Raw genomic sequence first — 144179 nt, forward strand, 5'->3', positions numbered from 1 at the left:
TATTTTCTCTCCAGTCTCCTTCCTGACCTTTGATCTGTTTTCATTTCTAATTTAGATTTTACTTCCCTGAGGCAGAAACTATACCTACACCTTGATATTTAGTAACAAACATTGTGCTTGCTCTGAAAATGTAGCTTCTTTTCATTGGTATTTTTTATAAGATTGATTATTTTATTATTTCCAGGTTTGATTGTTGTATTATTGTTTGATTGTATTGATTATTTTATTATTTATTATTAAAATAATAAATAAAATAATTATTTTATTATTTATTATATTCCACTTTAACATCTTCTCTTTTCATAGTGTTATGCAAGTTGTGATAACTGAACTAGTTAATTCTTTTTTTTTAATTGTGGTAAAAAAAATCAAACTAACAAAATTTACCATCTTAACCATTTTAAAGTGTATAATTCAGTAGTGCTAAGTATATTCACGTTGTTATACAACAGATCTCTAGAACTTTTTCATTTTGCAAAACTGAAACTCTATAATCCATTAAATAGCAATTTCCCATTTCTCCCTTCTAGCAGCCACCATTCTACTTTCTGTTTCTGTGAATTTGACTAGTTTAAATACCTCATGTGTCATTTTTAACAAAATCTGAACTACATTTTTTATGTATGCAGTCACAAAACTCTCGATAAAAATGATTTTATATCTTCTGTATATACAGCACCTTAATCGTTTCAAAGAACTTTCATATGTATGAAACCCGTCTTTACTCAGTACTTCCTCTCCTAACACACTTTCCACTTTTCCAACCCTTTCCATTATGGCCTCTAAAACCCCGTTCCATTGTGAATGAGCTTTCTATATCTCCCTGTCTCCATGTCTCAACTGAAACTTCATTTTCCCTGGAGCATCTCTCTGCCTGCAGTCCTCCAATGGAAGCTCTTTGTTGTCTCACAACTCACATGGCCCAAGGCCATGGCGATGGAGTGTAGGAAGGAATACATTAGGTCATAGTCTTTTGGTGGGTAGTGATAAAGGCCCCAAACTCAAACCTAGCTTAAGCTAAGAAAAAGAAAAGAAAGAAAGATGAGAATTGTTCTCAAAGACACAAACAAATATCAGGAATACCCCTCCAACTTTCAGCCATCATTTCCACTTGTCTCTGCTTGAATCAACCTTCTCAAGATTCTGTTGCAATCTTCTTCTAGGCAGTGGGCAAGATGGCTGCTGGGAACTCACAACCATAGCATCTTTACCCTCTTCTCAAGGAAAGCATCTATAATGCAGAAGGATTCTCACTGAAATAGCTTGGGTCACAAAACTATCCTTTGGTCCATTCACTGTCGATGGGTAATACTGTACTATTGACTCAGCTGGAACATGACAAACAGCCCACTGATTTGAAAGACTGGGCACAGAAATCGATAGCTCCTCCAATACCCTGGGCAGTTCATGTCTCTAAAGAAAACAAAACAGTAATCTACCAGAGGAGAACTGGTATTCCCCTAGCTCCTCATATCAGTTTTAAATTGTTTCTTCTCTAACTCCCTCTAACAAAAGAAAACAAAATTTTATCCAGCACCTATTTTCTGCTATTAACCAGTCAATACTTAACTTGGATGGTTTGAGCACCAGTCTTTCATAATATCAATCATCATATTGTATGAGTTCAATGTACATTTGGATGACTTGTCCAATAAATTAAAGTTCCAGATTTTAATTCCTTAATCTCCTACAGTTCCTTAATCTCCTAAAATCTAGTGATCTTACTCTTCTATTTTCTGAATCTTACCAACTATAGAATTCTTCTAGTTCAAAACCTTGAGATTCTAATATTACACTCTCTGGCTGCGACCTCCAGCTTCCTACCATCATGTCCACATGAACATCCAAACATAAACATCAAACTCAATATATCTAATTTAATTCATCACTGATTAGAGCCTAAACTGCGATTGTGCCCTAGGTACTGCTGCAGCTTAAGCACCTGTCCCTGACCTGCTCGTTCACCTCCTGACAAGGAGCAGCAGCTGGTCCCCAGCTCCTGTCAGATCTCCTACTTGAGATTTCCTGAGTCCTAGACCAGGTGTGCGTATGTGTGTGTGTGTGTAACAATATATGAAGGTCACCAGCTTCATCTTCAGGTCACACGCGTTGCCAGAGTTACATGCTGTGAGGGTCACACAGGTTTCCTTTGCCAACATGAGATCCAATTTGTCTTCTCAGGTTCCACTGGGTCCCCATGGGTTCCAGTCTGCACTTTCCTTCCCCCACTTCAGGTTCAGATTCCTTTTCCAACAATTTGCCCTGATGATCTACAGGGACTGTGAAGGAGCTTTCCAGAAATTACTTCACCAGTTCTGCTTCATGATGATTAGCTACTTTTCTCTGATCCTCTAACCATCGCTTTTTGGACCCTGGTGCCTCCAGATTCTCCCACAGCTTTGTACAATCTAATCCCAATAAGTCTATTCCATATCACTAATAGTGGTTCTCCTTCCCTAATCAAACTGTAACTGAGATACCAGATTTGGGGTTGTTACACAAAATTCTGAGAAGTTTATATAGAAAAACAAAAGGTCTTAAAAAGCAAAAAAAATCAGAATCAAGGAGATTTTGATATTCTTCGATGTATCTGAAAAGTTCTTATTTGCTTGGAAGTGAGGAGAATAGGACAGTAAAACTCATGAATTTTAATGGCTCCAAATCATTTAAGGATGGTGTTTATATGTATTCTCATCCCTTCCTCTCTTTTCCTAATAAAATCCAAGTGGCAGTGATCTAAGATAATTGAAATAGGTGGGGAATAAATAGAGTCAAAAATAATTTTTGATGAGCTGGTCCTACACTTGCCATCATCAACTTCAATGAAACATTGTTTATTAGAATTCAGTACAAAATGACAGATTCAGCCCATTTATTTATCTTCTCTTCCTCTGTGGACCCCAATAAGATTACAATATAATATTAGTATTTAAAATTTAAAAACACAGTAATTAAAAGAACAAGAGTGAGAACAACCACCATTGAGAATCACCTGAAGTCTAGCTGAACTGAAGCCCTACAACTAAGGACACACAGAAGAAGCCACCTTGAGACTGGTAGGAGGGCCAGAGACATGGAAGGGGCTGGTCCCGCATCCACATATGGCCATTAAAAATCAGGAGGGTGTGGGCCGGCCTGGTGGCTCAGGCGGTTGGAGCTCTGTGCTCCTAACTCCAAAGGCTGCCGGTTCGATTCCCACATGGGCCAGTGGGCTCTTAACCACAAGGTTGCCAGTTCAACTCCTTGAGTCCCGCAAGGGATGGTGGGCTCCACCCCCTGCAACTAGCAACGGGCAACTGGACCTGGAGCTGAGCTGCGCCCTCCACAACTAAGACTGAAAGGACAACAACTTGACTTGGAAAAAAAGTCCTGGAAGTACATACTGTTCCCCAATAAAGTCCTGTAAAAAAAAAAAAAAAATCAAGAGGGACATCTCGGCTGTGGAGTTCCCCTGAAGAGTGAGGGGTTCCAGCTCAGGGTTTCAGTGCCAGGGAGAAAAGTAGCCATAATTTCTGGTTGTGAAAACCAGCAGAGATTGTGGCTGAGTGAGATGGAGGGTGGCTGGAGTTCCAGGTGCTCCTCCTGAGTAAGTCCCCACACAGATTTACTCAGCAACAGAATCACTGGCTCTGAGCTCCAGCACTGGGACAGCAGCTGGAGAGGCAACAGGGACATAGAAGGGGTTGGGGGGAGAAATTGAGTTGTCTGCTTCAGGATGAAGGCTGGAAGGGCAGCTTTCTCCTGCACAAGGGAGCTGTTAGAAGCCAGTGTTTCCTTGTTGAGCTCTCCTCTTCCCTGCATGCAGATGTCATATCTGAGTCTCCATTAGATTGGCTATCACCTTTCATCTACCTGGCCCCATGAGTCCCTGAGATCACACTTCACCCAACTTTTAAGCACACCCAAGTCATTTCCAGTGGCTTTTCCATATAAATGGCCTGCCTTGGCTCATGCAGCGGACTTTCCTAAAATCTCTCAAAGTTTCACAAAACTCAAACAAGCAGCATTGGGCTTCGGCATGCACCATACCTGTGGCTGAGCAGCCCCAAGCCCAGCACTAGTGACAGCTGGCCTTGGATCATAGCTTGGCCTCTCAGGGCACCTCCAGGCACCTCTAAGCGGGGGCAGTGGCCATCTCTGGATTGCTTTGTGGCTCCTGCCAGGTGGCCCCAGGCAGGGCTGAACTTGGCCTGCAGTGGGTTCCCTCCTAGAAGGCTCTGGGCTGACAGGCACAGTGTTCAGTTTTGGACTGGACCGGAGCATCACCCAGCCACCTCCAAGGATGACACACCCAAAAGACAGGCACTAGAGCCCCCCTAAAGCTAATCCTGCTCTATAGGGTCAGCCCCTGCACAACAGCCCCTCCAATGTAGTCAGAGCCAGTTCTCACAAGCAGTCAGCCTGAGAGTCAACCCCTCTCACTGATGTGCAAACAGCACTCAAGACTTAACTACAACAGAAGAACACACACAACCCACACAAGGGATACACCTAGAGCGTCCGGCTCTGGTGACCAGGGAGACTGTTCCACTAGATCCCATAGGACACCTAGTACTTAAGGCCACTCTATTAAGACTGGGCATAGCAGCCCTCCCTCCATAATACACAGAAACAAGCACAGGGAGGCAGCCAAAGTGGGGACATAGAGAAACATGTCCCAAATGAGAGAACAGAACAAAGCACCAGAAAAAGAGCTACACAAAAGGGAGAAGAGCAATTTACCAAACTCAGAGTTCAAAACACTGGTTATAAGGATGCTCAGTGATCTCAGGGAGAACTTCAACAAAGAGACAGGAAACATAAAAAAATGGAGATAGAAAACATAAAAACCAGTTAGAAGTCAAACTAATAACTGAAATGAAGAATACATTAGAGGGAATTAACAGTAAATTAGATGAAGCAGAGAATCAAATCAGTGATTTAGAAGATAAGATAGCAGAAAACACCCAATCAAAACAGCAAAAAGAAAAAAAAAATTTTTAAATCAGGATAGTGTATGGGGCCTCTGAGACAACATCAAGCATAACAGTATTCACGTCATAGAGGTACTAGAAGGAGAAGAGAGACAGCAAGGAATTTAAAACCTATTTGAAGAAACAATGACTGAAAATTTCCCTAACCTGGCAAAGGAAATAGATACAAAAGCCCAGGAAGCACAGAGAGTCCCAAATAAGATGAATGCAAAGAAGGCCAGACCAAGACACATCATAATTAAAATACCAAAGGTTAAAGACAAAAAGAGAATCTTAAAAGCAGTAAGAGAAAAGCAGTTACTTACATTAAAGAGCGTTCCTGTAAGACTATCAACTGGGGTTGCCAGGTTAGCTCAGTTGGTTAGAGCATGGTGCTAATAACACCAAGGTTGCCAATTCGATCCCACATGGACCACTGTGAGTTGCGCCCTCCTTAAAAAAAAAAAAAAAAAAAAAGACTGTCAGCTGATTTCTCAACAGAAACTTTGCAGGTCAGATGGTATTGACAGGAAATCTTCAAAGTGATGAGAAACAAGGACCTACAAACAAGATTACCCAGCAAAACTATTTAGAATTAAAGGACAGATAAAGAGCTTCTAGACAAGAAAAAGCTAAACGAGTTCCTCAGTATTACAAGGAATGTTAGAAGGACTTCCTTAAGACTAAATGAATGAATAAGTAAATAATATGAACAATAAAATGGCAATAATTACATATCTATCAACAATTACTTTAAATGTAAATGGATTGAATGCTCCAATCAAAAGATAGGGTGGCTGAATGGATAAGAAAACAAGACCCTTACCTATGCTGCCAGCAAGAGACTCACTTCAGATCGAAAGACACACAGAGACTGAAAGTAAAGAGATGGAAAAAAGATATTTCATGAAAATGGAAACAAACAAAAAAAGCTGTGGTAGCAATACTTACACCAGACAAAGCAAAGGCTAAAGAAAACCAAAACGCTACTTCAAGGGGATATGTGCATCCATATGTTCATTGTATCATTGTTTACCATGGCCAAGATGTGGAGGCAGCCTGGGTGTCCATCAATAGATGAATGGATAAAGAGTAGGTGGTACATATATACAACGGAATATTGCTCAGCCATGGAAGAGAATGGATTCTCACCATTTGCAGCGGCATGGATGGACCTGGAGGGTACTGTGCTGCGTGAAATATGGCAGACAGAGAAAGACAGAGGCAATGTGATTTCCCTTATATGTGGAATCTAAAGAACAAAATAAACAAACAAAAAAAAAAAACAAAGAAATTCATAGATACAGAGAACATCTTGATGATGGTTGCCAGATGGGAGGGGGTTGGGGGTGTGTGAAAAAAAAGGAAGGGATTAAGAAGAACAAATTGGTTGTTACAAAGTAGTCATGGGGATGTAGGGTGTAGCACAAGGAATACGGTCAATAATATTGTAATAACTATGTATGGTGTCAGATGGGTACTAGATTTATTGGGGTGATAGCTGGAAGGGATTTGGGGGGGCAGGGTGAAAAGGTGGAGGCATTAAGAAGTACAAATTGGTCGTTACAAAATAGTCAGACGGATGTAAAGTGAAGCGTAGGGAATATAGTCAATAATATGGTAATAACTATGTGTGGTGCCAGGTAAGTACTAAATTAGTCAGGGGATTCACTTCTTAAATTACATAAATGTCTAACCACTATGCTGTACACCTGAAATTAATATAAAATAATATTGAATGTCAACTGTAATTGAAAAAAAGGAGGGGGAAGGTGAAGGGGAACAAGAGGTTCAAATTTCCAGATATAAAACAAAGAAGTCCTGGGGATGTGACGTACAGCATGGGGAATATAGTCAATAACATTGTGATAGCATGGTACGGTGTCAGATGGCTGCTGGACTTATCATGCTGATCACTTCTTTAGGTATATTATATAAATGTTGAATAACAATGGTGTCCAATATAAGGTATGTAAGCTATATTTTAATAAAAATCTTAAAAAAAAGAAAAAAGAAAAAAAGAAGAGTGAGAACAATCCAAAAACAAGTACTTCAACATATACCTGGACTATGGAAATTGAACAAGAATGCTATCTGCTAGAGCTGTAGCTGAAAATCAGAGAACAGGGGCTTCTACAATGTGGGAAACAATTTGACCAGCAGAAATCTAGAGATGCGTCAGATTAGAGGCTGTAGGCGGCAGAAAAGGCAGGAGAAAGTAAAGCTAAAAACAGGGGACTAATTAAAGATCTGTATATGAAACAGACACCCATCTTATGTAGGATAACCTGTAGTCAGGCATTTCACACTGGTGCTAGAAAGTAAACCGCCCCCTTCTTATATTTGCCAAAAGAAATGGCAGCCAGCTCACCTCCTTCTCACTATAATATAAAACTTCCAGCAGCAACAAATCACTTTCACATACAGAGCATACCATCAGCTGTGTAATTCCCAGCCTTAAATGTAAATGGACAATAAATCATCACCAGAAAATTGAGTGAAACCTGCATATAACAGAGAGAGACCAAGATAAGTAGAAAATTTGTCCTCCAACAAAGAAAGATTATTCAGGAAGCAGAAGAGAGGTTTAAGTAAAACTTTGGTGTCTTCAGGTTGAAAATATCGTATCCAAAGACCAAGAATGCAGTGTTATAGAAATAAAAAAACCAGAAAACAAGAGTGTGTTTTTGGAAATTAATTGAATGATTTCCCAAATCAAAAAATGAATTGAAAGTTTGAAAAATAAACAGGCACTCTCCAAGAAGTTAAAAACAAAACAAAGAAGAAAATATGAAAGAAAAGATAATCAAATTTGAGAATCAACATAGGAATTCCAATTATTAGGAAATTGAAAGAGGAAGAGGGAATTATGAGAGAATTACAAGAAAATTCTCCAGAGATGGAAGGTGATGCATGTCTGGCAATCTGGAAGGGTTTGCCTGCTACCAATAAGATGAATTTAAAAGGAACCACACTTCAGAACGCCAAAGGTTCAAAGATATTAAAAGGTTCAAGAGAGGGCTTAGAAAAGAAGGTTGTGTACACAAAACTTATAATGAGAAGCATTAATTTGTTGTTTGTTTGTGGTTATTATCAACACCAAACAGTAGAGCAATGGCTTCAAGTTTCTATGGGAAACTTTTTCAACTTAGAATTCTCTAACCAGCCAAACCATTAATCACGTGGGAGGGAATGATAAAAAATTTTTCAGTCTGAAAGCACTGACAAATTTACCTCCATATACCCTATCTTGGGAAGTTACATGAGGAGTGGTGACAAGTGTAAGAGTAGTGTGAGGCAAAGCCTCATCACTCAGCAAGCCATCACTAGAAAGCGTCAAGGTTGATAAGTCAAGAAATAGCACTACACATGATTTATGTGGAAACATGGAGCTAACCACCAGAATAACTAAAAACTGAAGTTGTAAAAGCGGTAACTTCTAGAGGGTGATATCTGGTGATAGTGTAAATCCTTCAGCCCCATTTTACTTTTTTTAACCATGCACATATACTATTTTGAAGTAATTTGTAATGCACTATCAGAGATCCAATTAAAATTCTGTTGTTTCATGTTACGTTCTCTAAGAAAACTCCTGTACATTCAGGGATTCATTAAGGCAATATCTAATATGGCATAAAGTTAGACACAAATCCTGTCTTCACAAAGCTTACAGCCTAGAAAAAAACAAGTAATAAACAAAAATAATGATATTGGTAAATGCCCTGAAAAAAAATGAGTTACCAGGAGTTCTATAAATGCATGGTAGGGGCACCATAAACAAATGAAGATGGGTTAAGGAATTCCACTTGAAGACGTTTGTCTAAAAACATCATCATCAAAACTACTCCCCATCCTGCAGTTAGAAATATCAGCATTCCATCTGACCCCCAAGTAACATCTGACTTGGACTTCACTTTCCAAATATATTCATTGCCATATTCTGCCAGCTTCTACTGTGGAAATACTATGGATGTGGTTCAGAGGAAGTATTATTTCCTTCTCACGAACAAAAGTCTAAAATATTTAGGTTCAGTCTCTGTAAAGTGCTTACATGAGAATACATATAAGATTATAAATATATCCCGTCGTACACTATATTTAGATGAATAAGGAATAAAATGTAAAGTGGTTCCTTTAAAATAAGGCTAGTAGGCAGGTGGTCCTGGTTTTTAATGAGCCAAATGCTCTGTGTTTATTTCCTAAACTTCAATTAACTCATTTAAAAGATTGTTTAGCATTTCAGGAAGTTTATCATTATAATATTAAGTCTTTCTTGGTATCAATCTTGGTCCCATTACAATGTCTCTATTTTTAGTGATGCTATGATTGAACATTTTTGATGATTCTTTATCCCAGAAACCTGAATAATTTTGTCAGATCACTGTGTCTTTTTTCAAGCTTTAACATCCACTGACATTTTCAGAAACAAAAAATAAAGTGATTAAATGAAAGAAAAAATGATTCCCCTTTTTTCTGACATGATTACAGTTTTATTTATCTATATCAAGTACTCTCGGCATTCATTTCAGGTATTACAGGAAGGTCAGAAGATTTGCTAAACACTCCATTTAACACTGAGGTGTTTTTATTTAATTATCCCTTAAAATAATTTTGTAATTTTGGTATACATCTACTAATCTCCACCTTCTCTAAACTGAAATTTTCTTTGCCTCTCCATGGAGGAAAACTTGAACTTTGAGCTAGGATCGAGGCCTGGCTCTGTCATTTGCAGGCTATAAAAGCTTGGTCAAGTTACTTAACCTCTCTGAGCTTTCATCATCTATACCACAGAGGTCACAGTACTTGATAGCAGGGTTTCTCAACCTCAGGATTATTGACATTTTGCTCCAGATAATTCTTTGTTGTAAGGAGCTGTCCTGTGCATTGTGGGATGTTTATCAGCATCCCTGTCCTCTACTAGCTACAAGTCGGTACATCCCCTGGTTGGAAAATCAAAATTCTTTCCAGACATTGTCAAAAGTCCCCTCAGGGGCAAAATTGTGCCCACTGAGAACCATTGTTTTACAGGATTGTTGAATGGATTAAATGAAATTATGTAAGAGTAATCTAGCACATTTTAACACGATGTGTACACTATACATTTAATTGTTTGATTATTGATAGGCCGGGATTCTCAATAATAATAATAATAATAATAATAATAATAATAGTAATAATAATAACAAACAATCACCACAATGTTCTTTATAAAAACAAAGAATGAGAAATCAGAGAATGGAAGACATTTTTTTTTATTATCAAGAAAAGGACTGGCCATCATTCAAAAAGGAAATAATTTAGTGTTTCCTTGAGTAGAATTATTAGCTTTTGGCTGTGCCTGTTTGAATGGCTGGGAAGTGGAAGAACCTGAATAAGATAAAGCGTGCATGAATTCAACAGATAACCAATTTCAACACCAGCTGACATTTTTTCTTTTCATCTCTGAAGATACAGCTATTGGAAATTTAAATTATGTTTCCCACCCCGTTTGTGGCCATGGGAATAGACGTCCAATTCCAGGAAGTATTCTCAAGAAAGAGAGAACACGTGTCCTTGTTGTCTGGCTACAATGCAGACGACTAGATGGCTAGAAAAGATGGATGTTTAGGAATGGAAGTCATGCATAGCGGAGCTATCAGGTGAGCTAGGCCCTGGATACTAGGAACTGGGAAGCATCACACCAGCCCTAAACCTCACCTGGGAATTATTCATGAGAGAACAACAATTTGCCTCTTGTTTAGACCACTGATATTTGGATGTTCGGCCTTTTAAAACAAAACCGAATCATAACAAGGGCACATACATTGTGTCATCTAATTCTCATGGCAACACTATTTGGTGGGTACTGTTATTATCCCTATTTTAGAAGTGAGAAATGAGGCTAGGAGAGAGGTCTGCCATGGTCATCCCGACAGGACACAGTGGAGCTAGGATTTAGTCAAAGCAAGAGGATGACATAGGCCACACTCATTCTCATTGTAAGTTAGGAAACGAAGTCTCTGACTGTCCCAAAGCCACCTCACACTGGTGAGAATCAGCCTTTTCTTTTCTTAACGGTTTATGAAACTGTGATATATGTAAAGAGCACACAGCCTTATGTTCACATGAAGAACATATTCAATCAAAGTGGTATCTTGCTTCTAACCTATATTTTCCCTCAAGTTTATGTGCTCATTTTCCCTTAGCCTCAGAGAAAGACCTCCTAGGCACCACCCTTTCCATGTTTATTTTGTGACCCAGAAACACATTATTAAAGTACTCTGGAGACTTCTCTTTTGCAGGCTAAATAACCATGAGCCCTTATGCCTTTTATTTACAGTCTAAATTTCCCAACCCAACTATTCATTACTCCTACTGTAAATCTTTGAACATTCTTAAAATCCTCTCAATCTTTTACCTAACACCTATTTGTGGTTGCATATTTAGTAGCATATATGATGTGAGAAGACGTTTTTCACAGCTATCCCTTTGCACCGGCCAGGATTCACACGTTAGCCTACCCATCATATTGAGTAGATTTAAATACTTGGTGAGTCAAGAGGTTCTTTCTGTTTTCAAAGACAAAGAGAGCTTTGTGTTATGGCTGAAAAGCCACATGAATAACTTGAAAACAAAGGGTTTGTCAACTACAAGCTGTCCTTTATATTTTCAGAATTTGTGTTTAGCTGACCATAATCCACTGAAATTCATCCGCAGACAAGGAGGGCATGGGAAAGAGTGTTGCAGTAATTTCTTTCTGGGACAGACCCAATGTATCAGCAGACAAGGCAGGGGTTGGGGGGGGGTTAAGCTATCCTGGGGAGATAAATTCAGGGCACAATTGCCGTGGGTTAGGTATAAGAAGTGAACTCAGGGAAATGAGCTCAGCTCTGGATGACACATCCAGAAAAATCTGGGTGCCCAAAATGCTTAATTCGAATACAGATCTAAGGTACTGTGAAATTCTAAAATTTAGAAGTTAATTTGCTTCTAGATATTTGGGTAAAATTTTTCAGAAAAGGGAAATGCCTCTTGGTAGGAAGGAGTACTCTTAGCAGTAAGATTACTATTGGTAGAATTTTGGATGGTATCCTAAGGATGCTTCAGAAGTAAGGAACATTAGAGGGAAGTTAAAATTCATCAACGTTGTAAATTAATTACAGGGAAGAAATAACTTTATGGGTTCAGAAACAAAAGGGAGTATCATTACATGGAAATAGATAAATAAGGCAAAAGAGTTTTATTTCTTTAAATTGTGGTGGGAACATGAAATTTAGATCCAAACGTTGTGTGCATCATACAAAGAACAAATTTCCCTAATAAATAAGAACTACTGCCAATAAGAAAAAAAAGACCATTAATCGGAAAGGAATATGAACACAGAGTTCCGAGAAGAGGAAAGGCAAATAATTATTTTACATTTGACATATGCCCCCGTGTACTCATAATATGATCACTGAAAATTAAAACTGCAGTGAGTGAGATATTATTTTTTACCTATCAAATTGGTGTATATCAAAAAGTTTAATCAAACTTCATTGACAAGATTGTGTGGAAATAGGCCCTTTCATAATTACTGGTGGGAGTGCAAATTGATGCAATTTCTTAGAACGATTTAGCAATATATGTCAAAATTACACACATACACATCCTTTCACCTTCTTAGAATTTATCCTTCACAGATATACTACCACATAAGTGAAACAACTTATGTTCAAAACTATTATATCGTAGCATTTTTTACCAGGACAAAAGATTTGAAACCATTTAAGTGTCCATCAATAGATGCCTGGTTAGATAAATAATTCACTCAAACAATGTAACACTACTTAGCTATTTAAAATAAAAGTTGAAGATGAGTTCTTTATGAGATCTGGAATAATGGTCTACACAAAGTTAATACCATGTTTCCCTGAAAATAAGACCTAGCTGGACAATCAGCTCAAATGCGTCTTTTGGAGCAAAAATTAATATAAGACCCAGTCTTATTTTACTATAATATAAGAGCGGGTCTTTGTAATATAATATATCATATCATATCGTATCTGATAAATAATGTAATATAATATAATAATACAATACCAGATCTTATATTAATTTTTGCTTGAAAAGACGCATTAGAGCTGATGGTGAGGCTAGGTCTTATTTTTGGGGAAACATGATAAGTGAAAAAAAGTAAAGTGCAGAATAAAGTGTACAGTGTATTCGCATGGGCATAAAAATGGTAGGAGGTAATTCTAGTCATTTGTATATGCATAGAATATCTCTGAGTGGACAGTCAAAAAACATACTATACTAATAATATTTCCCCTGAAGGAAAATGGATGGATAGGGCACAAATGTCAGAGGGAAACTTTTTTTTTGCACAGGTACTTGTACCTTATAAATGTGGAAGATATAAAGTATTAGATATTTTAAAAATTAAATAAAAGCTAAATTTACAAACCATCTAGGCTTGAGCCCAGTCTCTCCAAGAGTTATTTTAACTATCTATCCATACTTGCTGCAATAATTGTATCTGCCAGGTATGTGAGAATGAGAAATGGTGGGTGGGGCCAGGCAAAATCACACTCACTCTACATGTCGCATATGTTTCTCCTTCCTACTTCCCTTCTGCCCAGCTCACCATAATTTTCTACAAAAAGATTCTTGGGAAATTGGGTTACATGATAAAAAGATTTATGTAGCCTAGTACAGAAAAAGGAAGAGGTGTTTCTCTCCCTAGAATTTCTTTGCAGGAGGAAAGGATGAAGAAATGGCAAAAGAGCTTATCTGGATTCCAGTTAAATGTCTTAGGCTCTGGCTATTGAATTAAAATGTGGAAGAGTAGGAGAGAAACACATGACCTAGTTCATGTCAATATTATGAGATGTTATTTACATAAAGTCTAATCAAGGACGTTCTCGAATTGTCTAAACAGCAGCTCTTTTAAATCAGAGTCCACAGAATCTGAATGAAAGAAGTTAAGTAAAAAAGGAGGTTGTGGGAGAGAAGTGGAAGAAATAAGGATGGAAAAGTAGATTATTTGATCTTAATGATCAAGTGAAGAAAATGGATTTTCTGCTGTAAGTCTTAGAAATCTTTTGAAAGTTTTTGACCAGGGTAATGAAATTTTCAAAGTAGTGGTATAGGCAGGTTACACTGATAGCAATAAACAAAATAGTTTGGAGAAGGCCAGGAAACTTGAACTTGGTACATCAGTTAGAATGTTGTTGGAATAGTCCTGGCCAACGTGATAAAGGTCTGACTGAGGGTGATTGCACTGGAAATGGAAAGGAAGGAACATAGTATGAAAATGTTTTAAAGGAGATATTGGAGAGCAAGATCAGGAGGACATAACAATTGCTGAATATGGGGGTTGAGAGAGATTAAGGAGTCAAGTTTTTAGTATATTGGGAGAACAAGAAGACCGTAAAAGACAAACTTTTCCCAATTAGTCAGGTCCCTCTCCTGTGTGGGCAAATACACTCAGTGCTTTTCCTCTGTGACAATATTTATTCTTCAGTTTTGTGGTCTTTATTTATTTATCCACCTCTCTCACTAAATCGTGAGCTGCTTGCGAGTAAAGATCATGCTTTGATTGTGAGATATCTGGCAGAAAAATGTATGTATACAAAATGGATAGAAGGAAAGGAGGGAAAGTGAGAGGAAGAAAGGGAAGAGAAGGGAGAGAAGAATGTGTTTTTGAGGGAGAGATGAGTAATGAAACTTTATACATGGATAGATGGAAGTAACAGTATATTATTCAAACTAATACATTTATATTTTATTTAATCATTAGATTTTTTTCCCCAAAGGTTACCACTCAGTGCAACCCATGGTACTGCACACACAAACACACGTTCTCTACACCAAGATTGACTATAAGGCCACCTCCCACAAACCATGACTTCCTAGTCCCATTACAGGGAAGTATTCTACACAAGTATTCGAAGGTTCCAGCAGGGCTTCTGGAGGGCTGTTTAGTACCAATAACCAAAGCCTAAGAATATGCATAACTGTGATCCTCCCATTGAACTTTAAGGAATGTATTCGAAGAGAATAAACATGGCTACATGAAAAGGATGACTAAGGGAATGCTTGAAACATAGAAGTTCGTAACAGCAAAAGTTGTTTTCTTCTTTAAACAACCCGACTAGCTAAAATGTGGGGCTTGCCTAACAAATTACAGAATATCTATACAAAGTAATCCTTGTCATCAATCCCCATGATGTAGCCGGCTATCAAATGGAGAGATGCTCCTTAATCTTTTCTGTCGGAAAAGAGCAAATTACCAATCACCAAATGAATGCATAACATCATCTTCTTTTGGAGGTGCTCTAATATTGACAAAGACCTACAGGCCCAAATCTGAACAACTGTTATCTATGGGTTGTGGTAATATGGGTGATATGTTTTATTTATCTCCAATTTCTCCAATAGGCAATCTTTTGTAATAAGCTATGCCTGAACTTCAAGAGGACTTCAACTTTGTTATATTCATCTTTGTATGTCCAGGGCATAGCATAAAATATTGCACATCAGTGTTCAATAATTGTTCAATTAAGAAAAATATATTGAAATATGTTTATATTAAGCTATTATAAGTTAAAACTTATATGTGATATAGATATAAGAAATATGTATATATGATTTAAAGCAAGAGCTGTGGCAGGCATAACCACACAAGATGGCAATATGTTACCAACATGCCCAGTCACAGGAGAAATGTAATCACACAGATCAGGTCAAATAAATTAAAGGAAGAAAACGACCAGGTACCGTGTTTCCCCGAAAATAACTGCTAGCTGGACAATCAACTCTAATGTGTCTTTTGAGCAAAATTAATATAAGATCCGGTCTTATTTTAGTATAAGACCAGGTATATAATATAATATAATGTAATGTAATATAATACCGGGTTTTATATTAATTTTTGCTCCAAAAGATGCATTAGGGCTTATGTTCAGGGGAGGTCATCCTGAAAAATCATGCTAGGGCTTATTTTCTGGTTAGGTCTCATTTTCGGGGAAACATGGTAGGTAACCAGGAACAGTTAGTAGCTTAGCCGAGAAAGGCACTGAATACAGAGTGCTCAGAGCTGCCCCCTCACCTGGGGGTCTAAGAAATCCAGGCTATAGACCAATGGGACCAACTGTCTCCTTCGCCTGTCCTTTGGGATTTAAGTGAAAATGCCTCCTCTCTTCTGAGCCCCAATCAGTGAGTTGATCACACAGCCCCGGTGGCCACTTTGGACCTCTTAGTGGACAGGAGACATTTTTCAAGAAAGGCAATGTGGTCTAGAGGAAGGAGCTTTCAGATTCTAAATGAGAGATGCTACTGACAGAATGTATGAGTTTTGGCAGGTCGCATTTTCTGGTTTTACCTGATACGTGTGAATTACAAAAATAGCCCCCGTTGGTCACAAGATGAAAGACAAAATGAGATAATGACTGAAAAAAAAAAAAAGTTCAATAACCAGGTGGTAAACTATGAAATGTATTATCTTTACTCCTGGCGATTAATTAAAAGTTTTACAGTAAAGTCAGTCTTCAGAGCAGATAGAAATTAAGTAATTTCACAACACTGTTACAAGAGGAAAAGCCTTTGTAATGGTGTTAATGAGCTCCAACTGAAGCAGTCAACAAACCCTGTTGGCCCCTACCTACCTCCTACCTGTTTACCTACCTCTGGACTAGAAGACAGGAAACTAGGGTAAAGGTGAACAAACAACCAACGTATGCTCTCTTCTGCTCTGCATATCGGGAAGTCCCTGGTTGGGTTCTGGAGTCCCAGCATGCTGGCTACAGATCCCTCCAAAGCTCCATGCCTACCTCTCTTTCTGTCTAGAATTTACCATCTTGCTTGCAATGATTGAAAATTAATGCTGGAGCCTAACTTGTGATCTTGATAGGATAGGTGGATAGATAGAAATGAGCAGGAGAAGGAGAGACCTAGCTCTGGTTAGAAAGCCACTTGCTGCAGCTCCTACTTGGGTCCAGATGCCTTGCGGCTGCCCTCACTTAGGGCACCAATGCCTCACTAGCCCAGCAGGATTCCAGGCTGACACAGCTTCTAAATCAAAGGAATGTGTTGTTAGAAGCTAGAGAGAGAGAAACCATCCTGCTTATCAGAACATACATCCTGCTTCTCAGGACCATTTTTAATGAGTTTCTCAAATAAATCATGGGAAATTAGCAGGTTCACGCTTACGCTCTGAGAGGAAACCTTCAGAACCAAAGAAGAGGCCAGGACACCTCAGCAGAGAAACAGAAAAATAACAGGGAGGGAGGGGGGAGACAAATCTACCCACAGAGATAAAAACCCTCACATGACGTAAAGAGAGGCTGATTCCCTCTCTTGGGTCAGCACACTCCATATCTCAGTGTACTTGCTTTTACTAATCAACTTCTTACTGTCCCATGCTGTAAAAACTGTCTCTTGACTGAATCCTTCAAGACAAAGAGCCAAAGTACAATGTCATTTCCCAGTGACCATCTCAGTGAGGATAAAATCCACATAATGTTCAGCTTCCCATGCTCAGTTCACAGCAGAATACCTTGAATGCAGTAGGTGCTCAATAAATGTGAGAAGCAGGGCAGGGCTCAAGCATTCATGAGACTCGCTTTCCATTTCATAACTGGTATTCTTTGACTGAAGTGTTTGCTCAGCTGCCTTCACCTGTCTCCCATACCTTCCTACAAAATGAGGCTTTGAAAACTTGGATAGATTTTTCCCAAAGTCTCCAGATTAGCAAACAATCATGTTTAGTGACTTGTATTTTTTTTTCTGTTGAAAATATTAAAATATAATATGCACTTAGGTTTTAGAGATCCACCAGGTACAAATAGCCATTGTTAAATAAATGGACATGTGCAAATCTATGTGTTAAGTCACCATACTGAACAAAGCCAAGGTTTGCAGATTATGACAACCATGAACAGAGGTGTTAACAACTGGAACAACGTGTGGGCTTGCCTAACTTCAGGATCTAGAAAAGTACTGACAGTTACAGGAAAGCATTTGCATCCCATACTTATTTTCCTGTTATCTAACCCCAATTTTCTTCTAGTCTCACATCCAGCGATCCCTTCCACATAGCCACATTTGTACAAATAAGTAGCCATTTACTCACTTATAAAGAAGCCCAGAAGGAAATATGGGGTAAAAATAAATAAGTAAATGTACAGGAAAAAAAAGAATATGAAATGACTGTATCAACTGATGAGTAAAATAAAATGCATGATAAAAAAAGGGCGGGAGGGACTGGGGAGGGTTTGGGAATTAATACTCACTAGAACAATAAACAGAGTTCATTTCTCTTCTTATTAAATCTGCAACTACAAGTCATTCAAAATAGCACTAATATGAGAACATAAGAGGTAACAGAGTAGTGCAAATGAGCTTTGGTGTCAAATGGAAATGGCTCCATAGCTTGGCTTCTGACTTATTCGCTGAGACCTTGAGCAAACAACTTTTCTGAGCCTCAGTTTCAATATCGATTCAGAAAATAAGAAAACACTTATAGGAATTACTGATCATCTATCGGCACAGCGGATGAGTAAGTGCTCAATAAGTAATATCCATTAACTGCATCATCTCTCTTCACACAGACTCTAAGTTACCAGTAAACCTTTACCCAATGTGCTTGAACTATCATTATTGAAAACAAACGACTTCCTTTGAAAATGTAATGGAAGCAAGTGGGAAGGGGAAAATCCAGTGTCTCTGGAGAACTCCAGGTGAGGAATTGGCAGGCAGCACAGATTACTCAGAGGGAGTGTTTCACATTTGAATATTGCTCAAGGTGAAATTTTATTTTTTAAGCAAGCTTTTCCAAAATAACTTGTTATGTTTTTTTTAAAAGCTTGATGCATTAAAAGATAGTCTGTTTCTTAGGAGCCCCACTCAGAGAAATCTCAGAAGTAACCCACAGCTGAGGCAATATTTCCTGGTGAAAATTAGGAGTTCCAAGAAATCCCAGGAACTGAAGAGAGGGTCTGAAATTAAAATAATATAAAAGGACATAAAAAAGCTACCAAGACCGAAAGAAACCTTCTTGATATCTATGTGACTCCCCATTAATCAGATTGTTAGAAAGAGGATTTAAGGAGTATAGTTAAAAAGAAGGAGTTTTGTAAAGACTATACAACGGGAACAATAGGGTGGATTTCCAAGATGATCCCCTCACAGGGTCATATTCACAAAAGTTTACACATTCCTATTAAAAAAGTTCACATGCTCCTATTTGATCGATTTTTCTACATTTGGCAATGAGCATCAATAGTCACCTCCTCCAGGTCCATTTGTTTGCTCTTTCTATTGTTTAAGCAACACATAGAATGAATTATTTAATTTAAAACTTTAGTATACAATAAAAGAAATTAATTAAGACGAGTGCAGGTAAAGGAAACTATAGACAGATGTATACAAATATGTTACACATTATGGAACTGTCAGTCAACCTCCTGCCTTCCCCCATCCTCCACACCTATTGGGGATGAGCATAATTTTAGGTAAACTCAGTGTCAGTCCTACTTCTTCATTATCTTTATCTGTCCTTCCTCAAATTATTCCCCTCTTGGATTCCAGACTGGTCCTCACCATTGGATTGTGTGAACCCAAGACCATATACCCCCACAGCTTATCGTCTGCATGGTCGTGACTTTATTATTTGGCCGTCTTTGTGAACGTGATCTTACTATTCCACCATCTTCATCAGCACAACTTGACTATGGCCCAGAGAGATAAAAGTTTACTGTTTATTCTCAACACTGTTTGAAACCCTCACCTCAAAACCCTTGCCTGGCTGTGTCCACCAATCCTAAACCGTATCGTAATGCATTACCCAGTTTTAGTCGAGCCTGCAAACAAAGACTTACCTTAAACCAAACTACAAAACCCTCATAAATAGCCCAACATTGCCCTCCCCCATCCAAAACTCTATCAAAACTTTGTCAGAGAGCTTCCTTACAATGGTAAGCAACAAACTCAGCAACAGGTTATTTTGGTAGTATTTTTAGGAGCCAGCAAAGGACAATTGCAAGCCTTCTTAGATGGAAGCCTTCCTCCTTAGTTTGATGATTATGTATAAGAAATGCATGTATATGTGCAATTTGATCCATAATAAGACAGGTTTTTATATCTACTGCTAATTGGACTGCTGCTTTTTACTGTTTCTCTCTCATTACTTTCATGCCTCACCTTATTGGATTTCCTGTAAGGTTTCTTCTTACTGCTGTTTTCCATGGACTTTCCTTTTGTTCTTCTGGGATGCAATGAGAGGTCTCAGGCGTGCCACGCATCTAAAAGACTACAACCTTGAACCTATGGACACCAGGTGACAATTCACTAAAAGTGATCACAGTCCTCCAAAGGACCCTTAAACTCTCAAATCTCTCTCTGGTCACACTGGCTACCCTGGCTCCAGGGCTTGCACCCATGTGGAGCCATCCTGGCCAGTCCAGTAAGGGCCGTGTTGGCTCCACATGAACTGTTACGTCTCTACAGATATCATTACTCAGACAGCTGTTTAGCTCCTAAGGTCAAAGAAGCCCTCCTAAGAAGAACTAGACTGGAGGACAGAATGAGACCTTTCAAAGTTTTCCTTGCATCTTTGAGAAAAAGTAGAACAAATAGGAGATTTAGGCCCTTGAATTTCATTTACTATTTGAAAACAATCCAAGTTTAATCTTGCAAGTTAGTGCATGCACATTTGAGTGGCTATATTTATGCTATTATCATGAAGTGCTTTCCCTTGCCTAAACAGCAATTATGGAGAAACAGAGCATTTGTTTTTAATATCTGATAAATTGAGCCCAGTATTGAGTTTATTTAGTGCAATAATAACTCAAATAAATGTTTTACTTGGTATGTACTACTCGCCAACCATAATTACTTATTAACAATCATCTTAAGTAAGTGGGCTTTACACAGGTATGATAGTTTTGATATCAACTAGATTATATACCTCTTAGTGCATCTTATAACCCTTTATTTTCCCAGTGTAGATAGTATCTTGTGTATAGTAGGTGCTCATGAAAATGTTTACATCATTATTTCCCTTCATCATACTTTCTCAGGCACTTGGGCAACTAACCCTGGTTTTGATGAGCCTACTACCTGATGCTTCTGTCCCTGGCATGACAATTTCCACCCACTGACTTTTGACAGGTGCCAAAGGAAGTCTGTAAATAAACCACATGATAACAAAGCTTAAAAAAAAAAAATCAGTGCTTTGACCTTATACAAGTGTTGATATCACCTTAACAATTTTTCTTCTCACCATACTGTTATTTCTGTCTCTTATCTAATTCACAGACAACCTAGCAACCACAGATTGTAACATAAGGGGTTGAAATAAGTAAGGGAATAAGGTTGCTGTAGAAATGGAGGAAATGTTTCAGAAAAATGTATTCTCCAGAAGCAAAAAAAAAAAAAAAAAAAAATTCTCAGAAAGCCCTCTATCAAGGGAACATCTGATCTCCTTATCTAGGAACAGATTAGAACTGTTAATCTAGTTTCTGCCTACACGTGACCTTTTTATGGGGGGAGGGGTAATCAGTATAATTTACCTCTAAGGTTCTTTCCTATTCTAAGCCTGATTCACAAACGGAGAGGGGGAAAAAAGTGGAGCCCAACACACCAAAATTTAGGATTACCCCACCCTCTCCACCTAAAAAAAAACAAAACAAAACAAAAACAAAAAACAAAAAACAACAGCAACAAAAAACATCCTCGCCCTCTATTTGAATTTCCATTTCTAAGATGATCTAGTTCTGCAAGGAGAAAACACGGTGCTGGGTGCCAGTGTAAGCGAAGGTGCCTGCTGTTCTTGCTATGAGGCTCCATGGCAGCCAGAGCAATGCCTGACCCACTGGCTTCAAATCACTGTATAAATGCTGAGGGACTTTGATCTCTGTCCTTGGCCTAGAGGAAAACAGACTACTGTCCAGGGAGAGAGATTGAAAAAGTGGACCAGGCCCCGCGGCAAAATTTCAGATGCAGGGGAACGCTGGGGTAAGCAGGCTTGGAGTCTCGTGTTTATTCTCTGTGACTGAGACACAGCTGGCTTTGAATAAGGACATTAAATATACAGCACTATAGTCTGGTCTCAGGCCCGGCCCCTGCTCTGTGGCACTCAGCCATTCGTCTCCACCAGCCAGGCCCTGGCCCTGGTTTCGGCGACACAGGGAATGCCCATTATCAGCTCGCAGTCACACCTGTTAGGTGTTTCTCCACTCTGTGCCTCCGCCCGAGCGAACACCTCCCGCCCGACCGGAGACCGGGTGCAGAGAGGGAAAGGAGGCGGAGGCGCAGGGCCCGGCCTTTGCCAGCAGACCCCCAGGGACTGAGCGCGTTGGGCTGGGGCGGGGAGGGGCGGCTGCAAAGGCGGGAGAGGTCGCGACAGGCGGAGAGGGGCATGGGGAGGGCTGGGAGAAGAGGCGTCGCTGCTCGCTGCTCCGCTCCCAGAGCCTGCAGCAGAGGCGGCGTGGCTGAGCCGCGGAGGAGATGGGGTTTGCACCGGCCTCCGCATTTCTCCTCGCAGTCCCGGCGCCTCCGCCCCTCGCTGGGCCGCGGCTCCTATTAGGCCGCGCAGGGTGAGCGCGGGCGCCGGCCGGCGGCACCTCGCCGCGTTCTGGAGCCGAGGGCGCGGTGGGGCCGCGGCGGGGGGACTCCACGAGCCCGGCGGCGCGCGCGTTCCCCGAGTGCACCAGCTCCGGCTGCCGCTGGGCCGCGGCCGGGACGGAGCTCCCTGCGCGCCCCCCGGGGGCCGGCAACGGCAGGGAGGCGACGCGGGTTTCGGCCCCTCCGCCCTGCAGCTTCGCGCTCCCGGCGGCGGCGGCGGCGGCGGCGGCGGCACGGGCTCCGGCGCCCAGGCAGCCTCGGAGCCCATGGCGGGCAGCGACACGGATGGCGAGAGTCCGGCGCGGAGAGGCGGCGCGGCGCGGCGGCCGGGGACGCCGGGCGGGCGAGGAAGCGAGGCTGCCGCTGGCCGCCCCGAGCCGCTGTCCACTGCTGAAGAGCCGGCCGAGGGCGCCGCGCTGCCCGCCTGGATGCGCCTGTACTTCTACGGGATGCACGGGATCACCCTGGACGTGCTCGTGTCCTCCGCGCGGCGCTTCGCTCGCAGCCCCGACCTCCGGATGCTGGGCTTCTCCTCGCCCTACGGCTGCCTCCTGCACGCGCTCACCCACTTCGCCCTGGAGAAGGTCTACCTGCAGAAGCGGCGCTGCCCCAGCGCCTTGGTCTTCGATTTCCTCCTCTACCCCTCGGCGCACGTGGGTTTGCAGACCCTGGCCGGCCAGGCGCTGCTGCTCAGCCTGGGCGGCGGGCTGGGGGGCACGGGGGCGCTGGACCTGGCGCTGCAGTACCTGCTGGCGCTCTACCACTCGCAAGTGTTCCTGGAGCGATTCCTGCGCTTGCGGTACCGGCAACAGCAGCAGCAGCAACGGCTGGACGCGTCCCCCGCGCCTCCCGGCTCCCGAGCCCCTGCGGCAGCGGGGGGCCGGCGGCGGCGACCCCGCGGCCCCAGGGGCACCGAAGGGACGCCCAGCCGGGGATTGCCGGACCTGCTCCGCTTTCTTTTCTTCGGAATGCACGGCTTTTTGGATGAGATCTTCTTCACCTTCTTCTTTAACGTGCTAGGGCAGGGGGACGGGGCAACCAGCGGCCACACGTCGCTCTGGTCCTTCCTTATGTATGGCAGCTGCAGTTTCGTGGTGGAAAAGCTCTATTTCTACCTTCACTACAGTCGCGGCTGGAGCACCTGGCAACGGGTGCCCATCTACGTGATCTTCATCTATGTGTGGGAGTTGTCTTGGGGTCTGGGTCTGCGCACCTGCGGCGCGTGTTCCTGGGACTATTCTCACTACCCGCTCAATTTCATGGGTCTCATCACCCTCATGTATTTACCTGGTTGGATATTCCTTAGTGTGTACCAGGACCTGCTTTCCAACGTGTTGTGGCGTGTGCAGTACTTACCAACTAACTAAGACCGCCCCCCACCCCCTAAAAAAGCCTCTGGATTCCCACGAACGAATGCAATTTGTTTTTACACCTGTAAAATGGAGTGGGGTTTTTCTAGCCTTTTGGTTTTTATATGTTTTACTAAACTCTTCCAACATGTTTCATTCGATATTTTAGTTTTTCTGACTATTTGGAACCTATGCATAATACGATACTTTGAAATATTACTCGAAACATAACTCAAAGTACTAAGCTCGTCAATATTTTAAAACCCTTACAAACCCAAACAACAAAACCATTAATTATATCTTAAGATCGGAAAGCTGTAGTATTCACTTATTTGGGCATAGGTGAGTGATAGCTACTAATCCTTTTCATTTTTTTTTTTAAGAATAAATTCTTCATATCAGAGACCAGTGATTTTTACAAGATTTAGCGAAATTTTCTGAATTAATGGTGTGTTTACTTTCTTTTAAATTTTACTCTAATTCCTTGCCATATTTACCACTGACCGCTGAAACTCAGTGTCTTGTACTTCTGAAACTCCAGTTAATAGATCTTAAAGTGCCTCCTCTAGCGCACAAGTGAAAAGAAACTAACAAATGTGAAAACACATCCTATGAAATGATATTTAAATAAATCTTTTCTAGCAACTCCGACAGGTGACACTGTGTTAAGATATTTGATCTCCATCCTGAAAATGTTTGCTTTCCAATGTGGGTTAGCCTTAAATGCCAAATGTGTTAACGTTGATCAGATCTGTGTTATCTGTGGCTTACATTTTTGTTACTGTTCAATAATGTATAATATTCACCTTACACGTACATCCAAGAGCCAAGGGAAATTACACCACCCTCAATAGTGTTCTAACTCAAGAACCCTTTCCACTTGGAGCTTCAAGAGTAGAAACAGTTCCTTGGAATAAAATCAAGCTGAATGTTCACCCTAATTGCATTAGGCCTAATTGTTTTTGTGGATACAGGTATGTGTTTTCAGCACACTTCTGCCATGGCTCACTTGTAAACATTTTTGTTTTTCTTTTGGGGCCCACCACAGAGCTCTTGGGCCAAACCTGATGTGTAATGCACATTATAGATCAATGATAGCTTTTTGGTGACTCATTAGTGTTATCAACTTTGGAACTTCCAAAGTTAAATGAAATGATGTAAGAAGTCATGTCTAATCAATTAATGTACTTTCAGGTTGTTTGCTGTTTTTATTATACTTAGAAAAGACAAGTAGAATTGACTCAGCCAAGAATGACTAATACCTTCTCAGTTTTCATTACAAAGATAATTAGGAAAACTTACAGTGAACAAATGAATAGTTTCCTATTCAAATTATTAGCTTGCTTCTGCTATAAAAGGGAACTTCTTTCTGTTCTCAAAAAATGTCTGCTATGGCAGTAAAAATGAATATGTATTTAGATTTGATTAAGTCATACTTGTGTGAATGTTGTATTAATCCACTATCTGAGGTTGTGAGCTAAATTATAAGTAATGCTATAGAACCACCCCCACCTGTGAAATGGATCATGTCAAACTGATTTCTTTTAGCAGTCGGCGCTGAATAGAAACTGTTATAAGTAAGCCAAATGTTTGCAGAGAGTAAACATTTATGACACTTGGTCACGGACAAAATATTTCTGAAAACCTGGGGAGAAAAACGTGTCAATCTAGACACTAAAGTTAGGCAGATGCCGAACAAATATTGGTAGTTTATATGTGACACATGGGCACAAATCTGAGTTAAGTGTGGCACCACTCTGCACCACCTTCCCGTATATACTTAACCAAATCCGTAACCTCTAAAATTCTTGCTACATGTATATATCACGCCCTTCTCATGCTGCTTCTCAGCCATGGCTACCTGTTTACCAGCATTCTCAGGGACAGAGTCTGCCAGGAAGTGGAAAAGCTCCTATTTTTTGCTTGTCTGTTTTGTTTTTAATGGTCATCTTATTTTAAGGAAAGGTCAAAATTTTCATTCATCAATTCATTCAAGAAATAGTTACTGAGTACTTGCCTGGACTCTGCAGATACAGCAGTGACCCAGTGCAGACACAATCTCTGCTGTTAGGAAACTCACATTCTACTGTTTTGATTTATATGAGATTATCCTGATTTTCAAGGCTACTGTTTTAGTAATAGGCTGTGAGAGGCAGTTGTTATGAGGGCTCTGATCCGGCCAGTCCCTCGATTATCAATCCATCATCTCTAAAACAAAAGCCCTTAACAGTCCCTCTGCTAGTTCTACAAAGAGCTTGTTGATGTGTATTCAGGAAATGATATCCTTTCTATGAACGCAGCTATGAACGCAGCACCTTCCTTTAAGTCTTCTCATTCCCTGTTCAGTCAGCTTCTTAAACGTGGTGTTTTGCTACAACTTTAAACCTTCAAAGACAAAGCAGAGAAAGGAAAGAATCATCCCATCAATTTTGTTACTCATCAGTAGTTCAGATATAGAAATGATAAGGTAATATGACAATAGTTAATATTTGAGAAGCACTTACCACCTTCCAAGAACTGCTCTATTATATGTATATAAAATCTTAAGTAAATATATACATGTCCTTATATATTTTAAATGAACATACATGAGTATGTCAGATATATCTTAAATAGATATATATATATATATATATATATATAATCTTAAGTAAATTTGTATATCCATATATATCTTAAGGTAAAACATACATATCATATAGGATACGTATATATACATATATGTACACACACGCACACTCACCCGTTTACTTAAACCTCTGACAACCTTCCCTTTACTGATGACGACAGTGAATCTGAAGTCCAAAGACATTAAGTAACTGCCCAAGTCATACAGCTATTGAGCATTAGACCTGAATCCAAGTACCCTGGACTCCAGGGTCTGTTCTTAATTAACAGTAACCCTGTTGTGCCCGTCTACTGACCACAGCGATGTGGGTCTTCTGTGGGTTTCACCTTACAATCTGCATTGCCCTTCCCTCCCAGTATCACAGAGGCAAAGAGCTGCGGAAAAGCCAGGCACTAGCAGCAAAAACACTCTTTCATGTGCCTTCTTATTCCATGGAAAATAACAAGGGATCTAATACCACGATGCATAACTGACAATCAGCCTAGTTCTAATCCCCAAATGATAGTCTTTATGTTCGAGCAGAGCCCTGAAATAGAGTTCCTCATTTGAAATGAGATAATCCTGAGTATAAGAATAACACACCGAAATGCAAGCCACCTCACGTCACAAGCTAGGAAAAAACACATGTAATTATTGCTGTCCATTTAATACAGTACTCAGAATGAGAGACGCTGTAAGAGCTAAATATCCCACAAATTTAAATTACATTTTTTGCTGACACATTTATTCTGAATTCACTTAAACACCTTCGAGACTAAGAAAGTTCTTAACAGAAAAATCATGGGGAAAAAAAAAACGAGTAACAAATACAGTTTTTGCTCCAGTTTAACTTACAACACAATGCTGAAATTTCTTACAAGTTGGGTTTTAAATTTTAAATTAATTCTATTTGGGCTCTGAATCTAAAAAGAAATATAAGCTTTTAATTGTTTCATATTAACAATGAATTCAGAGCTTCACAAGGACTCCAATAAGGTTGATAACCCATTTCAATATTTCACACATTTCAATGACTCAGTGTACTTAACTTTGAATATTTAATATTTGACATTTCATGTTTCATGTAAACAAAACACATGAAAAATATGACCTGTCCTTTGTTGTTTAAGAAACATTTCTAATTGGTTAATTCTACCCCCTTTAGGGGAAAAAAAATTCTACTATTTTTAAATAGTCACTGATGACATAATAGATCTGGTTCTGTTTAATAAGGATGGTGAAAAAGAATTTTGTTAAACTGCTTTGGTTCTTTTTCTACTTCCAAAATACATTTTAAAAAATCAATATTCTTGGAAAGGAAGTTATACTCATGATACAGACTCGAAGTGATAAATAAATCATTGTATTGTAATATCTAGAAGCATTTTAATAAAATCAATTTTTACTTATATTAAAAGGCATTAAAACCCTTTACCTTTTTAATTAATTTTAAATATACTATATCCAATATAGTTTCCAACAGTGCTTAATGGAACGAAGCTCCTTTACTGAGGGAAAGTAAGAAGAAACATCCTGCACCTCCTTCCATCACACACATGCCTCAGCTAATGCTGAAGGGAAAGATGGTAGTAAAAGATGTTTCTGTTGCGTTACCAGAGATTTTTTTGTTTTGTTTTTTGTTGTTTTGTTGGGATTTTTTTTGGTTTTTTTTGTTTGTTTGTTTGTTTTTTCCTATTCTTAGACTTGGTACCAGAGGAACCAACAAAAACAGTAATTGTCTGTGTGGACCTCTATTTACTAGACTTGGACTCATTCTTATTTTTAACACTGAGGCATGGAGCCATCACACAGGCAATGGCTTCCAGACACTAGCAACTCAAATTGTAATTAACCTGTGATGTGTAGAAATTTTTTCTTAGAGATTGTTTTCTCTTAATATAAAGAGGAGATAAATATAGAGAATATTTTATTTAATTTTAAAATTCTTTTTGCAGAAATGGTCAAATAAATTATCAGACAGTGGCAGGGATGGGGGTTGCTGGTCTTTCATATACAGAAAGGTTTAATTTTCATCTTACCTCTTAGCAATTCTGTTAGAATCCAAAAGTCACATGTACCCACTTTCACTTGGGGGAAAAGAAAGTATCTTTATCATGACTAAGGGGAATTAAAGGTTGAAAGAAACCATGAAGCCTTCCACCCAAGGGGCAGGAATTTCTTACATCTCTGACAGATGGTTTCTCAACTCAGCTTGGAGTATTCAAGACAGTTTTGTCTTTTTCATGCAAAGACTACCTGAGGGGAAAGCTGACAATAGCTGAGGTGATAAACCCCACTATCCATCAGGGAAGCTAATATATACCATTTGTCCTGCTTGTGTATCGCAATGAAACATTTTTTAAGACACTTTTTTCTCTTTATATAAAATAAAATCAACGTTTCATTCTTTTAACACGATACTTATGATCTACTTGCCATATCTTTTCAGATGATGTTTCATTCACTGAGTCTAAGCAGCAAGGCTTTGAGAGCATTGAGAGTAATTAAAATTACTTTTTAAAAATGGTTCCAGGTATAGAAATAAAGGAAAAGGCTCAAATAGTAGGAACCCTGCTTGGTTCCTTGGAGTCTCAACTTGGTTCAATCCAGGAAAAGGCTTTGGCTGCTGATAAGGTCTACAGAATATCAACTGGGGGATTTTCCTGGTAGCTTTCCCTGGCAGACCTAAACAGCTGCATCAAGAAATGAATTGAGAGGCCATAAGTTTTATAGAAGCAAATAGCTAGCCAGGAAGGATAAAAGATGCCATGGATCCACTCTCCCATCCAAAATAAATAAATAAATACATTATATTTACAATATTAAGGAGAGAACTAACCATACTTTTGATGGGATTCCAACAGACGTTTATGTTACATACAAGATATTTTGTTAACATTATTAATATCCATGATAAATATAAAAGTAGTCTCACAGGATCTCAAATTCAGAGCTTTTAATGTTTGAAAAGTCATTGTTGGGGAAAAATAATATTGAGAGGAAAATGCAGAAAATTTATATCATATCATTTTGATTACCCACTAACTTTCAGGAACAAAAACTAAATTAAATATGCTCTTGTACATTTCTGAAGGAGAGCTATTTTAGTTTTAATCTTTCATTAGAAACAATGAAAGATAAGAAAGAAAAGTAAACTTAAAAGTTCCTTGGAGTACATCAGAACAAGTGCTCATATTCCAAGTACTTAAAAGCAAGAAAGAGTTTAGCAAAATTTATCATTGTACTTACTCGTAATGATATTTTTAACAAACAAAACAGAACAGAAACAAAAGAATAATCAAGGCAGAAATAGAAGATGTAGTGAAAGGAACAGTGTTCAACAGTCTCAGAGAGCCCATGAGTTACTTTTCTATGGCTAAAAGAATTCAGATTTATGAATATTATTCTAAGTCTTTGTACTATGTAAGATTTAAATTACAAAGAAAATTTGATGGCTATGAAATACTGCACATTCTAGGTTTGATTGGGTACCAAAACATACAATTTACTTTGTTAATATTTAATTAATAAAATTTCTGAGTTTACTTTTTGTATAATGATGTTATTGGACGTGCTATAAAAGTTTTAATAATGTGTCATCGAAGTCTACCCAATGCACAGGTAAACAGTCTACAACTTAAATCTAAATTGAAATTAAATTTAATACAACTTAAATCTAGATTGAAATCTAAAATCATGGAAGTTTAGAGCTTGAGGAGATCACTAAAGTTCATCTAATTCAACTCCCAGCCAATAGAATAGTTCCGTCTAGATCATCTTTGACCGGTGTCCAAATATCCGATTCCAAAGATAGAGATCATTGTACTTATTCAGACCTCCCAGGCCAAGCTGTTTCTTTGTTTTATAGCTTTGGTTACTAGAGATATATTTCTTTGTTTTATTACCTACTTTGATTTAGACACCTTACTCCTGCAAATGGGGAACAGTAAGCATTGTTAGCTGTTTTAGCAGCTCAGTCACATCATCGTCTCAATTGAATTTTCATTTATCTAAATAGTCTTAAGTCTTTTTTCCAGTCAACTGCCATTAAACCAGGGATGTTCTTTATGCCCCTATACATTCATATATAAAAATAATTGGCATGGATCTGTGCGAGTCCCATCCTCCATGACTGGGCCTGAAAGTAACTTAGAGAAAAATGAAGACGAGTGAAGAACAGAAAAATTGCCAATGAATTCACTCTTCATTTATTTGGCTCTTCCTGCTTCCCTACTGTCTTCTTCTGCGAGCAGACATATGTCATTCTTTGTTTTCTCAACACTTACAAAAGAACCTAGCACAGAGCAGGTACTCAAAACATTTTTTGTTGATGAACTTATCTGAGTTCTCATTTCAGACATAATTCAATAGTGGTAACGTGTGATTTCAACAGACACTTATTTATGGAACATAAACAAGACCCAATAGGTGCCTAGAAAAAAGGTGGAAATTGCTTCATTTTCTCATATTCTTCCCTGCTCTGCTCAGCAACACTTTTGCCAGGCACAGAACTCAGGTCATTCTCTAAGAGAGTTTAGCTACCTTACAGTTTTTGTTTCTTTTTTCCTTTGTAGGCTATTTAGAGAACAAAATTATTCCTTTTAAAATTATTTCCAAAATACAAATTTTAAAAAAACCTGATGTGCACATGAATAGTTGGCAGTACATATATTACTATAAGTCACTCCCCTAAAGGCTGATTAGCTCAGTTTGTGGCTTATTGATGCCTCTTGATTTTCATTGCTTTTGCTGATGACCTTCTGGATTTGGGCAACTTTTGAACAGAGAAAGGAAATTAAAATTCAAAATTAGTTAACTTTAGAAAATTGCTGCTAGTGGCAGGTGGTAAATATTTATGTTATATTCCCTATGAATCTGATTGACTTTTTGATATATCTCCAACCCTAAATATTATTGACAGACTGTATTAGTCAGGGTTTTCCAGAGGAACAGAACCCATAGGAGAGGGATAGATAGATAGATAGATAGATAGATAGATAGATAGATAGATAGATAGAATTATTATAAGTAATTGGCTCACACGCTCATGGAGGCTGACAAGTCCTGAAATCCTCAGGGTGAATCAGCAGGCTGGAAACCCAAAAGAGCCAATAGGTAGCTCCATTTCCAAGACAGGCAGGCTCAAGATCCGGAAGAGCCAGTGTTTCAGTTTGAATCTGAAGACAGGAAAAAAAAAAAACGTTTCAGCTCAAAGTCAGGAGCAATGCCTTTCTTTCCAGAGAAGGTCAGTCTGTTTATTCTACTCAGGCTTTCCATCAATTGGATGAAGTCCACCTATATTAGGAAGGAAAATCTGCTTTACTCCGTCTATTGATTTAAATATTAAAATCATCCAAAAACACCCTCACTGAAATATTCAAAATAATGATTAAACCAAGTATCTGCACATCACATGGTCCAATCAAGTTGACACATACAATTAGTCAGTATACAGATCAAAGCATTTGAACCACAGGAGTAAAAAAGAGCATAAGGAGAACTGAGGATCATTCATTCATTCATCTATTTAACAAATATTTAAATGTGTACTGTGCGTTCATAGGTAAATAAGACAGACAATTATTTTTTTCATGTAACAGAGGATATAGAATCTACAACAAAAGTATAAGTGATACAGAAAGATGTTGTTGGAGGAAATGATGGGGCAGCCACCTAAGCTGGAGAACATTGTAGGAGGGTTCTAGACGGAAGGTCCAACATGCTCGACGTCCTGGCAAGAGTAAGAATCAGAGCACTGAGAAACACGGAGGCCATTTTGCCTGGCTGAGGAGAGTGGTGGAGGCAGGAGTGAGACCTGAAGCCAGAGGGACCGACAAGAGACAGGCCTTAAAGCCTGATGGCCGTGGTAGAGTTTGGGAGACCATTTCCTGAGCGAGTTGACAAGTTACACAGGGGTTTCAAGCAGGCAAAGGACTGCATTTTAAAGCCAACCGCGATCAGAGAGGACAAGATTGAGATAGAGAAAGACCAGTTATGAGGCTGTTATACAAAACGTGAAACACGATGGGGGCTCAATCAGGACTGTGACGATGGAGATGCACGAAAATGCATATGTAGATTTGAGAGATATTAATATTTAAGTGTCTGAATAGACTGTGTGTGGTGATAGGAGGCTGTGCAGGTTGAGAGAGAGAAACAGGCCAGAAGCGAATGAAGACTCTTAGCCGTGAGGACCTCTGAAAGTAAATGAAAAGAGGAAGCTGCAAGAGACAGGGGAATAAGTGGTCAGAGAGGCCGGAGATCCAGAGAATGTGGTATCCCTGGCAACAGGAGAGAGAGAGAGAAGGAAGGTGTATTCAGTGTCATCAAATTCAGCTTAAAATTAAAGCAAATTAAGAACAGAATCAATGACCATTTAAAAATATTCAGGAAGGAGGACTGTAGACATGAATGGGAGGATGCAAATTAAAATAGGAGTGCCACCTGAGAAAAATGATGACCAAGACGTGAATGCCTTGTTTGTAATGTTTAGCTGTATGGCAGATAAAGAAGACTGGCTTATAGCTAAAGAAGGGGAAAGATTCAAGGAAGATTTTTTATCTCCTAAAGTGGGAGACTTGTGGGTATATAAATGTTGGTGGGAACGAGCCAGGACAGAGGTTGAAGGTACAAAAGAGGAAGGGGATGTAAGGTCTCAGATTAAAGCGTGATTAGGATCATTGATAACTACTGACTTTAATGAGAGCCTGTTTGTTTTTAAGCATGACATGTATCTGTTTGTTTAATTCTCACAGCGACCTGATGAGGTAGGCTATTATTATCTCTGTCTTTACAGATGCTATTACTGATACACAGGAGAGTTCACCATCTTGCCAGGATTTAGACACAGGCAATCTGGATCTCAAGCTGCATCCTCTAAACACCTACCCCGGCAAGTGGGAAAAGGAAAGGATAGAAAGGGGGGAAAAAACCCACCCGGGATTGGCATTGCACTGCATTTGCTTGCTCCCCGGCATATGCAATCCAATGAAGCACATGGAGAAAGCTTCTGAAGTCACTTCTACTCCAAGAGAATTGAAATCCATATGCAGTGACTAACTTCTGTATTTTTGACTTAATAATTCATTCATTCAGTAAAGATTTACTGAGCACCTGCTATATGACCAGCAATGAGAATGCTCTGGGTTGACAAAAGGAGCAAGTCTGAAATGGACCCTAACCTTGATACTCTATTGGATTAGTCAGCTCCAGCTGCTGTAACAAAATACCGGAGACTGGCTGACTTAAGCAACAGAAATTTATTTTCTCAGTTTGGGAAGCTTGAAGTCCAAGATCAAGGTCTGTCAGGCTCAATTTCTGGTGAGAGCTTTCTTCCTGGCTTGCAGATGGCTGCTTTCTTGCTGTAGTCCTCCCATGCCAGAAAGAAAACAAGCTCTCTGGTGTCTCTCCTTATGAGGATCTCCATCAGATCAGGACCTTACCTTCATGACCTCATTTACCCTTAATTACCTCCCTAATGGCCCTATGTCCAAATACAAGTACAGTCACCTGTGAATTTTGGGAGGACACAATTCAATCCATAGCACTGACACTCTTTTAATTCCCACAATGTCCCTGTATGCTTATTGTTGGTGTTGGTGGTGTTGTTATTATTATTATTATTATTATTATTATTATTATTATTATTATTCTACAGATCATAGATGAAGTCAATGAAACATATCTGCCACACAGCTAGTAAACGACAGGAAACAGACTCTATTTCAGCCTTCTTTTTAGGCAACATACTTTGTTTCTCAGAAAGGTCAAGGTTGTATCCTTAGGGGAGAAAAATATCCAAAAACAGAAGGAAGGAGCATCCTCTTAGTTTTATCTTTCTAATGTTACATAATCCAATTGTCATTGGTTTCTGTTCTCTCTAGGGATGAGTTTTATTTTGTCCATGCCTAATTTTAACTTTTCTTAGTATTGCTACACCGATTTTTTAGGTGAGCCACTCCCCATTTTATTTTTTTCTTCAAATTCTGTCTACTTGTTACTCAGAAAATTAGCTCTCTGGAAACATCTGACTGCAGACACTGTGTCTCCAGGACTTTCTGAGAGCTGACACAGAGACTTTAGAGGACAATTATGCTCAGAGCCAATTCAACATGGAATATATTTTTAAATTAATGTTTAAAATATTTGACTGTGGTACTCAAGACTACAAAATCAATTTTCAATTTATTATAACTATTATTGGGTAACCACATTTCCATTAAGTTTATAGAGTGTTTATTTCCATTTCAAAAACATGAATTCCTAATATGATTTCTAGGTGATCTCTAAATAACTCGAGATATGCTTATCAATGTGATGTTTTATTTTGGGGACATAAAATAGAAAACAGGGCATTTTGTTTTCTTAGCCAAATTAAGGAATTTTTTTTAATCCAGAAAAGTCTATATTACTTTGAATGCTGCATGTGTTCCTCATGTCACCCCCAGTGTTAGAAATCATCAGACTTCCAAAAACCCTAAAAATAGTCTAGGTGGAAATTTGTTGTTGAAGCAGATTGGTGGATCTTTGGAGGGTAAATAAATGGCAGATTTTAGATTTTTACCACACACATTATATCTTTGGGATAATGTGATTATCTTAATAGTAAATAATTCTGTTAAGTGTCAACTTGTTGCCCCCAAGTAGTCAAAGGAAGTTGATAAAAACTTCTCAAAATGGAAAAGATCAGTGATTAAAGTTAGCTATTCAAAATGGCCGTTCTACAAACCCACTTTCTTTCCCAATACCAAACTTTCTTGAATGGGCCCATTCACTAAAGCAGTTAACTGTTGATAAATAATTTGATCAACTTTACTCTCTCCCAGTGCTGTCCAATAGAATATTCTGCAGTGAGAAACGTGCCATCTCTGCACTGCCCAATATGACAGTCACTAACCACGTGTAACTACTGAACAACTTGAATATATGTGGCTAACGTACCCGAAGACCTAAATTATGAATTATATTCTATTTTAATTGATGTAAGTTAAATAGGCACATGTGGCTAGTGGCTGCCATTTTGAACAGCGCAGCTCTATTCCATATGTATTTGCGTTCTAGAGCTATCTTTAAAAAGTACCACAAACTGGATGTCTTGAAACAACAGAAATTATTGTCTCACAGTTCTGGAGTCTAGATGTCTGAAATCAAGGTGCTAGCAGGGGTGTGCTCCCTCTGAAATGTATAGGGAAGAATTCTTTCTTGCTTCTTCTCATTTCTGGGGTTTGTCAGCAATCTCTGGCATTTCTTGGCTTGTAAAGGCGTCACTCCAATCTCTGCCTCCATCATCACATGCCATCTTCTCTCTGTGTGTCTCTGTGTCCAAAATTCCCTTTTCTCATAAGCACACTGATTATACTAGATTAGAGCCCACCCTACTCTTCTGTGATTTCATCTTAACCATTTATATCTGTAACAACCTCAGTACCAAGGTCACAATCTGATGTACTTGGGGTTAAATTTTCAACATATTTTGTGAGGGGCATAATTCACCCCATAAAACCATACTTTTTTTTTTTTTGAAAATTGAAGAAATATTTTCTTAAGCTATTTAATATCATTAAAGTTACTGAAGGGCTCCCCTCTTAATTAATTCTATGATTTTGTTTGCTTTACTTTAATTTATATTCAAAATATATCAGTTGAAAAAGAACAAAAAAAAGAAGAGGAAAATATTTCAGTTGAGTTCGGTTGAAACAAAATTAAAATTTAATTCAGGAAAGAAATTCCAGAACAAACGTTGTTTTAAATATCTTAGAATAACTCAGATTAGTGGATAAAGTGTTCTGATATCTAAGGACTAAGTAAGACAAGAAAGTATATACGATTATTTTGAAATTTCAACACTTTTAAGTTGAGAATTAATTTATTTAATTCCTCTTCTCTTGAGTTCCCTGGAGCATCCTGAAATTGTTGTTCCTTGTCCCCTAAATTAGCACTTGAGAATAAAAATCTTCACATTCAAATAATCTTGAGAAACTCTGATTTTAATAAAATCAAGAAGCTTCTTTACTGTAGAACTTGTCAAAGATTCTATTAACTAATATTCATTGTGAGCTTCCAAGAGCTTGATAATAATATGCAGTGTTTCCCCAATTTTTTGAGTACAGAACAGATTGATTTCTTAACTTGTGTTTGTTTTGCCTTGTGTTTTGGCTTCTCGCAAAATACACTTGGGAAAACATTGCCCTAAATGTATTCACTAACATTTGGCCTATCCCGTGATTCAATCTAATCTTCTTACTGTTGGTAATTCTACAACAAAAGTACTCCTTTTACTCAGGATTTAAATTTATTCAAAAAAAAAAAACAAAAAAAACCCAAGATTTAAGAGTAATTTAAATTCTTCCTTCTTGTGTACCTAATATGCAGTCAATAATCAAGTTCTTTGAACAACTGTGGCATATACCTGAAACTGATATAATGTTGTATGTTAGCTATATTTTTAATAAAAATCTTAAAAAAAATAAAGTCTTATCACATCTCCTTTGAAATTATAGGTTATATTCATCTGTTTTGATCCCCTCAGCTTCCACAGGAAGTAGAAATCTAGCATAAGTCTTATACTTCACCTCCCTAACCCCAATTTCTATACAATTCAATCTGTCTAAACTAATCTTTCTTAAATGCCAATGTCATCACATTGAAGGAGAAATTAAAGCATCTCTTTATTAAACTTCATGGAAAAATAATTAGTTAGCTACTATTAACAAAGTGTTCGCTGAATGCCTAAGATTGGCAATTATGGCTTTGTCATCCCTCGGTTTATCCTGGAGCTAGAGTAGAACAAAGACAGTTTTCTGTTCTCAAGTGCAGTAATAATTGAGTTAGATAACCAACTGAAGTAGATTTAACTAACACTGAATGCTAAATTTATCTTCAAGGGAAGGAAAGAATGTCTTTATGGACTTATGTAGTACCATCTCATTAAAATTGGCTTCTGTGATTACTCAATAGATTTGGCTATCCTGAGATAACAATAAAAATAAAAGATTCTCAAAGGCATTATACTAGTGAATTATGGAAATACAGTATTTATGTAAACAGGTGGCTAGAAACATCAAAAAGAGGACAATATCAGGAGCTACACCTTTCTATTCTAGAGCTGATACCTACAACTGACTTTGAGTAAAGCAGCAGCATCTGTCATATTAAATTAACAGTTTATTTTTAATGTTGTTGCTTTATGGTTTGCTTTATATTAGTGGATAGATTTGTTTCAGTTTATAGCTGTGTAAGAGCTCTAAATGTAAGTTTCATTGCTGGTTTTGTTTGTGCATTATTTAAGCAACTTTATAAAAATTATATCCATGATCATTTTTTCTCTCTAATGGGAGTATGTAATACATGTTTCAGACACAAAGTTCTGCAACTTTCAGTTTTGAAATAACCTGTTTTGTAGAAGAGCTTGGTACTTAAAGCTGTATTTTTATCTAAACAAACCATGAAAATGGTGACAGATGAAGATACACCTGCATGTCTGGCCTTCCCTTAACACTATAGAATGGTCTTCTTTTTTTTTCTTTTTTAAAGATTTTTTTATTGGGGAAGGGAACAGGACTTTATTGGGGAACAATGTGTTCTTCCCAGGACCCATCAGCTCCAAATCAAGTTGCTATCCTTTAGTTGTGGAGGGCACAGCTCAGCTCCAAGTCCAGTCGCCATTTTCAATCTTAGTTGCAGGGAGCACATCCCACCACCCCTTGTGGGAGTCGAACCTGGCAATCCTGTGGTTGAGAACACGCGCTCCAAACAACCGAGCCATCCGGCTGCCTGGGAACTCAGTGGCAGCTCGTTGTCTTCATTCTAGTTGCAGAGGGTGCAACTCACTGGCCCATATGGGAATCGAACTGGCAGCCCTGTTGCCCAGAGCTCATGCTCTAACCAACTGAGCCACCTGTCCGCTCCCAAGAATGCTCTTCTTAACACCATTACATTTCTTACTCTCCTTATGAAACTGGAAGGAAATTGGAAAAAATGGAGAATAAAAGAATCAAAAGTATAAGCTGTAAGTTTAAAATTAAAGCAGAGTCCTCTGTATCCGCTTATAGTAAAGCTCTTAGGAGACCAACACTTTGAAATTCAAATATAAGTTTCTGTGTATTTGAAGGAAATGAGGTAAGTGCAAGTTTTGCATATCAACTGGTGTGGGTGGATAGGAGTGAAAGGTACAGGGTAAAGAAACAGTAGAAAGTGCTTTCCCTAAATCTGATGGCGCTATGAAGAATCTCATCATCTTTCATCTCTGACTTTTTAAGGCCTTTCCTCTGCTGTTGGCCTGCTACTCTCCCTATCTGGCCCCCTGTCCCCTTGGTTCTCTCTGTAGAATTCACTCACCTAGATATGGCACCAAACACTTGGGCCTCCACCATGATCAGTTACGGTTTGATTAATGAATGACCTTCTCTTGTGGAATCAGTCCCTGTTGGCATGTAGATAAATTCAGATTTAAATTAATCTTACCTTTTTTGTGTGAGCTCTTTGAATTCTTCCCTTATTGACCAAATAAATGGTGATATAAAGTTTTCACGCAGAGATTGAGTAGGTAAATTTAAAATTGAGCCTCTAAAGGTGTAACTGACTCTACAGTTCACTTCCCATTAAAAATTGGCTTCAAATAAGCGAGGAAGACTTAGCTATGATTTATCAGGAATGAAAAATTGTTCCAAAAACCGCACTAACCAATGGCTTTACCCATTGATGTGTGTTTTGTCTGTTGTGTATGAGATTGCAATTTTCTCCTTCCTCCCCCTGTCCCCCTCCACCCAATGGGCCAGATCTAACTTAATTTAAATACAAGGAGGCACTTCTATTAAGAAACTTTTAAGCACATTTTTATCTACTGGGGTTAGGTTTAAAAAACTAAAAACAGCAAAAATAATACACTTATTTATCTCAAAATTCTACACTCATAAAAATTATTTTGAGGTCTGGTTTGAATTATGCCATGCTTCCAAGTTAATGGATGAGAGTAGATATTAAGTAGCCTTATTTTCTGTAACCACAGGGGAATAGGTAACTCCATCCTTCACAAGCCAATTCTCTAACTTACTCAAGTGTATGGATAAACACTTAACTGGAACAAGGATGGAGGGCAGAGAGGAATTCCAGACAGAGGCAGGGAGGTAGGAAAACCAAGTAGGAGTAGCTGCAAAATGAGACTGGAACAGGGGTCAGTCTCTGAAGACATGTGTGTTCTATGTCAACATCCGTTATTGAGTATTAATTGAAATAGGAGGGTGAGCCACCCATAAGTAGATATGGATTTTAGAAAGATTACTCTGATTAGCAGGGAGAGAAGAGTAAATGACTCAGAAATTGGGAGGTTGGTGTGATAGTAATCCAAGTAAGAAATGCTGAGAGTCTGAGTAAGACTGTGGCAGAGTGGACAGGAGAGAGTTATTTGGAAAGTAGGTGCTGGTGACTTACTGGAGATGGCAAAACAGGGATGGGAAAGCCTGACTCCAAGATTTGTAGTCTTAAGGACGTGACAGATGAAATACTGCATCATCCTAATCCTTTTCCCTTTTTTTTTCTTTCTGTATCTTTTTTTCTTTATACTTTTGTCTTAAAACATAGGAGTGTCAAGACAGACAGAATTGCCACATGTAAAAACTTCTCATGACTTTATTGTATTCTATATAAATTAGGTAGCTTGCATGATTTATTTTAATACACATTCACTTTGCTAGATACTGCCTTGCCTCCTCTTTTAAAGGGCTTTGTATATAATATTGTGTGGTATTTAAAGACCAAATATCCCTAATGTAGGGGAAGAAAAATAATTTTCCCTCTATCCTTATAGGTTCTTGGCTGAGAGACCACCTGTAATAAAAAGACAGATTAATAGGAGAAAAACAGAAATAAATAACATGTATACTTTCTGTTTACATGGGAGAGACTGAGGGAGAGCAGAGTTTGCCACCCCAATATATATGCCTTTTGGGATGTTGACTATTTTAAATTGGTTAGTTTTAAGCAACGAAAGACTCAGGAAAGACCTTTGACCTCTAACTGCATACAAGGAATTTAGATAGAAGACCTGCTCCAGGAAGGGAGATATCATAGATAACTATAGTCTAATATGAAGTAAGTGTGATAGACAGGGAGGAACCTAGCGAAAGGCATTTGTTCGAGGTCTTCTCTGTGTCTCATTGTTAAAAATGGCCCAACAAACACTTATTTATCACACATTTACTTTTTCCATCTCTAGGTAAATTGCATTCCTGCCCTTTGGAGTCCCAAACCACACCCTACAACTACCCTCCTTAGCTCCAGGATGGCATGTAATCCTCAGCTGCCCAAATGTGTCCTTGGGTCTCATATTCTTATGGACATCCATAATAAATTTTGTTATTTTTTTTGTGATAATTTGATAATTTGCCCAGACAGAAGGATGTAGAAGGTTAGGAAGAAAAATTAATTTTTACATCCCCACAATACCAAGGAAAACTATGTAACTCCCTGAATTGGCCCAAGGCACTGTCTTAAATACCATCTCCAGCTAAAGACAAAAAGTGTTATGGGTAAGGAGAGGAGGCCAGCTCTGGGAGGTTACCAGGAACAACACCATCAACGATGGGAAGTTTGTGCAGATTTAAGTCCTTGTCTTCTCCAATGATAATAGTTTCTAGAGATTTAGAGTCATCCTCCTCTTCCTGGTATGCTCCTTACAAATGGAGATTTCCTTTATAAATGTAACTTCTCAGTTTTCAGAGCTTCTGTTGTGTCTGCTCTTTCTTAAAAATAAATGGCTCAAAATGATCATTATACCAAAGAGGCATATTTTGGGGTGGTATATTTCGCTTCCCTTTACTAACAACTTTGTAAGGTCATGGTTCAGGGTGAAGAAGGGATAGAGAAGCCCCCAACATGTCTGTGAAAGGAAACTGACTAACGTTGGGCCACCTGAGGTTGAAATCCCGCTCCCTGGAGGGGCTCAGGAGCTTCCCGTTGCCTTTCCTTGGCCCATGCCTCAGAAAGCGCAGGTGTCAGAGAATATTTTAATTAGCATAACAATCCTAATATTTTCACACCAATTGAGAGGTGCAAAGCAACCCTTGGCAATGACAAATTATGTGGCTTCAGAAGTAATCTAAACACAGGCATGTCTGGACAATTTCAGTCAGTCCCCAGGAGGAAATAAGAAAATTGGAAGATTGGTGCTGGTAAATTCCAGGACCTGGGTCAGCAAAGAAGCACCGGCAGCGCTTTGGGGGAAGGCCCCCAGTCTGTTCCCCACCCTCTGTTCTCCTCCCTCAGGCTACTGCAGGCTAGATTTCGGAGTGTATTTTTAGCAGCAGAGATAAGACACCCCCACTAATTGCAGCTTGCAGGACAGCACTATAATCAGAACTCTGTTAAGGACAGTTTTCCAGGAGAGCACAGACTGCTGGGTGAAGCCCCAGGTTTAATGGCTGAAAATCCTTCAGTGGATTCCTGTTTTTCCACCCTGGAGGCGATGTATATGATCTGAACCTGTTACAGCCTGTAAGGCTGTTACAGACCGGCCTGTGCTACCATTTACCGACCTCCATGGGAGTTCTAACAAGGGAGAGTCTGGTACTCGACCTATTTCCACGTTGTCCAAACAAAAAGTGAAAAATCCTTTTAGCAATAGACTATAGAAGTGCAAATAAGAAAGACTGAAGGATTTCCTAGTAGAATATCTATGGCTGGATTTATAGTTGCATATAAACACTGTTTTTTCCTACTTCTTTTTCCCATCTGTTATCGCAGTTAAAAGACATCCATATTAAAACAAAAGCATCAACACAGAAAAATAATAGTCTATGATGACATTACCTAATAAATGATCAATATAATACATATAAGTATATATTAATAACTTTCTTGTATTAATCTGGGGGGATTCTTTTGATTAGTTTGCTTAGTATATTAGGTGATTTTTATAGTTGTTCTCCTATACATTTTATAACAGACAAGCATATCTTAAAGTAATTTGCTTAAAATTTTCAAACAGAAACTTGTAAGTCTTTTATCTTTTAAAATGTCTTTGCTTTCTTCTAGAATGCGTTTATTAGTCTGTGGCCCCTAAGGAATGGTTACGTTAGCATGTTATAGTAGCATATTTTAAAAATATGCCAATATAAATTTGAAAAGTACAGATATGGTTTAACTTTAGTAATATTAACTAGGAATAAAACTGACTTCTCTATTTTTATCATTCAAATATCAGTTGTCTAAGAGCCATATACTTTAATGCTCTGATTGAAGGTGCAAATAAGTTTAATTTTACTTTTTATAACATTTGATTTTTCAAATGGGTGTGCTAATTTATATGGCATAAAATTCAAAAGCTATAAAGAATAAGAAAAAAGCAAAAAAAGAAAAACACGTAAATCAAATAAATGTATTTTGATATATTCCACACTACGTTGAAATATGATTTTAATGCTTACATATATTCTATAAGAATTTATGGTTAGAACTAAGGGAACTTCTTGTGCTTTAGTGAAAAGCCATGAATTAAGATGTCTCAAGGTTAGTTGATTTATACATGTTAAACATTAAATATTCTGATGGAGTCGCCTGTCCTTCATATGTCTTACTAGTTAATCAATGTGGTAGAATCAGTTACTGTTGATAACTATTCACTCCCTCTTCCAACACCCCCACACACGGGGGGACTGAACTTTCTCGCCCCTTGACTTTGGGCTGGGCCACGTGACTTGTTTTCATCAGTGGGACTTTAGGAGGCTGTGACGATCAAAGACTGAAAAGCACTTGCACAACTGAGTTTTGTTTAAAAGAAAACCATAGACCCAAAATGGCATCATTCGTGCCAAAAGCCCATGGTACGCAACCTAGATTTAATACCTGATCTAATTGCAGTTTCAACCTCTCCCAGAAATATAATCTTCACCAGTCTGGAATTTCCTGGTCAAGCACCAGTGAAGTAATCTGTCACAAGGGGCCGCACCCCCCCACTCCACCACCGCCCACCACACACCACCACCACCATCACTACCACCATAGGAAGAAGAGGCAATCTGCATAACAAAACGCTTGAAGTTCCCTTCTCCCCAAAAGAAGATGGCCTGGTCTAAAAATAATTCTGTCTTTCCTTTTGCTAACAACTCCCCTGCCACACCCTTCTTCCCATAAAAACCTTCCATTTTGTACAACCCTTTGGAGCAGGCTTCTACTTGCTAGAAAGGGTGCTGCCCAAATCATGAATCCCTTAATACAGCCAATTATATCTTCAGATTTACTCGGTTGAATTTTGTTACCAATTTGGTTTTTTGCACTTTTGCTGTCCCCATGAGAACATACCCAGGCTAGTCTGTAGGTGAATGGAGCCAATCTGCCTCTGGTGACTGTGGGAGCCAAGCCCAGATGACTCCAGATGCATGAGAAACAATACATGATTGTTTCTTGAGGCACTGAGTTTTGGAGTTACACAGGCTTGTTACACAGCACTATTTTGGCAACAGATGATCAACATAGCCACCAATAAGAAATGCCAGGGCCACACTGCTCTGCTTCGGTTTGCGTTTCAGCGCTGTTCTACACTATCTGTGTAAAATTTGCACATCTGACCTCTCTGAGCCTGTTTTACAGCCTGCATTGACAAATCCATTTATTTTGGCTTTTCTCCTATTGTGAAGAGCAAACATTTGTGTTCTAGTATACAGCCAACTCCTCCACTTGCGCACTGCATCTAATCATTTCTTACATACTCAAGGAGTTGGCTCTTACAGTAATGCTATTGCCTGTATCATCAAATTTTCTCTCTCCATTAGATCATTTCATCAGCTGACAAACACACTTTCCTAAACAAAAATATTAAAAAACCTCACCAAAACCTCCCTGACTTCACAACTCTCTCTACCTACTACCTATTTTCCTGCTCTCCCTCACAGCAAAAATCCATGAAAAAGATTTCCACACTTTCAGTCTCTACTTTCTCACGGCTCATTCTCTCTTGAACACACTCTACCTAGGTTTCGTCTCCACCATTCATGGAAATTGCTCTTGCCAAGGTCATCCACGACCTCCAAGTTGCCAAATTGGTGGCCAACCAGTCTCGTTTTCCCCGACCTCCCACTGTGCTACCCTTGTCATCCTCTGTGCATGTTTGCAACAGCGTGTGTTGGACTCTACCAGAGTCTCCCTTACATCTCCCTGGCCAATAGGCCCTGAACAAAGTTCCAGAGGGGTTTCTTTTTAAAGAAAAGATATGCCCACTCAGGCATGACTGCATCACCCCCATGCAAACATATTTTGTTTATTTTGCTGCTATGAAATTTATCACATTTTATATTATGATATATGTATACACACACATATATATGGTGTGTACATATTATATGTAATATATAAGTATTTTTGTATTAATATATACGTATATATATTTGTTTCTCTAGCAGATTGAAAACATTCCCCCCAAATGGGAACCATATCATCCCTTTTGTATCTTAGAGCTTTGCAGAATTTCAAAGGGATTCCCTAACACACTAAAATACAGACCATCCAATGCTAGAGGTTGAGAAGGGTTCTTCACTGAAGAACTTTCTGACGTGTAACTTGAACTTGTCTCCAGAAACTGACATGTAGGGCTCTCTACTTGTTATTGTCCTGTTATCTTCAGAGTCAGGGCACATCATTCTGTCTGGTTAAATGTAGACCATGGTCTGTTCCCTTAACACAAGTGAGGTGAGGCCAGGATATTTCAACAAGACTTTGTAAGAGATTAATAAAAGGAAACTAAGTCCACAAAGTAACTCGAAACACTGTATTTGGGATTCAAGGTATGGCTTGCGCTCTGTTTCCACGAGGCCTTGTTTCCACATGGAAGGACAGATCGTAGCAGCTCCCAACGCAAGAGCTGATGTCTAGACCGCTGCCTTTCTAAAACTCTAGTCTGAAGGAAAAAAATCCAAGTGCAGGGACAGGAATTCTTCCTCCAACCTGTCCAAAACCAGTCTTCCTGTCCCAGCTTCCTGCCTAAACCCTTGCTCCTTCTTCAGGGATTGACACTAAGAACATTCACCCACTTAATGGGAGACTCCGCCCCCAAAGCGCAGGTGTGTGGCTCTAAGCACACTGCGACCTCGGCAGGGTGTACAAGTGATTAAAATACATGCTCTGGAGTCAAATCTTGGGTTCAGATCTGCACTCTGCGAAGCATCAGCTGTGTGGTTTTGGACAGGTTACTAAATCTCTCTACACCTCCATGCCCTCCTTTGTGTATAGGGATAAAAATAGGACTTACTTCTTGAGGTCAGTGTAAGGATGATGTGAGATACCAGATGGCCAACCCTGGAAACAGTATGTGGGACGTAGCAAAGGCTCATAATGTTAACTAACAGTAGTGCAGAGACAGGCCTACCACCCATTCAGAGGACACACACAGGGAACCAGGAGCAGTGGTCTCCTGCAAACATACTGACTGGCAGACCTAGTCAGAATATATTCACTAAGCTGAAAAGGAAAAGGAAACCAGAGCAGGGCGGGACCTTGAGTACCAGGTGAAGCAGTCCCCACACTGCCCTGCAAAAGGCTCCTTTCGGAATGATGGTTTCCAGTTGCCTTCTCCCTGGTGCCCTTGCCTCATCCCATTAAGAATTCAAAGCTATCGACCTTCCTTCTTTTTACCAGGATCCTTTGAAGTGCAAGTGTTACTCTAATCTTTAGTAGAGCTTCAGGCCCTCAGGAATTCGTCTGCTCCTGTATTAGGCCACAGTGTTTCTGATCAAACAGAATGTGAGGAGAAGACAGAATCCATCCTGTCCAACGGTAAACAAAGAACCTTTCACAACAGCCCAATGTTCCCACGTGGCCTTGAGGCTTAGGTGTCCCGGAATGCTCCTGGTCTGTAGAAAGACACTCAACTGCCTTGAATATAGAAAAGGGACAATACAGTAAAAGGACAACACAGTGGCTCTTAAATGTATCTGTGCCTTTCAAAGTCACAAATATCTGATGTTAAGTTTTTGAAATGCTTTACTAGTGTAGCCTGGTAGAGGGGTCAGCACATTCTTTTTATCAAAGGCTAAATAATAAATATTTTAGGCTTTGAGGCTATAACGTCTCTGTCTCAACTACTCACCCCTGCCAGTGTAGGAAAAGCAGCCATAGGCAGAGTGAAGGAATGAATGTGACCATGTTCCAATAATATGCTATTTATAAGAGCAGGTGGGGAGGGCCATAATTTGCCAAATACTGGTCTAATATAATATTTTCAAACTTGAGCCTTCATAATTTTTTCTAATTCCATGCACAGCCATAACCATGTTGATTACAAAATTATTAAAGTTCACTCTGTTTTTTAAATCAACTGATTGTAAAATAAAAGTAATATTACTACTGTAAAAGGAAAGCTAGTATTTCTTGTACTAAAAAGGTAACCTCAAAAATAAATACAATTTAGACGTTGCATTAAAACGCTCATTGAAATTTGAGAAAGAAATAAGATTTTCATCTAAAGGCAAAGCTCCTTAACCAAACTAGTTTTGGACTCATCTTGTTGGCTCCCATGCTCTCCTCCACCTTAGCCATGGCGGCCTTCTTTACGTCCCTCCTCCTTGCATTATCACTGCCACTATGGGGCACGTGCACATGCTATTCCGCCTTCCTGGAATGCTTGTCCCTGCCTCTTTACCTGATTAATGCGAAACCCATCAGGGAAGCCTGATTGAGCCAAACTGAATGAGTCAAACCACCTCTTTTTTTATAGCTGTTCAGAGACCAGCAGACCATTCCTTGAAGTATAATGTCACCAGTGCTGTTTTATATTGGCTGGGAAAGGAGTGGATTATTTTCTGACACCCCCGCTCCACCATCTTTTTGAAGTCAAGGGCTCAGGATCTAACATGATACCTCCCCATGGTAGCTTCTGATAAATAATTATTGCACTGAATGAATAAATGATTGAAATTTTTAACAATATAAATTAGACAATTCCAGTTGTAACTTTTTTTTCATAATCTAAATCTTCACTTTATCCTTGAGACCCTGTAAATCAGGGTCTAATTCCAGTTCCCATCACGATTTGCATGTGTGGAGGACAGACTGTTCCATGACGTGATGCTATCTGTCCCGCAAGGTGTTTCCAGGGCCAGAATGGAGGTTGTTTTCTAAAATCCTCCTTGGAGAGTGTCTGATCACAAATGATGTGCATTCCGACGTAAATCAGCCCCCTGCACTTGCCTCCCACTATATGCTGGTTCCTGGAACAGGCCATGTCCTTACCTGGTCAAGATGAGGCAGGACAGGCAAAATAGGAAATTCACCTGGTACAATGTGAGGTGTGTCACTGGTTACACAAGTAACAAGTGACTGTATCCACCTGCAGCTGGAAAAAAACAAGAACCAGTTTCATCCAGCAAAGCTAATCCCTATGACCGGAGACCTGACCTTTAGCTAATTTTAATGTCATTATAATGTCATTTCCATTGCAGTTACTATGATTCCCATCATACGTCCGACGCCATGACAGTTTCAGAGGAATCAAAGAAGGAAAAAAAAAAAGCAGGAAACTAGGCCCTCGCCCAAGGGGAAGAGATAAATGAATCATGTCAATGGATGTCACCAAGTTCATAATCACAAACTTATTTTTACCCTTTAAGCTCTTGGCAAATAAATACATGTGTTTGGTCACAAGGTGGAATTAGCTGAGAACATGAAAGAGGAACTACACATTTGCTTAGGATAGTTGGAAAAATCAATACTTTTGTATTGCAAGAAAAGCCAATAATGTCTACGACTTTTGGTAACAAAAATTGAGAAAAGAGAAATAAGAGGGATCCATCTGTCAGGAATTATAGACTATTCTAAGTTCTCTGCTTAACGTGGTAACAAGCAAGTTTTTAGTAATAATTATTTGAAATTACAGAGGAGGGAAGTTGACTGCTTTGCAATACATAGCCTTTTGTCTTCTTGCCTTCGGGAAAGCTTCCTGGATAGGATGTAAAGCTGAAAATGAAACTAATAAACAGGGGTCAGACTGTGGCCCAGGCAGGCACACAGGAGTAGGTTGGACAATGAAACAAATGTGACACAGTTACACCAGGACAAAAAAATTGAATACTGATCTGGCCTACTTAATAGTATGAAAGAAGAAAATGAAGAAGAATTGAAAAAGCATCTAGTGGCAGAGCAGTAATGGAAACTCAGAAGCATGGCTCCAAATCCAACGCTCTTTCAGCTCTCTCTATTATCACGCTACCTCTCTGAACACCTAAGCGAAATGTGTGATTTTTCTTGACTCTTGGAAGCCAACACTTTAAAAAAAAAAGAAAAGAAAATTTTTACAATATTTCAATAATCTAAGAAACTTAAGTATCTTCCAGTTACATGATGCTAATTGCATTCCAATAAGTCTGCTCTTTTTTCATTTTATAGAAGCACAAATTTTTTTCAGCAAAAATATACTTTATCTTGGGAAGGAAGTTTAACCTCAAGCATTATCCCTTTTATTTGTTGACAATTAAAAAAAAAAAAAGCAAAACAAAAACCAATTTAAGTTGCTTTCTTAAAACCATGGCAAAAATCCAAGTTTAAGGATCATTAAAATGTATCTAAAAAAAACCCCATGTCTGCCTTAGCAAAACAGAAATGTACAGAAATCATTTAACACAGATTCCAGATACTCATAGGCACAAAAGGTTGTATGTATAGGTGATGGGAAAGAGCATTTTTCTCAGGTTTTATTTTATTTGGTTAGTGTTATTTAAAACCAGTAGGATAAGGTGACACTGAACAGCAATGGTCTTGTCACTAATAAATGCTGGTTAAATTGGATAGCCATATGGGGCGGGGGTGCAAAAAAATGAATCTGGACCCTACCTTGTATCACTAAAAAAAATTTAGGCACATTTCAGTTCTAAATATGGGAGGTGAAACAATAAAGCTTCTAGAAGATACCATACATTTTATTAATGGCCTTGGTCTAGGCAAAGATTTCTTAAGCAGGACACAAAAAGCACTACCCTTAGAGAAAAAAGATTGATAAATTGGGCTACATTAAAATAAGGAATTCTGTTCTTCAGAAGAGATCATTAAGACAGAACGAGGGCAAGACACTGGACTGGAAGAACATATGCTGATGGAAGTTTAGGCTGGACTAGCACTGCTATCCGCCTTCTAGAATCTGTCCTTTGGTGTACATTCTCCACGTTTCTTCTGAATATAACTTACGAGTGGTTTGTTACATAAATTATGTACTGCATATTCATACCATAGACTATTACATAGTAATGAAAATGAACAAACTGCCACTGCAATAGGAATGAATCTCACAAAAATAATGTTGGGGTGGGGAGAGAGAAAGACAAGCACAAAAGAGTACGTGCTGTCTGATTTTATTTATATAAGGTTATAAATCAGAAAAACAAGTCTATGATGATAAAGCCAGACAGGTATTACCTTTGATGGAGAGAATGGCTCCTGGGAGAAAACACAAAGGCATTTCAGTGTGAAAATGCTTTGAACTGTAAATGTATGATCTGTACACTTTTTTTATTTTATTCAAGTATGCATGCTATACTTGAATAAAATAATTACAAAGAGGAAAGGAAGAAAAACCATTATAGTAATAATGATCTGTTGTGGCATTATGAACTAAGAGAGTTGCAAACTGGAGGCGATCCAAAAGAATCATTGAATTTCAGCTAAAACAATTACCTAACATGACTATACGGTTCTGACTAAGGAAGACATTTATTAGTATACCAATCTTATTCTATATAACATTTGTTTTATTTTTGAAGCAATTAGTAATTTTATCAACTGGGTTTTCTAATTTTAAAAACTGATTGTCCTCATTTTTTTAACTTACCTTGCTTTTACAACATAAACTAAACTTGTAGAATTTGATGAATTTCAAATCTTATTCAGAGTTGGTTTTTCCTGCTTAATTTTCTAATATTAAAGCTTTAAGTGGGAATTATGTTCTGTGATCTGCTCTGACCATAAAATGAAAAATGTAGTAGTTCAGATGTTGAACAAACTATAGAACTTTTTTTAAAATCTCAGCTCTCTAGAGAATATGTATTACTACATCCTTAATTGTGTTTTATTGAAAAACGAAAGAGAAAATAAATGGCTTCGGAAGAGAAGGACACTGGCCAACAAAAAACGGCAGGCCTCGGCCAAACATTACTCTTTGGAGGCTTCTCAGTGATATGAAAATGGACCGTGAGACACCTACAAGGAACCTGCTTTGTGGAGTGTCTTACTGCTTTCAGGCCGCTAGAGGGACCAACTAATAAAATACCAAGTGAGAAATGATCTCTGAAAAAGAAACAATCTGCTACTGAGAATGGACTTCCAGGGGAGCAATTTCCTCAGAGACTGGAATGTAGTCGGGTGGATTTCGAATGTGGGTGACAACCCTATCAATGTTTAGAGGATGGGTGGAACTGAGGTCTAGAGACAATGAGTAATCTTGCCCTTATCATGCTCATTGGTCACTACCAGGTTTCCTACTGATTCTAAAGTATACATGTTTGTATTCCCAAAGCACTCAATGTTTATCACATCAGATTAACAAGCTATACCCAGGAAATAGGATTTAAGGAAGTTATTAGTGATGATAAAGCAGAAGTTACACAAAAATTGAGGAATAACCCCAGTAATCATAAGTTATTATTATTAATGATTATCACTATTTATTATTATTATTATTATTATTATTATTATTATTATTATTATTATTATTATGAAGCACCTCTGTGCCAGGCACTGCACTAAGTTATTTCATACATTTCCTCGTGTAATCCTCATCACAATTTTTTTTTTTTCCCCTGGTGAAGGAGGCTTAGAAATGAGTTAACACTTATCCAGGGTCTACAGCTCAGAAGTGTACATCCTGACCCTAAACCTACATTTGCCTGATTCCTCAATCCAGACTAGCTACTTGTGCAGCAACGGTAAGAATTAGACAATGTCTAATTCTAAATTTACAATTAGACTTATGTCTCTATTTCTTCTTCACACTTTGCTCCATTTCAATATGTATTTTTATCTGACAGACTTGCCAGTTGCCCTAACCACATCTTAAGATGGACAGCATTAATTTGGGTGGGTGTGGCCACTTTTCTGGGTGTCTTGAGTGATGGCTATCAAAGGGCTGTTTATCTTGGACAGAGCCACCTGGTGACAGCATGCAATAGAGGAAGTGAACTTTCTGGGAAACTTTGATGTCCTATGCCAAAAATAGACCTTTAAAAAAAAAATCACTCTTTAAAGTATTTTCTCATCTATTAACCATTATCTTATTTAGTCTTCAGAATAAACACGTGCATTAGATAAGACATTTATTCTTCCCTCTTGTTAGGGAAGAAATTGTTGCCATAAATATGAAGCAATTTGTCTAACATAAGATAGCATGTTGATTGCCACTCTGAAACTAGAACTGTTTTTTTTCCTTTTCTTTTTTAATGAGCTGTGTATCATTTTCTTTCTTAAAATCAGATTTATTGAGTTATACTTTATATACAATAAGATGAATGACTTTTAAATGTATAATTTAATGAGTTTTGTTAAATGTATGCAACTGTGTAACCATCACTGCAATCAAGAAACAGAACAGTTTCTTCTTGCCCTCTCCGGTCAATCCCCTCTTCCACCCGCCAACACCTGGCAGCCACTTATCTGTTTTCTGTCACTATAGTTAGGCTTTTCTAGAATTTCATGCAACTGGAACCACACGTCCTATATGGTCTTTTGTGTCTGCCTTTCTTTGATTAGCATAATGCTTTCAATATTTATCCATGTTATTACATGTATCAGTAGTTAGTTTTTTCTCATTGCTGAATAGTATTCCATTATATGGCTGTATCAAAACTTGTGTACCCATTCAACAGTTTTTGGACATTTGGGTTGTTTCCAGTTTTGAGCTATTATGCATAAAGCTATTATGAACATTCCCAACACATCTTTGTAGGGACATACAGTTTTCTTTTTCTTGGGTAAATACCTCGGAGTAGAATGGCTGGATCATATGGTAGATGTATGTTTAACTTTATAAGGACGTGCCAGACAGTTTTCCAAAGTGGCAGCACCATTTTAAATTCCCACCAGCATTGTGTGAGTAACAATTGTTCTGTACCTTCATCATCACTCGGTATTTTAGTCATTGTAGTGAGTGTGTAGTGGTATCTCGTTGTGGTTTACATTTCCATTTCCCAATGACTACTCCGTTGCTTTCTACAACAAAGTATCGTGAGGAATAGAAACGGGAAGTAAGACTTATATTTCCCAGCACCAGGAACGATTACTTAAGCTTTCTGTGCCTAGGTTTCCTCATGATCAAACTGTGGTTGGTAATAGTTCAAACCTCATAGGATGGTTGTAAGGATTAAATGAGTTAAATACATGAAATGCTTAGAACAGTGTCTGGGGTTTGATAAATGTTGAATGAATATTAGCTGGTTTTGTTGTTACTATTATCATTATTTTCGCTCAAAAGGGAGTTGAATACTTTTGCTATGAAGTCACAACAATTGTAAATAATCTTTCTGGAGCTGTGAGATCTGTGCTGTTTTATAGCATCAGAGGAGAAACTGTAATGAAGAATGATATGGAAGCACGTCCACTTCTTCCATCTCCCCAGACTCCAGACACCAAATCCACCTGCAGGAAGCAATGGGGTAGGTAAACTGATTTCCATTACAGAGAATGGGGAAACTCATCTAAGGAACCACAGACAAGGGCAATATCGGGGTTGGTGCTAAAGGTAAAAGAGACAGAGAAGCAAAAGAAAAGCACTTCAGGATAGATTCCCCAGGGACAGGAGGAAGGGTTAGGAAGTAGAGCAGGATCGCCAGGCAGACAGGTATCTTAGGTGAAGGCTGGGCCAGGCTAAGGAGGCATGGTGGACAGCTCTGGGAATGATGGTTTGGATGAAGCAGGGCAAGGCAGACAGGATTGGGAGGATTACAAGACAAGATCAGTGCTCGACTAAGGAGAAGAGCCAGTTGGTCCTGGAGAATTTAACCAGGTTTAGGAAAGGGGAACCCGGTAGTTTCTGTGGGCTAAGATAGAATCTTTTCCAAAATACAACAGTTTTTCCAAATTGAGACTATAAGCTTCATCATACCTGCACAGAAGCTAGCAAATACTACTACAAACAAAATAGCAAAGTATTCATGGTGGATGAGGCAAGCCTCCATCAATGACAGAATGTGAGTCCAAGTCCGTTGATGATAATTTCCCATCCCACCCTTTTCATTGTAGTCACTAAGCGTCGCAGTCTGGGTGTCCCTAAGCCACAGGCTCACCCCCTCCAAACTCCCTACTTTGTTCCCCAGGCCAATCAAGTCTTATATTCATCTTTGTCGTTGTTATTGTATATTACGACATTTTGACATCTTAAAAAAAGAAAACCTTTCTGGCTGGAGAGAGACTGCCTCTCCCAGGGCTAATCCATTTGTAGAGACAGCAAAGTGCTGTCTGAGATGTTACCTGATATGCAAACTAACGAATCCGGAGCCCTCCCTCCTCTACCTGGGCTGTACACCCCAGGAGGCAGAGTCCTCTGCCTGCATCTTCCCAAGGCAGGTACCAGGCAACTAGAGACCATACCTAAAGCCCAAAGCCTGCCCAAATCATTCACACCAGCCAGTCCTGAACGATTTGCCCTGCCTTGCCTTTCCCACAGAAACCCCAATAAGGGCCAGATTCTGAGCGCTCCCCCTATGCACACCCACCTCCACTCCTGCCTCTGCTTCCTGGCTGACACTCGGTGTTTCTTGTCCATGTGTCGTGAACCATGCCTCTTGTTTCTCGGGGAACTGTGAGTAACATTAAACTTTTGTTTCCATGGTATTGACCTTTCCGTGTCATCACTCAATCCCCTTCATAAATTAAGACCTGGACACAAAAGAAACTTTTCCCGACCAGTCTTTCTGGATCCGTTTCTGCTTGCTCTTCCTACTCCATCCGCCCCGCCACCCCCATCACTTTACATTCAGCCCCAGGGTCTCTCTACCTGCCCCTCGCCCTGCTACTTGACCTCTGATGCCTCCTTTCATCGTGTCTCCCCACACGGCCCCTTTCTCACGCCACCCCATTCATTTCCAGATGCCTTCTCAGTCTGAGGAAAGGCACGTGGCATCTGTTTAGCATTCCTGCCCCGGAATTGCAGTGTCATCACTGTGAAAAACACCTGCCGCACTGTCACGTCCACCTGTGCTCATCTCTTTGACTTTGAAAAGGTAACAAACAGGGAGTGGCTGAACACCAAGAAAATAACCAAATTTAATACATACATATGTATGGGAACCCTGCATACGTGAGAGAGTCAGAGACCCCACACGCAAGAGAGGGTAAGAGATAGCAAGGGATCATACGTGTAGAATACATCCTGAGCTAGGAAGGAGACAAAGTGCCTTGGGGGCTTCAAAGGGTCATTGCAGGATGAAAAGAAGTGCAGATGCTTAGTAAATAGAAGTTTGCTCTGCCATATAGGTGGGTCCAAAATAGATTATTACTGATAATCTCTTATTATGGGCAAGTCCCTTAAATCAAGTTCTTCCAGGTAGTCAAGGGAGAGGAAGAAGTTTCTCTTGAGCCTGAAGCTAAAATTACCTTAACCTCAAAATAACCCACATACCACAGAAGCACATCTTGGGGTGGTTCGTTCTGACCACCCCATTAGTAAATGTTGCAAAGCAGGGTTTATAACTGTCCACCTCCCAAATCCATGCCTTTTCCAATTCGCCTTGCTGTCTCCGTTCGTTCTGAATCCTGACCACCTGACAGCCATTAAAGGATTCTAAGTAAACTAGTCCATATAAAGTGTCCTTTACATGCCATGATCAATGACCTCCTTTCATGGCTTACTTATGAAAACATGGCTTCGACAGTAGAATCATAAAAGGAGTGGAGAATGAAGGGCAGAGCTAAGGAAACGGGCCACGAGGACTTGGATTATGAAAAGTGGTCATGACAACTCCCACACTTAAAATCCTTTACTGGTTGCCCCACTGGCTTTTATTTGTTCAAAAAATGTTTGCTGGGCACCTACCAAGACCACAGATGCTGTTCATCATACCGTGGATATAGCAGCAAGTAAAATAGACCAAATACCTTTCCTTATGATGCTTACCTTATAGGGAGGTAAAAATCATCTTGTGATGTGTGTGCAAGAAAAAACATAGGCCAGGTCAGGAGTTCTGAGAGTGTCTTTATTGTAAAGTCGTCATTTGGCCATCACTACTGTGTACCACTCTAAGCCATGGACACATTATCTCTTTGACGACACCCTGGAAGTTCTTCTCCAACACTTTCAAATTCTTGTTTGTGTGCCACAGCATTCATTTTCAAAAAAAATTAAAAATAATAAAAAGCAGAGCAGTAAACTTGTACTTGAATGGAATATTTCATTTTTTGAGTTTAGAATGGTCTCCACACAAACATCTTTAGTAGCGCATACATGAATAGCTTGAGTGTCTGTTAAAACAACTTTCTTCTCACAGCTGACATTGGGATAACAGCTGCAATTAAATTTTTCGGAAAATTGCTTCAGGTCTTCCACTGTGGGTTTCCCTTGTACTATGAATTTTCCATCATCTGTAATTTTAATAGCAAAATTCATTGGGTTCAGGTGAAGATAGTCAAATGAATCCCAGTTTTTCCTTACACAATGTCCTCGCTCCTGGCAAAACACTTGGCTACATATTTTGGCTGCTAGGGTGAGGTTTATTATGTAAGGATTCAATGTAGTCGTCATGTAATTCTGGAGATAAGTGCAGGAGTCCTGTGAAATAACAAGGTCAGCATATCAAGATCCGTCTCAATGGACTAGCACACCATTACATAGCATTTCCACTTTTACGGATACTATAGATATAAATAAATAACCTCAAGAAATTAAATAAATAACTGATACATTTTGAGTATTTATTGATTTGTTTTTGACACTACTTTATCCTAAATTTGTATAATTTAATTTTTAATAATGGCTGTGTTGAACAACCAGTTCACAAAGTTTCCAAATATTTAACAATCAGGTCTCATGAGCTGGGACCCATAGGAGCTGGCTCTGTCACACCATTGGATCTAATAAAATGGAATTAGAAAGAAATGGTTTGCTTACGTTTTATAACAATTGTTTTAAGTCAATTCCAATCATAGTAAGTAAGCCTGCAATTCCCAGTTTCTCAAGCTGTCAGTGAAACTCAGGAAACACAACAAATAATCCATGACTCTACTGATTACAAATGACATAGGAAAAAGGGGAAGTAACGATACAACTGGTATTCAGAATGCTCCTAAATTGGGAAAGGTAGCAGAAGTATACACAACACTCCACAAGGGACAATTCCAAGGCAGTGACATTAACTAGAAAATCGTTGTCTTAAAGTTGAAGAATGGTCCCTGTATGAATAATACTGAGGAAGATCTGAGATTCGTGATAGAAGAATGTGAATCTAAGATTAAAGTGCAAGTAAAAAAAAGTGTGACAATTAAATAGCATGTCACATCATCCTACTAATTGGGGAATGCCTAATTTATTTCTCATCAAAGTAAGAGTAGAGTTCTCAGTTCTTTAAAAAAAAAAAGGAAGTTAGACGGAGAACTTTTAAATGGTTCCATTATATCCCATCATAGGACCCTTGAGAAAGGAGTTTATAGATCTGGGAAAACAACTAATAAAGATTAGGATTGTACTTAGGTAAATTACAGCTTTTAAATAATTTTCTGACATATGAAAGATTTTGCAAAAGGGGCCTATGTATCTTTCTCTGAACTTATATTTTGTGTTATTTCTCTTTATTGGTGATCAAGCCAGAGACAATAGAATTCTACCAAACAGGTAGAAGGGCTCAGATTACTGGGAAAGAATTTCATTAAGGTGACTGCTATTAAGTACTTTTACAAAGGAAGTAAAAATATGGCTAATCTATCTGAAGGAGAAGCGATCCAAAGGTCTCTTCTAATCTTAGAGTACAGGGTCTTCCCTGTGGGTCCTAGGATAAGACTCCTGGGCCATGAACTTCAGTAGACATTCTCCATGGCACCTCCATCATTAGTATTTCCATAGCCATTAGAGAAGGCAAAGTTCAGCTCCAGTTCAGCAGTGTCCATGTGATAGCTTTACTCTTGCTTTGAGTCAAGAGAATTGAAGAGGTGGGAGATAAAGACCTGACATGGAGAATTAAACAAGGACGAAAATAAAGGAAGAGAGAAAAGGGTTAGGTTGTGATAGTGAAAGGCTTTTTGAACTAAAGAAAATTCATTAGGAGAGAATGAGTAGAATTCATACTATAGAGACCAAAATAAGATATTTTTTCTTCATAAAATAAGTTTTACTTAAAATTTTACTTAGACACTATTAAATATAACCTGTGGAAAATGAAGAAGGGTTCCTTTTCCTCTCCCTTAGGGAAGCTTTGAACAAGTTAGGAATGTTTTCAAAAAGTAACTCCCAATTGCCCAAACCCCCAAATCCTATTTCCTTCCCTGCTCAGCCCTCACCATACTCCTAAAATCTTTCCCATTTCAGAGGCAACTCCTTCAAGCCAAAAGCCGTGGAGGCATTTTCACCACTTCTCTTGTCCATCCTACTCACCCAATCCCTCAGCCAATCTTCTCACTACCTGACATATTATCGTATATCTACATACATTGTATTTCTACTTCTGAGAATGTAGGTCCATGGTGAAAGAACTTTGCTCTGTTTGCTGCTACGTTTCTAGCAAGCCCCATAGCCTACAGAATTTCAATTAATCTCACTGAATTTCTGGTCCTCACTGGAAAACAAGTACAAAATTTTCTACCTGGAGACAATCAAACAAATGAACGACAGCATGATTCAGCCAGTATTAACTGTGCACCTAGTACTGTGCCAAGCATAGTACTTATTTTTTCATTCAATACCACAACAATCCTTTAGAATATTAAAAGTAGAAATGTTTTCATCTACGTCCTATCAGTTCAACTTACCAAACTTTGACTTAAATTGAGGCTTCCCCACATTATAATTCCAGATGCACCTAGAGCAACAGTTTCACCAAGTGTATTCACAAGGTCTTCCTGGCAAATGTGACAGAAAGAGTTAACAGATAGGAATAAAATGAAAGTGTTATACATAGGACAGTAACCCAAAAGCTAAGAGTGCTGACCCAACAATAATAATTTAAATATTCCCTCACTATTTATTTCTATCTATCATGCCACCACTACTCTGCTACAACAAAAATACAGATATTTCTATTATTATTTTAATTACGTCTATTGACAAGGGAGCAGCCCCATGAAAGAAAAAAAAAGAGGAACCGAGTTACTACCTAATTTTCCATGGTTGCCTTAGCAATGTATGATATAATTACATTTAAATGAAATATATTCATATTTTACATTCATATAATAATGCGGAACCACCTTGTGCATATTCCTAAAGGATATTAAAAGCTAAATTTACTCCCTTTAAAAACGATGCTAAATTCCACCAAACACCATTTGTGGGCACTATTTCATAGCCCTCATCCCTTGATTTACTTACCTGAGTAAGGAATTTCGAAGATTCATCAGTAAAAACTGGACGAGTATATATAAAAATCGGAAGTGGATTGTTAGGATTGGGTGCTTTAGAAACCCGAATGGCTTCTTGAACACGATTCCGGACGAAGAGTGCAGCTCGTTCATTACACGATAGGTAGGTATTCAAATAAATGGATGGGAAAAGTGCAGTGCTTTCATTCCACAACCAGTTAAGCTCATCATTTCTTTTCTTTTCTACATCAAAGCAATGCCCATCGTAATTGTCTTTCTTATAATGGTGATTGTAACAATCAGGAAAAAGATAATAACCCCATAAGTGTTTTGGCCGAAGTTGTTTTCCCAATTTTAAAGTGTCTAGCATGAACTGTTTTCCTGCCGTTTCAAAGTTTTCTTTGGCTATATTGGTGGCCTCTGTGATAGAAAGTTGTGAATTTTGTTGCTGAACCAACTGAATAGACCGATTCCTATAAATATCTTTAGGTTTCCAGTTTCTTGCCCAGACAGGCCTCCATTCTTCCCAGTCGATGACAGCCAAGCCCTTGTTGTCTACCGGCATGTAAATGGCAATGTCATCCTTAGCTTTGTCCAAATGCCCTTGTAAGGAACCCAACTGGGGGAGTCCTCCATTCTCATCGTGGCCATATCTATTTATATGAGGATATAAGCCAAGTCTATCAACGTAAAATAAGGTAATGGGTTGTCCTGTAGCATCTTTTTGGGGATTTCCTATCAAAGAGAAGAGGCTCAGATCTAGAGTCATGTTAAACTTCTTAGAACAAGGTTCAGTTGGGGCATTCCAAGCCCAGAGAAAAGAAATATTTGGGAGATAAGGCGGGGCTCTGAAATCCAGAGTCAAGCAACATGGAAGCAGAAGGAAGGTGAACACAACCTGGGACGCTCCACTGGACCCAACAAAGCTCCTAAAGAAGACATGCTTGAACCTTAGCCCTTCCATTTCAAAGAGTAATGGCTATGAAAATCACTTATTTCTTCCTACACACTTCGATTTATCCAATATTTGATGCAAGAGTTAAGCACAGAAGAGGGAATAGTAGAATGAAGCCACTTGGATGAATAAAGAGGTATGATGATCATATTACTTTTACATATTATTCTTCCTGCTTCATGTTTCAGGAAGGTTTTGAAAGTTGCTTCATCTATAACTGAAAAAGAAGGACATATAGAATGTATTGTTATACTACATTTCTGTATCAGGAATTGTAAGCTTTACCACGTTATCAACTTGAAGGGCAGGGAGTTTCATTCAACTTTTAAAGATGAAGGACTCTTATATTTGAATTAATAAAATTATTTCCTGTTATATGTGATATAAGTCCTGTAATAGGTAATATTTATCTCATTTTCCTAAATTACACTGAACCTACAGAGAGGTGTATGCAGCTATTTTCTTTTTGCCTTCCCAGTTGTGCAGAATGCTGTACCAAGCAATGCCTTAGCAAAAGCCTGCTAAATAAAAATAACTTCCAAGTTGAACCTCTCATTTTTATTTGTTATTTCTTGAAAGATCACTTTATAGCAGTCTGCCAAAAATCGAAAACAACCTTTCATAGAATTGTGAGATTTCATCTTTTTTTAAAGGGGGACAGGTAGATGACAAGGCAAAATTCACTTCTGTCAGAGATAATAACTCAAAAGTTTGCTTGCAACTATTGAATCAACCAAAATCTCCTGCTGTGGGACAAGTTCAAGTGCTATTTGGAACAGTGCTTTGTCATATCTCAAAGTAATAATGTACTCTCATGTTTAAGTTAATAAAAATTTTTATGATTTTGTATCCTCCACTAAAAGGATTGGTTCTGGCTTAGCTTAATAAAAGCAATATATGGATTTTGGTCTTTTATAATCTCTAAGTGAGGTTGTGTTGTCATTCTGATTGTCACATGTGAAGAGTTATGGCACATTTTGTGGTACAATGAAATGGTATGAGCCGAGAATAAGAAATTAAGCTATGTATTATTTAATATTTGGTATTTGCAAAAATCACCTGCAAGAAGACATGTTTAAATGTTCTGTGATCCTAGGAGGAAACTAGATCCTTTTGTCATCATTAGATTAGTACTATACTGCTATGTGAAGTTACCATTTAAGAATTGTACCATTTTTCCCAGGAATGTGTGTCCTTACCATAGCGAATTATCCATTCATTCCCATTGCTGAAAAGGTAATTTTTCTAAAGAGAACACTATAGATAGAATAAAATAAAATCTTAAGAACTATTACAGTCTCATGCTTTGAAGATAATGGATTTTCTCCTGAATATTTAGAACATTGTAAAAGAGCTAACATTTGTCACAATTTAAGTCCTTATAAATTTCCTTATTCAAGACCTAGGAACTCTTCACCTAAGGTACTATGGGGGGAAAAAATTAATTCCTTTCAACTACCATCTACCAATACCAATGTCTGAATAACAGGGAGGAGGAGAAGTCAATGGAATAAAGGAAGGATTCGATGTCTCTCTATCTCAAGGAAGGAGTAGGCTAAGCTTATCGAAATAATTAACGTGCACATTTAATTTCCACATGATCATTTTATATACGAAACACATGGGGCAAAAAGAGCCTATTGGGAAGATCTCTATCCACAGACCTCTTCAAAAAAGAATGAACGCTTCTATTTTTGAAAATTGTGAATGTAAATTTCAAATTTTAAAAAGTAATAAGGCTGTTGACCTTGAAAGGAAGAATCGTTCTAATAGTTTGAACAGTGTCCTCCCCTAAATTTATTTCTACCCCAAACCTCAGAACGTGACTGTACTTGGAAATAGAGTCTTTGCAGATGTAAGTAGTCAAGGATATGGAGATGAAATCATCCTGAATTTAGGGTTGGCCCTAAGTCCAATGACCGGTATGCATATAAGAGGAGGAGAGGACACACGGACTCAGAGGTACAGGGAAGAAGGGCGCGTGGCTATAGAAGCAGGGATTGAAGGGAAGCACCTAAAGCCAAGAACACCAAGGATTGAGGAGCCAGCTGGGAATAGGCAAAGATTCTTTTCTGGAGTCTTGAGAGAGAACATGGCCTTGTTGACATCTTGATTCAGAACTCCTAGACTTCAGAACTGTGAGAAGATAAATTTCTGTCGTTTTAATTTGTGGCAGTTTGTTACAGCAGCCCTAGGAAACTTATGATTGCCACAGATAAAAGAAAGGAGTGTAGTTTCTATAAGTCTCTTTTCCTTTCTCAAACTTGTTTTAAGTTCAAGAGAAAGACTGGATTATTTATATGTATCATAAGGTAACTCTTTTACCCAAACTGACCTGAAAATATCAAACCAGTGTCAGAGTCAGAACCAGAACCCACATCCTCCAGGCTCATTATATGGAATAAAGCCTTCCTGAGAACTTCAAAGTTTAAGGAGAAAAGGCAAATTCCTCCACCCCGGCTCACCTGATGCTTGTCAACATAACCGCCTCAAATATCACCGTTTCACACAAAGTACGACAATTGGTATCTGTCTAAGCCAAGGCCATGAACCAAGTGAAAAGCACATGAGGCCAAGAAGACTCACTTGAACTTGAAACTGAATGCAGGTTTCAGTCCCAGAGGTAAGGGCCCTAGAGGAATTTAATTTCTCTAGGCAAACAGACAGACAGTTTAGAGATTCATGAATAAGTGTTAAGATATAACTGAGAGGAAAGAAAGGAAAAGAGAGGTGGAAGAGAAAAACATTCTCCGATCTAAAGTACAAAGGCAAGATTCAGAAATCACAGATCATAGGTTCGTGGCTAAAGTGAAAGCATTAAATGAATTCCATTTAAGCTGTTAGCAGAATCTTAGGGATTCTCACCATTCACTTCAGAGACCTATGTGGAGTAACTAACTAGCGTAAGCCCAGAGTTTCACAAATATAGCAAAGAGTATGTTTGCATTGGCTGTCACCTTAATAGCCCTAAGCTTCTCTCTATCCATTGGGGATCTTATTGCCTAAAAATAATTAAATCAGACACTCATTCATCCAACACTCCCTGAACCCCTATAGTATGTCAAATACTATGGCAAGCACTGACAATTTTTTAAAAAAGGAAAACTGCACGTACTTGCTAACAGATGTAAGAAATGCAGAAATTAATGGCCAGAGGTGAACAGCACAAGAGTAGTGTTTTAGGATATGCCTAAGGCACCATGAGAGCCAAAAATCAAAGACACCTGGGTAGATGAGACATGGCTCCAGACAGAGAATGATGCTAAAGTTGGACAAACCCAAGTAGGAGTGGGGTCTGGGAACAGAGGCAGGGATTCGACACAGAAGCATAGTATTTGCAGTGATGCAGTCAATAATTGAGCGTGGGAGAAGTGGGAGGGTCTGAAAAGGAAAGATACTGTTGACAGCGAGGAGGCTCAGAGGCCATAGTAAAGAATTCTGACTGCAGCCCGTGGGCAGGGAGCGAAATACGTGAGAGAGGCAAGGTGTGTGAACTATGGCCAAGGCCATACCTTGTCTCAAAGAAGACCGGTTTTTTGGCACGAGTTATTTGGAATGATGCCAAATCTTCTCATTTTTAATGTCAGTTTTCTAAATGTGGAAATACACATTTTAAATATGGACAAAAATCTCTGCACATTTAAATGTTGGCAGTGTTTAAACATTGGGGGGTGGAGGGTGTCAGCCAACAGAGGTGGGGACTGTCAATCAGGGGACCCTGGCCCCAAAGAGCATTTTGTTAGGGTAGTGACATGATCAGATGTGTTTCAGAATGATCATCACAACTACTCTATACAAGATACAATTAGAGGCAAGATAGAAGTAATGTAAGTAAGTCGGAGAGTAAAATGGTGACAAGGATGGGAAGAGGGCAAGACTTGACAGCCATCGGTCATAAAATGCTCTTTGCAATGCCACTGGTTAAACCCCAGACTGCGCTCAATGATGCCAGCACCCATCCACCATCAACCTGGGACCAGTCCTTGTACAGTAACTCAGCACGAAGAGGCAAAAGGGCTCCGTCAGTACCAAACAAGTCAAAGTTTAAAAAGAACAATGAACCCCTCCATTGTCACCAATGCCTTGCACAAGTTCACAAAAGTGTAATAGGCCAGAACTTGGCCTATGGGTTGGCAATTGTTCTTCTAGTAGAAATAAACGATGTTTCTCTTCCTTTGACCAGTCAGATAACTTTTGGTTTTTATTTCTCTGAATTGTCAAAGTCATAGCTACTTTTTCTACACATGGGATTATACCAAGGATACAAATGGCCACTGTAGTCTAACACAAACAGAAAAAAACCTATCTGTTCATAAATTGCTTTAGTCCAAAGATGGTAGGGACACACTGCATCAACTATAACTAATCACATTAAATCATGCTGAAGATAAATGCCATTAAAGAAAAAGATAGGAGTTCGGCTTCAAAAGATAATGCAACAAGTATTTTCTCTTATCTATTTAAGGTATCTGGATCCGGTAGAGATAATAGGACCTCAAAATGAGCAGGTAGGATGCAGACTGATTTTTTTCCCCTTAGAATAGAAAACTGGTTCAAAAATCTTGTCAGAGTTTTAAGTGATTTAATATATATCTTCCTAAAAGGCCCTGTCCTGCAGTCAACTTGGAGAATGCACATTTTGTGAAAGCAAAACTATGGCTGAAATCTCAAGCAACCAAATGTTTTCCCAGCATATTCATCTTTCTCTAACTTCCGAGGAATGTGTGGCGACTCAGTCGAGGTCAGCTTTTTAGCCAGGATGTAAAGAAAAATAAAGCCCCAGTCTTTTATTATCCATGTGAAAGTTCCTATTTCTTTGAAGAAGAAGGGTTTTGTGGCTACACGTTGTTATGGACATAATAAATATCCCATTCCACCGATCCTGCCTTGCTCCTCTGGTGTGAATCTCTTTGTTCTAGATTTTTTTTTAGTTTCTATTCTGAGCCCAGAGATATATCCCTGAATGACTGCTCCCACTGGGCAGCCTTAACAAAAAGCTCTGACTATTGAAGTGTTAATCTCTGATTGCCACCAAGGCTACTTTAAGGCTCTCATGAAAACTGTACTTATGTCTTAGCACCACTCACAGTGTGTGTTCAAATTTGAAATACGATTGTCTCCTTCATTAGACTGCTAGCTTACTATTTTGACCCAAACTCCAAGTTCTGTACCTGGTACATAGTAGGTGGTCCATAAGAACTTAATTGAATGGGCGAATAAGTCAATCTATCTATCCATCAATTAATCTTTTCATCAATTGTTTTTCCTTCACCCAGTTTCAATAAGTTACTTTAAATCTCCTACCATTCTCCCAGTTTATCTATTGTATAAAACCCAATTCATTGTATCTTAAACAGAAGGTAAAGAGTTGAAGAGGTGACAATTATCAACCTTAAGTAACAATAGCTACTTTTGACTTTACATTGTTCTATAGAAAGTAAGATATATTTTAGGTTATAATTAGCAGAGACTTTAAAGATCACTAATTCTAACCTAATCTGATGTTCTCAGAACTGCCCCCCAATTGCCACCATTTCTTAAGCTAATAATGTAATACAGTCCAAGATTAGAACACTTGGGCCACCTAGCAGAAGTGTCTCCCTTTACAGTGTCTTTTTTCTCTCTTGTTCTTACATTCACTTTTAACCTTTTTCTTTCTACCTTAATCTTCCGTTTCATGGCTCTGTCTCATGGCTAAAGGGATTTGGAGACCAGATCCAGAAAAGGATTGAGGCTTTATTTCTGATTTTAGCTCTATGATGCAACAGGTAAGGATTAAAATTATTTAATCTTCAGGTGTCACTTAACTCTTTAAAAATATACGGGTAATGCCTGGATCACTCTAACACCCAGGAATGCTGGGATGATGTGTGATATGCAATCTATGAACCTCTGTAAATCTGAAGTGCCGTGGTATGTCTCCTGGACTACCTATATTATTAAATCTTGCTTATTATGCTTCATTTGCATTTACCCCACATTATAAGAAAGATAGCTGTAATAAGGTGTGGAGAGTATTGTTTCTGACCTATACAAGCCATAAAAGCCAACATATGTAATTAGATTTGGGGTATCACTAGAAAAATTCCCAGTCCAAGAACACCAAATAAATACTTATCATGGATATTGTTATTCTTCTTATACAATACAGAGAAGTTTCGGTGTAATAGCAGTAATCCAAGTCTCCTTGCAAGAATGTGGTCAATGAAAAAGGAGAGAGAGGAAGAGGAACAGTCAGACCTAGAAAGATTCACTTCAAATGGTAGGAATGCCGAAAAAGTTGTATTTACAATTAAGTTACCTTTGACTATAAATCAGCAGGTGCTGGAGTTTTGCTTCAAGGAAGATCAGATGCTTCTAGTTAAAGAAAATAGGACCCCTCACCCCTTCCACAGGAGAATTCAGCCAGCCCCTCCACACTGACATAATCTCTAGCCAAAATCTGATTACAAAGAGCATTTCAGGGCAAAAACTAAATACCACCTAGGTAGTCCTATGCATTTCAGGCACAAATGGAGGGTAATTGTAAACACAATTATCCAAGAAAGTCATGTGGACCATCAAATTGATTTCATTGGTTGTAATGAACATTTTAAAATTAATAAGTAAAATAGACTGTAATAGAGTGGAATAGGAGATGGATAGGATAGGATAGGATAGCATAGCATAATACGATAGGATAGGAAACAGCAACATGACATCACATGTAGTAAGTGATAGTATCATTATGTGAAACTTTCCTATCAGTTGTGTATTTATATCTACATGCACTGGGTCACAATGGAACATGCGTTTTTATTTTTTCACTGTGGAATGGATCAAACCACTTCAATACACAAAAGATTTGGAGTCTGACACACCTGGATTTGAATCCTAAACACAGCCACTTTCTAATTCGATGGCCTTGGGCAAATTGTTAAACCTCTTTAATCCCTTCAGCAATCAGAATAGAATTCTCAGCTGTCTGAGGACTCCTTAAAGTAATGTCTGTCAATGACCAACTACTAGATTAACCGATTTAGTTAGTTCCGGAAACCCAACAGGCCTGGGATCTAGCCTAGCTGAGTAGCAAAGTGACCTTGCCTGAACTATTTAACTGTACTGCATTTTATTCTGGGGGTTTTTGTTTGTTTGTTTGTTTGTTAAAAGAACGTGGATAATAATAGCAACTATCTCATGGGTCTGTTGTGAAATTTTAATGAAATGTACACAAATCACTTAGCACAATGCCTGTGCAGGGGTGCAGAACATCACCCCAAAATATGCCATTTCGGCATGTTGATTATTTTGAGCTGAAGGGGATTAAGCAAATGACAGTAAATGCAGGAAGGGGTCTCTGACCTCCTCCTTTCTGCCCAAAGCAGGACATCAGATTTCTATGGGAAAGGTATACTCCCTGCACCAGGAAACGAAGAACATCTTATCACTGGAGACTGAGAGTTGACTCTGAGATGGATCTGTACCAACAAAGCTACTAAAATAACACTTTTGTTTTCCATTAGTTTCCCTCATATAATTATTAGTCACTTTTCCACAATTTATTGCCCCTAGAAACTTCAACCCCTTTTCTTTTGTATTGTCACTTCTTTACAATTTATCGTTCTTGGTTAAAAAGATTTATAAGCTCTTGGACTCTCCTAACTGCCTCTTTTTGTCTTCATTTTTCCTATGAAGGCCCTAGTGTTCATGTAAAAACATTGAAGTTTTTCTCCTGTTCATCTGTCTTGTGTCAATTCAATTCATAGGCTCCGGCCGCAGAACCTAAGGAAGTGAAGGAAAGTTCTTTTTCCTTCCTTACACTTGGCACATAATGAATACCAAATAAATGCAAGTTATGCCTGTTGTAATTATTATTAATTATTATTATTATTCCTTGAGGGTAATATTTACCCTCTTCTGTAAAAAGCATGAAAAATAAAGAGGCAAAGCCCAAGACCATTTAATGATTCACAGACCTGCTAGCATTAAAGCTTCTCTAGGAAATTGTTTTTATTATTATTTTTAAATGTAAATATGAGAGTCATTAGCAATTGTTCTGGTGGAAATGAAATAAATACTCAGCAAATTCCCACCGCAGTGGAGCCAGATGCGAGGATGGTACCGGGCGTTAGCAATGGAGTTATCAGCACACAGGGTGCTGAGAGAGGAACTCACACCACAAGGTTTCACGGATCATGACTCTATCAGCAGATCAGACTGACTCCAGCCTTCGCATGCATTGCTTTATGCGGCTGCGTCTTTGCATCTTTGAGGAAGAGGCCACTAAGAAAACAACTCATTCAAGCTCACACTTCGAACTGTCTTGCCTCAGCCCTGCTGAAATTTTTTTCTGACTTGCAAATATGCCTTTTCTGGACAATTTTCAGTCTTTTAAACTGGATTAGCAGAATAGGTAAGTGGCATGTTAAGTAAGGGACTAACAAAACAATTTATTAATATGGAGTCCAGATGTTTTTACAGTGTTTGCGGGTTATATTCTAGTTTAGCAAAGTAGGCTGGTTCTGCTTCTAATTCACAAAAGAGGAGAAAGAGCAGTTACCAGAAATCAAAGAAACCATAGTTAACAAGATTATTTCTCAGTACCAAACTTACTTTGGCCATTAGCATGTTTATTACATCTCTAAGACATAAGTAATCGTTAATAACCATTATTATTGTTATTGTTAAAATAATACGTGTAGCACATCACATATATTTTGGATAAAGAACGATTAACTGCATCGACCTTCTAGTGGCATTCTGAAGATGCACTATTATTCACAGTTATCTCTGCCCATCTACACTACTCCACGAAAACCTGAGCACATTTACCCCTGTGGATAAGAAGGGCAGGCAGCTGTGTTTGTCTTCCCACTAAGAATAGAGGAAAATAAGAGTTTCCCTACAACCCTCACCTGAGACAAGAGATGTAGGAACTCAGTGTTAGGGTGATGGGCAACAAAGAACCTGGCTAATTTATGACAGGACAGAAGTGTCCCTGAAGCTCACCAACTCAACCAAAGTTACGGGAAAGGAAGGAACTCTGCATGGTTGGGTAAGTCAGCTGTGAAAATATTCAGGAATATTAGTTAAGATTGGGGAGCGTTCTGCTTCTGAATTTTTAAAGAGATTGGACTTACTATGAGGTTGGGGGTTGGAGACAAGATTTATAAAACCTATTCTTTTTCAAAAAAAAAGAAAAAGGAGGAGGAAGAAGAGAAAGGAATAGAAGGTAGGAAGGAAGGGAGGGAGGGACGGAGAGAGGGAGGGAGGGAGAGAGAGGGAGGAAGGAAGGAAGGAAGGAAGGAAGGAAGGAAGGAAGGAAGGAAGGAAGGAAGGGAAAGAATCTTCAAAGGTACATGCACACTTGTCAATGTAATTACAGGGTAGTGAGACTCCTAAAGTTGCGTCTAATGTACTGTAGCTACTTAATAAATGTATATGGTTTTGACAAAAAAATATTCATTTATTCAATGGTGTATGGCTTATTTGCTTTTAATTCTTAACATGCAATAGCAACAGTTTTAAAAATCCAAGTTAAGGTAATATTTATTGATGGCTTAAATTGTTTTAACCAAATGTGCAGAATTTGTTATATTTTAAGTGTTACAAGAGCACAGCAAGGCTTTCATGAAAATGTCCTTAAGAGACATTGTTTACAGGAAAGCAATTTTAAACAAATCTCTAAAATCAGACAATCAACAACTGATTATGAAGTCATCCAAGGACTTTCAGTAAACAATTAATTATGACATTGAAAAGGTCTCAGTAACACGCTGGGGTAAGAATTATCATCCTTATTTTTCAAATGAAGAAATAAGCTTTCAAAATAATTAAATCACCTGCTCACCATCCCAAGGCTAGAAAACCCATTCTAGGTAATTCTGAAGTTCAAGGCCTCTAGTGGACAAATCACTATCATTATGGAGATGAAAATATGAAACAAACACAGGACATTTTCTGAAAAAGGAGATTGGATGCTTTAATTGTCTACGACAGTATGTAGATGATGGATACCTTTTTGCTTGTATAATTAACTGTCATACTTTGCTATGAGAATTAAATTCATTTGAAAAAAATGAATTAAAGCTTACGCTAAGTATCTTCAAAGGTATGCATTTAATGAGACCCCATTGCAGTACTCTTACCCCTAAACCATCTGCTGTTTTTCGTTTAGATAACTTGAGCAGAATGCTGACCTCTTTTATTAATTTTTTTCACAGAATTTTAGTTTTTTGTGCATTTACTCCAAATGATTAAATGTGTTAGCGTGGTGATTACCTTTTAAGTTTTGACTTCGCTTACTCAGTTTTGACCCTGACAATGGAAAGGCTGTATTCACATTTACTAACTTTCTATATCACAGATCCTAAGTAGTTAGAAACATAGGTTACATTACCAACACCTCAAGTGGAATGTCATGTTTGAGAGAGACATGCATAGACTCAACATACTAACAGCTTTAAGGAAGTAAGTTTGACTTTACAGAAGCCAACCAAACCGTCCTGGAAAAACAGGCCTGATACGTAGCTTGCAGGGATCCCAGCAATATTACCAGGCCAGTAATGAGGTCTCTCCTGGCAGGCACGAGAAACTCAGTGTATTTTGGGGACCTGAAAAAGAGAGGAATGAACCCAAATCTAAACATATTATAAGCGAAGTCTGATGGCAAAAATTTGGCTTGGCTTCTTAGCTTCAAGATACTGTTAAAAGTTCAGCCGGGAGATTCTATATGAAAAGTTTCAGCAAAGCAGATTTAAAAGAGCCTATGTGATCAAATGCTATTCTCGCTGCACTGATGTAATCAGGTCAATTTAAAAAAAAAAAAAAACAAAAAACAGATTTGTTGTGCAAATAAATTAGTCTTAATTTGTCTATCCTTGATAAAAAAATTTAGAGTGGTTTTTGAAAGAAAGAAAATTGTGTTTCATAGAAAGTATAATACATACTTGTGGACATTAGGTTATAATTCTGTAATAGCCTTTGAGGTCTTGTTTTCCACCTGTAAACTGGACTGGATCCTGAATTCTTTCAGTGTCCTCAAATATTTGACTACAACTATCCAACTAACACATCTAATTTTTCTCCTACTTTTGACTTGGAATCTTGGAGAACTAAAGCTGCCCTTTTCCTGTAGCCTTACAGACTGAAGCTGAACTGCCTGTTATAAACTTGAGAGATCGCCACAAAAGCCTGCCTTTAGACAATCTTCATGCCTGCTGTGTAAGCCACTCAGAGTTTACCTGAACACTCAGTGACATCAGAGACGTTCCAAACTGCAAAAAGTGCTTCCACTCTGACATCTAGAACACTTCTTGACTGTCTACTGCCAAGGCCCAACTGGTGTATACTTTGCTCCAACCATTGACCTTTATTTTTCTTTTGTTTCCAAAGAAATGCCTCCTATTAAATACCTGGTTGCTTGCTTACATAATAAAGGCCTAACTCTAGAACCCTACCTGCATCACCACCTCCTGAAATGAATTGAACTAAACTGACTTATTTTCAGCACTAACTGGTTCAATGAGATGGAAAAACCTACAAACTCAGCTTCTGGACTGTAAAACTTTGAGGAGAAGTTTCAAAGGTGGAACTGTGGGGGAGCAAAATGTGCTACCCCAAATTATGTCTCTGGCGTGAGGATTAATTTAGACTGATTATTTTTAAGAAACATAAATTGGGAAATTTTTCTTGTTACCTTCCCCTTAACTGAATATAAGAATTTAAATAAAGGGCCTATTGTCGGAATAGAGTTATCACCAGATATATCTACAAAGAATTTGGGCCCAGTGTGGTGGGAAATTCGGCAGTGTCTAGAGATCAGTGTTTACATCACCCAGTAAACACTTAGTTACCAAACATTTGCTTTTCCATCTCCGTGTGAATTGCTCTTCTCCACTTTGAAGTCCCAAACCCTACCTGCTTCTGTTTAGCTCAAGATGGCATATGCGTCAACTGCATAATTTGTCCTTATTCTTCTGGAACCCCTCTACAGACATATGTAATTAAATTTGACTTCTATTAATCTGTCTCACGTCAATTTAATTCTTAGATCAGCCAGAAGAACCTGGAAGGGTAAAGGAATATTTCTCCCTCCCTGTCAGTTGGCGCCTACCATGGTGGCTGCTGCAACAGAGAGATCCTGGGACATTTGATCCATAATGCTGATAGAAAGTAAGCGTTCTTACCGTGTCAGCCTCTTGGATCTCTGCCTGCAGGGTCTGTTGGATACTAATAGAGTGAAAATCCTTTTTTTTTTCTTCTTTTTCTAAATTTAAATTAGCATAAGAAAATATCTGTGGAACTAATTTTTGGGGCTTTAGTGACTCTGGTAAATTTGATAGAGTACTCTTAATTTTGTAGATACATTTTCTCCTACCGATGGTCACTGTTCTTCTTTGTCCCTGTATGTTATGTCATATGCATTGTTCTATGTCTTGAGAGCATGGCTTTTGGACCAGTGAGAATATTCTCTGTGGTTTCTGCCATCCAAGAGGTGCACATACCAGCGTGTGTTGGGCAGCCAATCAAATGACTGAAATTCCACGCTACTGTTGATAATTGGTCAGAAGAACAGGTAACAACCTGGGCTTGTAATTGGCGTCTCTTTGTCTGGTCATGCCAGCTATCAGGGGAATTTGTCATAAAAAGTCCCAGTCTATAGGGACTTTTGTTGTCTCCATCTATGATAACAAAGGTCTATGCTTTCTAGGCTAACTCTGGGAGTAAAGTTTCTGGATCTTGTGAAAACTGAACTCTTTTGCCCTCTTTTATGTGGAATACTTCTTGTGTCCTTGGTAAAGCCATAAAAAGGTTCTTGGTTAGAATTGCTATTAAATAGATTCCACTCATCAATGGTCAGCTAGTGGATCCTTTTTGAATTGACTATGTTTGAAAGGAAAAAAAAAAAAAGGAAGAGGAGGGCTTTCATACAATGAAGTACAACAGCTAGCCTAAGATGCAAAAAAAGGAATTAAACTTAAAGCAAAACTCGAACATAAATTCCCCTTTTTCAAAACTGTCCTATCTCCTCAGCAGTCCCCCAGGCCCTCCTGCAATCATGTTTCCCCAAAAATCAGACCTAGCCGGACAATCAGCTCTAATGCGTCTTTTGGAGCAAAAATTAATATAAGATCTGGTCTTATTTTACTATAATATAAGACCCAGTTTTTAATATAATATAATATAATACAATATAATATAATATAATATAATATAATATAATATAATATAATATAATATAATATAATATAATATAATATAATATAATACAATATAATGCAATACCGGAACTTATATCAATTTTTGCTCCAAAACACATTAGAGCTGATTGGCCGGGTAGGTCTTATTTTCAAGGAAACAGGGAATTAATCAGAAATAGATCAGCTGGAAGCCAAAGTTCAAGTAACAGAGATAAGTGTCTTTGTCTTGTAAATCTGTACAAAATCAGGTATGTAAACATAGCCCACCTATGTTTACATGTAAACATAGTAGCCTGAGACTGAGCCTGGTTAATTCAATCAGTAGAACCTGAAATAAGGGGTGAAGAAAAGAAGAAAAGAGGCCTTTTTATAATTACAAACTGCTGGAAGTCTCCCTTGCCTAAATCTATCCCGTAGCTTCCTTAAAATTGTTTATTAAGGATAAATACAAATACAAGTCTTCTCCACAAATATTTTTAGCCTTAGCTATCTAAGCTGAGAAACTTAATCTATCCCAACTATTATTTATAAACTAGTGAATTTTGTACTATTGTCCCCATCTCATGACTAAAAATTTTAAACCAAAGCTAACAAGTCTTTGTTTACATTTGTATGTATGTGTGTCTGTATATATGTGTATGGTATTTTCTACCTCTGAATGGCATTGGCAAAATTAATTTATAAAAAGCTCTATTTAATTGGCTTACATTAAGCACTTATAAAATTAAGAAATATAATAAAAACTAATCCAGATGAAGTTTAGGTTCACGAGATCTTGCAAAATATTTGGTACTGAAGTTGGTTTGGGTTTATTCGTTTAATTAAAACAGCCCTATCTTTAGAGTTATCCAAATTTAATATAATACTTTCATACTACCTAGGTTTACTACAAGTCAAATAAATTCATGTTATCTCTGTTATAAAATTTGTCAGCAAGAAAAATGACTTGGTATGATGAAATTATCATTAGTAACATATACATAATTGTTTATAAAAACCCAAGTAAATTAAATAAGCGTAAATAGGACAATAGTGTTTAGGTACACTAATTATAATTTAAGATATATGTACTTAAAAGTAGCTCTCAAAATCTTTTGATAACTTGAGACTTTAGAGTTTTGCTAAGTTAAATGATGGAAATTTATTGAACACCTAGCTAATTTCCGAATAAGATAAAAAAATAAAAACTTAATCATTGAACATAGATTCATCTACTTTTGGCTTCCTATCACAGAGGAAGTAAAGATAATTTTAGTCTGTTAATGAACATCTGTGTTACATTAAAAGATTGTATTATTAAAAAGGACACATATTTCTAAAAATTATAAAATGTATATGAAAATTTGCCAAGCCACAAAATGTAATGTAAAAGACAGTTCATAATTGTTTACTGCTTATTTAAGTTTTCTATCAGTTAAAAATTATAATTAATATATGTGATTAAAGCTACTAAAAAGGAATAAGGTAAAGAATTCTGTATACAAGGAAAGTAGGATATGTTTCGGCCAAAACGAAAAAAATGATATGAGGAATGGAGATGCATTTCGTTTAAAGCAAATTAAAGTAATTTTGTCTTGGTTTTCTCAGAATAGGAAGAAAGACAAAAAAGAGAGAAAGAACTTTACCTTGTGTAATCAAGCTGGCTAAAGTTGAATTGTTATTACCAGTGTTTTTAAAGATAACTTTTAATATCAATGGTGTACTTATGTAAAACTGAAACTTAATTTTCTTTTATCTGCTAAAAGGACAAAGTTTTCTTGGGCTTTCATCCGCCTTTGATAATAGATTGTAAAAGGTTTTCTTTACGTTTTAAAGTTATTTTCCTGAAAGGGAAAATTTTGTGTCTTACCAACTGTGATGCAAAATCAGGTCTTAATATTGAGAGCTAACTTTCACTTACAACTGTTTAACTTTCTGTGTTTACCTGAGAAGTCTCTAATTGCCCCATGGTGAAATGTATAACTAAGTATTGTTTCAGTGACCTATGATCCTAAAAGTGTATTACAAACTCACTTTTTGACAAACTTTTTGACAAACTTTCCAAAAGTCAAATTCTAAATGAAATAATTACATAGGATTAAGTGAACTGATGAAGGTGATTCAATTTTTATGGCTTTTTATTTGTAACATTACTGCTTTTTTAATCTTTGTTTTCCAGATGTAAGGAAATTTTCTTCTTCCTAAACAACATATGAACTACTTTAATTTGGTAAATTGTATTTTTTTAAGCAGACTTGAAACATTTATCTTTATTCCCTTACCTGATCCATGCAGAATTTGGAAACTGTTAGTGAGTATTCTTATTTTCATGGCAATATAGATATTCACATCCTTAGAATCTATTCTCCTTGTAACAGCAGAAATTAGAAACATTGGTTACATTACCAAGACTTAGAGCGGAAAGTCATGTTTGAGAGAGACATGCATAGACTCAAGATACCAAGTTTTAAGGAAGTAAGTTTGACTTTATAGAAGCCCGTAAAGCCCCCTTGGAAAAATGGGCCTAGTACGTAGCTTACAGGAATCCCAGCAGTATTACCAGGCCAGTAATGAGGGTCTCTCGTGGCAGGCACAAGAACCTCAGCATATTTTGGAGACCTGGAGGAGAGAGTAATGAACCCAAATCTAAACGTATTATAAGTGAAGTCTGATGGCAAAAATTTGGCTTGGCTTCTTAGCTTCGAGACACTGTTAAAGTTCAGCCTGGAGATTCTGTACGGAATGTTTCAGCAAAGCAAATTTAAAAGAGCCTATGTGATCAAATGCTATTCTGGCTGCATTGATGTAATCAGGTCAATTTGTTTTTTGGAAAATAGACTTGTTGTGCAAATAAATTAGTCTTAATTTGTCTATCCATGATAAAAAAATTTAGAGTGATTTTTGAGAGAAAGGAAAGAGTATTTCATAGAAAGTATAATACACACTTGTGGACATTAGGTTATAATTCTGTAATAGCCTTTGAGGTCTTGTTTTCCACCTGTAAACTGGACTGGATCCTGAATTCTTCCAGTGTCCTCAAATATTTGACTACAACTATCCAACTAACATATCCAATTTTTCTCCTACTTTTGACTTGGAATCTTGGAGAACTAAAGCTGCCCTTTTCCTAAAGCCTTACAGACTGAAGCTGAACTGCCTGTTATAAACTTGAGAGATCACCACAAAAGCCTGCCTTTAGACAATCTTCATGCCTGCTGTGTAAGCCACTCAGAGTTTACCTGAACACTCAGTGACATCAGAGACGTTCCAAACTGCAAAAGGTGCTTCCACTCTGACATTTAGAACACTTCTTGACTGTCTACTGCCAAGGCCCAACTGGTGTATACTTTGCTCCAACCATTGACCTTTATTTTTCTTTTGTTTCCATAGAAATGCCTCCTATTAAATACCTGGTTGCTTGCTTACATAATAAAGGCCTAACTCTAGAACCCCACCTGCATCACCACCTCCTGAAATGAATTGAACTAAACTGACTTATTTTCAGCACTAACTGGTTCAATGAGATGGAAAAACCTACAAACTCAGCTTCTGGACTGTAAAACTTCTAGGAGAAGTTTCAAAGGTGGAACTGTAGGGGAGCAAAATGTGCCACCCCAAATTACGTCTCTTTGGCGTGAGGATTAATTTAGACTGATTATTTTTAAGAAACGGAAGACTTAGGAAATATTTATTGTTACCTTCCTCTTCACTGAATATAAGAATTTAAATAAAGGGCTTATTGTTAGAATAGAGCTATCACCAGAGATATCTACAAAGAATATGGACCAGGTGTGGTGGGTTACTCTGAAGGGTCTAGAAACCCATGTCTACTCTGTGTCCCATTGTCTCTGCATCACCCAGCAAACACTTCCTTACCAAACATTTGCTTTTCCATCTCCATGTGAATTGCTCTTCTCTACTTTGAAGTCCCAAACCCTACCTCCTTCTTCTTAGCTCAAGATGGCATATAAGCGTCAACTGCATAATTTATCCTTGACCCCATATTCCTATGAAACATGTATATTCCTATGTACAGATGTAATTAAATTTGACTTTCTCCTATTAATCTGTCTCATGTAAATTTAGTTCTTAGACCAACCAGAAGAACCTAAAAAGGTAGTGGAAAATTTATTCTTCCCTGGCACTTTCTATGTTTACCAATAGTGATTAGTTACATAACTGTCTTAGAAAATACAATGGAAAATGGATGAAGTCTGGATCCCAAAATAGTGTATGACGTGATCCCCCTGATAAGTCCAGTGCCCAGCTGGCACCTTACATGATCTTTACAACATTATTGATTATATTCCCCATACTGTATTAACAATCAGTTTATATTTCTTAATGCCTTCACATTTTTCACCCTGCCCCCAAACCCATTCCCATCTATCACCTTGATATGTCTAGTACCTATCTGGCACCATACCTAGTTATTACAATATGGTTGACTATATTCCTTATGCTGTACCCTACATCCCCATGACTACTTTATAACACCCAATTTGTTCTTCTTCATCCTTTTCCCTTTTACCCATCTTTAACTCCCCTCCCATCTTAAAGAAGTCCCTCTGAGAGTCCTTGTAACACTGGTTTGGTGGTGATGAACTCCTTTAGCTTTTTCTTGTCTGGGAAGCTCCTTATCTGTCCTTCAATTCTAAATGACAGCCTTGCTGGGTAGAGCAATCTTGGTTGTATGTCGTTGCTTTTCATGACTTGGAATATTTCCTGCCACTCCCTTCTTGCCTGCAAAGTTGACAAATCAGCTGACAGTCTTATGGGGTCTCCCTTGTAGGTAGAAAACTGTAGAAAACTGTAGAAAAATGCTTTTCTCTTGCTGCTTTTAAGATTCTCTCTTTGTATTTAAACTTTGGCATTTTAATTATATGATATGTCTTGGTATGGGCCACTTTGGGTTTATCTTGTTTGGGACTCTCTGTGCTTCCTGGGCTTGTATGTCCATTTCCTTCACCAGGTTAGGGAAGTTTTTTGTCGTTATTTCTTCAAATAAGTTTTCAGTTCTTTGCTCTCTCTCTTCTCCTTCTAGTACCCCTATAATGCAAATGTTGGTAGGCTTGATATTGTCCCGGAGGCCCCTTAAACTCTTCTCAATTTTTTGGATTCTTTTTTCTTTTTGCTGTTCTGATTGGGTGTTTTTTGCTACCTTCTACATCGCTGGTTGGATCTTCTGCTTCATCTAATCTATTGTTGATTCTCTGTGATATATTCTTTGTTTCAATAATTGTATCCTTTATTTTTGACTGGTTCTGTTTCATGGTTTCCATCTCCATTTTTATGACATCATTGAGCATTCTTATAACAAGTGTTGGGAACTCTGCGTCTGATAGATTCCTTATCTCCATTTTGCTTAGTTCTTTTTCTGGAGCTTTGTTCTGTTCTTTCATTTGGGACATGTTTCTTTGTCTCCCCATTTTGGCTGCCTCCCTGTGTTTGTTTCTATGTATTAGGTAGGACTGCTATGTCTTCTGGTCTTAGTAGAGTGGCCTTATGTGGTAGGTGTGCTGTGGGGTTCAGTGGTGCAGTTTTTCTGGTCACCTTAGCCAAGCGCTCCAGGTGCATCCCTTTTGTGGGTTGTGTGTGACCTCCTCTTGTAGTTGAGCCTTGGTTGATAATTGCACATCAATGTGAAGGACTGACCCTTGGTCTCACTTGCTGTGAGGACTGGCCTTGACTACAATGGAAGAGTTGTTGGGCAGGGGCTGATCCTATAGAGCAGGATCTGCCTCAGCAAGACTCTGGTGCCTGTCTAATCTGCCCCTTGGGTGTGTCATACTTGGAGATGGCTGGGTGATGCTCCAACTTGTTTTGAACCTCGCCACTGGGGGTGCCAAAACCTGGACCACCTTGGAGGGGATCCGCTGTAGGTCCACTTCAGCCACAGCCTGTGTGCCACCTAGGGCCATCTAGCAGGAGCCAGAAAGAAATCCACAGATGTCTGCCACCCATGCTGTGCTTGGAAGCACTTTGAGAGGCCAAGCCATGAACCAAGGCCAGCTGTCGCTAGTGCCAACTTAGGGCTGCTCAGCCAGAGGTACAGGACACACTCAAGCCAGATGCTGCTTGTCTGGGTTCCACGAACCTTTGAGAGACCCTAGGAAAGTCTGCAGCTGAGCCAAGGCAGGCAGTCTTCACCAAAAAAGCCACTGGAAACAGCCTGGGTGTGCCCGAAAGTTGGGCGGGGCCAGGTCTTGAATCACCAGGGCGGGGCAAATGAATGCTGGAGACTCAGATATGGGGGCCACCTGTGTTCGCACGCCAGGAAAGGGGAGGGCTCAACAAAGAAACAATGGCCTCCGCCAGCTCCCCCATTCAGGAGAAAGCTGCCTCTCCAGCCCCCATCCCCAGCGAGACAATTCAATTCCCCACCATTCGTTCCTGCCACCTTTCCAGCTGCTGCCCCAGAGCAAGTGATTCCACTGGTGGGTAAGTCCTCGCGCAGTCCCTTTAAGAGGAGCCCCTGTGAGTGCAGCCACACTCAGTCTCACTCAGTCACAATCTCCACTGTTTTTCACAACCAAAAATTATGGGGACTTCTCTTCCCAGCACTGGAGCCCTGAGTTGGGGTAGGCTGGCATTCTCACTTCTTTAGGGGAAGCGGGGACCCCTACAGCAGAAATAACCCTTCTTATCTTTAATGGTCCCAGCCCATTCTGAGTCTCTGGTCTTCCTACCAGTCTGGAGGTGTGGGGGGACAGAGTCCCAGAGAGCAGTTTTCAGGCTCTCAGCCTCACATGGAAAGGTGCTGGCTCGGTTATTAGACGGCCATCAGCTATAATTGGATGGCCATCCGCTGTGGCTGGGTGGCCATCAGCTGTTACCAGTTGGCCATTGACCACTGATATAACTGCCGTGGCTACTACGCTAGGGGGTTGGTTGGTTGGCAGAGAAGCAGACGGCGGATTGTGGATCGTGTTGATCCTACTTGCTGTGTCTCGCCCAGCTGCCAGCGAGACGGGGGTGCAGGAAGATCCCTCGTTGGGGTACTGGCAGATGTTTGCTTTTGTGTCTCAACCAGCTGCCAGCGAGAATATAGAGGTATGAACCCCCTTTCCATGGCTCCATTGGTATTCCTTTATGGCCTCACCATATTCTGCGTTCTTGTGCAGGGAATGGGACCAGAGTCCTTGCATTACAAGGTGACTTCTTCTGCAAGTTCTTAGTTGAAAGGCTTCAGTTCATCTTGATTTTAGGTGATTCTCAATAATGGCTGTATAGTTGTAATTCTATTAGTTGTAATTTTGATGTGGTTGTGAGAGAAGGTAAACACAGCATTTACTTACTGCGCCATCTTGGTTGTCTCAACGATTTAAAGTATAATATATAATATAATGCTAACTCTTAAAGAGATTGTCTCAGTTACAAACACTTCCTCTAAAAACTGAGTGCTGATTTCCCCATACCCACACGATATTATTTTACTTTGTTAAGTAAGGTAATAATGGTATTTCATTGTCATTTTAACCACAATTTTTTTTTTTTTTTTTTTTTTTTTGAGAAGCTGAGCCATTCATATTTTCTTTGCTGTGGTTTTATGTTCATGTCCTTTTCCCATGTTCGGTTTGGGTCATTTTGAATTGATTTGCTTAAGCACTCTTTATGTATTAGGGGAATGAGCCCTTTCTTATGTGTTTCAAACATGTTTTTCCAATTTGTGTTCTGTCTCATCCATGGTATTGTTTCCATGCAAAAGACAAGCTCTTTTTTTTTTTTTAACGTTTGTTTCTAAATATTTGGAGAATACGTGGGACTTAGGTCAGGTTCCCCAGTAGCAGACCCTAATATGAGGTTTCATGTGATTTATTTAGGAAGTTTTCTCAGGAAAAACTCTTAAGAGAATGAAAGAAGCAGATGAAATCGGAGGAAGCCACAAAAGGTTGTAGTTTCACAGAAAGTTCTATGGAAGAGAGTGTTAGCCTGATCATACAGGGGATCCAATCAAGGGTGGAAGAAAGCAAAACCTCACTGAATGAATGGGAGGGGAAGCACAATTCATTTGGGGCAAGGGATGCATGACTGACAATAAAAGGACCTTGGGGGAATTTGTGTGAGCCAGCAGCTATTAACAATGTGTGGGGCAAGGGTCAATGAAAGGAAAGAAAGAAGTTCAAACCCAGCACAAGACCTAGTCCCTTAAGTATAATTTTTTTCTTCTCTCCCTGGATTTTCATAATCAGGCCTGATGGTGCCAAAGTTATTGGGAAGGTCCGTTTTCAATAAGCTGAAGGCCAAGGAAGTAACTGTAGATGTAGATATTAGAAGTCTTTGACAAGAGGTAATGGATTGAAAAGGGGACGCTTGGTCTTGGTTAAGGAACCCAGAATTTAGTTTTGCATCCTTACTAATACAGGACAACCTTGTTATATTTCTGGACTAACGGGAAAATAGCCCCCATTATTGACTCTCATTAGCATCTCAGACTCTTTCTTCTTGGAGGATGTATAAGTTTCACTAAGTAAATGTCTTCCTTAATTCTCTTGTGAAATCAACTTTAATTTTAGTAAGTATCAAGCTGAGAGCATTTGAAGGAATCTTGACTCTTTTAATGACAAACACTGCTCTAACACATAGCATTACCAAATTTAGGGCCACCCTCTCCCAACTGTCCCTTACAGGTGCACGGCGCGGGGTGTGTGTGTGTGTGTGTGTGTGTGTGTGTGTGTGTGTAGATTAGTGTTTTCATACTTGAAGGGGATCAAGTAGTGAGTCTGACAATCCTTAATCCCTTTGTTCTTCGTAGAACAGAGTCTTGGACCATCTGCCTCCAGAGGGCAAAATATACTAATTATTTTTAATGGGAAATAAGGGCAGATGTCTTAAGTCCAGAGGGAAATACAGATTGTTAGAATACACACATTAAAATCAGTAAATACTCGTAAGTGAAAGATTATAGCACCCTGTTACATTAGGTGCAAACGTAGTACAACAGGTAGTAATACATTTACTATCTATTTTACCGTGAGTAGGGAATTGTAAGTTACTTTTGAGTAGCAATAAATTTCATTGAAGGACATTACTTCCCTCAGTATCTTAACAGAACAAATACAGTACGTGGTTTCAGTGATGACCTAAGACTTTTACTTTCCAGACACAATGAACAGAATACCCTGTTCTAAGTTTGCACAATTAAAGTAAACAAAGCATGAAGTGCATAACTGAATGTTCAGTAACATTAAAATTTTTCCAAGTTCTTAAGATTAGCATTAAAGACAAAGGAAGTAGTAAGTGTATATATTTAGTTCGTTGGTAGAAACAAAAAGCATACTACTTACATTCACTTTGACACAATATTGATTTTTCCCATTATTAAATTTTATTCTACAATTTTTAATTATAAGAACATAACAGCTGATGTTCAAGGTTTAGAATAAGCAAATATCTAAAAAAAAAAAATGATAGCTCTATATATCACTTTCTATTTGATGTACAGCACTTAGTAATGGTTTCTTCCGGTTCCCCTTTCCTTGATGAGATGATCATTTCTTTGACTTAACTTGTTAACCACTATGGCTTTTGTATTTGTAGTCCTTAGAGCTCTCCACCCAGCAGATGCTTAAGAAAATTTAGATTAGGTCATCTCCAGGAATTCTTTTTAAAATATGATTAGAAATACATTTCCAATGTATAAGATCAAGACTTTTCCTCAGTGTGATTAGATAGAAGTCACAATAACCACTGGACAATTGTATTTTAGATATTTGACATCACCATATAGAGAACTTCCTCATTCTTTTTTAACACTGAATTATCCCCTCATACAAATGTACTATGATGCATTTAACAAACCCTGTATTGATATACGTATGGTTTCTTTCTCCTTTCTTTTTTGTTTGCAATTTATTTATTGGTAAAACCAGGTTACATCCCTGACATTGTTTTGCATTTTTCTTTGTTTCTTGTGTTTCTTGTGAATTGGTAGAGGCCTGACCCAATTTTGGTTTGATTTCTATAAAGATTTATTCTCATCTGGTGTTAACATTCTTGAGTTAGGTGGTATGTGATGTCTGGTTTTATCTTTCTTTGTGATGTTAGCAGCCATTGAGGATCAGTGCCTAGATCCATTAGTTCATTAGGAATTGCAAAATGGTGATATTCTATCATACCTTCTTCACTCATTGGTTTGAATAAGACAAAACTTCCCCTCCTTCACTATTTGGTTCCCCTAAGGCATAGTTCATATAGGAAATGTATAATAAATGATTGATTCTTTCCCTTCATTTGCCTGTTTTCAGAGTAATGCGTTGGTTCCTTAATGTTCTTCAAAAGTGGTCAATGAAGGTTTTCTTTAGTATCATTTTGCCCTCACGTATTTAAACGTTAAATGATGCATTTCAATGCATTACAGTTGTTTCTTTAGTAATTCTTGAATTTTTCCATCTTTGTCATTGGGAGTCTCTAAGTTGGCTTTTGATACAATCCTGGTGATCCTTGATAGCATCCTTGCTTTATGGTTTAATAAAATATTCTAGACTCATCTTGTGCGTTTTTTTGTCTCAGACCTGGAATCAGATATTTTCCTAAGAGGCAGTGATTTCTTTTATGAGCAAATGATATTTAGATATCTAACTTATGAAAGCTAAGTGTACATTGCCAGTGCATGTGTTACTTAAAGTTTTTCTTCCGTGGGGTCAAAAAAAAAACACTGACTGCCTGGTATCAGTGTACTTGTGAGTAATGTTTCTCTATAAATCAGTAAAAAGAAACTTGGTGCAAAGAAGCCTTCTGTATTTTCTGCTGAGATCTAATGAAAAGATAGCTAGTTTATGGTTCAAAAGAAAAGGGCTTAAGGCCTGGGTACTTCTGTGTGATATGAAGTCATTTCACTGCTCTGAGTCAGACATAATTTCTCCTGCTTCAGAATAGATATAATATTACCTATCACAGCTTTTATGGGGACCAATAATGAAAGTACTTGATAATAATAGCTGACATTTGCTAGGGTATTTTTATGTGCCAGGTTTTATGATAAGTATGTTACTTCCTTGGTATCATTAAATCTGTATAGAAGGACAAAAGATACCATTATTCTCTCCCTTTTATAAAAGAGAACATGGAAGATCAGAGAGGCTGAGTACCTTGCTCATTCCATAAGTGGAAGATAGGAAATCCTAAGAAGCTGCGGTAATTAAGCAGCATAGGAGGTGAATTTCTTACTCAGGAGTAGTGAGCCAAATGAAGTCTATAGAAGCTAACTGAACATAACCAGTAGTACTGATCCAAATTAATAAAAAAATGCATTAAATTCATGATCAAAAGCTGAACAAATATATTTGAATTCCTTTACAACCAGAATTACAGTGGAAAGAATATTTAGCAACCTGCATTCCATATTGGGCTCTTTTACAAACTGCCTTTTTGACTTTGCCAAGTGATTGATTCTTTTCAGGCCTCAGTTTTTCACAAAGGAGTGAAAAGTGATTTCAGAGGCTAATGTGCTAGGATAAGAACAGAAGAGTAATGCTTGACGATGACGTGGGATAACTCACTGTTAATGTGCAGAGTTAAAAAAAACACTTTAGAACATATTTAGAGGTGCCACATTGATTCAGATTACTGAGTCACTCAATGATTGATTCATTCAAAATACTTATTGAGAACCGACTATGTGCTGGGCATTGTAACAAGTAGTGTTTTAGCAGTGAACCAAGTGAAGTCCCCATTTTCCTGGTTTACTATCTAGTGAAGGAAGACAGAAAATAAACACATGCATGATATATACATGTCAGATAAATGTCATAATATATGGCAGATAAATGCTACAGACCAAAGAATAAACAAGGGAAGTTGGTGGGGAGGGGAAGTAACCAGTTGCCCCAGTGCCTTCTACCAAATGTGCACCAGTTGATTCATTTACTGGAACACCCTTTCCTCAAGTATCCTCGTGGCCGACTCTCCCTGATCCAATCAAATAGCATGGGCTCAATGAGACCCAACACGTGGAAAACCCCACTCTCCCCCAATCCGCTCTTTATTTTCTTTCCCATGTAGATCTAACATCTGATACAAATTGCTTGTTTGGATGTTTCATGTGTGTCTCCCCTGCTAGAAAATAAGTTCTAAGAAGGCAGGCCTCTTTATTTTTTGTTCAAAGATGTATTTCAAAGACTTGACCAGTGCTTGCGAAGACGTAATGCTTAATGAATTGATTAATGTACAAATTAATTAAAAGTGAATGAATGAATTAGGAGGGTGATCTGGAAAGCCTTCACTAAGGAGGTGACGAAATAGTAAAAGCTTGACATTTAAAAATCGAAACTTAAGGAAATTGTTATTTAAATTGTGCAGCATCCAGTTGATAGACATTCTGTGGCCTTAAAATGACATTTAAATTATATTTATGAGGATTAGGGAATAGCATGAAAACTACTTATAACATATGGCTGAGTGAAAAATGCAGGATGCAAGAATATGCCTATATTATTATAGCCATGTAAAAACAGATCTTAAAAAAAGTTTTTAGAAGAAATGCTAGGAAGAAATACACCAAAAGTCATCAGGACAAGTTGTAGTGATCATTGATTTCCTTTATTATTTTTTCTATTTAAATTATTTTCTATAATGTGATTAGATCATATTTGATATGAAAATAAACTTAAATTTTAAAAAGTAAATCTATATAATGCTACCACTCATTCATGGTGTTATAACATTTTTTTTCCTTTTTTTGTTTATATTGTACATTTGGAAATTGACCTTAACAATGTCAGTAACTTCTGACAAGCAGGGACTCAGAGTTGAAAAAGTACACCTGGATTGCAAATGTTCCATAGAAAGACCAAAGGTGCAGAGGAGGTTGAATCAACTCTCATGCCTTCTATAACCGTGTTTCCCTGAAAATAGCACCTAGCTGGACAATCAGCTCAAATACATCTTTTGCAGCACAAATTAATATAAGACCCAGTCTTACATTATAGTAAAATAAGACTGGGTCTTTAATATAATATAATATAATATAGTATAGTATAGTATAGTATAGTATAGTATAGTATAGTAAAATATAATATAATATAATATAGTATAATATAATATAATATAGTATAGTATAGTATAATATAATATAATATAATATAATATAATATAATACTGGGTCTTATATTAATTTTTGCTCCAAAAGATGTATTTGAGCTGATTATCTGGCAAGGTCTTATTTTCGGGGAAACATGGAATTGACATCACACCTACCTTGACTTTACCTTCCTAGTAGATTGTCTCCAGGGGAAGGCAATCCTATCAGTTCAACATGCCCCGCAAGAGAGCATAATGAATAAGTGATTATAAGTAAACTATAACATCAGAAAGAGAAAATTGCCCAAGACTCTGTTTTATCTTAATTGTTTACAGTACCTTGATGATCAGGGGAAGATATTAAAGATTAGCAACATGTATTAAGAGCCAAAGTATGCATGGGATGTGTTATTCTATTTGCTCCTCAGAATAATTCACTGAGATAGGAATTATGTTACCAAATTTTAAATGAGAAAATGGGGAACATAAAGAACTTACCCAGGGTCAAACAATCAGATAGGTAGTGAAACCATGATTCAAATTAGATTCAAACTGACTGTAAACCACACTTAAAACTCATATATAGGGACTAAAATATCAAATATTTCTTGGTAGACCCCCTTCCCAATAGTACTTTTCGGTCCCTTCCATATATTTATGAAGTATTTATTTAACAATGGTCTTTGCTTGCAAAAGACACGAACTGCATTTTTATTAATATGGTTCCAGCTCCCAGATCTAGAGCAATGTCATCCTAGGTAAGCAGTAATATTATCCTGAAGCCTTTTGCAGTATTGAAATTGCCAGTGTCTATGAGGGAAGGACTCCTGGTAGGTGAGAGGGGCGCCATATTGGAATAGATGCCTTTACAATGAGTTGGGAACAACTCCTCTTGCCTCAGTTTCTGCACACTTATGAGAAGCCACATCAGGAACTGATTCTTCACTCAGTGAGTCAAGGCAGGGAGCAGAAGCCTCGTTTGAATCTAAGGCTGAAACAGGAACTCTGCACTGGATCCTCTTCAATGGACCAGATGACCAGGTCACGTCCTGAGGTGACCCTGTCTGTTGAATCAGATAATTACTCAGTAATCAGTCCTTAACTAAATTGCTAGCTGGAAAACCAGTCTTTGAAATCAATAATTTCATGTTTATATGTATACTTTTATGTATATGCTATGTTCATAAAAAGACTAAAATATGTTAGCTCTAGTTTGAAAACAAACATACCAGTAAGGAGGAAGAGTAAATTGATATTCCCCCTGGATGTGGTTTCTCAGCTAAATTGAAGCTAAATAAAATAATATGTTACTATGTGTGTTAAGTGACATACATAATGTCTACTTATAATACCTCTCGATGCATTTCACAAGAGAAATAAACGTCCTAAGTTTCATCTCTTCCCTAAGTGACTACTCTAGAGACCACACAATTCCCTTTAAACTCAATTATCTCACAACTGAATGCTCTAATAATCTGCTAAAACCAGCAGACATAGTGTTATCAGTGAGCCAGAAAAAGAGGAAACCCCAGAGCAGCCATCAGTGGTCTTCACTTCTCTGCAGTCAGCCCCTTCGTATCCCTGATAACAATGACAGGAAAATTTCTCTGCCATCACTGCGAGGTCTGTCTCAGACGCTTTTCCTTTCACACTAAATTCTCCGTCCTTGGAGGCCTCGATGTGGTAATTTGCAGGGTTCAGGTGAAGGTAATCCGGAGCTTTCCACACCTTCCTTAGGCACCTCCCGTTATTCCTGCACAGGTGAAGGCTACACACCTCAGCAGCTCTGGTCACGTTGAGTATGTAGCTCCCTAAGTCGGAACCCACAAACTGCTTCACCTTTGTGCAGTTGCCCTAGAAATGTAGAAACAAAGGACTTTGAGTGATTTTTTTCTGGCACTGACACGTTTAGAGCATCTGGGCCTACGAAGCAGCTCTTTGGACCCGATTGAAACATGATGGCTTGGTTGCAGAAGGTGAAGTGTTAGGCTCAGGGGGCCCAGATCAGAAAGGGTGAGAGGTCAAAGGGACAGGAAATGGAGAATATGTTACAGTAGGGCTAAGTAACTGAACTTAGAAATGGGCCCCAGAGTCAGCACGCGTGACCTTGCCTTCTTCCAATTTACATCCCTTTTTCCCTCCTCCTAGTTCCCAAGTTAATGGGTGTGAATAAAAGAGGAACAGACCCAGATTAAAAGTCATGTCAGAACTGCTGTCCTTCTGCCACCTTTCAGGTCTGTGGCATCTATCGTGATAGTGTTAGAACAAGAATCATTACATTCTATCACTGTATTGTTGACCTTCACCCTGCACCCTTCTGGATTTTCCTGTTCATTATGCTTAAATATCAACTGTCCTGAGTTCTAGTCTTCCATGTATAATTCAAACACAGGAGAGCCTGTAAGACTGACTAGGTTGTGTGCCACCTGGCTTGCACACTCAGCTTCCTGATGAAGCTCTTCCCATGAGCCGCCTGGGCTGAAGAGAAAATATCACAGCTGGAGAGTCAGGGATTGATCCTCTCAGTTTCTACCTAATTGTCATATGTGGACAGAGGAGACTTTTAACCTTATATTGTCACAAATAGTTTCATGAATAGTATCTTGGGAGCAAAAAAATTGAGCCTGTGAAATTCTAAGACTATCAGATAATCATGAACTTGCAAAAAATTCAATTTAACAAAAGTGTTGAGTATACAAGTATTAAAATTCAAGGTAAAATATATTACACTATAGAAATATCAATAAACACCATCTGGAAATATAGAAGAGATGGTGATTAATGTGGATTAGGGAAAACTAAGAAGACTTCTTGGAGAAAATAATATCTGAGATGGAAGAAATTTGAAGAGGCATAAAAATCTTATTTTAAATGCTATTACTTTTCAGCTAATTTCTTCGTACAGGAAAAACAAAGTCAACATGGAGATTAAAAAGTTACCATCTGTTTCTACTTCTCACAATATGATATAACACACTTTTGTGTAGTGGTTAGATGCAAGGACTCCAGAATAAAACTGTGGTTTGTGACAGCACTAACTAGCCTAACTAGCAGCTACCCTCTTAGATTTCTTGTTTCCTCATCTGTAAATGAGGGTGGTAGTCAATACCTCACAAGGGTTATTATGACCAGTAAGTGAGCAAATCAAAACAAAAGAGCACATAGCACCTATTCAAGAATTGTCAGTATTATTATTACTATTTCAACAGAAGTTAATATTTATTGAGCTTCTTCTATGTATCAGGCACTGATTTGGACTTTTTTTTCCAAAGGCTGGTTTACTGTGGAGTGAGCGCTATAGGAAAACAGGGCAAATACTTGATATTAAGTATAACTTCAAGGTACTGTCTTACCTCAGATGAAGTTAAATTCATGTCTCCCCAAATAACGATGCCTGCAGCTCCCAACGCAGCACTTTCTCCAATGGTGCTGATTAGATCTTGCTAGATTGAAAAGAGTAGAGTTCATTATTCATTTGAATAAAAATCAACCCACCAGAAATTAGGATTAGAGGCTGAGTTTAATATAACAGGATAAAACTATTTTCCACTTTCTTAAAGTAACTCAAATGTTGATTGAACCAAGGCTCAGAAATCACACTCTATAATCATATAGAAAAACGTATTAAATATTTTTAAAGTAAAATTTAAATTTTCCAAACAGAATATTATTTTAAAAACAGGCTCTAAATAGCCACCATAAATTGTTTAATCGAAGTTGACTAGGGGCATATATATATATATACACAAACCGGGTCTACAGAGGGTGCCAAAAAATGTATACTCATTTCTGGAAAGGAAAAAACTATTAAAATTATAATAATATATACCGATAACAAAAGATGAACACAAGTCACGTTTGACTTCTGCAATTATAAGAGGTGCTCAAAGTGGTTACCATCAGAGTCCAGACACTTCTGATTATGGCAAACTACTGCTTGAGCAACGTTGACCAAAGTGTCTGCTTGTGTACATTTTTTTGACACCCCTCATATGTATGACTCAGAAACAGAATCCAGAAGTTTTCCTTCTCCAAATGTGAGGAATGGCTCTCAGTCCTCCTAGCTAAGCTTCCCTTTCCAGCTTGCAACACTCCCCTGAGAAATTCATTTCTGTAGTGACTTAGAGGCTTTTGTGTCATTTGGATTCCAAGGCCTGGCAAAGAAACACAGTGGCAAGGACTGGCAGGCTCTGATTTGGTCCAGCTTTCATATTTGATCCCTGAAATTATGTGTGTTTAATTTAAAAGTGCCTGACTTCGTGGTCTTTATCCATTCATCCAGTCACGGTAAAACCACCTGAATTTTTGTCAATATGGTTCAAATAGATAAAAGCTCGATTTCAGCAAGGGTAGTTTGTAACCCTAAAAGACTATTGTTTTAGTGTTTAAAGATTAACAAGGAGCTAGGCCATTTCAAAGGGAAATTAATTGTTGAATGTGTACAGTTGGTTCCTACAGTACGGTAGGTTTCCTAAATAAGTTTGTCAAATTATAATATATTCCCCCAATGTTTAGGATAGCAAGCATTCACCTATTACTCCAAAGATGACTTTCCATCAGTGATATGCTGAAAAATGTAATTGGGTGATTACATTTGATTCTGGTGGCAAATAAAAGCAGACCTTTAAACTGTACTTTGCCTGGGGCATTTTATATTAATATCAACACTTGAGAGATAAATCTTCTTATCAGGTAACTTTAAAAGTTCACTCAAATTAAAGGTTTTGCAATCTCAGTTTTCAAAGCTTTTTTTTTGTTTTTTCTTTCCTGGTCAATTCTCTGGAAATTTTCAAACAAGGAAGAGATTTTGAGTTAAACTAATTTCCCTTTTAGGCTGACATCCATTTCCATTTTCCATGACCATAGCATCTGCTGAATAGATCAGAGCTAACATGACAGGAAGGGAGTTTTTGTGAGGCTCAAATGAGATAGTGCAAGTGAAATGGTTTTGAAAATTACCCATGATCCGGTGACTATGGGACAGAGGAGGAGCCAGCCATGCAGTGCCCAGAATGAGGACTCTTCTCGGTCCATGTCCATTGCCTCTTTTGGCAAAGACGGAAAGGAGCAGAGCTTCACCCTCCACTTGCTTTGCAACTTCCCTGAATACAGCAGTGCCATACTCACATGACGTGATCAGAAGGGCTGAAATCCCCCATGGCCTTCTATGAATTCCTATCAAGTGTATGTTACACCTTTTCAGCTGTGTCACAGTTTTTGGATAGTCTGGGCTTTTTGTTGTTTGTTTGCTTTGGAGGGTTTCTTTGTGTGTGTTTTTGTTTGTTTGTTTGTTTGTTTTTGCAGTATTTGTTCTCTTTACTTTTCAGTTTTGGAGGTTTCTATTGAGATATACTGAAGTTCAGAGATTCTTTCCTCAGCCATGTCCAATCTGCTAACAAGCCTATCCAAGATACCCTTCTTTTCTGTTACAGTGGTTTTGACCTCCAACATTTCTGCCTGGTTCCTTCTTAGAGTTCCTGTCTCTGTGCTTACATTGCTTATCTGTTCTTGCATGCTGTCCATTTTGTGCATTAGAGCCTCTGGCATATTTGTCATAGTTGTTTTAAATTCCTAGTCTGATCATTCCAACATCCCTGCCGTATCTCAGTCGGGTTCTGAGGCTTGCTGTGTTTTTTCAAATTGCACTTTTGCCTTTTAGTTGTCTTGTAATTTTTTTCTTGATAACTAGACATGATTTATTTTTTCTTGATGGACAGGTAGCTCACACTGGCTAAAAGAAGCTGCTATGAATAGGCCTTTATAGTAAGGTGTGGGGGGGATGGAAAGATTTTAGCATCCTATAATCAGGTCTCAGTCTTTTAGTGAGATTTTGGCTTTGGACTGAGACCTTTACAAATTCTTTGTTATTTTTCCCCCCTCTCAGGTGGGGCAGGTTGGTTAGAAGGGGCTGGAGTTGGGTATTTCCCTTCTCCCAAGTGGAAGTCTACAGCCAGCTGGAGTTGAGTATTTTTCTCCCCCGCGTCAGTTAGGTTCTGATAAGATCCCAGCAGGTTTGGTTTTGGTTAAATAGTTTCTCCTGAGGGCACACCCTGTAGGAATAGAAAGCTCTGGGGCATTTAGAAAGGTTCCTTATCTCTGTTGCCTGCCACATGCATGAGGGGATATTTCTGTGATATTCAAGGTGAGGACCTCTCAGCTTTTGGAGGTAAAACTCCCAGAAGTGTTCCCTCCTTACCCCCACCCATAATGCCTCGTCCCCTTGGAGTTTATCTCTCTCAGAACTGTCTACACTGAGCCGCCAGGAATTCATCAATGACAGCTCAGGTTTTCCTATTCCATCAGTGGTTTCCGCAGAAGTTTCTGCTCATGGGTTTTGAGCTGGTAGGTTGTGATTTTCTGTGTTCACCTGTCTGTCTCTCCAATTTTGAGGGCAGCAATTGGCCCTGTGTCCTCATTTCTCTTATGAATCTAAGAAGAGTTGATTTTTTTCAGTTTGTTCAGCTTTTTATTGGTTAAGATGGAGAGGCCACTTACAAGTTTCTTATAATACATGATGGACTGGACACCAGAAGTCTCTCATGAATTCCTTTGGACTAAGTCATTGGCATCAGAGGGAGGAGAGAGGCTCAGCATCTGTATTTTGTATTCATAAGTCATTGATCCATACTAAGCAAGGAAGCTGCAGATGTTTGTGGTGAAAATCGCAAGTCTTCGTGCCCATGTTGACTGAAGGAAAGGAGTCAGTAGGAGACGTTAATGCAAATTTCTATACCAAATTAGCTCACTGTCAGCTAGCTGAGAACAGGGTGCTGAATGAATCACAGAGCAGCTATGTTTTGAGGACCAAAACATGCAAGAGCACCGTTTAATAACGGAAGTTCCAGGCAAAGTGCTTCTCGGAGTAGATTGGGACCACCTGAAAGCAGGAGCCACATGAGTGATGTCACGTGAAAAGAGAAATAAAGGAAAAGCACAGAATGTAATTGCAACAAATCTTCCAGGTCCTAGCGTGGTGTAGGGCCGCTTTGCCCTACCTGTGATCCTCGGCTCAAATGGAGGTTGTGGAAATAGAGGGTGGGGACACGCAGAGGACTTCCTCCACATTTGGGTTTCCTTCAGTCTCTGAGGCTTTAGCACAGTGCATGCGAGTAAGTTGCCCACTGTGGGGAGCTGGAACATCATTAATGAGCTCCCTTTCGATGTTAATTCATTACAGGGAAAGACATCTTTAAATCTACAGTCCAGAAAACTCCTTTCATTATTTTTTAAAGCATAGCATAAAGTTATATGTAGGTCGAATTTATGTATAAGTAGCATAGGAAATCTTTTGTGTGATATGAGGTGATAGTACGCCCAGGTCGTCCTCCCCCCTTTTCCCCCCAAGGGCTGCTGACAGAGATTCCATTCTTAGATATTCCCCTTCCAAGTTTAAGACTTTGATACTGGTTAAAAAGTGATAGCTTTACCACTTATATTTCTGTAGTGTTTCAAATTTTCATATATATTTTCTCATTTAGTTTTCATACCATATCTGCTAGGTAGGTAGGGCAGGTAATACGGTCTCATTTTGAAGATTAAGACAGTGAGGCACTGAGGTCTGGAGAGGTTAAGAGTTTTGCTATTTATTGGTAATTCCTTGTTCTAATCTTAACTATGTGTATGTACACATGTACTCACACACACACACACACACACACACACACACACACTAAAGTGCAGAAAACTTTTGGAAGATCATAAGTGGAAGGCATAACTAGTGGAGTGACTTATAGATTGGTATAAACGAATATCAAGTTTTTAAACTTTTGTGGGCAGATTTTTAGGGAGGATAGAGTAAAATGATAGGTAAACTGATGGCTTAAAATATTTGGAAATACCTTGCCATTGAGAAAGTTTTCAGAATGATACCTTGGGACTGCCAAAGAAAACTGTTTTCTAGATGAGACACTAACTATTGTTTCTTCTTTCCTTAGAGAGAACAGATGCTCTTCTGAGGCTATAGCTACTATGTTTCCCCGAAAATAAGACCTAGCTGGACAATCAGCTCTAATGCATCTTTTGGACCAAAAATTAATATAAGACCCAATCTTATTTTACTATAATATAAGACCAGGTTTTCTGTAATATAATATAATATAATATAATATAATATAATATAATATAATATAATACCGGGTCTTATAGTAATTTTTGCTCCAAAAGACGCATTAGAACTGTGTGAGGGATATAAATGATAAATGTCTATTACATTGTTGTGTGCACCTGAAACTAATAAAGAAAATGTTAAAAAAAAAAAAAACGCATTAGAGCTGATTGTCCTGCTAGGTCTTATTTTCAGGGAAACACGGTACTCACAGAGTAGCTTACCTTAAGTTTGAAGAATGTGCAGAATGTACCAGTAGTAATCTCAATTGAAATGAATGTTTTGTCCCTTAAAGTTTATTGTTTCTTCCAAAAGTAAATTTATTATCACTAAAGAAATTTGAGTCAAATATAGAAAAGGAAAATAAGTTTCATAGAAGGTGGTATTTAACTTTCAATTCCAGAATCAAAGACTATTTTGTAAAGATTTAGGTACCTTTTTTAAACTTTCCAGATAGTACTGATTTCCTATCATTCTCAATCATGTGTTGCCGATTTTTCTAGGTAATACAAATATCAGTTCGCATAGAGATGTTTTTTCCTTACTCATCCCATTAACAGGACCACAGGCATAGCATTTCCTAAATTCTGATAATCTGTGCCATCTCTCCCTCTGCGGAGTAAGCTCTACTCTCTCTGTTCCACAGATACCTAGTCATTATGGTACAGCCCTCACCTGGGTGTTTCCTGAGCCTCTTCCTTTGGATGCCTGACACTAAGAATATCTTTACACATTTATACATTTAATACGTGATGGAGAATTGAAACTTGTCATGATGGAGAAAGAAGAATGTGATAAATCCACAGTATTCAGTAATATCTTAAAACACCACTGCATCATAATGGGAAAGCCTGAACTAGTCCCAAATCTTCTCATCACAGAAAGTTTACACATAATTATTCAAGTCCAAAGATTAGAGTAACATCTACTTTTAAGTTTTTATATCTAGAAGTTTACATTTAAGTGACTAGAGTTGGAAAGGGAGAGGAAAAGAGAAATTTGGGCTGAAAATTCATCTATTTTAAAAGTTACCCTCATGGTTTGTGTGAGGTCTTCTATTTGTAAGTTTTAATATCGGAATACAAAACCATCTACTAGTGATGGATTTATTATTGAATTTACAAACTTGTACTACACTTAACCAATTTTCCATTAATGTGATCATAGAGTCAAGAATAAACCAGATGGCTAAATCTGTAGATTCACATACTTTCAGCAGACGTGCCACTCCTTTATGCCTTTAATTTTTAAAAAATATTTGTAATTGTGGTTAAAAAAACACCCATAACTTAAAATGCACTGTCTTAGCCATTTCTGAGTGTACAGTTCAGTAGTGTTAAGTCTACTCATATCGTTGTGCCTCCCTCATACCTTCTATTAAAGCTGGTATGATACTTTTTTTTTCTCTCTTGACAGTTTAGATGGTGAGGCCAGAAGAAGGAATACCTCAGTTCTACTTCCACCTGTGTGAGGAAAGTACTCCATTTTCAAACATCCTGTCTGATCTCCCAATCTGTTCACCACCAACCATTTCAATAACCTTCCAAAAGGCCAATTATAAGGCAGGACAATGGAAGATGGGGTTTGGGGAGTAGGAGCAGGTGCTGATATCTCACTTTAACCCTTTCCTTCTTTCCTTCCTTCCTTCCTTCCTTTGTTCTTTCCTTCCTTCTTTCCTTCCTTCCTTCATTCCTAACAGAATAATAATAAATAAGATACTCAAAACCCAGTTTGCATAAATGAAAATCTAAGTGGATGACTAGTCAAAGGGAGAATTATGCTCCTTTCTAGCAGACCACTAATTAGAAATTCTCCAAAGAACATAACTGACAAAGAAATGTCTCTTTTAGGGAGAGGGAGGAAATCCCTCAGTCTTCGATAAAGGGTATCTTACCTTAGAAAGAAAATGTAAAGGTTCCTCTGTGTAGCCTAGCCTTGTGTAGACGAACACAGGCAGAGCATAATCACGGGCTGTCATGGTGGAGATCCTCATGGATTCATGCACCCGAAACTGCGAGAAGCGCAAAATGTTTTCACTGTCTCCAACAGATTTCCTGATACCAATCGAAGGATATAAAGCCGCACTGCTGTTCCAGAGCCAAGAGAGCTCATTGTTCCTCAGAACTTCCTTTTCTGGGCATGACCCAGTATAGTTCGGGGCATAAACATTATAATTGTGGCAATCAGGATATAAATAATAACCCCAAAGGCCCTTGGGTCTGCTCTTCATTCCCAATTCAATGGTTTCCTTCATGAAAGCTTTTGCACTTTCTTCAAATGTTGCTTTGGCTAAACCTTCAATATCAGTAGCTGACACATTCTCTTGCATATTGAGAATGAGCTTTCTTGACTTCTGTCTGTAGATATCTCTTGTGTTCCAGTTCCGGGCCCACTGAGGTCGCCAATATTCCCAGTCTATCACAGCAAGTCCACTAAAATCTTCAGCAGGGATATAATAATTAATATCTTGGTTGGCCTTTTCTAGATGTGCTTGCAAACTTGTATTCTGGGGGAGGCCCCCATTAATGGGAACACCCTGTGATGTATACCATGGATAGTATCCCAGTCTGTTGACATAAAATATAGTGACATTTTGCCCCGTGGCCTTGGCCAGTGGACTTCCAATCATCTGAAACATTTTCAGATTTAGTCGTATATTATATTTTATGAAACACTGATCTGTCGGAGCATTCCAAGCAGCTAGAAAAGGTTTCCTTTGATGAACTGGAAGTCGAGCAGGTTTTAGAGAAGAGATAGATGTCAGAAATAAAAATACGAGCAGCCATGACGTGAGATGTATTGTCTGGGCAACAAAAAACCTTAACTGTCCTTCAGATAATAGTTTCATGATAAGACGAAAATAGTATCTTCTGCTTTAACGTACTCTGAAAGACCTGTGGAGAGATTTAATTTTCTATTAGTGGTCATTTTGAGGGAAAAGACTCAAATATTGACTGAATATTATTATTGTTGTTACGTACTTACATTTTAAAGTACATTTCATTTAAAAGTCTTAAAGAGGCCTATAAGTAAAATTGAGACATAGAAGCGAGTGTAGTGACCTAGCTTCTATTCAGGGGCAAGCCATGCAATTCAACAAACATTCATGGAGATTAAAACCCTGTATCCAGAATACAAAATAAATAAGATGAGGTCCTGGCCCTCCAAAAAACTCATGATCAAATAAAGATGTAACATAATAGCCACTATCATTTTGGAAAACTCATCAAATCCTAGGCACTGTGCTGAAGTACTTTGTAAATAAGCCAAATTGTATTGTCCAGCTGCTTTTCCAGCCTTCCTTGCAGCTAGGGTGCTGATATCTGACCGCGGCCACGCCAGTTAGATGCACCCTATTCTAGACTTTACATTGAAATTTTGGGAATCAAAGAGGCTGAAAGGTGGTGGTGCCGGTGGTGACAGCAAGTCCAACGTTCAGGAGTGGCAGTGCCTTCTGGGGCATCTAAAACCTGACATCCGTGGTTTATGCTAAGTGGCAGCATTGTCCTCACGGACAGAACTTTTCTGCTCAAGTCAGTGAGGTTTTGTTTGGGTTGCTCACAACCAGGAACTCTGATTGACAGAGGTTCTTTCCATGGAATCTGTGGTTTTGAGCATTTCCTCCAGCAAAGCTGATCGCGTTTCATGTTGTCTGTAAATTTCATTGTTAACCACCAGGTGTCGCCAGCCAAACCTTATAGCATTTCTCAGGCCTAGGACACTGAGGTAAACAAAACTTAAAAAATTGACAAAACTTTATTCAAAGACATTTAAGAAGTGCTAAGTAAATGGCTATGCACAAAATATCAGCTTTTAAGAGCTATAGAGGTAGCTTTTTCTTCATCCATTCATCAGTGATGTACTCCTCCACAACGTAAAGATGAATAAGATGACTCAGTGACATGAAATATTTACACTGAAGGTATAAATTATGGTTTAAGAGAACAATATTTATAAGGTAATATAATTTGATGAATCCAATAAGAATTGTGGTCCTCAAAACTGTCCCTTATCTGTGATTTTTTATTATGTTCTGCCTCAGGATTAGGAAAAATGAATTTGCATGTATGTTCGTTAGTAGGGCAAAAAAAGCTTTTATTTAAAGTTAAAATTCAGTTCATGCTATACATGTGTACGAAAAAAAACCAAAAAACTACTCTACTGGAATGCTTCCTGTTTTCAGGTTTATTCAGAACACAGCTTTCCACCGATTTGTTTCCCCTTTGGTCAGCCTCCCTCATCGCTGCCCTGGAATGTCCACATTCATTCATTACAAAGTTACCAAGCGATTCTTTTTTCCTATCCTGGAACATTATTGTTCTCCTTATTCTGGTTAATGGAAGGTGAACATGCCAGGGCAGGTGGCAGGCAGAGCTCCTGATGAAATGTGCAGGTACACAAAGAACGCAGGCAAAATAAGTAAGTAAAATTCGGTGCCTTTGTCTTCTATTTGCTGTACGTCTCAGCTGCCCACTTCCCACACAGGCAGGTCACGGTGCTGATGCACCCTCTGTCACTCTCTTAATTAAACATCGCTTGCTGGGAGGAGATCCTTCACTGATCACCTCCCAGACATTGTTTTTCAGTCTCCTCCAGGCAACCTTCAGCTGTGTGCTTCTCCTACCCTCCTTCCTTCACCAGGGAACCTCCCCAGGCCTGCCCTTTCCAAAATGGCCCTTTGCTTCAGATTTCCTCTAGATCCTTCTCTCTCATCCCACCCACGCTGTCAAAATCCCCACTGCTGAACTCCACCTGTATCTTGACTAGTTGTTAGTCTAGCAACTTGTACAGTTACCCACACTTAACCATGAGTCACCAATAGCAGTCTTCTTCTTCTTTCTCCCTTCCCCGTTTATAATCTCCCCAGGAAGGTTTGTTTCTTTAAACAAATCTGATTGGAGGGGTTTTAGGAAGAGTTGGAAAGATATTGGGGGAGCGGATAAGTGAGGTATTTAACACGGACTTCTCCCCTAAATTGTCATCACCCAGTTTTCTCTTCTTAGGACTAAGGTTTGCTCTGGAAGCAATTCATCATGAGGTACTGAATTTTATTAAACCTCTATTTCGTGTCATTATCAAAGAACACTGGGATCCCTCCATCTGAACAACTTTTAGAATGACTGAATTATCTTATTTGTGTGAAACCGCTTCCCTTCCAATCTTCTTAAAAATAAGCTTAAATTTTGTAAGTATATAAAAATGGCGATTTCCCCGTCAGTTGCGCTAATGGAGAATTCACTCTTCAGTGTGAAAGGCAGCACTTTTTATGTAACAAGAGCATTTTGCATTTTAAGAAAAGCAGCCTGAAAGAGAACACAATTGTCTTTATATAACAGTACATACTTAGTCATTGTCAAAACGTAATACTCCTCCTTTAAGACTTTGGATTTCTTGCAGCCAAGATCAACAGCTTTCTCGGGAAAGCACACACAGTCTTAGGACCAGGTTTTGAATAAAATGTTCCCTCTGTCAACCTGTTTTTAACTAAGCTCCTTAAAATAACAGTAAGTTGATTTAAATTGTTAGTTTTCTAATTAAAGTTTTTTTAACTGTAAAGCAATCAAGTGGTCCGTGAAATATTACGTAAGACTTTTGAAAGTTCATAGTCAAGATGATAAGTTTCAACACTGCATCTCCCCAGACATGACCCAAGCCATTGACCAGAATTGCTGGGGTAGCAGGCAGGATAAGCAGATAGAATGAGAAATGGGAGCTGAGATCAACCCTGAGGACTGGAATGTTGTTTGATCCGGTTCTCTGGATCTGAGATCTGAATGTCAGGGAAAAAGACTGGAATGGAAAGGCAGGCACCTGAGAGGCCAGAGACTGTGGCCAGATCATATCGTTTTGCTTCAGGTAAACATGACTGAATTTCAAATTCTCCCTCAGTCTTGACAAGAAGGGTTTGGGAGCTAAGTTGTTCTGGTTTTGCAAGTGCTCCCATCTCTCTGTACAAGCCCACATATTTTAGCAAGGGGCAAAATTTGAACAAGCTAAAATGTGCAGGCACTGACTCCAAACTGTTTGTAAGTGAAGAAAGAGTAAAGAACTACGGTGTATTCCTGCTGAAAACAGAAGATTGGAAAAGTCTATCTGAATTACAAATGCATAGATCCCTTCACCCAGAAATTCTGTTTCTACATTACTCAATCTAGCATTGCCTGTAATTGTTAAGCTTGGTAACAAATGTCATTATTAAGGGAGTGGCTAAACAAAGCACGGACTTCTACACAATGGAATAGTATGCAGCTGTAATAAAGAATGAGGTCGCCTCTACATACTAATAGGGATATTTACCAGATATAATTATTCTTTAAGGTATATATTTGTTTTACATATGTGTCTGTACATATGCTTAAAAAATTTTTAAAGCAACGTGTATAGATAATGCTGCCGTTATTTTTCTGAGACAGGGTTATATACATATATACAGACACACCAGGAATGTCAAAAAATATATATACACATGACTTGTATTCATCTTTTATTATCAGTATATATTATTACAATTTTAATACAGTTTTTTTCTTAAAATGTATATACATTTTTGGCACCCTCTCTATATATACAAATATATTATACATACAAGTATACATATATGTGCAATTGTGTATTGAAGAATAGCTCTCAAGAATTGATTACATTGCTTGCCTCTAGGAAAGAGATCTGCTGGTTGAAGGAGACAAGTAGGTGGAAGTTGAGTGAGATTTCTCTGGGAGGCAAGTTCTGTTGGGATTTTGTACTATGTTGATGTGACAGCTATTCAAAACTATTACTTTAATTAAGAAACTAGTAAAGTTCTTTGGAAACACAAAAGAAGACGTGAATTGATTCTGACTATAAGGAATCAGGTCTGTCTTCCTAAAGAAAGGAACACCTAAGTTGGATTTTCTTACAAAGGTCATGTTTTATAATATTATTTGAGAAAATAGTATGCTTTTCTGCAATCTGCCAAGAAAAAGACCTTTTCAGGAAATAAGATGGGTGGCTTGGGGGGAGGGAGGATTCTGTGTATGGTTTTTATCTTTTATTTTTTTGTAGTTGAAGTAAACACCATCAGCCAGAGTTTTAAGTTATCACTCTGCTCTGACCCGTGGCTACTAAGAGCTAATTTTAGTTTGGTTAATTATCTGTGGTAAAGGAAAACTAACAGTGGTTAATGGTCTAGTAGATGTTCAGCAGGAACACAGAAAATAGGCTTGAAGAAGATACTGATTAGTATTATTATGCACCACAAAATGCAGTGCACACCACCAGTCCATTATTTATAACAAGTGGAACACTATGCTGTAAAGAAATAGGCCTTCTCTGATTGTAAACAATGCCAAACTGCAGTTAGGACAATAAAAGTATTTGGAGGCATTGGATATAAAAAGATGTTTTGGTTGTTCTTTCTTATTTCCTGACTGTATGTTAATTTTGGTGATATAATCAACCTAATTTTCAATAACTCAGGAAGATGGATTTTTCCTATTTATCATCAGATCATTTCTTTCTTGGATGTTCTTAAGCACTTCGATTCCATTGCATTTTATCCAATTATACCTTTTGATGAAGATTAACTTCTGACCTTTTAAAAAAAAATTCTTCTATGTTTATGACATTGTTTTATGTTTATTCTTCCTCAAACTTCCCTCTTGTAAATTCTTTTTCAAATCTTATTGCTTTCTTTGAATTCTGTTCAATTACCCTGGTGTGTTTACAGCACAAACTAAGGAAATCTCAGTGTCATATGACAGAAGACAGTATGAAGTCCAGCTTAACCTTGGACTCCAGGGCCAGTTAACGTTATCAGCACTTAGAAAAAGTCTCATCGTCTCATCTCTTCCATGTTTATTTTTATTGTTTTAATTCACCTTTCCAGCATATCACAATACTTTCTTTTGGGCATGGTGATGAGGGTGATGATAAATAATACCAGCATTTTATATATCAAAACATAGTACTGACGTCTGTTCTCTGTCTTTGCGCGGAAGTCTCAGCTTTTGAAAATTATACTTATGAACTGGAACTTAAATTCTAATTTTAAGATTTATGAATATCGGATGCAATCTTGCCCATCACTCATTCTCTCTGCATCTCTGCAGGCTTCTGGCTGATACTTTCACACAGGACAGATTTTCGCACCAAGATGATAAGGCCTCTGAATTGAATTGCTCTCTGGATATCTCACCACTATGGTCTGACCTCCTGGTATTGAATTGATTTGTATCTGAGTTTGCAGTGCCCATTGGCATTACAACTAATGTAATACCTGAAATACCCCTCTCAACCTTCAGCAAACTTGACTATAAGCTGTCACACCCATCAAAATTAAGCCATCTGAAAAGATTGTAGCACAGGAAGAAAGTACAAGCTGGTGAAATTATGTTTGCCTGCATTTTTGTTTTGTACTTTTTAGCTTTGGGTCTGTAAACAAAAAAAGGGGGGGCTATGTAATAAACCTGACCAGCTACCAGGGGGCCACATGGCAGGCCTGACAAGCTCAGCGACCAAAGGCAGCTACACAGGATGGCCTGATCACGAATTCCTAACTGGGCAGGTCATGATGGCTAGTCACGTCCCAGGCCTATAGCCACCTCAGCAAAGTTCAGTCTTTCCCTTAGCTGAGCCCTGTGCACTGTTCTTATGCCTCTTGGATAGCATATCTTTGAAATGTCAGGATAATTTTCTTTTCCTACCTCTCAAAGGCACAACCTCAGGCACCAGAGCAGGAAACCACCAGAGCATGAGACCACAGAAGCCCTCATTGCTATGTTGTTCCTCCGCATACCATCTCTATTTACTGTTAATGTGAAACGTTAACTATTCAATACCCACCAACGTAAAAGAAGTATGCGTTGTTTTCCATTTTGCTTTTTATCCAATCCTAGAAATTTCCCAGCTTTGCTTTCTCCTGCCTCCTTAATCTACCACACAAGGATTTCATGTAACCTTGCTTACATCTGCTGCTTTGATTATAATGTATAAAATGAGCTGTAAAAATGCATTCTCTGGAGCATTTACTCAATCCATTGAGATTTTGCTTCTAGGCATGTCCTCAACATTTTGGCTCAGATAAAATCTTATAGGCTGGACATTCTTTCACTGACAGATCTTAGACAATTAGCCACATAGATATTTCTTATCTCCTCCTAAGCCACCAGACTGGAGGAATAATAAAATTCTTGATGTTGCAACTGACTGTGCCAGTTTAGACTAATCTCCACCCGGCCCAGGTTTCAATAACAAATAGTATGTATTACCATGCAACCAAGTGTCTAAAAAAATATAAATTGTTGAAACATCAAATATAGTAGCTAACTAATCGATAATTTGCATGCATTTTAAAAACGTAATTAGAGAACCCGTTCCCTATTTTGGTTGTCCGTTTAGACAACACAAGAACTATCTTGCATTTGGATATTAGTAAAGATGAGTTTCTGCACTACTTATAGTAACGTATATTAACCATAAATATGAAGTAAATACTTTTTCATACACAGACTTTAATTCCTTAAAAGTAAGTTTATTTGTTCAAGACTATTAATCGCAAGCGGTCTAATTATACAAACCATATTACTTGAAAATCTTTTGAAATAGATTTTAATTTCCAAATGTAACCTTACGTGGGTCTCTTAATACAATAAGGGAATTAAAAAATGTGCCAATCACAGTTTTTGGGTAGACTAAGGATGCAATAGATTGTTCTGGAATGTTTATGACAAAGTTAGAGCAATTCCAGCTGAGGATAATAGCCAATTATTGAACCACTTTCCAGTAATATGATACATCAAAGAAGTAGTGTTCCTTGAAAAGTGGGATTTGTTTTTTTCAAATATAATTGATAAGAGGATACACAGAATTTACTCATTTGGATCTATTTATGAACATTGGAGCTATGCTTAGAGGAAGGGCTTCATTCTGTGAAAAAGATAACGAGATTATTCCAATAGAAATCCACAGTATCTGCAATTCTATTACATGTAGAAATATTCAAGGGATGGGCTAAGTTAAGGAGACTAAGGTTTCAACAAACAAGCAATTATAGAAGATGATGTAAGTATGAATATAACTTTAATTACTGAATTTGTGAAAGCTTTTCCCAAGAAAGAATCAGGCTCACATAGAAGTTTATTGCTGAGAAAAATATGTCACACGCTATGATTTTCAAAAAAAAATTATAAAGAATATAAACCCTGAATCTCTGTGCATGAATTTGTATAACTTGTTATGTTTTTGTTTTTTTAACTTTTGCATTTAACACCTTTTCAATTCTTTGCTTGTGACTCTACTTAAATATAAAGAATCTATGAATACTTCAAAAGAGATCTTCTTTCCATCATCAAACTGAAATTTAAGTTACTAACAGGGCTGAAATAAAGCATGTGACTAAGCTTCCTTAGATATTTCTTCAGTAACATAGTATATATGAGTAAAATAAGTATCTCAATTAACAAAATCTAGATTCAAGTTAGTTACACAGGACCTGGCAATAAAGTTAGAAATAATCAAGTTTTATTGCCTAAATGATCTTACTCAACTCATATTTTTTTTCAACTATTTCACTTTATCTTTGATATTATGTAGCCGCTGAAGTACACAGCTTTTTTCTCCATCATTAGGAAATTTCTTGACTAAGATTTTCTCTTCCCAATGGATTAAATTATTTAAGATTTATCTTTTTCATATTATTTGGTACTTTCCTGGAAAATATAAATCTATCTATATGTATCTATATGTACAAATCTTTTCCCCCAATTATTAATAAATTTTCCAATTTGAAGTGCCTGTTGGTTATCTCTAAATATCCCTTTGTTAGCATTTGCAAAGAAAATTTAAAACCTGTTTTTATGACCAAAAAATGTCCATGTCCTGAAAGGATCCATGTTTCTTAAAAACTGCAATACTTGTTCCAAATAACAGTTCTCTAATACTGTACATCATGGTAGGTGTGGTAACTATGGACCACATCTTGAAAAACACATGTCATTAAAGATTATGCAAAAATAAAATCTTGATCAAATAAGGACGTGCACATATATTCTCAAGAAAATTATTGTCTGTAAAGTTAGCTTGAGGAATTCTTCACAACTATGTTATAAAAACTATTAAAGTTGTGGCTCTCTCATAAAGCCATATGTTCCAATGGCTGATTTACAGTTAGTTTCCTAATCCGCTTTGGGGACTCTTCATTTGGGGAATATATTTTACTCCTGTGGCAAGTTAAGTGGTAGGTTATGGTAACGTACTGCAGCATACTGTAAAAGGGGCTTTTTTTTTTTTTTAAGAGAAATTCTGTATGTAGAGGAGAAATGAAGCAAACCCTGAATACTCAGTAAAGTGAGAATCATTTTCAACTATAAACTTATAACAAATTTAAAATAACTGAAATTTGATGTAACTGTCAGGGACAAACATAGTTTTAGGATGCTAGGTACATAAAAGCAAGCTCACATTTTGAAAGGTATTATATTGGCAAAGTTAATAAAGCGAGACCAGAAAAGAAATTGGAGTATTCCAGGACATTTAATAAAATTAGTTGTTTCTAATACCCCTAACAAAGCGTGTTTCTAGAAACAGTCCTGAAATACTGTCAAACAGAACAAAAAGTATATTTTACCTCTGTTTTTGCTCGCTGCTTGTCCTTTAGTCACCTGATGCAAAGTAGAGGCAGAGGGTGAGTGGCAGAGGATGGCCTGTGGCCGTTCAGAGAAACATGTTATTACAGGAGTGACTCAGTCCTCCAAGTTAAACTGGAGGCTTGCATTAAATCTCTTTATAACCAAAGTCAGACTTTCTGAAAAGTATATGGGAGGACGCTGTTGTCTGACCGGAGGAGGCAGAGGTCGGTCGGTCGCTGGCTCGGGCGACCTGCGGCGGTCTGCGGGCAGGTAGGTCGCGATAGTGGGGGCGCCGTGCAGGTGCGACGCTATGTCGTGGTCACAGCCCTGATGTCACCTTTGAGCTGCTTCCTCCGGGGTACAGGGCGGTCCGCGCGGAGGCCGTAGCGCCGCCCTTGGGTCCTGAGGCTCCGGCGCTGCCGGAGTCCGCACCTGCTTCTCATCCGCACAGACATCAACCAACCTGACCCGGCCTGGCCCTACCTGGCCAGACAGAGAGTAGCGCAGGCAGGCATCACTAGCCCCTCAGAGCACAGGACCCCCTTCCCAAGGACGGGAAACCGTTGGAGAACTCGGGCTTCGAGGCCATCAACTCACAGCTGACTGTGGAGACCGGAGATGCCCACGCCATCCGCAGGATTGACAGCTACTCCTGTAAGATGGGGATCGGGGGACGACAAGCCCATGTTCAGGCAGGTCTGCCTGGAGGGCCAGCCACACGGGCTGGAGGCACTGTCCCCACCCCAGACCTCGGGCCTCAGCCCCAGCGGACTCAGCAAGAGCCCAGGTGGTGAGAGCAGCGATAAGTGCAGCTGAAAGACCCTCTTCTGCCTGATCGCCAGGCTCAACGAGTCCTTCCACCCTGACTGTGACCTCAGCCGCAGCCAAGAGTTCAGCCGGGAGCCCAGCCTCAGCCGACTGGGGATGCAGTCGGGGCAGTCTGTTCTCGGCCGTGCGAGAGGGCGTCAAGGCCCTGAAGCCAAAGCTGTGGAACGCCGTGGACGAGGAGATCTGCCTGGCCGAATGTGACACTGACAGCTACAACCCGGACTTGGACTCGGACCCCTTTGGGGAGGATGGCAGCCTCTGGTCCTTTAACTACTTCTTCTACAACAAGCAGCTGAAACGGGTCCTCTTCTTCAGCTGCCGCTCCATCTGTGGATCCACGTACATGCCCTCAGAGGTGGGCAACAAGTTGGATTTGGAGCTGGGGGAAGTAGAGGCAGTAAGAGCAGCCCTGAGGAGCCCAGAGCCATGGAGGATGGGGTTCGGTGATCTGTATGTGAGGAGGAGGAGCAGAGACCCCAGCTTCATCCAACTTCATCCAGTGCCTGGACCTGCTGGCCGGAGGGGCTCCAGGGCCTCCCCGGGTGCTGGCCAGACCCTGACGCTGCCACAGCTCCAGCGCAGCCCACCTAACCCTCTGGTTCCAGCAGCTGGATGGCCACTCACCCCCACAGGCTCTGCTGCACAGACTGGGGCTGGACTGGACCGACGCACAGAGACACTGCCCTGCCCAAAGAAGCTGACACAGGCAGAGACAGCTGGACTGCAGAGCTTATTTTTGTATTTTGTATGGCGTCAGGTCTGGGCCTGTGCACTGCAGCCCAAAGGGTCCTAGACCCAGAAAGCAGGCCACAGTGGTCATCCGCCCTGGATTTGGGCCTGTTCCTGGTGCCCCGTACCCCCACCTAGCCCATTGGGCAGCATGCACTGAGTGTCACTTTGCTGCAGCTCGTTTGTTTCCAATAAAAGTTTCTGTGACTTACAACAAAAGAAAAAGTATATGGTTATAAGTGACCATTGCTTTCTGAAAATACCCAATTTAAATTCACTGGCATAAGAAGGAAAAAAGAAAACTTTGATTGGAACTTGAATTGGAAAATAGAGAGGTAAAGAAAACTGTATATTTAAAAGACTTCCAGTTTAAAGAGAAAAAGGGGTCAAGTGCTTTGTGTACTACAATATATATTATTTAAAAAATAAATCCTAATCTGCTATCCTTGATGAGAATAAAATAACTAACTCATGGGATATTAGCTATCACCCTGAGTATATACATTAATTTACTACAACTAATGGTTTAAGATGATGAATTGAGGTCATGTATTTACTGTGTCATCTGCGGTACATGTTCTTAGAAAAAAATACAATATAAAGCTGAAAACAAGAAGAGGTGACACGACTCAAAGACTGAAAACAGATGAAATTGAATCAGAAATATTTAAATAGTAGAAACTTACTTTAAAGGTATGAATTTCTCCTTCTATTGGAGAAAGAAATCTTAAGTGCAGCAACAATAAGTCAAAAACAAACAAACAAAAAACACCCTACAAGTACATGGAGGACCAGTTATCAGAGCAATCAATTAAAATATTTCTTTCAGTGTAGCAGAACCAGTCAGACCATTCAACTTCCCACAGTATGTAGAATGATAAGTAACAGAGACATTTGACCCCAGGACATTAAAATATAGAGAAAGATCTTTCTAGGTAACATTCAGAGTTTGGCTGTTGGACCAAATACAAAAAGCACAGCTGAACTAGATATAGCTGGGTCTTCCCCGAGGGCATGGAGGGGATAAAAAAGGAAAGTCTACTCAACCTTTGATGGAATTACATTCCTCTTCCTTTACAGTTTTCTCCTTACTAACAGTTGTGAGGGTTCTTAGCAACCTGACTGCTGCTCACAGATGCTCCAGATGGAATGTAGTCATCATGCCTCAGCCCTTTTCAGTTTACAGTCCATTCTCCATTCAACATAAGAATCCTGTTGGCTTCTAGTCAAGATGACAAAGTAAGTAAATGTTGTGCTAACTTCTCCCACAACCACCTCAAAATTACAACTAAACTACAGAACAACTATCATTGAGAATCACCTGAAGTCTAGCTCAACTGAAGTCCTATAACTAAGGTTATACAGAAGAAGCATGTCAAGACTGAAAGGAGGGACAGAGACGTGGAATGGGTTGGTCTCACATTTGTCTGTGGCAGTTAAAACTCAGGACGGATATGTCAGCTGTGGAGGTCCCCCCCTGAGGAGCAAGCGGTCCCACACAGGGTTCCAGTGCTGAGAAAAGAAGTCGCCACAACTTCTGGCTGTGAAAACCAGCAGAGAGTGTGACTGAGTGAGATGGAAGGCTGTTAGAGTCCCAGGCGCTCCTCTGAAAGGACCCACATACAGTCTTACTCACGGAGGAATTCACTTGCTCTGAGCTTGAGTGTTGGGGCAGCAGCTTGAAAGGCTTCAGGGACATACTGGATTCAGGCTGGAAGGGCAGCTTTCTCCCACACAGAAGTACTGGCAGAAGCCATTGTTCCTTAGCTAAGCCCTCTCCCCACCCAACATGCAGACACAGGCAGGCTCCATATCTGTCTCAATCAATATAGCTAACATTGTTTGCCCTCCCCTGGTGATTCCCTGAGACCTCACCCCACCCAACTTGTCAAAGCCTTCAGTGGTTTTCCATAGAATTGGCCTGTCTTGTCTCGTGCTTCAGACCTCCCTAAAATCTCTCAAAGGTTCACAAACCCCAAACAAGCAGCATCTGGCCTCAGTGTGACCTCTTGCTAAGCAGCCCCAAGCCTGATACTAGTGGCAGCCAGACTTGCTTCACAGCCTCTCCTAGGCACCTCTAAGCCCAGCACAAGTGGCAACCATCTGCAAATCACTTTATAGCACATACCAAGTTGTCCTGGGCAGAGCACAGGCACTGGCTGACCTTGGCCTTCACCAGATCCCTCCAAGAAGCCCCAGAACCAACACACCTGGTGGACAGCTTCAGACCACACCAGAGCACCACCCAACCACCTCCACAAATGACACACACAAAGGTCAGACTAGGCAGGCACCAGAGCGCCACAAAAGCAAATCCTGTTCCTTGGGATCAACCCCTGCACAACAGCTCCTCCACTGTAGTCACAGCCAGTCCCAACAGCCAGTCAACCTGAGGGTCAACCCCTCTCACTTACGTGCAAAGAAGGGCACACACAACCCACACAAGGGACACACTTGGAGCACCTGGCTCAGGTGATGCCTACACCACTGGGCCCCACAAGACACCTACTACATAAGGCCACTCTACTAAGACTGGGAGATATAGCAGCTCTATTAATACATAGAAGCAAAAATAGGGAGGCAGCCAAAATGGGAAGACAAAGAAACATGTTCCAACTGAAAGAACACAATAGAATTCCAGACAAAGAAAAAAAAAAAAAAAACTAAACAAAATGGAGACAAGCAATCTACCAGTTGCAGAGTTCAAAACACTGGTTATAGAAGAGATCCAAGATGGTGGAGTATGTAAATTCTGTGCTTGTCTCATCCCATGAACATATCAAAATTACAACTAAATTATAGAACAATAAACCTGGAGAACCATCTGAAGTCTAGCTGAACAGAAATTTTATAACTAAGAATGTGAAGAAGAAGGCACGTCAAGACTGATAGGAGGGACAGAGATGAGAAATGGGCTGGTCCCACACCTACATATGGCAGTTGAAAATTGAGAGAGATAGCTCAGCCTCAGAGATTCCCCACGAAGGAGCGAGTACCCCAACCCCCTACACCAGCCTCCCTAGCTCAGAGTGCTGGTGCTGGGAAGAGGAGCACACACCACTTCTGGCTGTGAAAAACAGTGGGGATTCCTACTGCCCCAGGTGTGACAGAAGAATGAGGGAAACTCAGACATCCTCTTAAAGGGCCAACAAAGCCACTCACCCTGAGCTCCGGTGGCAGGACGGTGACTCGGGGGCATTGGACATATATGGGGAGAGACCGAGTTGTGTAACTTCAGGGAGAGATCTGGAGGGACAGTCCCCACTTTCCCCCCATGCAGCCGGCAGGTGGGCACCATCTTTTCTGTGTTGACCCTTCTCCCCTCACAGGCCAAAAATGAATCTGATTGGTCTGGTGGTTATAGAATTGGGGTGCTTCCTACTTTCTTTTAAAGTATTTTCTATATGTTTTCCCTTTCTGTTTTATCTACCTTAAACCTCCTATTACACCCTGATTATTTGGAGGCACTAAGTTTAAACAGTAGAGAGCACTGATGTGTATCCTATTTGATGTATTCACTGATGATTGGGTAAAGTTGGCTATACCTCTCATCCTCTCCATATTTTATTTTATTTTCTTCATCTTCAAAATGGTGGTAATATTTACTAATATTTGCCTTTTCTGGCTGTATTGGAATTTATTGAACATCTTGATTTAATATTGTTGAAAAACTTATCATTGTGAAAAAAGAAGGCCCCACTCCTTTTCACTTATCATGGTTTGTTACCAATTATAATACTTGTAGAACATTTCTTACTTGAATGCAAGGACCTAATTAGCAGGTAATTGCAGTCGTGGTGCAGCAGTATACCAATAAAATAGGGAAACTTAACAGATAGCCCTCAATTTAGCTTACTATATTTCACTCTCTGTTTAACTTTTACTTCTCTTGTAAACGAATGAATGAATGAATGAATGATGAATTAATGGACAAACAAATGAACTGAAGTGTGAATCTGAATGTGATCTATCAAAGCTCTATATATATGCCAGGAGGAAGTACATATAAAAGTGCCATATTTAGAAGATGTCAGAGAGGAAAATGTCTTCTGTAAACTAAGGAGAGAAATGGCATTTGGGAAAATATAATCTCTTTTGAGTCTTTATGAAAGAAGATGACCTGGATTATAACTAAGTCAGGTCAAGCAACCACATGAATCTTTCAAATGACTTGCCATGCATTGAAAACTGAAAGGAAATAAATTGCTTAGATATGGTATACTTTAATAAACCAACAAGCATCAAATCAAATAATTTCTTATATAATTCCATCTTGCAGGAGTCCAACAGGGCTTACCTTCTGATATTTCTGATTGCTAAGTGAATTTCCAAGAGCCTTAGTGACACTTTGGATAAAATTGAGCACTACAGCATTCAGTCCACATCCTTCTCGCCCCTGACTTGATATCCTGGAGTCACTTGTATTATTTAGGAATTTTCAGTCCCTGGAACAAAACAGCTATAACATAATGGTTGCCTTCTTAAGCTCCCATGTTTTTGTGGGTTCCATATCCCATACGACCTATTACAAATTCTCCAGGTTGCTATAAATGATTGGTGTCTCAAGACCATTGTAGCAAGAGCTTATCATAATAGATGCTCTTGTTACTATCCAGTTTAAGTGTGTAGTTATTTTAAAAAGTGAAATGTAGATATTATGTTTGATGGGACCCATCGTTCTCCTGAAATTTTTCTTCAATTTTTTTTTTTTTTAAGTTACTGTCACTCAGACTCTTAGTTTGAATAAAGTTAAGTAATGGCCTGGCTCCTCACTCCCCTTACTCTTCTTCCTGCGTCAGCCACACTGACCTTCCTGATGTCCTAATACACCCCCAACCTGCTCTCACTTAAAAGCTTCTGCATTTGCTGTTCCCTCTTCCAAAACTGTTCTTCTCTGATATATTTGTGACCTGCTCCTCCTGCCTTCAGGTTATCTCATTAGGGAGGCCTTCTCTCACCGCTCTACATGAATTCCCACTGCTTAATCCCTTTACCCTGTTTTATTATTCTCCACAGCACTATCACGACTTGACATATATGCATTGTTTATTTGTTTATTTTTGTTCATTTTCCGACCAAAATTTAAGCCCCCATGAAAGCAGGGACTTTAGTTTGTTCCCTTCCTTATCCCCAGTGCTTAGCATGAGGGAAGCGCCCAATAAATAATTGCTATATCAATGAATGGAATCAATGATTACCTTCTTGTTTTTTACTGTAATGTCAATAAATATTTTAAAAGTAGATTGAAGTTAAAAAAAATCAGCATCTTCTACTCTTCAGTATTTCAAGGAGAAATTAACATTGTATTGTAGTACAGGTAAAAAATTTCAGCAGAATTACAGATAAGGTCATGCTGAGAAAGACACTTAAATTAAAGTTAGCCGTAGAAGCCTATTCTTCATCTCTCAAGACATCTGAAGAGACTTGGCAAGACTCCATGCCAGCCGTAATAGCAATGACACTCAAATCAACTCTTCATATCCATTATTATCTTCTGCTTATTGGATGGAGAAATGATGAATCTGAAACTCTTGTTTAGGACATATTTCTTACTGCTGTTTTCAGGCATATGCAGATAGGAGGAGGATTCGGGTGTTTTTCGAACACATCTTCCATTATTGTTATGTAAACATTGGCTGCAGAGTTCAGCTGCAAAGGTCACATTAACAGCATAATGGCCCAATGGACTTGAATAGACTTTTGCACAGACAAGCAAGTTTCCTGTGGGAAAAATAGAGATCTATTTAGATCACTCTCAAAATGTGATTCCATTGTCCAGGTAGTACTAAGATCTGAAGTTTTGTACGTATTTGGAAAGGCTGAGGAAAAGGAGCATTTCAGTGGATTCATCATTTACATGAGAGACTAAGCCCTTGTAAAGTCACATACTCCATACTCCTCTCCCCACACCTGAGACCCAAGCTTGGGGTGTAGGGTGAGGGGTGAAAATGATTAACTTGGATAATAATAACCAACACTTAGCACTTACCGAACATCAGGTACTGTTTTAAGTTCTTTACGTTTATTAATAATGAAATTCTCCTAATCTATGAGATAGATACTATTATTCTCCCCGATTTTACAGATAAAGAAACTGTAGAGTCAATAACTTGCTCAAGGTCATATGGCTAGTAGTGACATAGCGTGAGCATTGGAACCCAAGCTGGCTAACTCCCGCCTACTGCTCCTAACAACTCCCTCCCGCTAATTTGTGCCATTCCAAGTCAGAAAGAGATGGCTGTTTTATATTCTGTGAGGCTGCATGTTGTAATACCTGAAAATGGGACTATTTGTTAATACATGGAAGTGAGGAAAAACTGTGGTCTCAGAATTTTCACTTAGGCAGTGAGCCAGGCAACCAGCAGCACATGTTCAAAGTCAGTTGTGGGAAAATAATAGAGCTATTTTGTGTGTGCACAGCTATCAAGAGTAGACTGTCAATAAGACTTTATGTAATATATTTTTCCTCCTGTGAGCATTTCTGTCATAGATAATCAGAAAAAGAATAATGTTTACAGAATCCATTATCCTTAGTGTGGATAAAAATGTTTTAAATTTAGTATTCTTTTTCTTTGGCATATACGTGAGTGTATATATATGTGACAGATGACCCTTAAACATGGGGAATGGGGGTGCTGACCATCCACACAATTGAAAAGGAGTATAACTTAAGTTGACCCTCCACATACCGGTACATGGATTTCCAGCCACAGACTGAAAATACAGTATATCATTTAGTCTACCAAGATCCCTGCACAGTAAACTTCAGTGCTTTTCTTAGATGGAGAAACTGAGGCTCAGCATGGTTAATTACCTTGCCCAAGAGTACACCGCTAGAATGTGAACATTGGATTCTCACTTAGGGCTATCTCATTGGAAAGCTTATGCTCTTTCCGCCCTACTACTAACCAGGGTAGCTGGTGCAGCGCAGGTGCTCAGTGTTAGTCTCTGTACTAACGAGTCTCTTTGAATTTCATTCAAGTCAAGTGAGCAGATGCAGAGCAACCATTTGTCCCTGATGTGAAAAATTAAAACAAAGAACAATATATGGAATATATTCAAGATGCTGACGGAGAAATCACTGCTTACCTTTGAATCAGAATAGTTGTGTCCTCCCCACAATATTATTCCTGCCACCCCCAATGCGGCACTCTCACCAATTGTATGTACTAAGTCCTCCTAGAAAAGAGATGTATCACAAGTAGTTCCTGCCAAACCACATTTAGTCACTGACAATTCAATTAAGACTCAACCTACCAACTATGGTAAAGACACATTGATAACATTTTCTTTGTTTCTAAAACAAGGAACTATAGAGCAGAATTGGAAAGGGTAATTCTGCTTGAGATATTTACATTTATTTATGATGTTCCAGGCAATATTCTAAACACTGAGCATATAAAAATGAAATAGATTCCAGTTCCTGTCCTTGAGGGAGCTCTATAGGGTGATGGTTGAGAGAGACATATAAACAAGTAATTACAAGTATAATAAATTAAGTTCTATATGAGCACCCACAAGACATATATACATTAGAGAACGTGCTTGATGCTGCACGGAAGAGTCTGGGAAGGCTTCCTTGAAGAGGTGAAATTTCAGATGGGTCTTTGGAAATGAGTATAAATTCATCAGACAAACTAGAGGGAGCAGAGTTTTATGTCCAGTAGGAAGAATAAGGGCCAAGGCTCATATGTAGGTAATAGCGTGGCCCATCCAGAGAACTGCCAGTAACCACAGGGGATTTGGGGAGAAGTCAAGGCATCTGAATCTTTGTATATAAGCAGGACCCAAATACAAAGAGTCTTTAATGCTATTTTAAAATATTGGGACTTAACTACAAAAATGTGTTAGTATTGGAAAGCCACAAATTTGACACTTTGATAGATATTTTTGTCACATGAAAAAGACGTATTGGAGGGGAAATCAAGATGGCAGGGAGGGACATGAATTAGGAGAAGATGGAAACTGCTGTGAGAAATGACGAGGGCCTCAACAAAGGTGTCAGTCCTTGTAAAGCAGAGGGGACAGATTGAAAGTTATTTGGAAATCAAGATAGGTAAGTCTTAGTTACCTGGATGATAATGGAACGAGAAGAGAGGCATCCAAGTAACTCTCAAGTTGGGTGAGCAAAGTAGATTATAATTCACCAAGACGGGAAACTGAGCAGGTTATTTTCGTGGCCATAGACCAAGAGCAAAGAAGCAAGAACTAGGGAAAGATGAAAGACAGAGGGGGTGACTGACGGAGCACTCTGCATTCTGTCCTTCCATGCAAGGTGTGGAGAATCAGAGAGCCAGAGAGAAGGTGGTGTTCAAAGACCAGAAAGAATATGGCCACGCCACAGCAAAGCTTCCCCGCATTATAGGAAGTCTCCAGAAACACTACTGCTTGTGTTCTGCAACTTGTCTAATACAACAAGAAAGGAAATCATTCTTCCATTGTACTAACTAACATCACGTTCCTTGAATGTAAATCAAGTCTCTTGTTTAAATGGAGACACTTCTGAAAGAAAATATCAAGCAGAGTTGGTTTTAAATTTCATTGAAAAGTTATGTTGTTTAGACAATAGGCAAGAAATATCCATACTGTTTGTTGATATGTGAAACTAGAAAGACAATAGGACACTATTAAAACACTTTAATATAATGTTACTTAGGTAATTCTGTAGTTTTTGGTGAGTAGGGTATGTGGTCTGTTGATTTCTGAAGTAGAGCTCAGAGGTAATACTTAGCCCATAATTTACTTCAAAAGTCTTATAGTACAAAAAAATGGGAAAGTTATGAATAAGAATGTCATTAAAATGTGCCTCATCTCATTCTCTCATTTTCTATCAAGGCAAACTATCTGACTGCATGGATTACTATTATTTTCTACTATTATTTTCTACTGTCATTATCATTTTCTGACACACCGTAGGCACTCAATAAATCATTATTTTTTTAGAGTGATAAGAGAGAAGTTCATTAGAAAAGATAGTATACTCCAAAGAATTAGGAACTTGTCAAGCACATTATTAGAAGGGAAAATACAGTGCAAAGGGTTAGGAGCAGACCCCAAGCAAAAGCAAGCCTCAAAAAGCTCAGAGGGCTCAAGGGCGCCATTATTAGGAGAAAAGGTAGACTCCAAAGGATTTGAAGTGGGCCAAGCAAAAGGAGCTGCTCAAAAGGCCAATAAATTATTTTTGAATGAATAAATATAAACCAATGTCTTTCCCAAAAGGATCTGAGAAAGTGACATGACTTGAGAGAGCTCTTATTTGAGGAATAACATATCAAGAAGATTTTGGTAGGTATGATGGTATCTTTAAATACTTGGAGATCCAGATCTGAAAGAAGGATCTGACTTATTCTAGCTTACACCAGACGGTAGAATTGCTAGTGGTGTGACGTTATCCAGAGGCAGAGTAGACTGAACATACTCAAGAACTTTCTAGGATTCATGTTGTTCCCAAATGGCAGGTTTTCTTCTGGAATAGGGAGCACCCCATCAAAAAGTGCTAAAGCAAAAGTCAGGTAAGAAAGAAATCATGTTTGGGTGAGAGGTGGATTTGATACCTCTGAGATCCTTCAACTTTTTGTTATGATGCTCTGATTGTTTTCCTTCTAAACTGATTGAATAAACATCCCATTTTTGAATAAAACTGAGGAATCCTGCAGTGATAGAAACATCAAGTCTAAACCACAATGTTTGGGTCAATAGATTTTATTCTGAAATATTTGAAGAATTGATACTCCTTTTAAATGCCTTTATTTCAAAGTGATCTAAGAAGGTGAACTATGTATTATCTATCAAAAGGCCTTACTTCTGTTTTAGGTACTGGAATAATAAAATTGTGGGCTCACAGCTATGGATGGAGATCTAAGAGGTTTTTTTTTTACTTAGCTACCCATCCAATGATTGACTCCCTATAATAATGTTCTATCTAATAGACATCTAGCAAAAGCTTGAACACTTTCAAGTTATCATTTAAATAAGCTCATTCCCATATCTTTGTGCTTCCTTTCTCATGTTAAGTCTAAGGACAATATCTATCTGTTCATATGGGGGTGCCAAAAAATGTATACAAGTAGGCACTTTGGTCAATGTTGCTCAAGCAGTAGTTCGCCATAATCAGAAGAGTTGGAACACTGACAGTAATCACTTTAAGCATCTCTTGTAATTGAAGAAGTCAAATGTGACTTGTATTCATCTTTTGTTATCAGTATATATTGAATATTACAATTTTAATACAGTTTTCCTTTCTTAAAATGTGTATACATTTCTTTGGCACCCTCTTTTAATGCCTTGACACTAACCACTAGATCATCACATTGTATGTCAACTCTTAAAGATATAATCAACAGAAACGATGTTATTTTTGAATTAACCTAACCAATTAAAACATAAAAATGCAATACAACAAAAAACGTAGTTAGTTAATAATTTACCCAAGCTCTATTTTGAATTTTTTGATTTGGAAAATTGCTGCTACTCTTTCACATTAAATAGCTGATTCTGAAATTTCTCCCTCATTAAAATTAATCTGTCTGTTATATGATTTAACTCAAGCTTAAGAAATGGTCTGTAGGAAATCCCTGTAAATGCTAAGCTTGTAAGAATTATCTAAAAACTCTAAGTAAACATCTAATTGGCAGTGACACTGTTTCAGAATTGGCTTGACATCTGAAGAAATATATAGCTTTAATAATAGGATAGTATTCTACTATTAAAAGAAAATAAGCATCCTCAAACATTTTGTCATACACTTTATATACTAATTTTACTTAAGTAAGTAACTATTTTTCTGACAAGGCTTCAACACTATGCAAATAAAATGGTCTGGAAAAAACAAAAACTGGCAAAACATAAGCATGTCTAGCCTTCTCAACAATTCTCAGGGCTTCTCTAACTTGCTAATGAACAAATTTCAAAGCATTTAACCTTGACTTCAATATTTTATCCAAATATATCGAAGTATAAAGTCCTGTGCTTTTTTCCCATAGCCACCGCAGTTGGTCATTGCAGGAAATCTCATCATTTGGACAATTACCTGTGTAGATCTGTGGATTTATCCTGTAATCATAATTGTAGCAGTCTGGATGGAGATGAAAACCCCACAAACATTTTGCTCTCATTTCTAAAGCCAGTGTGAGAGTAGTATTCATAAAACTCTTTCCAGCATTTTCAAATTCTTGTTGGGCAACTGTTTTCACTTTCATTTCTGACCAGTCAGGATGGTTGTTTCTAGTGAAGGCTAAGGAGTTATTTTTTATATATTATTCTATTGCCCCAATTTCTATCCCATTGGGGTTTCCAGCTTTCCCCGTCAATGACAGCAAGAGCTTCTGATGTCCACCATGGGACAACTTTTGTAATGTCATCAGCAGTTTTCCTAAGGTCTTCAGAAAGACTCATATTCTGTGGTATCCCTCCATTAAAGGATTTTCCATCTTGAGAGAAATAAAGATAATATCCTAATTCATTTGCAAAAATATGGCAGTTGTTGATCCACTCTGAGTCTCTAAAGGATTTGATATCATATTAAATAATTGAAGATTCAGATCCACATTGAAGAAATGTTGACACTGCATTGTTGGGGTAGCCCAGAAAATACTGAAAGGTCTGTTCTTGATCATTGGAGGTGTTTCTGGTTTCAGGGCAGAATGAGTGACCACAAGCAAGAGAGGCAGCACCCCAACCCTGCCGCCCACATATGACACATAGCTTGTAGTTTTCACCATTACAGCAGTCATGTTATTAAAAAATAAGAGGAGGGAAAGAAAAAGTAGACATGATGGAGTCAAACGTCCTGGTAGTTTTATAGCACACAATGAATACCAAACCAAGAAAACTCATGGTGGTGTTTAAGCTTTGTGAAAGTTATGGATATCTAGGCCTAATTTATTGTTTCAGCTAACAAGGAAGAAAATGAGGCTTTTAAAACAAAACAAAACTGGAAATGTGAAATAAAATCCAGTAAATAAAAACCAAAGTAAAAATTTTTACACAAATTCTCAGCTATGCCAATGCGACCTGCTAGCTCTTCTGGGTTTCATTTTCTATAATTCCAACTACAGTGACCTAAACAATCCTACACTGACAAATCTTTGGTTGTGAGGGGAGCTAGAAAAGAAAGTGTGAATGGATTGCCATATCTCCTTATTGGTTACTGGAAAAGTGACTCCAAGTACATGCCCTGCTGAATATTAACAAAAACTGGCATTTGAACAAATATTAAATAGAACAATAGCAAGCAGTACTAACAGTAAGTAATACCTTGCTTGCTATTTGAAATGCACTGGCCTCAACTGTTGGTTTGTTCATTTGTTTGTTTTTAAAACACAGCAGTTACCCTTGGAATTAGCAAAGGGTAAAATAGGAAACAGATGTGGTATTTACCTGCTGTTGAGTATGGATTTGGGTGCTATCATCTTTTCTCAGGTCCATAAATAAGCCTAAAATGTGATTACTTCTTTAACTCCATGGTTTTTCCATGAAAAAAATTGTTCTGTATTTTCACCTGTTAAATCCCAAATGTAACTTAGCTCTCTAAGTCCTTTCTAAATAGTCAGTTGAACCAAAAACTGCCAAAGAATCTTCCCAGAATACAGGGACTTATTTCAGAATGGATGCATTCCAGCCAACAAGATGTCATCCTGAAATCACTATGGTTTAAGTTATATACTAAAATGATTTTATCATGTACGTGTTTTTAAAAAATAATCACAGGTTTTTCTCTGATGTAATAAACTCAGTGTCTTTTTAAGAGTCATACATTACTTTTTATGTTCTTGCATGCTTTACTTAATATAGTAAATGCAGAAAAAAGACACCAACCAAAATCCTATGTTAACTCTTGCAACATAGCACCCCAAGTTTGTACAAAACCTTGAGTAAGACGCAGGCTTTCTGTTCACGGAATTTTTAAGTCAACAACTATGAATGGTAATTTACTCTTTTAAGTAAGTTGGGTATTATTGAGATAATTGGCTTCATGAGGAATTTGCATTATGTCACCAGATGAATCTCTAAGTCACCAGAGATAGCTCCACCCTTTTCATTTATGTCCAACCACAAGATCTTAATGTGATTCCCACCCCCAAAAAATAACGGTAAACCTTCTTCTTTTTTAAAAGATTTTTAATTAAAATCTAGCTAATATACAATATTATATTAGTTTCAGGTGTACCTCATAGTTATTCAACATTTATATACCTAAGAAAATGATCACCATCAGTCCAGCAACCGTCTGACACTATACTACATCTTTACATTATTAACTATATTCCCTAGGCTATACATTACATCCCCATGACTTATTTGTTTTATACCTGAAAATTTGAACTCTTATTCCCTTTCACCTTTCCCCACCCCTTTTTAATTTTTCAATTGCAGCTGACATTCAATGTTATTTTATATTAATTTCAGGTATACAGCATAATGGTTAGACATTTGTATAATTTAAGAAATGATTCCCCTGACTAGTCTAGTACCCACCTGGCACTATACATAGTTATTACTATATTATTGACTATATTCCCTCTGCTTTACTTTATATCCCCAAGACTATTTTGTAACTACCAATGTATACTTCTTAATCCCTTCACCTTTCTCACCCTGCCCTCCCACACACTCCCACCTATCCCCCCAACAAACCTAGTACCCATCTGCACCATCCATAATTATTAAAATATTGACTATATCCCTTTTGTTATACTCTACATCCCAATGACTACTGTGTAACAACCAATTTTTGCTTCCTAATTTCTTCCCCTTTTTCACCCACTCCCTCAATTCCTCTTCCATCTGGCAACCATCAGTATGTTTTCTGTATCCATCAGTGTGTTTCTGTTGTGTTTGTTTATTTTGTTCTTTAGATTCCACATATTGCATTTATCTTTCTCGGTCTGACACTCCGCTCAGCACAATACCCAAGCCCCCACCTCCATGTCCATCCAGGCCACTGCAGATGGCAAGAACTCATTCACTTCCATGGCTGAGCAATATTTCATTGTATAGTGTACATTGTGCATTGTATATTGTACATTGTATATATGTACCATCTCCTCTATTCATTCTTCCATCAACAGACACCCAACACCCAGGCTGCCTTCACATCTTGGCCATTGTAAACAATGCTGCAACGAACATATGGATGCACACATCCCCTCGAAGTAGCATTTGGCTTTCTTCAGATAAATATCCTGAAATAGGATTACTGGGTCCTTCTTTGTCTCTTGTTATAACCTTTGTTTTAAAATCTATTTTGTCTTGTATAAGTATTGCTACCTCAGCTTTTTTTTTCCCCATGAAATATCTTTTCCAGCTCTTTACTTTCTGTCTGTGTGTGTCTTGAGATGTAAAGTGAGTCTCTTATAGGCAACATATGTAAGAGTCTTGTTTCTTATCCATTCAGCCCTCCTATGTCTTTTGAGTAGAGTATTTAGTCCATTCACATTTAAAGTAATTGTTGATAGATATGTAGCTATTGCCATTTTATTATTCATAATTTTGTTTTTTTTTTTCATCTGAAAGAATCCAACATTCGTTGTAATAGTGGTTTCCTGATGATGAACTTCTTTAGCTTTTTCTTGTCTGGTAAGCTCTTTATCTATCTATTCTTCAATTCTAAATGATAGCTTTGCTAGGTCCCTGCTTTTCATCATGTTGAATATTTTGTGCCAATCCTCTCTGGCCTGCAAAGTTTCTGTTGAGAAATCAGCTGAAAATCCGATGGGAGTTCCCTTATAAGTTACCAGTTGGCTTTCTCTTGCTGTTTTTAGGATTCTCTCTTTGTCTTTAACCTTTGTCGTTCTAATTATAATGTATCATAGTATGGGCATGTTTGGGTTCATATTGTTTGGGACTCTCTGTGCTTCTTGGATTTGTATGGCTATTTCCTTTACCAGGTTAGGAAAGTTTCCAGTCATTATTTCTTCAAATACATTCTGAATCCCTTGCTTTCTCTCTTCTCCTTCTGGTACTCCTATGATGTGAATGTTGTTATACTTGATGTTGTCCCAGAGGTCTCTTTAACTATCCTCATCCTTTTGGATTCTTTCTACTTTTTGCTCTTCTGATTGAATGTTTTCTGCTACTTTTTTCCAAATCTCATTCAGTCCTCTGCTTCATCTAGTCTGCTGGTGATTCCTTCTAGTGCATTCTTCATTTCAGTTATTGTATTCTTCACTTATGACTGGTTCTTTTTTATGGTTTTTATGTCTTTTTTATGCTGCTCTCTCTTTGTCAAAGTTCTCACTAAGTTCCTTGAGCATCTTTAAAACCATTGTTTTGAACTCTGTATCTAGTAGGTTGCTTGCCTCTATTTTGTTTAGCTCTTTTTCTGGAGTTTTCTCCATCTCATTTGGGATATATTCCTTTGTTTCCTCATCTTGGCTGCCTCTCTTTGTTTCTCTGTATTAGGTAGATCTGCTACATCTCCCAGTCTTGGCCAGCTGGACTTATGTAGTAGGTGCCCAGTGGAGCCCAGTGGCACAGTCTCCCTAGTCACCTGCTCTGGGTGCTCCAGTAGTGTCCCTTGTGTGGATTGTGTGTGCCCTCCTGTTATAGTTGAGCCTTGGTTGCTATTGGCACATCAGTAAGTGGGAATGACCCTCAGGTGGATGGGCTGTGGGGTTTGGCCACATCCATAGATTATAGGCTGCTATGCGGGGGGCTTACCCCACTGAATGATATTCACCGCAGTGGGCTCTGGTGCCTGTTGAGACTGCTCTTTGTGTGTGCCATCTTAGGGGTAATTGGGTGGGGCTCTGCTGTGGTCTGAAGCCACCTCTAAGTATGTTGGTTCTAGAGCCTCTTGCAAGGGGCTCCAGTACAGGCCCAGTTCACCCACTGTCTATCACTGGCCAGAGACTACCTGGTAGGAGCTACAAAATGATCTATGATTGTTCAATGTCTTTGCTAACCCTGGCGGTGTGTGAGAGAGACCACTTTGTGAACCAAAAATGGCTGCCATCAGTACCAGGCCTAGGGTAGCTCCCCAAAATGCCAGGACACCCTGAGCCTCCTGCCACCTCCTGGCTCCCTTAAGTTTCAGCCATTGATAAAGGCTTGTATGGTACACAAGTTGGGTGAAGCAGAGTCTCAGGGACTCACTAGAGTGGGAAAGTTGTGGTCACCAGGTTAATGTAAATTCTAGTTTGGTGCCAGTGCTGAGCCTGAAGTTACTTTGCAAAAGTCTCAGAGCACACCGAGGCCAGTCACCATTTGCCTGGGGCCTTTTAGACTCTGATGGTTTTCCAACAAAGAGTGCAATGAAGGCAGTGCTGGCTGCTCTTGGAGAAAGTGCTTCCAGTGTTGAGGCAGTTGGGTGGAGTGGGGTCCCAGTGACTCAGCAGGGTACTTATATCCACACAAAAACCTGCAAAAGGATATTTATAGCAGTTTTATTTATAATTGCCAAAACATGGAAGCAACCAAGATGTCCTTCAGTAGGTGATTGAATGAGTAAACTGTGGTACATCCAAACAATGGAATATTATTCAGCCTTAAAAAGAAATGAGCAGGACGTCATCAAAATGGTGGCGTGAGGTGAGCCTCTGGAAATCTCCCCTGGAATTTACAACAAATTGAAAAACTGTAACTCCACAAAGGACTCCCTGCACAGCAGACAGGCAAGACGAAGAGTCTCACTACTGAATTCACCTAAAGGTGGGCAAATTGTGCGAGTGAGGCAGGAGGGAAGGGAGAAGTACGGAGACGGAGCCGCACAGGCGCAGGACGCAGACCTAACTCAGTGCTCCGAGCTCGCATCCCAGAACTACTGCAGCTGCAAGAGAGGGAAGAACTTGGACTGCTAGGGCTCCATTTATGGCCCACAGGGCTGAGGGTACAGCGTGTAACACGGCTGAACCCAATGCTCACGGCAGAGACCTCGGAGCAAAGACTGAGGGAAGAAGGCTGAAAACGGTGGTTTAAGCCCTCACTGCCGAGCAGGGAATGGAAGCCTTAGGCACTGAGCCTAGCAGCCCCCTCTTTACCCTCCCAGAGCTCATTCCGCCCCCACCTGCCCAGTGCTAGAAGCGGAACAGTAGCAGCGTCAGATCAAAAAACAGAATATTTTCAGTTCTGAGAACTGTGGACTGCACACACAGATTTGCAGCCCAACTAATTCTGGCAAAGGGGAGGGAGCTGTGGAAGGACTGGCTGTGGTAATGGTCACTGCCATTGCTCTGGGCCACCTCTCACAACTCACCCGCTCCTGTCCCCTCCTAGCTTGGCAGATTCCTACAGGAGTAAACAGAACTGCTGAAACACACGGTCTCTGAACCTGGTGCAGGAAGAGCTTTGGAATTTCAAAAGCTCTCTGCATCCCCACAGGGACGGGTGCCCCATGACCCAGGTGAATTGTTAACAGAGGAAAAGCCCGCCTTCCAGGGAATCCCCCCATTGTGTGAGAAGCTAGAATAGTGCATAGAAAACATAACACTGCAGTATGAGAGAGAAACAAAGGCTGCAGTTGGAGAGAAAATAAAACATTCTGCAAACAATTACTGGAAAACGAAAGAAAGACCTCTTCCTATCAACCTGTTGCAGAACCTACTCCTGTAGATGTCTAGGAAGAGAAATAATAAATCATTAATTTCATGAATAACCAAGGCAACAAGACAGCTCAGAAAGAAAGTGAAAAGTCTCCAGAAAGTGAACTTAAATAATTGGAAATATGTGACTTAAACAACAGAGAATTCAAGATTGCAGTTCTGAAAAAACTCAACGACATGCAAGAAAACACAGAAAGGCAGTTTAATGAACTCAGAAACACAATCAAAGAACAACATGAACATTTTACCAAAGAGATTGAAATTTTTAAAAAGAGCCAAATAGAATTTCTGGAGATTAAGAACTCAATAGAAGAAATGAACAATGAAACAGCCAGCTTAGGTAGTAGAGTTGACCAGATGGAGGAAAGAATCAGTGACATCAAAAATAGAAACCTGGAAATGACATGGATGGAAGAAGAAAGACACTTGAGACTTAAAAGAAATGAAAGAACTCTACAAGAACTTTCTGACTCCATCAGAAAGAGCAATATAAGAATAATGGACATACCAGAAGGAGAAGAAAGAGAGAAGGGAACAGAGAGTATATTCAAACAAATAGTCTATGAGAACTTCCCAAACTTGTGGAAAGAACTGGATCCTCGAATCTAAGAAACAAATAGAACACCTAATTACCTCAACCCCAACAGGGCTTCTCCAAGGCACATTGTATTGAAGTTGTCAAAAATCCACGACAAAGAAAGATTCCTCAAGGCAGCCAGGGAAAAGAAGATGGTAACCTACAAAGGAAAGCCCATTAGATTATCATCAGATTTCTCAGCAGAAACTCCACAAGCCAGGAGGGAGTGGAACCAAATATTGAAACTATTGAAAGAGAGAAATTATGAGCCAAGAATAATATACCCAGCAAAGATATCCTTTAGCTATGAAGGAGGAATGAAGACCTTTCCAGACATACAGAAGCTGAGGGAATTTTCTAATACATGACCTACACTACAAGAAATACTAAAGGAGGCTATTCGACCACCATCAACAGGGACAATTTGTGGCAATCAAAACATAAAAAGAGGGAGAGTAAAGGCCTGAACTGGAATATGAGAATGGAGAAAGTAAGCATGCTGAAGAAAATGGAATACTCTAAATACCAAACTTTCTTTTACATAAACTTAAGGGTAACACTCAAAAAAAAATCCAGAACTGAAATATGTACTGTAATAAAAGAAGAAACAGAGGGAAACATCATAGAATACCACCACACAGAAATAAAAGACAACAAAAAGGCAAAGAAACAATGGAGACACAGTCTTACTAGAAAACTAAAGATAGAATGATAGGAAATCCTCACATATCAATAATCACCGTACATGTAAATGGATTGAACTCACCAATAAAAAGGCACAGAGTAGCAGAGATTGGATCAAAAAAACTAAACCCAACCATATGCTGTCTCCAAGAGACGCATCTCAGCTATAAGGACAAGCATAGACTCAAAGTGAAAGGGTGGAAATTGACACTCCAAGCAAATGGTATCCAGAGAAAATCAGGTGTAGCTATACTGATATCAGATGAAAGAGACTTCAGGGTGAAAAAGGTAACAAGAGACAAAGATGGACATTTCATAATGGTAAAGGGGACTACACAACAAGAAGACATAACAGTCATCAATAGTTATGCCCCCAATCAGGGAGCACCGAAATATACCAAGCAACTACTAACAGAACTAAAGGGAGAAATTGACCAAAGCACAATTATACTAGGGAACTTAAATACATCATTGACAGCTATGGATAGATCATCCAAAGAGACAATAAATAATGAAATAGCAGCCCTAACTGACACATTAGATGAAATGGACATAATTAACAATTATAGAGCACTTCATCCTAAAACATCAGACTATACATTTTTTTCTAGTGTACATGGAACATTCTCAAGGATAGACCATATACTGGATTATAAAACTAGCCTCAGCACATTTAAGAAGATTGAAATCATACCAAACATATTCTCTGATCAAAAGGCTTTGAAATTTGATAACAACTCCAAAAAGAAAGCAGGAAAAAACACAAATACGTGGAGATTAAACAACAGACTTTTAAAGAACGACCGGTCAAAGAAGAAATTAGAGGAGATATCAAAAGATACATAGAAACAAATGAGAATGAAAATACATCCTACCAAAATTTTGGGGATGCAGCGAAAGCAGTTTTAAGAGGAAAAATTAATGGTGAAAAACTGAAGCCCTCTGCTCTACGTTCAGGAACATGACAGGGCTGTCCCCTATCACCTCTGCTTTTCAACATAGTGTCGGAAATCCTCGCCAGAGCAATCAGGCAAGAGAAAGAAATAAAAGGCATCCAAATTGGGAATGAAGAAGTTAAATTGTCAATCTTTGCAGATGACTTGATGATATATATATATATATATATATATATATATATATATATATATATATATATATATATTTGGAGAGAGAAAACCCTAAAGACCCCACCAAAAAGCTATTAGAAACAATCTACAAATACAGTAAATTTGCCGGCTACAAAATCAACATACAAAAGTCCATTGCATTCCTATATACTAACAATGAAATCTCAGAAAAAGAAATGAAAAAAACAATTCCTTTTGCAATTGCAGCAAAAAGAATAAAATACCTAGGAATAAACTTAACCAAGGATGTGAAAGACCTATATGCTGGCAACTACAGACATTTTTAAAAAAAATTGAAGAAGACACAAAGAAATGGAAAGACATTCCGTGCTCATGGATTGGAAGAATCAACAGACGTAAAATGGTCGTATTACCCAAAGCAATATACAGATTTTATGCCATCCCAATCAAAATCCCAATAGCATTTTTTAAAGAAATAGAACAAAAAATCATCAGATTTGTTTGAAACCACAAAAGACCCCGAGTAGACAAAGCAATCTTAATAAAAAAGAACAATGCTGGAGGTATCATTCTCCCTGACTTTAGTTTGTACTACAGGGCAACAATAATCAAAACAGCATGGTATTGGCAGAAAAACAGACATGTAGACCAATGGAATAGAATTGAGAACTCAGAAATAAAACCACATATATATGGATAGATAATTTTTGACAAAGAAACAAAAAACATACAATGGAAAAAAGATAGCCTCTTCAATAAATGGTGCTGGGAGATTGGAAAGCCAAGTGCAAAAGAATGAAACTGGACTGCTTTCTGTCACCATGTACCAAAATTAATTCAAAATGGATCAAAGACTTAAGCATAAGACCTGAAACAATAAACTGCATAGAAAAAAACATAGGTACTAAACTTATGGACCTTGGGTTCAAAGAGCGTTTTATGAATTTGACTCCAAAGGCAAGGGAAGTAAAAGCTAAAATAAATTAATGGGACTACATCAAACTTAAAAGCTTCTGCACAGCAAAAGAAACCATCGACAAAATAAAGAGGCAAGCAATTGAATGGGAGAAGATTTTTGCAAACAGTGCCTCCGATAAGGGGCTAATATCCAAAATATACAAGGAACTCATGCAACTCAACAACAACAACAAAAAACAACCCAATTGAAAAATGGGCAGAGGACCTGAAGAGACATTTCTCCAAAGAGGACATACAAATAGCAAATAGACATATGAAAAAATGCTCAACATCACTAATCATCAGAGAAATGCAAATAAAAACCACAATGAGATATCACCTCACCCCAGTTAGAATGGCTATCATCAACAAGACAAATACTAACAAGTGTTGGAGAGGCTGTGGAGAAAAAGGAACCCTCATACACTGTTGGGAATGCAGACTGGTGTAGCTGTTATGGAAGGCAGTATGGAGGTTCCTCAAAAAATTACGAATAGAATTACCGTATGACCCAGAAATCCCTCTCCTGTTTATCTGCCAAAAAATCTGAAAACATTTATCCATAAAGACACGTGAACTCCAATGTTCATTGCAGCTTTATTTACGGTGGCGAAGACATGGAAACAACCAAAATGTCCTTCGATAGATGAATGGATAAAGAAGTTGTGGTATAGATACACAATGGAATACTATTCGGCGGTAAGAAAAGATGAAATAGGACCATTTGTGACAACATGGATGGATCTTGAGCTTATAATGCTAAGTGAAATAAGTCAGACAGAAAAAGCAGAGAACCATATGATTTCACTGATACGTGGTATATAAACCAAAAACAACAAAAGAACAAGACAAACAAATGAGAACCAAAAACTCATAGACACAGACAATAGTTTAGTGGTTATCAGAGGGTAAGGGGGGAGGGGAGTGGAAGATGAGGGTAAAGGGGGATCAAATATATGGTGATGGAAGGAGAACTGACTCTGGGTGGTGAACACACAATGGGATTTATAGATGATGTAATACAGAATTGTACACCTGAAACCTATGTAACTTTACTAACAATTGTCACCCCGATTAAAAAAAAAAAAAAAGAACATGAGCTTTCAAGACATGAAAAGACATGGAGGAAACTTAAGTACATTCAACTAAGTAAACCAATCGGAAAAGTCTTCCAAGGATATAACACTCTGGCAAAGACAAATCTATGAACACAGTAAAAACATGAGTGGTTATGAGGGTTAGGAAGTAGGGAGGGAATAATAGGCAGAGCACAGAGGATTTTTAGGACAGTGAAACTATTCTGTATTACAGAAGAATAGTGGATTCATGTCATTATGCCCTTGTCCAAACCCATAGAATGTACACCGCCAAGAGTGAGCCCTAATGTAAACTATGGACTTTGGCTGATAATAGATTCATCAATTGTGTAGATTCATCAATTGTGACAAGTGTGCCCCCCTGATGCAGGATGTCGATGGTGAGGTAGACCCTACAAGTATGGAGACAGGGTGCACGTGGACACTCTCTACTTTCTGCTCAATTTTGCTATGAACTTAAAACTTCTCTAAAAAATAAAGTCTACTTAAATGGGGGGAAAAGTTATAGATACAATTGAGCTCACTGAGGTTATGTTTGCAATAGAGAAAAGCTAGAAACAACATATACATGTGATCAATAAGGAGTTTGTTAAATATATTATGGTAATTCCATCAAATAGTGTGAAATAAATTTTTTTTTTCAAGTTTCTCATTGTCTTTTAACTTTTTCTCTTGTTTTGCCATGAAATCTTTCACAAGACCAAAGTCAGCTTTAAAGCGCCCCTTACAGATTGGTGCCTGTCAAGCAAACCCTTCCTACTTCTCCCTGCAGCCACTCACATCCCCACTTCTACCCGGAAGAGGCCAGCAGCTGCCTAGGATTTGGGAGAAAGTGCTTGTAAGAGAATGGAGAAGTGAAACACACCTCCCTTGTCTCCTGGCAGATATATTCTCAGCAGGTTTAAGTCAGAGGAAAAAGAAACAACTTAACATTTTATTCAACCTTGAGTTTACCTTTATAAACTTACTGACCAAAGTGTTAAAATCTGGTCGTGTGAGTAAATATTTGTAGATGGGTGCAACTTTGAAGGATTTGGTCTGATATTCAGTATAATCTGACAGCACATGCTTCAATAAATTGGGTTATCCAATAAGTTGGAAATGGAAGGGTGGTTGTCTGTAACGGCAGCGAGGAGACACTTCCTCCTTCCCTGTCCCACGGAGCTGATAGGTGTGAGAATAAATAACCATCAATAAAGAGAGCTGCCGGGCAAAAAGTCCTGGAGACGGATAGCGGAGATACTGCACAACAATGTGAAAGCACTTGTTGCACAATGTGAATGCCATTGAACTGTACATTTTAAAATGGTTAAAATGCTAATGTTATATTTATTTTACCACAATTTTTTAAAAATTTGAAAACAGTGCTGCAGGGGAAGCAGAGGACAGCCAGTTTTCTGTTACAGCAAACAGAAGTCTAAAGAGACTTTCTAACGAGACCATTTGGAAAGGACATGTATGATCTAGGGGATTTTCTTGATTGCAGATTTTAAGTTACAGAGTACATAATGGATGGGTTTGCCAGGTCAGGGAGCAGTGGGAATTTGGCTCTATGAGAGGGTACAGAGAGGAAAATACGAGTGATGAAAATAACCTGGGAGGTTGAGCTTTATGCACAGTTAAAGGCATGATGGAATGAACTCTGATGTGATGGACTCTTAAAGGGAGGTAAATAATCAGTTCCAGTTATAGCTTCCTACTTATCACTGGTACCTTAGATATTTTGTAATGAGAAGTATTAGGAGAGAGGACATCATTTTGCCAATAGCATTCAGAGTTCTGTAGGCTCTGTTTTCAATTTTGGCAAGGAGAGTGTCAAAAGGTGAGAAAGGTGTGGTTTTTGCCATACTTTTCATTATACATTTTCTTCTGCTGAAATGTGCACCATTTAAGATGGTTCTAAATATACATTTGTGTACGTGTCTCTCTCTCTCTCTCTCTCTCTCTCTCTCTCTCTCTCTCTCTCTCTCTTTCTATATATATATATACACACACACAAATATATTACCTATATATAATATTACATATAATATTAGAATTGGGGATTTATATATATTATGTAATATATTATATATATGTTATATGTATAATGTTATATATAATATTTTATATATATATATATATATATAATATTAGATTTGAGGATTTCATTCTTTCCACTCAATGATAGCAAATCTTGTGATGTTTTCCAGACAGATATAGTTTTTACTATGATGAAAATCCAGTAAAAATTCTCGTTGGCATTTCAAAAACATTAAATGAACAAAGGTTTCTATCTACAATGTAGAACCTCTTACAATATGTTGTGAGACATTCCAGACAAAGATGAAATTTTCTCTCAAGATAGATCTTGTGTACATGAAAGTTGGAGCCCTATTGAAGGCACCCAGCATCAATAGATTTTTTAAATTAAATTTATTGGCGTGACATTGGTTAATAAAATTATATAGGTTGCAATTGTACAATTCTATAATACATCATCTGCATATCGCATGTGTGCTCACCCCACAGTCTAATCTTCTTCACTATATATTTGACCCCCTCTAACCTTTTCTACCTCACCCTCCCCTCCTTCCCTTCTGGTAAACACTATATGGTTATCTGTGTCTATCAGTTCTGTTTATTTGTGTTGTTCGTTTGTTGCTTTCAGTTTTATATCCCACGTATGAGTGAAATCATATGGTTCCCGACTCAACAGATTATTATTTTGTTTTTTGCTTGCAGGTTATTTGTGGTTTTGGTTTTCTCACAGAAGGAGAGAGAGAGAGAGAGAGAGAGAGAGAGAGAGAGAGAGAGAGAGAGAGAGAGAGAGAGAAAATAATAGTAATTTTCTTAAAAAGAAAAAGAAGAGAAATATTGATTAAAGCAGATTTGACTCAATAGAGCATTTTGTTCAAATTCACCCATTTTTCCAAATTCTAATGAAATGACATGCCAGGTCAAATTCAAATTGTTTAAATTCCCCTACACACAAAAAAAGAAGTAACAAAAATTCTCTAAAAAGTTGGCGCGATTTATAATCTTTCCAGAAACAAATAGGAAAATTGCATTTATCTCATAGGCTTTAAATCTAAGAAAAAGAAATTACGTAAACTGTTCAATATAACTGAGACATATAAAACAATTTAAGAGTTTATTTGAGCAAAAGTTGATTCCAATTGGGCAGCACCAAACCAGAAGTGGTCATGAGCACTCCACTGACAGGCCTTAGAGGAGAGACTTTTATAGAGAAAAGGCAGAAGCAACTTAAGGAAATTATTGATTGGCTAGAGGTTACAGACTAGTCAGCTGTTTGTGATTGGTTGTCCTTAGGTTTTGTGTTTTGCAATTTTGAGCCATTTACACGCTTAGATTTTGGTTTGCTAACATAAGCTGCTATGGCATTAGAGCCACCTTGGTCTAATGACCTCCTTGTTTAATTAATTTGACAACATTAGTAATATTTCCCCCCTGAAAGCTCCAGAAGCAGGGATAACTGTAGAACAACCATAGGATCAATAACTAAAGGACTTCCTGTGGGGTGGCTGGGCCGGTCTAGTCCCTTCCCATCCCCTAAACACAAGGAGCACAGGCTGAGGATTTCACACCAAGCTGAAACCTTGTAACTGCTCCCTAACAAGTGGTGGACTGAAAGTTGCAAGCCTTTAGTCACATGGTTGGTTCTCTCCGCAGCAAGCCCCTTAGGTACAATCTAAAGCTCACCTTATTAACATAATAAAAGGTACCTTAACTGCTCTCATCACAGGAAATTTAAAGAGTTTTAGGAGCTCTGTGCTGGATGAAGGCCAAACATATATTTATAATAAATCACAATATCGCAAGTGGAGACATACTTTGGATCGCTATGTTTTCCTGGTTCATTGTGCCTTATATTTTGTACAATATACCTCTTTATTTTTATAATACAGTAGTCCCTTCTTAACCATGGTTTTGCTTTCCGTGGTTTCAGTTACCCATAGTCAACCAAGGTCTGAAAGTATTAAATGGAAAATTCCAGAAATAAACAGTTCATAAGTTTTAAATTGCACACTAGTGTGAGTAGTGTGATGAAATCCCCCACCATCCTGCTCTGTCCTGCCCAGGAGATGAACCGTTGTTTTTTTCCAGCATCTCCATGCTGTGTACACTCCCTGCCCATTAGTCACTTAGTAGGTTATCAGATCCACTGTCGCAGTATCAGTGCTTGTGTTTAAATCACCCTTATTTTACTTATGAATGGCCGCAAAATGCTAGAGTAGTAATGCTGGCAATTTGGATATGCCAAAGACAAGCCAAAAAGTGCTTACTTTAACTGAAAAGGTGAAATTTCTAGACTTAAAAAGGAAAGAAGAAAATCATATGCTGAGGTTTCTAAGATCTATGGTAAGAATGAAACTCCTTGTCATGAAATTGTGAAGAAGGAATACATTGTGAAGAGGGTGGGTAGAGTACAATAAGGTATTTTGCAAGAGAGAGACCATATTCACATAGCTTTTATTACAGAATATTGTTATAATTGTTTTATTATTAGTTATTGTTGTTAATCCTTACTCTATCTAATCCATAAATTAAACTTCATCATAGATATGTCCATATAGGAAGAAATAGTATGTACAGGGTTTGCTACTATCCACAATTTCAGGCATCCACTGGGGTTCTTGGAACATATATTCTGTGGATAAAGGAGGACAACTGTATACTTTTCCAACCTATCTGTGTCTTTTTTATCAAAAATATTTCTCTTGTAGGAGCATATCGTTTGAGCCTTGCTTTTAGTATAGTTGATTTTAAGTCACTGATATCGCTACTTATTTCATTTTATAGCTTCTCTTTTTTGTTAATCTGTTGTACCTTTCTTGCCTTCTTTTGGGTTAATTGAATTTTTTGTTCCATTTCATTTTATCCATTGGCTCTTTTTATTATGTTGCTAGTGGCTATTCTAGGACTATCAGCACAATTACTTGACTTATCAGTGTCTACTCACCGTCAATATTGTTGCTACTCACACTTTACATTTCACACCTAACACTTTCTGCTTCGCAGTTTTCAATTCTCACTTCCCGTTTTGCATTTTACACTCCATATGTGACAAATTTAATAACCTTACAATAATATACTTCCATTTACTCACTCCTTTTCTTTTACAGACATAGACTTAAGAAGGAGAAAGTGTTTTAAAACTGCCATTTTCAGATAACGTTATTGCTTATGTAGAAAACTCAAAAGGGCAAGATCGAAGATAAACATATAAAAGTCAGATATATTTCTATTTATTAGCAGCAAACCACTAGGAAACATAATTAGAGAGAAAATTCAAAACTTGTGCAAGACCACTACCAAAGAAAGGTTTGAATCTTTATGAGATATAAGAGACCCAAAGAAATGGACCTCTGTCTCCCCCCCTTGCTATTTAATACACAGCCCTGTCTCTGCTGGTTCACGCTGTCTTGACCTCAAAACCTGCGGGGAAAAAGGCAGGAGATTAAGGAGGAGATTTTCTCTAACACCCTGCTTGGGAAACTCATCTTCATCTCTGGAAGTGAGGATAGATTAAATGTGTAATTTGTAGTATTATTATGCTTAAGGCAAAGATTTAAAATGCCCGGCAAGAATCCACTGGTACAAAGAGAATAATAATATCGCAGCTAAACCAAGTGTCTTAGTGAGTTCCAGCTGCCATAACAAAATGCCACAGACGGGGTGGCTTATAAACAGCAGAAGTTTATTTCTCACAGTCTGGAGGCTGGGAAGTCCAAGACCAGGGTGCCGGCATGGTCGGGTTGTGGTGAGGGCCCTCTTCCGGGTTACAGACTACTGATGTCTGTCTTCTCATTGTATCCTCACCTGGCAAAAGGAGGAAGAGAAAACCCTCTGGGGTCTCTGTTACAAGGGCACTAATCCCATTCATGAGGGCTCCCCCCTCATGACCTAATTACCTCCCAAAGGCTCCACTTCCTCATACCATCACCTTGGGGATTAGGATTTCAATATATGAATGGAGGGGTCGGGGTAAACAAACATTCAGTCCATTGCACCAAGGTTTATAGAGATGCTAACACTTGGATTTGACAAGCATTGATAGTTTACCACCTTCACAGCACTGTGCTTTGTGTTAAAGGTGGATACAAAATGTGCCCTATGCCCACGAAGCTCAAGGTCTAATGTGAGTGGGGGCACATGTGTGCATGTGTGTACATACACACACGTGTATATGTGTGTGCATAGAATGGGGACAGGGACAATGGTGGAAATATACATCCTAATTAAAATACTAGATAGAATGGCATGAGTGCTAATTTTTTCTTTTTTCAAAAAAATAGCTGTTTATTATTAAATTAATTAATCATCATTGCACTAAATACAGAGACATATAAAGAAAAAAATAAGATGAATTGTGTTCTCATTGCCCCTGAAGTAATATTTTTCTATGCATCCTATGGGCATTTCTCTGCATGCAAATCTGTGTTTGTTCAGGTCAGAGCAGACTCTGTTCCACTAGAGTGGCATCAGGCTTAACATCAGAGAATGTTCAGGGACCCTAGAAGAGAACTCCAGATTTATCTCCTGAGATTCATGGAGCCCAGGACTGTGGGAGCACACATGAATCTGCCCGGCAGATAGGTTTCCAGTCTGTAATATCTGTCACCTGAATTCAGGCTCCCTGAAACACAGTGGGCTGGAAGGAGATTACTGGAGGGGATACAAAAGAAATGTAATATTCTTGAAGTGTAGGAAGATTGAACTCCAGCATCGAATTGGAGCAAGCGCAGTGCACAACTGGGCTTGCCGGTCTCCTGAACCCTGTGTGGCTCCTCCTTTTGAGAGTCTGCATGCGCGGGACAAAAGAGAGCTGTGATGTGGAAGAAAGCACAGTCCTTCTCACTGCTGCCAGGACCTACAATTCCCCTGGAACTGAGAGAAATAGCAAGCTTTCCAGCCACCGGGGCATGGGGAAGAGGATTGATTGTATTCATAGTCTGGAGTAGATTGGTAGCAACGTGGAAAAGGGCTGGGACACAACCCCTGAGCAAACTGTGACAATGCATCATAAAGAAAAAGCAGTGGACACTTGAGCAGAAGGAATGCAACATGCTGATTAAATGAGAATCTTTCTTCTTTCCTTCTCCAGGACTCCTCAAGGTAGAAATCAGAGAGCAGTCAGGGCAAAAGATTGGAGTTCCTGCTAATCATGTATGAGGGATCTGAGGCCACTGGGGTTTGTAGTATTGCTGCATGTGTAAAGCTCTATGGTGGGTAAAGTAAGGAAATGTATGTGCATAACCACATTCACCATACATTTCTTTAGGAAAACAGTGTCATGTCATATATGGCATTTAGTGCTGTGCTTTATTCACATCCGGTGGTTGGTGGCTTGTGAGGATAATCCCGAGTCACAGGGGGGAAGAGCTACGTTTTCTTAACATATATACTGGAGTGTAGTGGGAGTGAATTGTGAACCATAGCATAAAGACAAGACTGTCATATAAATAACCTACAAATTATGTGGAGTAAAATCAGTTCCCTAAGTTAGACAGACCCAGAATGTCCTGTGAGTTAAAAACATGAAGACATCAAAAGTGGGTAAGAAAATCTGGATTAGCTTTGAGCTAGAGGTTGTATGTAAAGCTTAAAGTATAACCAGAATTCAAAAAGGCTGAAATTGTACAGGCATTGCAGATGGAAGAAATGGCAAGAGGAAAGATACAGAGGAAGAAAGACAAAGGATCCAAATTCTAACAGACATTGCTTTTTTGAGGTGTAGATATCTCCAGAAGGAGATGCCTAGTTAGGAATTTTTCTGGAAGTGTAGAGTTGGGAATCTTCTGTGTTGAGGGAATGGTTGACACGAAGGAGGAAAGCATCTAGGGAGACAAGATGAGACCTGAAGAAAGAATGTGGAGGATCACCTCAACATAGAAGGGAAGAAAACATCCAACAACAGAAAGAAAACACAAAAGCCATGAGAGACATGTGAGTATAGTGCAGAGTACCTAGAGACAGGGGACCACACACATTAAAGGCAGGGGATAAGGAAGATGAGAACCCAGAAAAGACAATTGGCTGAGGCAATTAGGTGCTGACTAATGACCTTCGTTAGAGCAGTTTCTGAATATGAAGGGATTTATCAGTACATCAATTGAGTAAAGACGATTCTTCCTCAGGCCCCAGTGTAGTCTCTGTGGCCTCTTGATATCTCTTTCTAGAGATATCCACTCTCTTTTTCAGCTAGAGTGGAAGCAGAATCCCGTCTCAAGAAGGGATGCCTGGATTGTACAGGCCTCTCAGCTTCAGGTACTCAACCGAATTTGCCCCAGAGGACCTAAAAGATAAGACTGACCTTGGTAAATAATCAGGTATGGAGCTTGGTGTCTTTTAGTTCTGAAATACTAGCATGTTCAATTTTGACAGATTTAAGAGACTGGGGTAATGGTGACTAATACAGGAGTATACAACTGTAGATGTTTTGTAATCTACAAGATATGTTTAGAATGGTACTGCATCTTTCGTGGGTATTTATTAAACCATCTCTTTTTTTCAAGGAGTTGAAAAGTATTAGTTAACATTTAGTTTTGCTTTTAGTGTATTTTGTTTCTGTCTTTAAAATGAAAGATTCAGTGCCATAGAAAGATCTATAGGGTACTCAAAAAGAATATACAGAGGGTGCCAAAAAAATGTATGCACATTTTAAGAAAGGAAAACTGTATTAAGTTGTAATACTCAATACACACTGATAACAAAAGAAGTCACGTTTGACTTTTGCAGTTACAAAAGGTGCTGAAAGTGGTTACCATCAGCGTCCAGACACTTCTAATTATGGTGAAATACTGCTTGAGCAACGTTGACCAAAGTGTCCACTTATAAACGTTTTTTTGGCATCCCTGGTATACTTACACTGCACTCTTTTATAAGAAAGTCTTTAATAAAAGAAAATATAAGACAAAACTTCCCAATGCGGGCTCTAGAATTTGGGTTAGATTTTAAAATTTAGATTAATAATACATGTAACTCAAGAATATACAAAATAAAGTAGATAAAACTTGATTTATTATCTAATGAATAGATGTTGGGTATCTAATAAAAGCACCATGTTAGTAGATGCAAAAAGGCAAGAGCTCAACTTAAATTTAATTAAGCAGAGGATTCTCAGAAACAGAGAAGGCATCTTTTTAAGATACGTAGAAACAAGAAGAAAGCTTTCCTTTAAAGAGAACATTCCACCTGAAGATTTTTAAGAGATTTGCAGGAGAGGAAGCTGTGGTGAAGAAAGGGATATGTTTCAATTTAATTTTCTAAGTCCATATGGACATTTAAAATTAGAATTATCAAGCAGAAAATTATCGTTTTATATCATATCAGACACTTCTGCAACAAGCATCTGGGGAAATCTTTATTTTTGGAAGTATCGAGCATTACATTGGTTGCTTTGGAGCTTGCATGTTCAAGTTCTTCTCCCAATCTCATCAGTCAGCAGAATAGCCCCCTCCATTCCTAAGGAAGAATAAGAGAAGAGGCAGAGAAAAGATGAAACTGTTTCTCCATACTATTCTGGAAATTTCTGCCTTCCCAGGACACAAAACCATAGGGGGAAAAATGTGTTCCACTAACATCTGTGTCCACTAACGTCCACTAACGTCTGTACGTGGTGACCAGATATTCTGGCTTGCTGGGGACAGTCACAATTTACATCCGTGTCCTCTAGTGGTTAGTGGGAGTGCACCTTTTAGTTCTCGAAACTGTCCCAGTTTAGATAGTACATTATATGGACACCCTACATATGGCTACATAAGTAGCAATTGCCCTATGTAGACCCAGAAATATAATATTAAAAATAGAAATTTCAAAGACTACTTTCAGAGATCATGTCTATGGTTCACTACTAGAGAAGTTTCCCTGAAACCATGAGGAGGAGGCGTAGTGTTCTCTGCAGAGCGCCCAGCTGGTTCTTCTCAGTGTTGTTTCTAAAACTGCCATTTGTCATTGGTGATCCGTCTTCTCTTCCTTCGGGAGAGCAGGAGGGAGAGGACACTGTCTGAAGCAAAAAACGAAAAAAAAAAAAAGAAGTTTCATAATAGTTTCTACTTACCCTACAAAATGAAGGAGTATGAAATTACAAAATAAGAAAAGATGATAAAATCAAACATGCACTACAAGTGGTGACATTTATATATGAGCGTTAGTTTAAACTGCTTAGAAATAAGAGTAGGTTTTTACATATTTTTAAATGGTTAGTCATATTCAATAAACCAATTTGTGCTATTTTCTCTTTCCCCTCTTGAGAGAAAAGGCTTCATATAATCTTTGGTTCAAGCTGATGAATACACTGAAATATTTCATCTGTTTTTGAGAGAATATTAAGTTCCTTAGATAGAAAGTAGATCAAAATTCTTTCTCTAGATCAATAATCCCTGCTATGCCCACGCCCCACTCAATTCTTCTAAAATTAAAAAAAGAAAAGTTTTAAAAGTTTTTAGTAGGTTTAATAATATTTCTTCAAATGTCTCAGTATATAAACCAGAAATGAATGAGAAATAATATAAAATGCTTAAGTTTATCACATTCTCATTAGCCAATAAAGATTAAGGAAATGGATGGTATGTAAAGGAAGATTAGTGAAGCCTATTCTTCAATGAATTTACAATCTAGTAATTAAAATAGACATAAAGAACAAAGTTGCATAATAAACTATATTTCAAAATAATACTGAGATTTAAAATGGATGAGTATTACACTAGAAAGACTTTAAAATGCAGAGAAAAGGAGTGACTGCATTCTAATTAAGTCATAGTAGATGACAGAGTTCCTTGATTGTTTAAGTACCAAAAGAAAAGAAACCTCTATTTTTACTTAATAATGAATTCAAGTACCAAAAAAAAATGTATTCAGAAAAACATTCATATTAGAATTGAAGTCAAAGAAAAACCTCATTTAAAATGCAAGACATTCATTTGTGGGAAAGTATGTTTGATAAAAAGAAAAAGAACAAAAAACCTGGAACCAAAATGAATAAATGAAAAATGATTAACAAAAATGTTAACAAAAGGATTCATAATTGCCTTTCAAAGTATTATATTTTTTAAAGTTCTAGAAAAATAAGCCTGCTGATAAAAGAGTAGGGAATTGAAATACTGGGTAACAAGGAGTTATGAAAATAAATAATTTGTTCTGTATTTCCTTTTAACAAGAAGATTAAAGGAAATGAGAAATCAAGAAGTAATGTTTTTACATAAGGCTGTGAGGGAAAGCAAGAGAAGAAAATACATCGAATGTGAATCAGTCAGAGGGGAATGGCATTAGTTTATTCTAAAGGAGTTTGCAGTGTGTCTATTGATGTATTTAGAGTTAATGGATGATAACTCTAGATAATTCATTTGAATTGATAATTCATTTGAATTACTGTACTGGCCACTTACAAATCTCCCAGCTGGTACTCTTGCCCCGTCTAGTTCCAACATGTCAACTATAGTGTCCTCTTAAAACTATGTCAGATCATGCTGCTCCTCTGCTCAAAGGCCTTAAATGACCCCTGTGTCCTTCAGAGTAAAAAGCATCCTGCGAGGCCCTATGTGACTTGGTCTCTGACTTTCTCTCCTGACTCTCTCCTGGACCACTGTAGCCATGCTGTCATCTCTATGGCAAATCAGGCATGTGCCTCCCTCGAGCCTATGCTCCAGTTCCGAGGTTCTCAAAGTGTCGCTCAGGGATCTCTGTAAGTCCTCAGGACCATTTCATGGGATCTAAAAGGTCAAAAATCAAACAAAAACTCTTCAGGGTCCTCAACAAATTGTAAGACTGTGAAAGACTACTGAGACCAGAACACGGAGAATCACTCCTCTAGCTAACCCCTCCAGCTGACAGGGCTCTTCCCTCAGATGTCTGCTAGGCTCAATCCCACACCCTTTCAAGACTTGGCTTGTACTTCGCTCTCCCAGTGAAGCCTACCCTGACCATCTCCTCCAAACCCCAGACTGCTGATTCCCTCTTTTCCATGCCATTTACTATCTCACAACATACTACCTAATTTACTTAGAAATTATATTTGTTGTCATTCTCTACAACTCCAGAACCAAGCTTCAAAAGCGTGGGTGGACATCATGGTCTTTTTTGTTCGCTGATCAATTTCAAATGCATAGAATAGTACCTGATACATAGTAGATGTTTGTTGAATGAATGAAATGATGAAGAGCTGATATAGATTTCTAAGACATGTTGAAATAATGGTTTTACAAAATAAAGCAACTAATACATACATACATCAAAGTTTAATAAATATTGGAGAAAATGCTTCTGTGTCCATACCATCTAAAGAAGAAATAATAATAAAAAATACTATGACTATAACTTTATCTGGTAAACCAATGGCAGAAGGAAAGAAATCTTTGAAAGTTCTTGTACCAGTGTCTGGGAATGACAGACACCACTCCCATCACAGCTCAGTACTCATTAGCTAGAACTTGTCACATGGCCCCACCAGACCAAATAAAAGGACCGGAAAGCACACTCCCACCCTTTACCTAACAGAAGGAAGCTGGAAATATTTGAGATAGTACTACTACATGACACAATTGTGTTTCAAATTTGAGGGGAAAAAAATTAATAACCAAGATTAATAAAATTTCTTGTGAAATTAGTTCAGAATATATGGTTGTAAAAAGTAAATAAATGCCAATTTATTTTAAATAAGAAGTGGTTTACTGTTGACTTATTTAGCAGAAAATAGATTAAGAGATGTTACATTCACTTGGGAACATTCATTCATTCCCCACATCTCTTCTTCCTGCCTTCTTTTCTTCCTTACTTCCTTCTTTCAGAAAATATTGATTGTGTCCTTTTGTGTACCACTAACGGTTCTAGTGATGGGGACACAATTGTGAATATACAAGATTCTTGACCCCCATAGAGCGTAGAGCCTACTGGGAGGACACAGACAACAAGCAGGTAAACAGAATTTTAATATCAAAATAGTTACAGATTGTGATAAATGTTATAATGGAGATAACATTCGATAAAGAATAACTGAGATAGTCAGGAAAGTCTTCCTAAAGTGACATTTGAGATGAGATCTGTAGACTCTCAAAGAACTAGTCTTGCAAAGACCCAGAGGAAGGCAATTCCAGACATAGAACACATGGGAAAATCCTGGCGTGACTGAGAAATATCAAGGAGTCTGGATGGCTTCAACTGTGGGAGGAAGGAGGACAGTGGCAAAAGATGAAATGAGAGAGATGAGCAAAGACCAAACCGTGCAAGGTTTTCTTGACAAAAGCAATGGGTTTAGATTTTTTTTCTTAGAGCAATAGAAAGTCACCAAAGGATTTTAAGCATGGGACTGACGAGATTCCTTTCATGTTTTTAAAAGATTACATTGGCTTCTGGGAGAAAAACAGTATGTATGGGTGACTGTTAGGAAGTGAAATGCAGAAATCCTGTTGGTTTTAAGTTTAGATAACGTAGGTGGAGAGAAAAGAATAGATTCAACCCATATTTAGTAAGAAACCCAACAAGATTTCCTGCTGGATTTGATGTGGAGAAAAAAGAGAGACAACTCAAAGACTGAGGAATTTAGCTGAATGGTAAAGTCATTGATTGAAATGGAAAAGAAAGGGAAGAAATAATTTGGAATTGAGGGTAATGGAGAGTTCTTTATTTAACATATTAAATTTGTTATGCTTCTTAAATACCCAAGAAGAGAGCCATGTAGACTGGAAGCTTTAAGTTAACACGAATTTAATATTTATTAAGCACTTGTTACGAGCACGGTGCTCATTATTTTATGTATGTAACAAAGCCACCAATTTAAGTCATTCTAGAACTTGTGTACATGTTATAAGTGAGGTTAAGTTTTAGTATTAAACATATATTAGTATTTAGCATTATACATGTTATAGTTATCTATCGATCTATCGATCTATCTATCTATATGTAAATGTTTTATTTTGTCTACAACTGCTTTGATCTTCAGTTTGAATCTACTACATCTGAATAGGAAAAAATTGACTAAAATGTCCAATTCACTCTAAATCTAATCCAATCCAACATTTTAAAAAGTATAATGTTCCTTTCTGTAGAATGAAAGTGCTCTGTCTCTCAAAAGGTCTCCTGCGTTCTTCTGCCTCTCTGCGTAAGGAGGGCGTCCTTCGATGTGGGGGTACGTGGGAGAGCTTCTACAATCTCATGGCCGCAGGGGGGAGTCAAGGGGCTGAAGCGTGATGTCCTTCGCCTCTTTGGCTTCTAGTGCAATATTCTTCCCCCGGGAGGTATTTAAGACTGAAGTTTAAGGTGAGCATAACTGATTCCGTCGCTCTAAGCCCAGTCATGGTCTGGCAGTGATCCCCGGCTGGCTAGAGCTCACGTATCTCCTGCTGGTCCAGCTCCCTGCTCTGGGTCTGGCTCTGCTTCCCATTTGGTCCAAGTCTTTCCTGAAATACTGGCAACTAGGCCTCTCACGCTGCTAAGGTGACTCCTTCTGATAAGCTCTCCAGCCAGATGCTCTGTAACTTGGGGTCAGTCTGTACCACACAGAATCAAAGGCAGCGTAGAAAGCTAAATCTGCAGGTCTTCCTCCCCCTGGCCACGGTTCATTTTCATGTGACTGTGTTTTAAATTGGTACATGGCAGCCGGCGTGTGGGCTTCCTCTCAGTCTCAAAGGGAGAAAAGGAAGATACAAAAGGACCTCTGCTCTCTCTGTGTTCCTCTCACTAAAAGAACACCCAGCTCTAGGCTGGAGCCAAAACCCAGAGAGGGGAAAATGCGGAGAGATTTATTCCCTTCCCTCTCACGCTCTCCTCTTCTTCCTATAATTCCCCTTATTTCGAAAGGGAGTGTGTTTTACACCAGGGACAGCCTGGCCACCACGGTAGGAGGGTGACGGCTCTCTATCACTGAGCAACTGCTTAGC

General features: G+C 38.6%; 3 protein-coding genes and 2 pseudogenes across 3 annotated transcripts; 3 read left to right on the plus strand and 2 right to left on the minus strand.

Annotated features, from left to right (window-relative positions):
- The first annotated feature begins 22716 nt into the window (after window positions 1–22716).
- On the plus strand, window positions 22717–25392 carry TMEM229A (transmembrane protein 229A). The gene has a single exon (XM_033099169.1). It carries the CDS (start codon window positions 22805–22807, stop codon window positions 23903–23905), a length of 1101 nt encoding a protein of 366 aa, XP_032955060.1. The 5' UTR covers window positions 22717–22804; the 3' UTR covers window positions 23906–25392.
- A 30360-nt stretch (window positions 25393–55752) lies between these two features.
- On the minus strand, window positions 55753–74737 carry SPAM1 (sperm adhesion molecule 1). The gene is made up of 5 exons (XM_033098820.1): window positions 74723–74737; window positions 70451–70508; window positions 58972–60133; window positions 58413–58502; window positions 55753–56223 (listed from the first exon to the last, which is right to left on the minus strand). Exons 3-5 carry the CDS (start codon window positions 59923–59925, stop codon window positions 55753–55755), a joined length of 1515 nt encoding a protein of 504 aa, XP_032954711.1. The 5' UTR covers window positions 59926–60133; window positions 70451–70508; window positions 74723–74737.
- A 12826-nt stretch (window positions 74738–87563) lies between these two features.
- On the minus strand, window positions 87564–97048 carry HYAL4 (hyaluronidase 4). Its single transcript, XM_033098655.1, has 3 exons — window positions 96095–97048; window positions 89450–89539; window positions 87564–87950 (listed from the first exon to the last, which is right to left on the minus strand). Exons 1-3 carry the CDS (start codon window positions 97046–97048, stop codon window positions 87564–87566), a joined length of 1431 nt encoding a protein of 476 aa, XP_032954546.1.
- Window positions 97049–105873: 8825 nt separating this feature from the next.
- On the plus strand, window positions 105874–107424 carry LOC117018078 (repressor of RNA polymerase III transcription MAF1 homolog; annotated as a pseudogene).
- Window positions 107425–139123: 31699 nt separating this feature from the next.
- On the plus strand, window positions 139124–139316 carry LOC117018368 (uncharacterized; annotated as a pseudogene).
- Window positions 139317–144179: the final 4863 nt, after the last annotated feature.

This window comes from Rhinolophus ferrumequinum, chromosome 26, assembly GCF_004115265.2.
Source record: "Rhinolophus ferrumequinum isolate MPI-CBG mRhiFer1 chromosome 26, mRhiFer1_v1.p, whole genome shotgun sequence".
Classification (NCBI taxonomy): domain Eukaryota; kingdom Metazoa; phylum Chordata; class Mammalia; order Chiroptera; family Rhinolophidae; genus Rhinolophus; species Rhinolophus ferrumequinum.

What these genes read in the sequence shown, in the direction of transcription:
- TMEM229A (XM_033099169.1), top strand. Translation starts at nt 22,805, where the DNA reads ATGGCGGGCAGCGACACGGATGGCGAGAGTCCGGCGCGGAGAGGCGGC.
- SPAM1 (XM_033098820.1), bottom strand. Translation starts at nt 59,925, where the DNA reads ATGGAAGGGCTAAGGTTCAAGCATGTCTTCTTTAGGAGCTTTGTTGGG. An exon ending in CTTCGAAATTCCTTACTCAG is followed by an intron (nt 58,503 to 58,971) that starts GTAAGTAAATCA and finishes CACATTTGCCAG; the next exon opens with GAAGACCTTGTGAATACACT. An exon ending in TCAATTTAAGTCAAAGTTTG is followed by an intron (nt 56,224 to 58,412) that starts GTAAGTTGAACT and finishes GTTATTTCACAG; the next exon opens with GACTCCTGCACTTATCTCCA.
- HYAL4 (XM_033098655.1), bottom strand. Translation starts at nt 97,048, where the DNA reads ATGAAACTATTATCTGAAGGACAGTTAAGGTTTTTTGTTGCCCAGACA. An exon ending in CTTTACATTTTCTTTCTAAG is followed by an intron (nt 89,540 to 96,094) that starts GTAAGATACCCT and finishes TTTTCAATCTAG; the next exon opens with CAAGATCTAATCAGCACCAT. An exon ending in TGAATTTAACTTCATCTGAG is followed by an intron (nt 87,951 to 89,449) that starts GTAAGACAGTAC and finishes CTACATTTCTAG; the next exon opens with GGCAACTGCACAAAGGTGAA.